The 144179-nt window shown below is 40.2% G+C and overlaps 4 protein-coding genes, 1 long non-coding RNA gene and 1 pseudogene across 5 annotated transcripts in view; 3 read left to right on the forward strand and 3 right to left on the reverse strand.

The window, feature by feature from the left end:
- Window positions 1–5656: 5656 nt before the first annotated feature.
- Window positions 5657–14222, forward strand: LOC139455754 (uncharacterized). Its single transcript, XM_071237298.1, has 4 exons — window positions 5657–5744; window positions 12569–12839; window positions 13692–13849; window positions 13981–14222. Exons 1-4 carry the CDS (start codon window positions 5687–5689, stop codon window positions 14220–14222), a joined length of 729 nt encoding a protein of 242 aa, XP_071093399.1. The 5' UTR covers window positions 5657–5686.
- Window positions 14223–28537: 14315 nt separating this feature from the next.
- Window positions 28538–32480, forward strand: LOC139455931 (uncharacterized). Its single transcript, XM_071237477.1, has 4 exons — window positions 28538–28589; window positions 29227–29491; window positions 31808–31965; window positions 32233–32480. Exons 1-4 carry the CDS (start codon window positions 28538–28540, stop codon window positions 32478–32480), a joined length of 723 nt encoding a protein of 240 aa, XP_071093578.1.
- A 5417-nt stretch (window positions 32481–37897) lies between these two features.
- Window positions 37898–41774, reverse strand: LOC139455072 (uncharacterized; annotated as a pseudogene).
- A 3345-nt stretch (window positions 41775–45119) lies between these two features.
- Window positions 45120–57486, forward strand: LOC139455755 (enolase-phosphatase E1-like). The gene is made up of 4 exons (XM_071237299.1): window positions 45120–45382; window positions 47178–47356; window positions 54560–56377; window positions 56478–57486. The coding sequence occupies exons 2-4, from the start codon at window positions 47233–47235 to the stop codon at window positions 56513–56515; spliced, it is 1980 nt and encodes a 659-aa protein (XP_071093400.1). The 5' UTR covers window positions 45120–45382; window positions 47178–47232; the 3' UTR covers window positions 56516–57486.
- Window positions 57487–58355: 869 nt separating this feature from the next.
- On the reverse strand, window positions 58356–106066 carry LOC139456473 (matrix metalloproteinase-17-like). Its single transcript, XM_071238205.1, has 9 exons — window positions 104766–106066; window positions 81393–81661; window positions 67777–67958; window positions 66823–66918; window positions 66211–66369; window positions 65205–65398; window positions 64402–64543; window positions 63414–63686; window positions 58356–62740 (listed from the first exon to the last, which is right to left on the reverse strand). Exons 1-9 carry the CDS (start codon window positions 105039–105041, stop codon window positions 62514–62516), a joined length of 1818 nt encoding a protein of 605 aa, XP_071094306.1. The 5' UTR covers window positions 105042–106066; the 3' UTR covers window positions 58356–62513.
- Window positions 106067–124645: 18579 nt separating this feature from the next.
- Window positions 124646–144179, reverse strand: part of LOC139455756 (uncharacterized) — a 22107-nt gene continuing 2573 nt past the window's right edge. Inside the window, exons 2-3 of the long non-coding RNA XR_011652500.1 lie at window positions 137292–137328; window positions 124646–124731 (exon numbers count right to left, since the gene is read on the reverse strand). This is a non-coding gene — a long non-coding RNA (uncharacterized lncRNA). The remainder of the gene's footprint in view (window positions 124732–137291; window positions 137329–144179) is intronic.

A 144179-nucleotide genomic window follows, 5' to 3' on the forward strand; every position in this document is an offset into this window, starting at 1 on the left:
AAAACATGCTTTGTGATTCTAACAGGTTACCGTATATCACAAAACAAGTCTTGTTTTCTCATTTTTTATTCAACAAGGATAACATATTCATCAAAACTTTACATTGATGAATATGAATAGCATATGAATATCATAATGGATTTAATGTTATTACTGCAGATGAAGGAGGTCGCCCACGTGGTCAGCATATTCCATCTCACTCAGGTGTTGGTTCAGGAGCTGGATCTTGAGGGACGCAATACGTGCATCGATTGCCTTGTACTTCTTTCTTCGTGAAGGTTCTGACCACTGGTGTGCCACCCTTCCAGGTGATTGTTGGTACGGTGACCTCGGTTGCCATACATACAAATTTGTATATTGTTGGATATCTCATCAATCCAGACTTGTATATGCTTTGGATATATCTTTCCAAAGCATAACAAGCTTGAACATATGGATTTGTTTTGCAGTGTCTGCCTCAACCAACTGACTTCAGTCTGATATGATGTTAATTATTAATCATAAGCCACAGACATTGTGTCCGGGTAATCCACATGTGTTACCACAGACACCAGGTACATATTATCAGGATGTTCGAGTTTGGAAGTACGCTGGTATTTTGAAAAGAGTAAAGGACTGCCTAACAACAGTTGCCTGAATTACCTATCACAAGAGACTTGGGCATTAATATATAAGAGCCGAATCATAATTGATTCACCAAACCGTGACAATTATTTTTGTGTGAGCGTGTTATCAGAGACATTGTAATTCAATAATAATAATCCTTGGCGTACAATGTTGACTAAGCTATTGTTTGCAAATGTCTTCTCTCGTGACGGTTGAATGTCGTTATTAATAGTTAATCATTGAACCAAACGCAGGCGTTTCTTGCTTTGTCTCGCATGCGCATATATGATGTCCCAATGCAGTTATTAAGATGGTAAATGTGATCGTCTCTCTGGTACTCATCCAAACTGTCATGATTGCTAAACTGGCAATTCAGTTAAAGGCGAATAAATGTTGAAGTGTCAAGGAACAATCGAACATGCTCTCTCAACCAACATTCCAAAGAGCGGCATACGACTCTTGCCCCAAACTTGTTTAACCAGGGTTACAGTATTCAAGGCCTCGGTAATTTTTTAAAACAGATTTTAATGTAGACATGTAGAGAAATTTCCAAATTTGACAAAATCAGTGACAGAAATTATGTCTGATGCATTTCCCCATTTTGACAGGTGAATGATTGACTTGCTTTTGCATATGTTTGTCACGGTCGCCACCCATGTCACAGTATACGCTCACGTTTTCGCGAACATCTAGTACCATCACTATTGAACAGTGATTTATAAACACATGCTTAGGATATAGTCGGAATCTTATAATCGAGGAATGTGTCACTTTTATTTAATAAATCACAGCAGATTAATGTTAACCTCTTCCGTCAGTCAATAATTCTTTGAGTGTACTACTTTATAATGCCTCTATATAGCTGGTACATTGCTGAGTGCGGCGTTAAACAAAAACTTCATAATGTTCACCTTGATGGGTCGCAGTAAAGCTAACCATGAACAACATGCTTTGTTTTGCACTCTACAATATTTCAGTTGTGTAACGGCGGCCTGGACGAGACCAGATGTGACAAAACCCTTTCCTTATCCATTAGAAATATGTGCCCAAAGCCGAATGGATTGTACGATTCGACTATATCCAAAACACGCACTATGAAAAGCTATCAAATCGTGATGATACCATGTGTTCGCGAAAAGACGAACCAGTGGCGATGTTATGAATTCTGGAAACTATTTTTGACTCTAGGCCAGCTATTGCAAATGTCAAGACCATCTAGGTCATGTTGCGTTTATAGATCGTCACATGAAAGAGAGCTATCCTGGAAGGGTTGATAGTCTCGACGTCCACAGCTATGTGTGTTTTGGATTTGACCGGCCAAGGGGAAGCTGACACACTCGAGGTTTACCCTGCTTGAACTTGTTTCGCCATATCCTCCTATACCACAGGATATGACACTTCGAAACTTTGCCTCGGCCATCATACTGACAACTTGTCCAAATGTTCTTGAACTGTTTTCATTCGAATTCAAGTTTAGTTTCCACGACAGCCATATGTGAAATCCTTGGCAGGCTAGTGTGCGGTGAGGTATACAATTGCAGTTTACCTGCTATGTCCCATAGCATCATTTTAACTTTGGTGACACTAACTATTACACTGCAGAGGTGTAAGTTCTCATCAAATTATCAAATTCATGATATCACAACAATTTGAACTACAGGAACTTATCTTCAAAAAGGATGGCTGAATAATGATGATTAATGTTGTTTGGCTCCCGTTGCAGATATATTTACAGTCGGGTCGGAATTTTATTAGCACCTTTAGAGACACCATAGCTAAGATTATTCATGCAAACATTTAGCTTCGTAGGCCTTGTAGTTTCGAGGAGGTGAAGAAAACGCTCAGCAACACAAGACAAACGTGAGTACGCGAAGGTAAAATATGGCAAATTGGCAAAGCAGTCATGTGAATAAAATACGAAAATGTCTGAAACACCATGCCTAAATGACCATACGCAAAGATTATATAACCATTTACACTAGAAAATGCAAAATAAAAACGTAGTCATGAAAACGCCAGAACGTCAGTGTCATGTCGTTTGTCAGTTCTGTCTGTAGATGTTCGCTCAATCCCATTTCTTTTGAAAATTAACTTACCAGTAGCCAAGCTAATATTCCAATAGAAAAGTATCTTATTTGAAAGAATTCATTGCTTTGCATTGTTTCAACATGGGATGAAATAATACTGCATTGTGTCGCCATGAAATGGTGAGTCAGTACGGTTTTAAGCCGCTTTTAGCAAAATTCAAGAACATTTCATGGCAAGTTGACACCAGATATTGGCTTCCTGTATTGTACCCACGTGGAGAATAGTCCCCGAGCTCCACCATTTGGCTAGTCAATATCTATTAGGCTACCCCACCGGTGACGTGGTGATAAATGATTGTTTTTATTCATTTGTCTCCTGTGTACAGTTGGTAGTGTCATAAGCGTATCTTTTTCACATCAGTGTGATACGTTCAATGTCTCACAGTCTGTGATTATCAGGCCATAAAACAGGTACTTACAAATTTAAACCCCACATGGCGAGCGACCCGGTTCAGGGCGTCCCGGATCAATGACAAAAGAACAAGGTCGATTTTTATCCAAAAACCAGACTCTACGAAATCGAGTTCAAACGGCGAATTAAATTGCTACAAACTTTCATCAGGCTATTGGAGTTCGAGTTATTGGTCAGACGATTAGACATTTACATGCAGCTCATCTCCATGCTCGACATCAACTGGTTTTGCCGCCCCTTACAAATTGTCATATTTCCAACAGACGTCAATGGTGAACACAATGTCGAAACTGGGGTTTTCGTTCATGTTTTCAGATGTGTCCAGATTCACTTTGCATTTCCTTGACAGCCTGGTCTAGCGACGTCGAAATAAACACCAAGCCAATGTCAACCTAATACCTTATGACAGATTTGGCGATTGATCGGTTATGGTGTAGGGTAATATCACTATGACTGAGAGAACCCCACTCCAAGCAAGGATCACTGGACAGTACTATCGGGACAACATACTGACACCCTTTGTTGTCCCGTTTGCAATGTGTGTGGGTCTACGTTTTATCTTTCGGAACGACAACACCCATGCTCACTGTGCACGAATCGTCTATGCTTACCTCCAGCAGCTCAACGTCTATAGAATGCCTTGGCCAGCAGATATCCCAGACCTACGCCCAAGACGTCTGCAACATGAAAGGGAGACGTGTGCGTCAACGTCATATGCCGCCTACCACATTGGGTGAACTTGGCCAGGCGCTGCAAGATGAGTGGGTCAGACGCTCTCAAGTCGCCATTGCGAGATCCATACGCAGTATGCCTCATCGAGTGCATGGATGTTTGACAAATCGTGGCAGCATTACTAACAACTCATCCCAAAACGTCAACTCTGAAATTTCCAATCTTACCCCTCAATTTGGAATGTTAACACCATCCTTCCTCAGGTGATTGCTGAAAATAACCATGAAATAAAGGCAACACAGAAAGATTATGTTGTTTGAAAAAAAGTTACTTTGCTTCCTCTATTGATCCACTTTACAGATTTACTCTTATTACTCACATTTATAAACGTTTACGGCAGACAGGAAAAAAAGACATATCAAAACTATTATTTCCAAAAGTCGGCTTATACATAAAAAAACTAAGTTTCATGTCCCATTCACGCCTTTTCTATGTATGTGCATTAACTCAACACAATCACCCTTAATAAATCATGATCATTTCTGAATACATCAAATTATCACATGAACTGCTTCAAAAGGTCTTTGCCCGAGGGAAACTTAGAAATCGCCTTTTACAAGAGAGATCTTTTTATAGATTTGAAGAGATAATGAAACGAGTAGAGACAGTTTGGTTCGATAAACCTTTTGCATCCCAAGACATTAGCTTTTAGAGTCCGTACGTCCTGCGTGGAAGGTGTATCGAATAAGGTAAAACATCAAGCAAAGCCTTAAAGGATGTACTGTGCCCTTCGACATACACCATCCTCGGTCTCTCAACTTGTCGACATGAGTCAGTAATATAGCCAGTGCAACGTTAAATATTACCTCATTCACTCACTGGTCACATTTAGAAACTGACGGAACGACCCATCAAAACCTAATTTGAATGAATATCATTGTATTGGTATTTGAAACCACGAGTTAAAATTTCTTTTTCAATGTTAAGAAAGAAGTATTATTCGAACCCAATACCATAGGGACGTATCTTCTACTGCCAAAATATTACTTTTCTTGTGTTGTTTGTGAGTACATCGTTTGACATCACTGAGCCGAAATAGAAGCAGAATCCTGATGTCAGGATGTCACGTCTCGCACATCTATTTAATATTTTAGTGACATGAATATTCATATGAGTCCCATATGAGTGCTGCTACACAAATCAGAAAAGATTAATGGTAATGTTAAACAATTTGATGTTTGTTTCTTACAAGAATCTCTGCATTTCAATTCGTGGCTGTCAGCAAATCGAATTCCTATCATACAAATAGACATTCTTTAAAGTGGCAGATTCATCCTTTATGCAAACTTCGAGAAGTAGTTGAAAGTTGACAACTGCTAACACAGTACAACAAGAGAAAATACTGGAAACAAATATGTTACACAAAGTAAATTTTCTGAAAAGTGAATGTGCATCGAATTGCGGCGTTGGGTGTCCTGACAAATACCAATTGTTCTCGTCTCCTTGGGTTTCGAGAAAACACTCGTATACGTTATAGTCTGACTAGACACTTATATTTTCTCTAATAACAAAATTCCCACATCCCCAGTATACTAAATGATTGGTCTAAGCTACCAGTTACATATTCGATCTTCCTGAGCTGCAAACAGGGAAGTCACAATGGATAAATGAAAGTAAAGTGTCCTGATTGACAGGTTCAGACTGAAACCTAAAATATTTATGCGCTGGGTGCTGAGGACATACAAACTATACTGAGACAAGTGCATGTGCCACGTACTTGTTTCTCTGTGACCAAGCTCCTCTGGGGGTGATTTCAAAAGACGGAAATCTCCTATGAACACATTGTATTTCCATGTTTGATTTGACTTGGAGACAACTTGGAGGCTGGAACAGACGTTGGTGAAGGCGCATGATGTTACGCGTTAAATCGCTCTATGCGTTCCTCCTCATTTTCACTGTTGCGCAAGGTTAGTTTCAATCATTTTACTATCATCCTAAGCCCTTGTGTATATGTTAAATAGATTTTGATAAAATGTGTAGTAACTGTGATGAGAAAGGTTCTTTCAATATTTGGTGTTTTTTACTTGTCTTGTTTGTTAATCCCTAGACAACAATTGACCAACGAAGGGTAACTTTGATTTGTTATTTCAGATGACATGTGCTTTCATTTAAAAACAAATGTCCTGAACCTTTTAAGACAGTTAAAACTAATGCTATTGTCACCACGTTTAGCAACATATGCCCCCTGGATCAAAGAATGAAGTTTTTCCTTAAGTGTATTATGCTCTACAGTGGTGTACAGAATTGAAAACTGAAATGTTTTCACATATCTGTACTTATATTCTTTACGATGCAAAAATTCAAGCACTTTCTTTGTGTTTTGGGGGATCCACATTGTATTAATTCCACTTCTCTCAAATCATTTCTGTGAACATAAGTTATTTTCTTAATTGCATTAATTATGTTTAATCTTTGCGTGGATTCGGTAGATTTCTTTCTCAGTTAACAACATATGATATGTATTGATTTAAGCAGCCGTGCGGCTAAGCCTACACAAGAATACACTGACTATAAGATTGAACTATGTGTGAAACGTTTCAAATCTGCACTGGCCTCGGCAGGCGAGTATTGTCATGAAATTAGTATCTGACAGTGTGGACATATCTGAACTGCATTCAATTCGTGATTGTTTAGAAGACCGTATGGCAATTGTGTGTAGTGAACATGGGAAACTAACTGCATTCAATTATGCTGATGAACATTTGCTTGCAAAATTTGACGAGATTGAATCCAGACATTTTGATTTCATTTAATCAGTAAGTGATTAACTTTGTGAAATTGAATTTGGTTTGAGTGAACGGAAATTCGCTGACAACAAATCATGTCAATCTGTAAAGACTGTCATCAAAAATGTCGAATGTGTCAAAACTGTAGGCATTAAAGACTAAATTGAAATTTCTTGAAGTTGAAAATCAAATGAGAGCTGAGCTTGAAAGGTGTCAGACAGAAATAAAATTATCTATGGCTATGGCACAATTAGAAGCTGTAAAGAAATTAGAAAGTGAAGCGAATGAGGATTCTATTCGTTCTCCTGCTTTATGTCCGGATGGACAAAGCATGTTTTACAAGATTATGTTGACTCAGTTCAGGTTGAAAATCCTACACAAAGTGAAATTAAAGCTCCACATGTGACATTGTTAAAGACTCTCAAAACTTTCCGTTCAAGCAAAACGTTCCGCTCAGAGAATCTCAGAAGGAAGATTTAATCAAGGCCTTAGCAAATCAGATAACATTGGGCGTTTACCTCGACCAGAGCCAGGAACTTTCCCTGGGGACCCTCTAATGTACCCGCAATGGAAAAGTGCATTCAATGTTCTCATTGGGAGGCGAGATATTCCTGAAGGTGAAACAATCTATTATTTGCAACGCTATCTTGACGGACAAGCCAAAGATGTTGTCAAGGGATTTTCCCCTTTATTGTCAGCGGATGCATTCAGTGAGGCGATCAAATTGCTTGATGAACGTTTTGGAAACCATTTCATAATTGGAGGTGCGTTTCGTGACCGTCTAGATTCATGGCCGAAACTACCAGCAAGGGATGGTAATGCATTACGTAAGTTTGCAGACTTTCTCTGACAGTGTGAAACAGCAATGACAAGCGTCAGATCATTAGACATCCTAAATGATGAAAGTGGAAATCGTAAGCTTATTCAGAAGCTACCTGATTGTCCCCTCAATTGTTGGAGACGTAAAGTCGCCGAATATAGGGAACAGACATCAGAGTTTCCCAAATGCTCGAGATTTGTGACTTTCATTGCTGAGGAAGCAGAAATAATGTGTGATCCTGTCACTTCTGTTCCCTTGGAATTGAAACATGAGAACAAGCCCCGGAACACTTGTGCATCGTCACAACATCCGACAGCTAAACGACCACATGTTACAGTGTTCGACACAAATCTGAAAGATTCATCTCTGAGCACTGCCACGGGTAAATTAGACAAGAAGGACCAAATTCCGACCCCTGACAAAGTGCACTATGGTCACACTTACTACAGCTGTGTGATGTATTGAAGCCAACATATGATGTTGACATCAGTCTATTGATAGGCTATAGTTGCCCACAAGCACCCATACCTCGTGAGGTTATCGCACCAGTTCAGGAAGGTTAACCATATGGACAACGTACCGACCTATGATTGGGTGTGGTCGGTCTTCTTCATCAAACACAAATTGAGAACTCCAATTCAATTGGCATCAGTCACAGAGTGATGTCATGTGAAATTCCGCTCAAGCTACGTCCGCCATCCTAAATTCATCTATCTCACAGAACATCTGTGAAGGAGCAGTTTGTTCCAAATGATGTGATCTGCATGTTCTCTGTAGACTTTGAGAAAGACTGCAATGCTTCCAACATCTCTCACGATGATAGGATATTCAATGAAACAGATGGAAGAAGGCATTCATGTAGCAGAAGGACATTATGAAATGCCGCTTCCATTCAAGGCTGGAACTCCAGAGCTCCCAGATAACAGGAGCATGGCATTTCAAAGACTTGATGGGCTAAAATCACGTTTCCGTAGAAATCCAAAGTTCCACAGTGTCTAGTCCGCCTTCATAAATGTCGTGATTAAAGCTAGAAATGCAGAAGAAGTTCCTGTAGGTGAACTACATGCACGTGCCATCACTATTTGATAGGTATTCATAGACAAATAGTCATGATACAGTTAGAGTCGTGGGCTGGACGCTGCTTTTGGCAGAAGTTTCTAATGATTATTGCAAGAACTTTGTCTCTTATATTCACGTGAGACATATAACAACAGCATACATGAATGCATGTATGCAATTGTTGTTACGGATAATGCTCTAAGGTTAATCCTCCACCTATGATATTTATTCTGTGCCGTGTTGTTCATTCAGTCTTGCGTGACAACGGTATAAGGATCTATACCGAAACGTCGCCTTTACAATAATTAAAGAAGTTGTGTTCCATAAATTTTGTCGACCTTCCGTCAACTACTACGTTATGCCTATCAACACAATTTATGTTTTTTTAATGTTGAATTTTAGTAATATTTGTTACATATATAATTACCTGTGGCAACTTTTCTGAACGTACCCTGTATACTTCCGCGTTGCAAGAGAGCGCCGTTTTTAAAAAAAAGCGTTGTTGCCGTCATGGTAGAATACAGATAACTCTTATTTTTACATTTTAAACCACTCGCTAAAGCGCTCGTTTCCAAATTACAATAAGAGGTATCTATTCTACAGTTGGACTACATTAAATTTTAAAACAGTAGTTTTATCTCCTTAATAATCACAACATTATTACCCGAGTTGACAAGTCGTTGTTTTTTTAGCTCTGGACAATTGAGAAACGATAATTGTACAACTGACCCAACATGTGACTGCCAACATAATTTGCAGTCATCAAGTATATTTTTCTGTGTCCTTGCTGATATTTTTTTTATGGATTTTCTTTTGGAAATGGAAGGTGAATTGAACTTTCTTATTGACAGTCATGATTACGTCCAGGTGGTTCACATGACACAGGGCGGTTTGACCACAGTTATATATTACAGTTATATTTGATGCAGGTATGTCTACCCCTTCAAAGGAAAGACATTATTCAGAAAGCAGTGATACTCATACAGCTAAAAAGCTACAGGGCGTTTGTGACTATCTCAACAAAGTTACAAATTCGAAGGCAGATGAACAAACCTAGATTGTGTAGGCGGTCAAAGAAGATCTGAAGTTGTCATTTGACAATAAGCTTGTTGAACAAAAAAAACCGCCAAATAAACAAGATATGAAATTGACATGGGATCTGAGTTGTCCAGACAAGTCAGGACGACTGAAGATCTCATAATTCAGTCGAGCGTAAATAAAGGCCAATCAACAATGTTGATGCTAATGTTCCACGTAAAAACGTGGTTGTGAATGTTCCCGAGACTCCTGGTGTAAATGTAACTACAAAGTTATGTCAGTGGTGAGAGTTGGCTTAAAACACAAATCAGAGCTTTTGAAAAAGTTTGAAAGACTGGAAGTGAAAAAAAGGCGAAAAAACGGTATCATTGTACGTACGTGTGATATATATTTCAAAAGGCATGTAAAAAACAAGAATGTTTAGGTTATTGATCATATTTTGTTTGTCTAAGATTACCTGATATCAGCTGGTTCATCATATTATATGAGTGAAACAATGAAAATGTTGTTATTTAAAAGGATCAAGGTTGGTTTAGTGATATTCGGCATTTTATGAAAATAAGAACGTTATGGCTTTTTCATTAATGTGCATAATACCTAATATGTTATACAGTTATATAGTCGATCTTTCTTACGCAACTGTAGGTTTAATTACCACTTTAGACAGGATTAATCAATCCCTGAATTGCTTTATATCCCCTTGATCCGCTCTCCGACTACACACATGTCCAAGTTTAGAAAGAAACGCTGTTCATCACAGTTGTCGTGTGTTAATGGTGCAGTCCTTGTGAAGCAGGAGAAAGGACTGAGGGATTAAATGTTCAGTTGTGCCATGGGATATTGATATGTGACATGTACCATGGATTGTTACAAACTATTTAATTTGGTTGCGCCACAAACAACACTCGTAAGTGTATTTGTCTTTTGTACAAATGAACTGAACTTCAAAATGTGTTGTATAGTGGTGAGTAGACAATAGTACAGGACATTTACTATCGATAGCAGTTTTAGGTTCAGTTTGTGTCCGATATTAAAGTTTATACTGTTGAAATGTTATGTCATAATGGAATAATGAACTGTCTTGGAGTGTCAAATGTGTCTTTTCTATTCATGCCAGAAACTGCCTTGCATTGTCAGTCAAAGTTAAGGAAACAATTGACCTATTGGGACCTTTCAGCCAAACCTGATGATTGACTCTTCAGAGAGTCCAACACGATTCGTGAAAGGGCAGCGTTACACCACGATCTGTCGATACCGACAATGACGATGATCTGATGGGTCGCAAAACGCTTGAGTGCATGTCTTCCCCATCCGTCGAATAGGTGTAACAGCCATGTATTGCAACCTGAGTTGTCGGCGGCAGCGGATACCCTGTCTCAAGTGACATTGTTACACTTATTGAATAATGCATTGAGCGTCAATATTTCAATTATCATTGAAAATAGACTTAATAAGCATTATGGGCAGATTGAAAAACTCAATTTAAATGCAACTACCATCAAAGCTGAATTATATGACAACAGAGCCTCTCTTAAATCGAATTAATCAGCTGGAAAACAGAAAACTTTAACAAGCCTGTAGTCAGCGAAACAACCTTATCTCTCATGGACTGAAATACAACAACGCCGACAACTGTGAAATGCTGGTTTGAAAATTGATAACCAGTGAAAGTCCCAGAGAGAGTTGTAAAGTATTAAGTGACGAAGAGATTGCTTGTGCGCGTGTGAAAATTCCCCTGGAAGGGCGAAACCCATCGTCGTGTGCTTTACAAGAGACAAAAGATGTGTGAAGCACTGAAAGGTAAATCCCACGGGATGAGTGATGATCAGTTGTCTGGGAACTCAGGGAGTTTGGGAAAGAAGGTTGGCGAGTTTACCCAGCAAGGCCAATTCTTGAGGGACAAATTGCTTGAGAAATTCCAGTTTAATAACAACACCACACAGACATCTATCTACCAGGAGCCTCTGTCGGGATAAATAATAAATACTGTAATGGAATATTAATGGCTATTACTTAGAAACTGAGGATTTCGTTAATATTTTGAGGGGAATCGATATTGTATTGTCTGTAAACTTGGGTTGATAAGGATAAGAACACTATAGCAGTATCGGAAGAGGAAAGGGGGACGGGTGGGGGCAAAACATGATTCAGGGGGGTTGCTTGCTTATGTTTCTGCTTGCAAATTTGACTGTGTCAGTGGAAATATAAAGATTTTCTGTGTTCATGGGGGCGGTTTAACAGGATGTTCATGTGGGATGGACACTTATGATCCTCTACACAAATACACAGCGATATTTAAACAATATGAATATGTTTGTTATTGGTGATCTTTATTATTTGACTGCTGACAACCCTGACCATATATTTACAGGAATCGTTATCTGTAGATGACCATTTGCCATCACTGGATGCCTATATCCTCGTTGACGGTGATGAGGAAAAAACTTTCTTTATAATGATAAATATTGTGATTAACGACGTATTTCACGTGACACAGCTGTTTCGTGAAAGGTACCAGATAGGAATTGTTAATGGTCGCCTTGGCTAATGGTTTTTAACATGAATGGGTGTTTCGAACTGTATGTATCTATGTTTCATCATGCGTTGATAGACGTATTCAAGACGACGAATTGTATTTGAACCACAACAGGAGACTTCATCCTCCGCAACAAGGATGCTTCATGAAATGCCCATGATTAAAAAACATTGCTGACAGTACATAGTGTCTTTATTGTCTGACAACAGAAATAAGTGCACCTAGTATTGGTAATTGCATTGTACATGTAAGATATATGTCTACATGCACCATGCGAATTGTTTCAGTAATGTTTTGAAGCAAATACAATACTGTGACAAGAGTATGTAGTATCAAACTATTTAAAATCAGGTTTTCGTGCTTGCTACTGTTACAAAAGGATGTGTGGGACTCATGGTAAACCCAAGATTTCAGAAGGGTGATGGGCAGAAACATCATTTTCTCACACCTTCCTGGCATAATAAGTGACTTAGATTTATTTTTGTTTGCAAAACAGCCATAAAAGGTGACAAAGCTTGATATAATGACTGTAAACCATAATCACTATTGCAGGTGTTCCCATGGTTGTGTACACAAATGGAGCCAATAAAGTGATCAAAGACTTGATAACTTTAGGGGTTGACGCTGAAGAATGTACAAGTATAGTGTATGAAGTGAAGGCATGCCAAGACCATGGACTCAGCCTCCTGGACTCCGCCGGTGCAGAGCTGGTTGAGTTTTTGATTGGTGGCTGGTACAATGGTAGATCCAGACTAGTAATCAGGCCAACAAATGGGTATAGGGAATTTGGTACGGGTTCCATCCTTCACTGTGACGAATACAGGTAAGTATTTGCATTAATGTATTTAATGGATTTTGGATTTTGTATAAATATATTAAATGTCGAATAACTGGAAACGTTTTTACAAGCAGGGGACCCTTTGTCAACATTTTCGGAATCACCCAGAAAACATTAAACATTAAACTAGCCTTGTCACTATGATAATAAAGACACTAACTGCATTTCTGATTTGATGACTGTTTGTCTGAGAAAATCGAAAGTCACTTTTTCTACTTCACTGAGAACTGAAGTGAAGTTCCAGTATGATATCATCACTCTTGGTCACCAGACCATTTCTATTTGGCTGCCTTATTTTGAAAGTTATATGCAGTTCCGGTTTAAATAAATTGACCTTCAATGTCAGCCAATCATATGCGATGTTGTGGAAGGTGGTGTGTCCCTTTGGCATTTGAACCTACTTTATTTAGCTGGGTATAGGTTAGCATCACTGCTTTAAAACTGATTTGATTGTTTGTAAATTTAATTATAATTTCGGTCATGTTCGAAAACATGATCACTTTTACCTTAACCATATGTGAGGGCCATAAAACAATTGAACTTACGCCTCAATGCTAGAGATCTGTACAAAGTGTCAAGTACAATAATTATCACATACACAGACAGTATTAAGCTTCAATGTCATCCAGACATTTGTCAGAAAACAATTCAAGGGATAATACCATCAAGATTATCAGATGTTAAAAGCGCGTGGGCGACAAAATGTTAACAACAACCCCCATTACTATAACTCTCTAACAGTTTCACCCAGTTTCAAATTGTGTTTCAGAGAGGAGACAGAATGCATGGCGAATGATTTCTGAAATATAGTCATCATATTATCTTCTCTCATTACAGATGGTTCTGGGCATTTTGGGGCAATGGAAGTATTTGGTATGGAAAAGGTAAAACGATTGGAAGTGACAAAGTCTTTGATGTAACCGACGCGACAGGTGTCTCTGTCAAAAGATTTGGCTTGAAGGGCTTCAATGGAAGTCCTCATCGCATCCGTCTAGGTAAGGTGTTAATTGTTTTACACATGGCGTTCCATCAGTTGTATTTTCCGAGACAGCAGTTTGCAAGGTAAATAGAACACTATTGACAAAGATAACGTGGTTTGCATTTTTGTTTTTTATTGCTGATTCAGGAGAAACATGCACAGGAGGATTTCTCAGAGTCTCTGGCAAGTGGAGCGACGGTCTCATGAAGGACACATACACAGACTACTTAACCTGCGCGAGGTGGTGTTTTCTGCACCCAAACTGTGGAATGTTCAGCTACAGGGAAATTCAGGGAAGATGTGCATTGTTCGACAGGACAACCTCGTCTTTCATGCTGACTTCCGAGTCTGACTGGAAATCATGGAAAATGCTGTACTGCAATGCTTAAATTCAGATCTGCTTACTGTTGTTTCAAACATGTTGTCATTTACTGGAAAATTTCAGTGATATATACCTGAAAGTTAATTTCAATTTGATTATGAAAATGATCCTTTGCACAGCAGATGTTAATTGTGGTGAGACCAGTTCTACTTCACCGACAAATTTTACCTGCTGCCGTATTTGTTCTCACCTGATGTGTTTCGTGTCTACGAAAAATCGATCATCACCTGTCTGCTTCTTTATGTAAACAGGATCCCAATTAAACCAACATACAAAAACAGGATTGACCGTTTCCTACCATTTCACAAAGATAGATATCTATATAGATAACTATTTTGGTTTGATATGCAAAATCACGTACATGTGATGTGAAGCTATTGCTATTTAACGTTATGATATGGCAACACATAGATGTTTTGCTATATTAATCTGTTCCCGAAAAGGCTCGATATATTTTCACTGGACATGCTGTCTGTTCTGAAGAATAATGTGTTGTAGGTAAATACAATTGTTTGAATTGGTTCTGACTTTCAGCACTGAATTTTTTTCAAAAACATTCTAGGCCGAGACACCCTCACCCATGTCTACCAGAATACTAAATGGTCGATCCCTAAGTCTTTGATGCTACAAAATGAAAATGAGAAATGTATTTGATTGCATCATTACTTCTGACGCAGCAGCATTGCAATAGTACGACTCCTACTGCTACCTGGAATTTCGGTAGCAAGTTATTTCTCGGTACGTTGTATGACCTTCAGGTTCAACCTATATCCTAGCTTGGGTGTTGAGTTGAGGAGGCGTGTTTTGTTGGGGTAGCGCAAATGATGATACATTGACTCATGGATCACCTCTCTTAACCCTTGAGTTATTTCTCTTGTGATTGATGTCATTTCTACAGATATAAACAAGCAGAGACAAACGGTTTCTTATCACGGAATATTTCCTTGAGAAAGTTTTCAAGGACGGAAATATTTACTTCACATATTCAAGGAAACAAGAAGGCGGGGATGGAAAGTAAATATAAATGTGAACAAACTGTTTCTAAATGGTAGGCGAAATTACCCCGAGGAAGAACCTTTCGTATTCATGATCCCTAAAGCGGAAGAACAATCATTCCGGAGACAAGCCTATGCAAACGCATAGATCTGAGCAGAGACAACCAGACAAATTGAGAAGACAAGATGAGCCGGACAAGAACAGAGATTAGCCATGCGACGTATGTCAGTTACCGAGTCACACTATTTACAGAGGCAGAAGCACTCTCCGACGAACACCATGTGATTTGCTGAATCAGTAACAATTAAGGATAAGTTTAACTTCCCCCATATCAGTGTCTATCATCTAAAAAACAGATTATTAGTAAAGGCATTTTGTGAGTTCTTGGTTAAATAGACGAGTTTGATTGTGTCAATATCCCTTGTTTTGAAGTTTATTGTCTGAAGAAAAGTCAGTCACAACCAGGAACTTTAGCTGAATACTTCTTTGTTAATTAGAAGGAGTATTAACACACATTTTCGTAAAGTTAATTCAAACTCAGATGAAGTTCTCATGTTTGAAACATCAAAGAATGTATTTAATCTCCAGTGTCAAGAAGTTTGGATGGGTTGTTTGTTGTTTTTACTCCGCACTCGGCAATATTCCAGCAATATGACGGCGGTCTGTAAATAATCGTGTCTGGACCAGACAGTTCAGTGATTAATATCATGAGCAACGATCCACGCAATTCGGGTCAATGACATTCTTCAACCAAGTCAACGAGCCTGACCACCCGATCCCGTTAGTTGCCTCTTACGACAAGCAAAGTCGCCCTTTTCCGCAAGCATGGGTTGCTGTAGACCTATTCTACCCTGTGAGTTACCTCCCGTTGGAAGCTGTTGTAGTTATCACAACTCCCACAAACGTCGAAAAAAAAGATTTGAAAGTAAGGTCCATAGGTGACAAAATGGGTGTTCCATTATGGGTGTTCCATTAATATATGCAGAGTCCAGATCGGATGTTTTCAGCAGACAAGGGGTCACGAACGTACTGAAAAAATGCAGTCGTATCGATCTACATCGCAATGAACGCCAGGGATTTTGTTTTGTACAGTGTTGTTACTGTCGATCTACACCTCAGGTATGACCATTGGAAACAACGCAAGCTACGTGTGTTTGATCTGAGTTTGTTTGAGACCATAATGAACTTTCATATATGTGAGTACAATCAGACCCCTTTGTTTACATTTGACAAAAAAGACTACTCTCGAGACAGTTGTATGTGCAATCCATGTGCAGGTATTCTTATATACCTGTCCGGAGACATAGAGTTAAAACCTCGGCCATTAAACAAAGATATAGAAATCAGCAATCTTTTAGCAAATAAAAGACTCAGAGGATGAACTAACAAACGAGATCAGTTCAATGAGGAACGGCATTCCGTTGTTACGTGGTGACGTCACAGTTCCTGAAAAACAACGAGGAGACCAAAGAAGAAAATAACATCATGAGGTTAGATATTAATACTGTTAATGATAATGTTGATGAGATCCATAATGGTTTCGATGCTATTGATTCACGCATTGAGGATCTTGAGAGGTGTAACAGAAGGAGCAACATTATTATCTATGGTATCCCTGAGAGTGCAAACGAATCTTATTCTATTTGCAAAAATAAAACATTGGATGTTATGAACTCTGCCAGAACTGATGACATTTAACTTTTAACACTGAGGGTTATCGAGAGTGCACAAAGGATGCGACGCATGTCGTCCGATAAACCACGCCCAGTTATTGCAAAAATGGTTCATTGGGACGATAAAATGAAGACTCCGAACTTAAGAGGTTCTCTTAAGTCCAGAGGTTATGGTATAGCTAACGTCCTAACGATGAGACAAGAAATACAACAATGCAAAGAGAAAGACCCAAGCAAACATTATTTCTATGAAGGTGTTAAACTGTCGTCTGTTCCTGTACGTGATACGTACACTTCACCTGTAAATCCAGAGGTGACTCGACCCGAGTCACGTGACGGAAACAACTCACGTCGGACCGACAGAGGTAACACAGGCAGGGTTGGGAGACCGACACAGAAGAGAAGGGGGTGTGGCCAGGGCCCGGATATACAGGGGGCGTCGTCTGAACCTACTTGTGGCATCATTAATGCTGAAAAACTCGAAAAGAGGTAATTTCGGGGACACTTACTTCAAACTGAAACCTCATATAAATATCTTGGTGTAATATTTCCAAGTACATTATCATGAAACAGACATATGTGTAATGCAGCAATCCAAGCTAAAATGTTGTTCCTGGGACTTTTACAATTGTACAAACGTTTGAACATTTTTGCGACTGTGCTGATGAACCTTTCTTCATCACGTTTGACACAAAAATAGCTCCTAATCTTTCCTATGTTTCGGAAATATGGGGTTTTGCGGTGGCTAAGGAATGTGAATCCGTACATTTATACGCATGCAAAAGATTGCTTAGTGTTTAACACAGTACTTCTAACCGAATGGTTTATGGTGAATGTGGTCGCATGCCTTTGCATATATATCACAATATAAAAATCATAAGGTATTGGTTAACATTACAAAAATACCAGTAAGTAGATTGCCAAAAAATGTTATGACATGATTCTATTGTATGGAAAGAATGGAGATAAAAATTGGGAATGCAATGTTAAATGTCTACTGTGAAAATGTGGGTATGGTTACATCTGGTACAACCAATGTTTCGTGGAGAATCATGCCATGTTCATATCGAAAATAAGGCAGATGCTTTTAGAGTTGTACTTTCAAACATCTAGGTCTACTGTAGATGTTTCTAGCAAATGCGAATATTATAGATATTTTAAAATACAAATATGCACAGAAAATGATTTACCTGATGTAAATATAAGACAATGCAGAATATCATTAACACAATTGAGAGGCAGCTCACACAGGTTAATGGTTGAAGTTTGTAGGCACAAACAAATACCAAAATGTTTAAGATTATGTAGACAATGTTCTTTAAATGTCGTCGAAGATGAAGATGAATTACACTTTTTATTTGTATGTTGTATATATGATAATTTCAGGAAAAAATATATTCAACAAAAATACTATGTACATCCAAATAAATACAAGTTTACATCTTTAATATCACATGTGAGCAAAACGACTATACGAAATTCATCTCTCTTTATATATCATACCATGTTATTAAGAAATGAATCCTTGTAACATTTCTAACCGCTTCCACATTGTCATGTATTCTGTTCTATGGGCCTGTGGCCTTACAGTTATATATGAATAAACTGATTGAATTGACTTATTCTACCGCGGATCTTCACGGGTCGTTGCAAGAAGGTAGAGATTATGCATATATTGGTGTCTCGTATACACGGCCCGAAGGATCTACGTACTCCACCGATGAAACCTTCGCTAAAATTAGTTCAGAATATATAAAAGAAATATTATCAAAGTATACCAGATAATATTCATAATTGGTGATATACCCTCGCACTGGCAATCTGTACGAACATGTAGCTAGTGATCATGGTATCATTACTGATAATGTGACACCCGAGGACAGCGGAGTACTAAATTCCGTCAAAACAAGGGACAAAATCATGTCGTGTGTTAAAACACATCTTCCCGAGGCAAGTGAGTTAACTGACTATGACAGTCCAGTTTCCACCCTTGCCAAACTAGGCTGGTATTATGGAGTTACATTTTGGCTAGACTAACGAGTCTATGGATAGTCCAATCAATTTCAGCCTAGTTCGGAAACTGGACTTTTAAAGTCAGTTAACTCTCTTGCCTCGGGAAGGTTGTTAAAACAAATCACCAAGACTTAATTATGTAATCGATGAGTATATTGCATGCATTATTAATATGTTTGTCAATATATATAATGTTATATAATACATAACCGTTTGAGCACTTATATTGAAACAAAAAACATGATTCTATTCGAAGCTCTTGTAGGTTTCAGAACACAAAAGGATACCAAACTACCGATCACATTTGTACTCTGTTCAATCTTTCTGAATTATTGAAAATAAGACAAAAAGAAATTACATAGTTCATTTATTGTCTTTCAAGAAACATTCAACACCGTTAGGGGATCAGTCTCTGTGAAAACTACTCAAAGTTTGCTAAGGATCACATCTTTAATGCAACATGAAATTATGATGTATGTGTGAGTTTGGTTTTACGCCGCTTTAAATAGTATTCCAGTTATATCATGGCGTGTCAGCTTAATGTGGGAGGAAAGCCCCAAGTGATGCATGTCTCAGACGTTTAACACTTCGGTGAAACCCACGAGCACGGGTAAGGTACTGACAGAAATAATGATGTGAAGTCATCTTGGAATAAAACTCGGTACACAATGATTGGGTGACCACTCTGAAGCCACACTAGCATGTTACGAAGGTGCTGTGATGTACACCATATGCACGTGGTGCACGATAACCACAGTTGCCAACGTTGTGTATGTTCGTCATTGGAACCTTGCACTCTGCTGTTTGATAGCCTGGCAAGCTTTGATTCCAATTACTGAAATGCCCCCTCAACGTAAACGACGTCGTTTGAGAGTCGAGGAATTAGCCAGATGCGTGGGGATGCTTGGAACTGGGGCAACACAACGTCACGTTGCTGACGTCCTTGGTGTGAGTCAAAGCGTGGTCTGCAGGGCATGGAATCGATATGGAGGTGGTCGTGAATGTTCCACCACACATCGAGATGACCGGTGTCTCTTGCCCTCATCAAGACGTCATAATCTTGTGACGTCAACCACGCTCAGAATGAAGTGCGCCACTAGAATAAACATTTGACTTGCTCCGTGAATTGAAGATTTGTTGGTTGCTATCATGTTTACTTTTTTTATGGCAGTCTCACCTCACCGGTCGATTACGTTTTGCTTTGTCATTTTCATCAACACACCCCAATCATTTCCTTTCAATTAAACATTTAACTGCACGATTGGATTTTTGTCATTGGGAATATCATTTTCATGTTCGGAAAATGTGACCCTCAGCATTCTTTGAGTAGAATACTTCAGATGCTGTAACTGGGAAATGCTTCAAGGTCATATTTAACATGTACCAGAATATAGAATCATGTGTTTCTTGTGTGTAACTTTGGTGTGAGATTCTTGGGTTAACTCTTCAAAACTGCATCCTTGTGAGTACAATAACCGTCTAGAAAACTTGAAAGCTGTTTTTGCATAAGGCTGTTGTCCAACGGTCCTACTGATTTCCGAAATATGTTAAATACATGTCATATCTATATGAGCTTCAAATCAATTTGTCGAAGACAAAGATAATGATATTCAGCGGGACTAAAACGGGGTGTGATCCTTCACAATTGGTAATAATATCATAGATTGTGAGGATTCTTATCAATACCTTGGCGTCACTTTACAGAAAACTGAACTAATGTGAGTGAGAGAGTTAATATTTAACGTCACATCGGCAGTACCTCAGCCATATAGTGACAAGAACAAACTAAAGGGGAATACCTGTCACAATGGACAATAATACATTAGCAAGATATCACAGAAACCTAAACTAAATAATTTACAAAGACTAAGACAATTCCGAATGGCGCATTGTACACAATCTTATTTTATACTTTTTATAATGTGTATAAAAGCTGAGCAAACACCAAACTTATTGGACATGTTTTATACAGTAGTATACTGTCTTACAATGCCATTGATACTATTATAAAAGAGACAATGCACTTTCTAAAATCATAAGAAATCTCTGCTAAAGGCAGTGTTCGATGTAAGTTGAATGAGCATCAATTTATGAAACACAAACAAGTATTGATGACATACATAAAGTGAGCGTATACTGCTCTACTGGTGGCACCCGCTACAAACACAACTAAAGAGGCCCATTTCAATCATGAAATGTACTGAAAGCACTCTTCGTTGTACGAAAAGTAGAAGAAACTCCACAAATGCAGAGTTTCTAGTTAATGCAATTATGAGTGACAATTATCCAAAATGAACGGTTGGGTGAAATGTCATTTAACGGGGCAATCAAGATTATAGACCTTACAAAGTCGCCTGCGTGCGTGCGTTCGTGGGTGCTGCTCTGGACTAATGCAAGTTTTAAAGTTTATCATGCCGCAGTTTAATGTGGATAAGCCACTCGGACTAAAACGTATACTGATTCGAAAGAGACCAGTCTTTGTTTTATACCCTCAATGTCGCGTAACAGTTGCGTAACAACACGTATCTTTTTAACGTCTTTAGCTATACCAGAACATCGAACCACCGACCTTCCGCTCTCCGAGCAGGCTATCTATTCACTCGACTGCGGAGGCGGTTCCAGAATGAACAGTTGTCTTTGTAAATATAAACAAATCAATAACTGTTTCGCGTAAGACACACCTTGTTTATAAGGCAGTCCCATAGCATGTAAAGTTTTATGCAGGCACAGGTCACATTCCGCAGAAATGAGTACACTTAACACACCAATCCCTAGAAGGCATCACATGTAAAAGACCGATTGTTCGAAAGCTTCGAACCATGAAAGGCGAAATATCTGACGATACAAGAGACATCTAGACAGATACACGAAAGTTCCAGATCCATATGGATAATATGAAAAGTCAGCAGTAAACAACACCTCAATTAAGACGCAGTTGATGAAGAAATTGATGGTATTGAAGTTAACTCTGCATCAAAAGACAAAATAAAAGATACCCATAGGTGGATCTTGTGAATAGATATCACAATAGGTTCAAGGTAGTATTGACAAACTGGAACAAAACAGGATGTGATGCTGAATTACACAGAAAGCGAATCGATACGTATACGTAGTAAGTTGTGTGTGACGACGCCTTGAATACACGCATCGATGCTGATGCTGTTGCTGGTGATTCATGTGTAGAAAATAACATTGTAAACAGTCATGGGACTGGTGCAGCACAGTCCAGACATTCACGGCTTTCCATTGCTCGTTTAACGCGATAGATAAGAGGTATTACAGAACCATAAATTTAACCCTACGAGAGAATATAATATAAACGCAAGGTAAGTCATATAACCCTGAACCAACAGTCTACCAGAGCCCAGTAACAGGGCCCTGTCTCCCCTAGACAGAGCAACACCACACCACAGCTTCTCACCATGATGACAGCAGTGACAATAACCGTGAACTGTTTTTTTCCGTCCAGCATTGGGCCCAACCCTGCAATTTAACATCTGAATTTTCTATGTGAAGTTGAAACACTAATTGGAAATTCATGACTGGTTCGAACAACTGTCCGAGATTCTGTTTCTTTTACGAAAAGACATTGCTAATGTACCCAATTTTAATGACACACAAATACATGTACTTTCCGACGAAATATTTCTCTTAGCTTTGCCTTTTAACGAACAAGACATTGACATAAATCTGAACTACATATTGAGTGAGTTGGGTTTAACGCCGCTTTTAACAATATTCCAGTTATATCGCGGCGTGTCAGCTTAATGTGGGAGAAAAGCCCGAAGTGATACAGGTCTCAGACGTTTACCACTTCGGTGGAACCCACGAGCACGGGTATGGTGCTGACAAACCTAGAAACATAATCGGGGCGAACCGGGATTCGAACTCACAATCATAGGTTTCTGACGTGCCCAAGGGACGCAACTCTGCACAGCGAATCGCGGCGCCTTAGACGACTGAGCCACCCGTGCCCCCGAACTACATATTGACGCCATAAATTATATTTTGATGTTTGCGAATAACGTTACGATACAAAAGACCGGTGAAGATCCGGGTAGAGAATACATCTTTAGCAGTCCATTCTTGCAGTAAGTCTGGTTTAGACTCCATTATTTACAGACCGCCGTCATATAGCTGGAATATTGCTGGGTGCGGCGTTAAACAACAAACAAACTTAAGCGCAACCTTTGATGTCATTGTGTCGGAGCAAATATAACACAAATTACATGTAACCTAGTCACAGACATAATCCATAACAAATTCCAACTTCATGTACACTAAATAAGAATAAGATTTATGGATGAACAACTTATTTATTACAATTAGGAGTGACGTTTTGGTGTAGGTTCTAACACCTTTAGGGAGCAAGCGATGTTCAGAGTATGGTTCACAAGTATATATATATATACAGGTAGCAAGCAGTGTTTAAACAGTAGAGTAGATATCAGATGTTCTTACACTGGAGTGAAGAAGCCTGTCATTTACACAAAAAGGTCGTAAACATATTGACCGGCGAAGTCAGTAATATAAACAAAGGGATTTTGACTGATTGGGGTCTTTGATGAGTTGATGGTACGCCGGGGGTATGTATTGACTTGGTCACGGTTGATTGACGGTTGGAGTCTATTTAAGTCTTTGAGGTTTGTGGTGTGTAGCTCAACTGTGGATATTTGAAGCACAAAGAGACAAAAACAGATGAATAGATGAATAGTAGACTAACATTTAGTCTCTGAAATCTTATATAACACAATATCCTTCTTGACTCTAAAAAAAAAAAAATTCCCTATGCTGTGGAATAGAGCTAGCTTGAGCTGGCTAGACTTGCTTTTGTATGCATTTCTAGATTGTTATTTTTTCATAAAATAAATATATTCCACGGTCATGGTGCAGGACTAGATGAATAGGTGCCTTGGTACATAACGAGAACGATTCTTGTATATTTCTCCGCAATCCTGAGTGTATCATCGTATAAGCGTTCAAGCTATATGTTTGGGAGCATTTATTTGACAACAGACAGTGTCGTCCGTTTTGCATGACTTCATTTAACCACACTGTCACACTTGATCGGCCCAATAACTATAACGAAGTTGGTCTGATCGGTCGAAAAACGCCTCGGTCCCATTCTTTCCCATTCCTAAATCAAATAACAAAATTTTACACCAAATTACTTATTCAACAATTCTAACAAACATTAAAAAACACATCACTAATTATTTTCATTTTTTAGTTGTGATCCCGACCTTTTATAAAGTAAGTATGAATGGGTGGTGATAGGCGACTTTGCCCGGGTCGATTATGTGAGCATATGTTCATGTTTTTAAACGGAGAATAAGGCAATTACTGTTTTGATTTAGTATCCTGCAGTTATTAACATATCAGCTTGACCAGGCTGTCTTTTCAGGTATGTTTTTAAAGTAATCCAATTCATGTTTGCATGGAACACGAGAAGCAGTATAACATCTGATATTTTTATGACCATATGTTACAAGTATAGACAAGTAGCAAGACATCCAAACACTACATTACATATATGTTGTAGACTTGCAAAAAGCTTAGAATTTGTCTATGGTTTAAATTTATGAAATTGGAACTACTGAAAAAGTAGATTCTATTCAGAGTCTTTATGCAGATGGACAGTGCGTTGTGCATTTTAATGGCCTCAATACAGATCATTTCCCGGTACCACGCAGGGGGAAGCAGGGATGTAAATGTCGCCAATCTTATTCTCAGTCTACAATGATATGGCTGATGGAACACAACTTGAATTGTGGCGTAAGCCTCAATGAATCCACGTCATCATCGACATAACCCTAATCGCACCTGATAAACCTGTATGTTGAGGTGTTGGATGTGGTGTACAGATGGTTTAACCAGTGGAGATTATCAGTTAACAAAATCAAAACCAAAAGCAGAAAATCTTATTTCAATAAATCAAAGGCCACATGTGCATAGGCACCCTGAGAGGTCAACATTGTATAAAACAAATAAGCTTACAATGATTGTCGTATTGTGCATATTTCTTGAAATATTATTAGATAATCCAAAAGTCTGTTATTATTGCATCCTGCGTTTCAACCCGCGGACGGAATTTGTGGTTGATGATGATATCGCTCATGGACTTCGGAAATATCCTCCAAAACTTTCCTCAATAATTTGATAATGTTGACGTAATACGTTAATCCTGTGATAACAGGATCAGCAAGTTTGGTAAAACATTGCAAAACATTAGCAGCTCTTTGAATCTGTTCATACTAATGCCTTCAATGAACCGATTTAATTGATCACAGCAATTCATTACATTATCTTCTTGTGTTCAGTGTTTAGCACAGTGTCTAAAAGATCGAATCGTAAGATTCTATTTCATGAGACACAGTAGAAACATATGTCACTGAATAACACCAGAACACTATTCTGGTTTATATATAAATAGGGAGATCAGAAATCATTTATGTCACTGATTCGTCAAATTTGGAAATATCCCGTAAATGTCTTCCATACATATATTTGAAAGTCTCAATACGGCCTTGACGGCTGCGAATTATTTTCAGGAATTGTCGAATGACACTCTTTGAAATCTTCGTAAAAAGAGCTTGCTTGATTACACCTCAAAAGTTGTAAAATGAGGACACCAAAGATTGAAACGGCTGAAATATTGATCGATAGTTCGGAAAATGTGACAATTATGATCTTGAAGTCATCCCTGCTGTCGTACAGTTGTGTGGATACTCTATGTACAGTTTTATATAGGAAGCATATGAGGTAGTTTCACTGGTCTATTCTATACCTATTTCAGTGGAACGAATTGGCCATTTGAACATTATTGAATATCAGCATATCCGACAATCGATATACTTGAAGCGTATTCATCAATAAAAACTTCTAGGTCAAATATCCTTGTGATTTATTTTCCAGCCACAAAGTAATAATATTGATGTGTGATTTTGGCAGATATCTGCCTCAATTAGTGTACTGGCGTTTTACAGAAGAATGTGGCATTACTTGATATACCAAACAATTGACGTAGTGAAATACTTATTATGGTACTCAGCTCTCGTCATTGTAAACAGCTACACAGTTTCATGAAGGGCAGCCACACTGACAGCAGGCTGGACGAAATGGGTTTCTTCCAATTCTGTTACCTCCTTTCCAGTTTGTGAAATTCTGCAAATGTTTGGTTTTTTGTCTAGACTAGGCAATCCAGAGATTGACATCATTGGCATTGATCCACGCAATTGGGATAAGATGACATGCATCAACTTAGTCAGCGAGCCTGACCACCCGATCCCGTTAGTGGCCTCTTACGACAAGCATAGTCGCCTTTGCAAGCATGGGTTGCTGAAGACCTATTCTACCCTATATCTCCACTGGTCCTTTCTGCAAATGACAACATAACTCATTCAAAACGACATTATCTCAAAGTCAGTGTTGATTTTGTTGATGGTTCTGTACTGCTGAACGATACAGAAATGAGTATCAAACAAGCGAAGTGCCATATCAAATCGGCCAAGGTGCAGTTTTGCAAAAAGAACGACCACTGATTCGAGTTTTTGCGCAGTTTGTTGAGAGGTGGAGCCACCCTGCATAGTAGTTCGCTTGGATGAAGTCGGCTGCCCTGAAAAGTGAAACAGAAGACTTTCTGTTTGCTGCTGAAGACCAGTCACTACCCAATCGAAACCGTCATTGTGTGATTTTGCATCAAAATGTAAATATGAAATGTATCATATGCAATAAATATAAAAAGACTATCCAACACGTTGTCAGTAGATGCCCAGCTCTGGCACAAACACAATATCTTAAGCGAGTGGCTCGATCATTTTTTACCGTCTTCGCTATGCTTGTGGTTTTGACAGAGAGTTCCATCTATTGTATGACCCAGAAAATGTTGAGGGCGTCATGGAAAATGATAAATACAAAATTCTTTGGAATAAGCCCGAATACAGCCTCAGACCTATCCCGGCCAACAAACCTGATCTTGTCCTTTATATCATTGAGTTTTCTGTCCCTTTTGACACCAGTGTGATTGACAAGATTCAGGAAAAACGTGGCAAATATGCGGACCTTTCTTTCGAAATATCATGCTTTTATACTGCATGTAGAAGGGACAAGGGCCCTGAGCCGATGATGAGCCTAGCCGGCCTGACAGTGCCAGGATCACCCAAACCCTCCTCGCTGCATTTTTTTATTTTAATCTGTATTAATCCACTTAAATATAGCACAAACCTCAACACGTAATGTATCCTCGAAGCGTACAAGAAAGGTTTCAGTTCAATCAGTGAAGGCGAGCTTGGAAATGGAGTCTTTACTCGGCGCCTTAAGATCTGAAAAGTTGGAGAAACTATAAGTTCAAGTGAAAAAGGGAAAGGATTGATGGCTGTCATGGTTGACAGACTTTACTTGGGGTGCCCAGAGGAGATCTTGAAATTCAGACCTGAGGGTGTATACTGGTGTGTAGATCTTCAGTGGGTCACACAAGCCATCCTGTAGACTGAAGCATCACCTAACAAGCACCGGTAAGTACGGCAGAGAAGTTTGAATGATTTTCCTTCACGCACATGATGTCAGAGTAAGCTGGAGAATACTGAAGTAATGTGATCGTACATGTGACCGAGGGAAACTATCCTCGCAGCAGTATTGTGGATCTTCTGAAAGCTGTTTATCAGATGTCGAGGGGCACCAGCACAAAGACATTCTCTACCCTGCTCATGACATGAGAGGACCAAGGTGGATTCCTTTGTAAGATACTTTCTGATGTTCCCAATGTTCCTTAATGCGCGTCTTTAATTCCTGATTTTTCTTACCCATCAAGAGGTGATGACCACATTTATGACATGTTTAGGCAATGAAATAAACCATCTCACTAGATATATCTCCATTTGATACACAGTTTCCCACAATTGACACCATTGTGAAGTACATCTGCTAGTTCCTCTGAACATTTGTAATTTGTAATTTTGCCATTACTTTTTCTCTCCTGAAAATGTTTCAGATTATTGTGGCATTATACCTTTCTTATCAAAATATTTACTTTGTTTAAAAAGTTAACAATATTTTCTGGACCACTGTTAATTTAATTTTAAGATCTCATTATGGTTTCACTATACATCTTCATAAATGTAATTAAACGCATACGTTCCTTCTTTTTTTCAACATGCAATTAGATAATAAAATCACCAAATTCATCGAACTTCTGCATCAGGAGTATCTTTATTTGGTACTGATGGTTTGTTTGCTGATTTGAATTAAGACAAGACTATATTGACGGCATATGTCGTATGTTTGCACATTGTTGTAGTTTCTTACCTTTTGAGATTATTTAAAGTAACATGAATGTTTTATTGGCACACCTGTTACTGTAAAAAGGTAAACAATATAAAGACATGAATAGTACAAACAGATATAGCTCCTTTTGCACGATTGTTCCTGACTTCAAACAAATGCAGTTTACTAGGTGCATCTGCGAAACACCATCATCACTGTCACAATGTTACAAAGGTTCCATACTCTCTGACAGTATTAAGTCGTGAGAACGATAGAGTATCTGGTCACACACTACAGCTTTCGTTTACAGTTATCTTATGATTACAGTATTGTCCTGTCAGCTTCAGTACATCAGTAGATGCCACGAGATGCACTCACAATGATCGTTCCGTGTAAGGTCTTCTCTTTGGTATTTGCCTTTTCTGTTCATGGTACGTATTGTCCTCATTGTGGAAAGCAGAACTTGAAAGAGAAGTTGTTTCACGCCAATTTCGTATGTTTCAAGTAAAATATTTTCGTTTGGTAATCGTTAAATTTATCAACTGTGTAAATATTGTCTTATTGTTGTCTATCACAACACTTGAGTAACAGGTGAAGCGGTTTCTTAATGCCTAATTCCAACCTGTTACTCTACTTACAAGAATATTTCTTGAATGGAATTCTGTGATCAAATACCACTGTGTCGCATGTTGATTTAATATCTAACTCATTGCCGTTAAACATTCTGACATATCCCTTTCAATGTAGCATGAATAATAAGTTGCTATTAATGTGGTATCATGACCGTGATGCTAAAATCTATGGGGGAACGGGTGGTGCCGCAATTCGAACTACGTCCCATGGGCACGCCAGAAACCTTTGAGCGTGTGATCGAATCCTGATTCCCGATTATGTTTCGACGTTCGTCAGCACCATACCCTTGCCTGCCAGTTTCGCCAAAGTGATGAATGTTTGAGATCCGCATCTCTCCTCTCACATAAAGCTGACATGCTGTGACATAATTGAAATATAGTCAAACCCAACCCATTCACTCACTCACCCACTAAAAACTATATCACTTACTTGTAGGTTTGCCACTGGACGTGACTCTTACAGCAGAATATCCAATCTTCACTAATTTGACCACTTATGGAGTTGATATCAGTCGCTGCCGCAGCATCACGTTCCAAGTGAAGACAAGTGAAGACCATGGATTTACGATGACGGACTCATTGGGAAATACAGTTATGTCCGCGGTAATCGGCGGATGGAGTAATTCGTGGTCTAGACTGTTGGTAAACGGAACTGAAAGGTTTCTTCCAACAGCGGACATTCTGTCCTGTAATGAATATAGGTAAAGATAAGTAGACATACGGAAACCTCGACCTATATTGAACGGTCCACAAGACTTCGCTTCAGCAAGGTTGCAATGTATTTAGCAGACCGTTAATCTTGTGTTGCTTTGTAGCTCAAATAATTACACTATTTTAACGAGTGAGTATACATGGGTATGCGAGGGTATGAATGGTGTTAGTGCACATGCATACCAGAGCTTACAATAGTACTGAACGACCTTTTCATTATTTCATGCATTAAAAAATCAATGCATTTTATGCTACAGTATCAAAATAAGACATATCATTATCGGCCCTACGACGTGGCATTTTAATACACGTCCTACATCTTCTCGTCTCGTATTATGCTTGAAGTACGTGTACAGTTTAATATAGATATAGATCGGCTCGGTTATCTGCCGCAACCATATTCCACAAGGCGTTAAAATGCAAAATAGCAGTGACAATTATGTAAATGGATCACTGAAAATTTAATTGTGACACCAGGTGTTCGCTAAAAGGGTGACCATGTCCTGTTCTACCGGAACCACCCGCAACTCACACAATTTGCACCAAAAAGTAAGTGGTTTTTTTTACCCTTTTTACTAACATCACACGGCGGTTCTGTTGACGTGCGACAGGGGCCTGTAAACAATCGAGTCTTGACCAGACAATCCATTGACACGATAGTGCGTTTACTTATTTGGTTACAAATAAAACCGATATTTTCAGTTTGAATTACGTCTGATGCGCGCAAATGAAGAGATTCTGCTGCTTATAACTAAAGATAAGAACTGCAAAAACACGTTTTTTGCAATCATTTTCATGAATAATGAATCATTTCATAAGCATTAGCACTGGTCAACATCTCTAAAACAAAGATTATAGGAACACTTTGATACAATATGACATAAACAAAATTCTTGAACACTACGAAGGACTCACTTGGATTGTGTTGCTTTGTAGCTCAAATAATTACACTATTTTAACGAGTGAGTATACATGGTTATGCGAAGGGAGATATGAATGGTGTTAGTGCATATGTTTTGTTTCTTTCTAATATGAAGCTCACATACACGGCCTTTCCTTTAGACGAAAAAAACTGAACTTCAAAAGCGTAAGAACTGAACATTTTGACGTTCAAAAGTTGTTCACAAGTCTGTATTCTTGAAAATACATAGACACTGTCAGACTATATCAGCATAACTGGGGAACCCCGAGGGAATTCCCTAGCACTAATACATACAAAGAATTGTTTTTAAAATTATTTTACACCATATGATCTTGAACTCAGCTATATAGCATGTTATGTTTATATATTTTTGAGTGAACGAGTTACGTTCAACATTACTACATAATACTTGAAAAAATTTCACAAATGATTCCTCGACTTTGGTTGGTTGTTCGAATCCCGACTCGTTCTGAGAATGACCCATACACCATGGAATTACAAATTTGATAGACTTTTTTTAAAGTTATGTCTCTGATACCATGTGGGCGTACATATTGTAGAGAGTGATTCTGGATGAGTGAGTAAGATGGTGTTAACGCCGCATGAAACAGTATTTCAGTTATATCACGGTGTGCCACTTTGGGAGGAAAGCCGAAGTGATGCAGGTGTCATATGTTTACTACTTTTGTCACAGATGGTTCTTTTGTATGCGAAAAGCCGGATGTGATGAAGGTCTGTGACACCTACCACCGTGCACCGATGATACAAACCACGGACCATAATCCGCTTAAATCGTGGAATCAAACGGATAATCATCTAAGGGGCTGTTGGTGGTTGAGTTAGTGGCGGGAGCTACAGGCAGCGCAGGACATGCTTAACCTCTTTGCGACCATCTGGAGTCATCACTCATGTTCAGGTACCCATTCATATAATTATCCTATAATTGCTACTTTGTCTTGTACGACCAGTGGAATCTGATAATCGGAACTAATTTGACGCTTCAAATTTACATTTCAAGGGTGAGGTTAGGTGAAGTGAAATAGGGTTTTATGTCGCATTCAAGATTGGAGAACGTCTATAGCGACGTGCATGCATGTGTGTGTGTGTGTATGTGTGTGTGTGTGTGTGTGTGTGTGTGTGTGTGTGGACTGATGCCGTTTTTATAATTAACATACCTCACTCCGAGCTTTGGTCAGTCAGGGTAAGAACATGCACGATCTTTGAACGTCTTGTAGTACGACGCGGCCGGTAATCGAACCAACGACCACCCGTTCTCCTGGCCGACGATCTCCCAGACCACGAATGCCGTTAGATTTTATTGGTGTTTCTGAAATTGTTCTGAAGAAAAACGTGTCCTCTAACTTTCTTTTCTATAATATTGCAGGAGGTTTTGGCTTGACTGGAATGATCATAAGGTCGCCGTGGGCAAGGGCGTAGTTCTTGGAGAAGCCAAAGTGATGGGCGTGGATTTCAACGAATCCGATACAGTAGCACATATTTTACTCGAGCGAGTCAATAGTGCACTACCAACAACTCCCAAAGGTATTTATAAAGGCTGTACATTCAGGGTGTTCGATGACCCAGGTCCTTAATGAGCCCCAACTATATGTGCTGAGTTCATCAAACGTTGAGACGTCTACCTATTTTCACACTGAAATATAAAAGTGTCATGATTTTGCGGAATATTAATAGAGAAATAAACTCCAACACCAATAATACACTATACTTCTCCAAAGCACTGCAACTTTGAATGTAGGTTAAGCATATACTATTTCCCCAGTTTCTAAATAGGGTTTTCATCTTTTGAAGGAGAAATGTTCAGAAGTCGGTTTGAGCTGGTCAACGGACCCGGGAAATTCAGCGATGGACTTGTCGAGGAGAAGGTGACTACTTTCGCCGACTGTATTCATCTGTGTGCAGACCACCGCGACTGTGGCATGTTCAGCTACAACTCTGAACAACCCCTCTGTGCTTTATTTGACAGGATGACGTCATCATTCAACATGACGTCCGAGAATGGTTGGAAGTCGGGGAAAATGCTCTATTGCAATATGTAACGATACCAATGTTTCCTCGGGGCAATTTTTCAAATAATATTTATCGATCGATTAAAACTGAAATTTCGATTGACATTTCTGTCAATTGATTGAGTTGTTGGTTTTTAGCAGGTGAAGTGATAAAAACGTGTCTCATTAAAATAGAAGCATATTTAATATATAGACGTGATGGCGTCTACGTGCAGTCGTGGTTCAAAAATATTTTAACCTACATAGTGAATTCTAAGTTGTGTTTTTTACCAAATTTGAAAATTAGCTCATTTAAAGATTTTCCCCTATAATCGTGGTCGTTATTGCCGCGTCTGCAGCAGACAAGTGTGTTTGTGTTGAACTCGCTTTGATGATAAATGTTTGCAGCTGAACACCTGTTATTATAGTTCCCTCCATGGGTAGCATAGTCTCCTTCTACACACACACACACACACACACACACACACACACACCATGAGTAGAATGAGTCCCCAGTAACGTATGCAGGCAACCGTGGCCAGGCTCGGTGACTTGGTTAATTACGTGTTATCGCACTCCAACGGCGTGGATTGTTGCTCTCCGGTTCGATCACTGGATTTTCTGGTTCAGGGACGATTATTTACAGGCCACGGTCAGAGAGTTGGAATATTGCCGAGTGCGGCGTCAAACAACAAACAACTGACAAGTACAATCGTTCCTTTTGTGTGAGTTGTACGAGGGTATTTACTAAAGTGCACGTCTTATGACATTGTTCATATTATTCCACTTAATTCGTTCGTCGTTAATGTTGAAAGAAGTTGTTGTTTTTTGTTAACGAGACGATTCCAATAAGTGCAAATCTCGTAGTTTACTGAAGTGCATGCTTTTCTTAAGACTATATTGTATAATAAATAATCTATAATATATTATATATTACACCCTCTAACTCTTTAATCTCCCAGTATTCAATATAAAACGAGTTGGGTAGGTTTTGGCAACTTCAAAATAAAAAAACGGATAATTAACATTAGGCACATAATATACGTACTCGATGAATCCGAATACATGAATGTTTTATGATCTTCAGTTTAAAAAACCACATCATATGTCACAAAGGACATTCGTTAAACATTTTTGATCTGGCATGCACGTCATCGATGTTCAGCAACATGAATATGAGGGACGAGGGCGTACATACCCCATGTAAGACGGCATGTTCTGAAGTGCACCGTCTAATAAGTGTATTGCATTTATGACATGTTTAATGTACTCTTGTTAGCAGGCTGATCAGTCTCTGGCGCTGACGCGGTTATATAATTTCACCGTGATGGTTATACGATTCACCCATCACGGTCAACAGTGGATTAGGACTTCATGAAACTTATTCACTATGGGGAATTATACCTGGGTGTATTGTGTGCGATTGTGTACTTGTGAAGGTCCTGTCTGGTTAGAATGCCAATACTATTTTTACAAACCTGTTTCCTTTTTTTCTCATTGTTACAATCTGACGATTGCATGTAGTAACTATGTGTCTTAATAACATTGTGTATTTGCATATTTGAAAAATAAACCTTCTCCTAGTGAAAGTATCCTTTCCCCTATTTCAGTATTCACAAAACATTTGTTACTGTTGGGATCAGACTACCAGCAAAGACAGAGTTGTGGTTCAATTCCAGTACAATTAAATCTGTAAAAGGTGACTATGCTTGTCGTAAAAGGCGACTAACGGGATCGGGTGGTCAGACTCGCTGACTTGGTTGATGCATGTCATTGATCCCAATTGTGTGGATCGATGCTCATGATATTTATCACTGGATTGTCTGGTCCAGACTTGATTATTTACAAACCGCCGTCATATAGCTGGAATATTGCTCAGTGCGGCGTTAAACAACAAACCAACCAACCAACCAACAATTAAATCTAAATGCTATGGTAAACCTATTTGAAACTCGTGTTTGTTACAACAGTATATTGCAATACTTAGAGGTTATTATGAGGCAATTTTAATACCATACCCACTTCAACCCGAGACCCCCATATCAGCCGAAGCTCGGGCGTTAATATGGAGGTCGAGGGTTGAGTTGGGGTATGACATGAAAATTGCCTTATAACAACTTTTTTTTATCATATACTATAACAAATTATATAAGATAGCGTCGCAATAAATCACAAAGCTCGATGAAGAGCGAAACGTTTATTTCACGATGAAACATTGTTTTATGGCATCCAAAAGCGGTTGAGATATGACAATCGGTATATATAGGTATAACGCCAACAACTCTGGAACCAGCGGAATTTAAAGTTTCCCAAAAGATGTTTTATATATTTTCAAAATTTTAATAGTGAAATGGGAATATATTTGATGAAAGGGTAAATATCGTATTTATTTTTTTATAAAATGAACTAAACGCTTTTCTGTATCGTCTATTCTATATGTTTACCAAGAAGGTAAATTCGTTTCTTCTCAGAACGGCACACGTCACGAGCGTATACTTGAACTATTGTGAATACACCTGCAGTCAATAACACTCGAAATACAGAAATCATTTTAATAATAATGTATTACAATGACAGTTCGCAGGAATGGGGATATGATAAATAAAATCGTCTTTTTTTTACACTTTTCCTGAAATGAAGATCAGGCATAAACAACGTTGTGTGTCTGAATCTAAAGACCCATATGGGCCATGTTATCATTGTTCAATAGACTACTTTCTCCATTTAATATAATTGTTTTCTTCACAACAGCTTTTTCATATTGTAGACAGTAAGTCCACATAGAGTTTCACTTGTTCTGAGGAGGTCAGCTTTGAAATAAGGGATACAAATATTACAACCCGTGTATTTCCACATCTTCCGATGTATTTTCCCCTTTACCCAAATATCTAACAGGAGCTGAGATAACCTAACACATGTTTCGATACAAGGTGACGAACTATGTTGCCGACGATAAGTATTATCGATCTATTGAAAGTAATCAGGTTTTCAGTGAAACGAAACGGACATTATTCCGTTGTCCTGTAAATGTAAATGCTTCGAGGGTTTGAATTGTAATGCTTAGCAAACATATATATAGTGTGACAGTTTTATTCGGTTGTGGGAGAGACTCGGCGACCTTAAAGCTTGCTTGTCATCGTTTCCAAATTACATCGGGGACGCATAAAGGCATTGGACATGCATTACGAGAAACTACAATTAATTAGACACAAGGAGTAGCAGGCAAAGAAGGAAATTGGCATGCATGTTCATATGCTGGGTATACTGTTATAGATTCTAATAAAAAGAAGAATTATCATAATGCGCTAACCTCCACGCAACAAAACATGCTGAAAGCGCAGACAACACACATACATATGCGTTAGGTATTGAGTGAGTGAGTGAGTATGGTTTTACGCCGCTTTTAGCAATATTCCAGCAATATCACGGCGGGGTACACGAGAAATGGGCTTCACATATTGTTCCGATGTCGGGAATCGAATCAAGCGAGGTGTTGTTCTAAGGCAATTGCAAGAACATTGTATTTCTTAAGCAATTGCTTGAAAGGTTCAGGCACTAGAGGATGTAAGTTTCATTGTGGGAATAACCAGCTGAAGTTTGTCACCTGACCGCAAGGTCCTAGATGGCTGGAACACATAGACAAGGCCATTGAGTTAAGATGGAGCTGTTCCATTCACACACTTGTACGTAAGAATTAGCAGTTTGAAGTCACTCTCGAACATCCAGTAACAATCATTGATACAAAGGGGGACAAATACACAATACAATGGGACAAAAAGAGGGGCATAGGCACAATTGGACACAAAGAGGCAGTTAGACCTTAGGGGGAACAAAAGGGAATTAGACCTAAAGAGGATCAATACACACAAAAAATAAACTAAATGGCATACAAAGAAGGAAACATGCACACACACTTAAAGAGGGAAAAACGCATAATTTGAAAGAGCCTAAGGAATCATAGAATAGTATACGTTCTACTGCATACTGTATAACATAGGTATAGTATAATACTTGTGGATATTGTCATGCATTGCGTACATGCACGCCGCTATATAAACGTAATAATCTTGGACGCGACGTTAAACCCCATTTCACCTCACCTATACCTGGAGACAAAGCTTTCGCACACACACACACACACACACACACACACACACACACACACACACACACACACACACACACACACACACACACACACACACACACACACACATATATATACATCCACGTCGCTCTGTAAGTGCAATAACCATGAAAGCAAAGTTCAATTCATTTCACCTGGGATCACCTATAGTATGCAATGATTCACAAACCAGAATCATTAACGCACTGGTCACTCTGCGATACTCAGCTGCTGGAACTGTTGTACCTCAGTAGTCCATGTCAGATTTAGTCTCTCTATGTCTATTTCTTTCAAAGTATTTTTAGTCTGTTTCTCTGTATGCCCCGTTGGTCTGGTCCTGGTGTACGTTCAATACGTTGCTTGCCTAGTATTTATAAGCCAAGTAATGATTTAAAGATGAACACCCCAGAACGGACTTTCACTTTGGGGTTGTGGGGGTATTAGAAGTTCCGTTTATACAAAAACCTTTATAGTGTGGTAAGATTTATATACTTCAGGAGTTAATGTTACAACTTGATGTTTAAAATAATAATAGTTTGTTTTATTCTGTGAATGAATAACCAATTCTCAACACAAACATTACATAAAATACACACATGTTCGAAAACACCTAATGTATCGGAAAGAAAACTAGCTACACTAGTTATGTACACAAACCAATTTTACAATTATCAAATATTCATCACTGAAACCATATTTCGTGTATTTTTGTAGGGTTGATCGTTATCAAATATAAACAATACGATGTAATCTACGTAAATAACCTTATTGCAAAACAACGGTGTTCACGTAAGTAAGATTTATTGATGAACAACTTCTTTATTACAATTAAGAGCGACGTGTCGGTGTAGCACTTGCTTGATAACAGTTTTAAAACCCACACCGAAAGGTTGCTCTTAATTGTAATAAAGAAGTTGTTCATCTAAAAATCTTATCCTTACGTAATACTCCAACTTCTAAATGCCAATCAAAGAAGAAAATTGTGCTCACAGTAACAAACTGCCGGCCCATGTTGAATGAACGCTGAATTGGAGGTTTTCAGAGATGGCGATGAATATCGGTTGCAAAAAGGTTTGTTAACAATATATTGTCCTGAATAATTTTTACACTTTTCTACTGTTTTAATTTGCGTTTATTATCGTTTGTTTCAATGAATAGAGTACCGAACATAAAGGATTTATAAACGTTACTAATTGTTTACACACGATTGTTTTCATGTCGAGGAATTCATTAATTTGTGGGGAAAGAGTTGGTATAGTAGAGGTTTGAAATGAAATATTCATCCTGTTTTGACCACTTTGAAGCATTCTACTGTATCATTGAAGAACATCCATTATAGAATTCACGGAATCAAACACAGGTGTAGAGTACTGCCCCCAACCATGCGTATGTAGTGCTGATTATACGGTACAGAGCTGTATGTCACATTAACAGCACCTACAAGAGGAGGATCACAGCCACTGAAGTAGATGGTGCCTCTGTACAGTCTTATGTTGCGAGGATAGGCTCTCAGTGTGGTCACCTCTGTACTCACATTATTGGACATTGTCATCTTCATGAATTTCCTCCCATTGTTAAAATACAACACACCAGCTGTCTGATCTAGAGTTACAGCAGACATACTACGTCCTGTGGCTAATGTTGCCAGACCTCGACCATCATATGCTACTGTGAACATTCTCTGGTTACTACACTAATATATCTTTTTTTTCCTTGTGTCAAAGGTTATTTGCCTTGTATAGCTTTCGTACTTGGATATGTCAATGGTGTCAGCAAAGTTTTTGTCCTGTGTGGACATGCGGCTGACTGTGTATCGGGGTCGATATGTGGATATGAATTCGATGTCCCGATCTTCATCCACTTCCATTCAAGTTGCCGCCACACCTATTTTTAGCACTGTCACGTGACTTGTATCCAGGGGAGATGACACTATCTTTTCAGGCTCGTGTAATCCTATGAGAAGTTTCTTCGTTTTTGCTATATAGGCGACAGATAACATCGTCCTCATGGAGAGAAACGGATATTCACTGAGAGAGTTACTGTGAATAGTGAGCTGACGGAAGTGATGCTGGGAATGTGACCAGTATGGAACAATCAGGATCCTACGTTTCTCCTCTTCTGGCCTGAGTGTCGTCATTGACATTGTCAACACAGGTGATCCGGATTTAGAGGTAACATGTTCAGCTGATTGAGCTGTTTTCAGTTGTGATATTTGGGACTGACACGTCTCATTCAATACTATAAATCGTTCAATATCTGTCTTGAGACTTGCAGCGTAAACATCACACTTCTGTAGTTCTATTTCAAGTCTGTGGTTTTCTCTGGCATATGTATCACTTGAGTTTTCTCCATTCCAACCTTGTGCCTTCTCCATGACAGATTCGTGAAACGCGGTCGTCTCGTCCTGGTATGGTTCGACGTTTTCTACACCTAAGTGGTTCGCGTAAGGTACAAGTATGCATTTTCTGGGTTATCATCACGTAATCAGTGTTGCGGGGCACCCGTGGTCACCATCTCCTTGGTGTCAAGAACACTCGGTTATCACCGTTTACCTGGTGTAGCTTGCAGTGCTATCATTGATTAAACTATGTCGCTGCATATATGCAAATATAGTGTTTCACATCTGCTTTCCCCAGATGCATGCAAAACATTATGTAATCAGGCGTTAAGAAAGCAGCGCCAGTCCTGCATGGTTTAGTTCCAGACTTACTATTACGATTACGATGTTACTCTGTTCATTGTGAGGCAAACAAATCTTCCTCGTGCCCCTAAAATTTATAATCAGAGAATTCTAATCATAATGTTTTGCCACACATAATCCGAATATTTCACTAAACTCAGTTCTACATTTTAGCATATCATTATTTCAAAATGCCTTCCGACAGTGATTAAGAAAGAAGAACCAATCTGTCATTATTAGGCCTCTGCTTTGTTGCCACTCTCCAATCAGCTGCTTCAAACGTAGGATTGTCTTTTTTGTTTCTTGTTTAACGCCGCACTCAGCAATATTCCAGCCCAGGACGGCGGTCTGATTATAATCATGAGCATCGCTCCACACAATTGGGATACGATGACATGCATCAACCAAGTCAGCGAGCCTGACCACCAGATTCCAGTTGCTTCTTACGACAAGCATAGTCGCCTTCACGGCAAGACGGAAGACCTATTCTATCCCAGATCTTCCTGGGTGGTATAAAGACGTGACAGTCTCAAACGCAGATAGTTATCGTGATTTAAATATTTTGAAATACTGAATTTGGTATTTTTATTGTAATATTAAAGCTCATCTTATTGACAGAAGAATAATTCATAGCCTTAGCAGGTCTGTGATTATTTTCTCACCTTCACTTAAATATTGTGGACCCATGGTTGTGCACATGATTTACACTATTTGTTCTATCCATCAGCGTAATGTATGTCTGGTGCATTTGCTAATGATGAAAGTATTTATACTGAAAATGAACTTTCTGTTTAATGTAGGTTTACCTATGATATTGTTCACATTGCGTTCATTTGCAATATAATTCGTTTGAATAATTGTAGAATTGATCTTGAGGCCCAAAGTGCAGATAAACTCTCTTTGTTTGTTATCCATAACACACTGGTTGATCACTGGTAACAGTATATTTTCGAACCCATCACAGAATATATCAAAGTCACAGCCGACAATAAAATTATTCTGCCCATCTTTTAGCGGATATGATCTGTCGTAGGATTCATGTTCACCCTAATCTCATCACGTTTAACAATCTGACTATATAGGGATAATTAATACTTGTCACTGGCCATCACTCCATTTAGTATAACGGAAGCCCATTACTGAGCTGCGAATGTAAATGTAATACAATACACATGCATTCACTGTGTCCTTGGTATCTTCTCTGAATTATATGAAGGTATAATTTGCGCAATTTAAGAGTCTCTTTCCTTCCCGTTTTGCTTTGATAGACCTTTGTTCAGTGCATGATACTGATGACAAGCAGCATGTTTTCAAGTTCTTTCATATAGTATGTGTTAAGACATAATAATTATCCCCGTAGGGACCCTGAAGTAAAGACGAACAATTTGAGTCAAAGATAAATGTGCTTACACACAGTTGATACGGCTGTCCTGAGATATATTAAAACCTTAAAAATACGTTTATCACTTGCTCACTCATTGATGGAATAATAGATGTGCCCTTGCAGTTAAAAAGTTCCGAAATTATTCTTTGATGGTGGTAGTAGGTTTTGGGTGAACAGGTGAACCAGTAACCTTGAACTCGGACATTTAGATATCCCTGAGTGGTTGATTTGCTTTCATATGATACAGGGGCGGTCGGGTATCCTAGTGGTTAGAGCGTTGGCACGCCACGCCGAAGACCCGGGTTCGATTCCCGACATGGGTACAATGTGTGAAGCCCATTTCTGGTGTCCCCCGCCGTGATATTGCTGGAATATTGCTAAAAGCGGCCTAAAACCATACTCACCCACTCACTCACTCATATGATACAAGAAAAGGACATTGTGTTCTCGTTGTGGACATCGTCGCCTCCTATGCTGACAAACAGGGTTTTGCTTTGGCCAGGACAAAGAACATTGAAACCGCAATATTGTTATTGTATTTGGGTTAATCCCTTCATTCATTCCTCATTGGAACTCAGGTTCACACAAAAGGTGGGCAAAATGTATAAAGGACGAGTGATGGGGAACAGCCATTTTATGTCTGTTTCAACATGGCGTCACAAAGCTGCAAGGGACGCAACTCCTGTAGTCTTCTATGTGAGTGATGCCTTTATCATTGCAATAGTCGTAACGGCAAGATTGCTCTGTGCAAGTGGGCCAATACACCAATACACCCGTGGCCCTCATTATGATCCTGGTTTTTCAGCACCATTATATTATGTTTGTGGGTTAGCTAAATGTAGGACTTAGTTGCTTGGTATACAGTTATATCTCCTGTACTTTAGCTTTTCTTGAAAGCCGCAATTAGAAATATTCCATATGTAATGATCCAGTGCTGCTAGACTGGCGAGGGCACGGTCTAGAAACTTTCAGCAGCTTGTGAGGCTGTATATATTGTTGGACAAGAGCGTGTTTACGCATCTCTCTCACATTTCGTCTCTCACGCATTTCATCGCTTTGGAGCCAGCGTTCATGTGAGGATGGCTCATCTTCCCTGATTCCCTGCTTCGCCCATCTCGGAATCTTGACCACTGTCGCCGCTGGGTTAATATACATTATCACTACTAACTTTTTTCCCGGGGAAGGACTGCCCAGGGTGGTGTTACGGCCTGTAAACACCGGGTTCGAGTCGAGTGTCTGTAGCTTCTGACCGCCCCGTGGTGTAGTAGACAGAGCATCTGCCCAGAGAGTGGAAAATCGGTGGTTCAATCCCACGGAACATGTTCCGAACAGTTGAGAAATGTTATTTGTTTGCAAAGACACACTTTCGTTGTGTGTTGTCATCTCATCATCAAACCAAGGTTAAAGTCTAGAATGTCAAATCGTCGCCAATTATCCGATAATGTTCCGATACCGAACGGTTACAATTGTGATGGGATATCGACGACGACCATCAATATCATTGTATGTATTTACACGCACGGAACCGGTATCTGTGTAAAAGACTTTAATCCTGTTTTGCCCAATCAGAATCAAGCATTCTTCACTGTCATGGTTGGATGTCCATTGTTGGATGTCCATCACGGAATCAACATATGAGTAAACCTTAAGTCACCTTCATGTTAAATATATTGACTGGAGAGTATATGCATCAGTGTTGTATGTCACATTACCTGATTCTTCAATAGATTCTATAGATTCTATAGCCACTGCAGTAGATGGTGCCTTTATACAGCCCCGTGTTGTTGGGCATAGCGTTCAGCGTGGGCACCTCAGAAGTGCTAGTGGTATCAAATAAACAAACCTGACCACAGAAGGAGAACTGTTTTGTTCAACGATGTATCGTACAATGAGCTGGTAGAGGAGCTGGTGTGTAGCGACGTCGCCAACTGCAAGCGGGAGGTGGTGGCGGTGGCAGCGTAATGATATGGGTGATGATTTCCCACACTGTTAAAACAAACCTGCTGCAAGTTCAAGGCTATTTTACGATACACAGTTATTATGAGGACGTAGTACAGTCGCATCTTGTTCCCATAATAACGGATCCCCGAACGTCACCCTGTAACACAATAATGCTAGACCTCATACAACAGAACAGCAATCCTATGTAACCACAGTGTCCAGGTTGTCTATTTGCCCTCTTAAGCGCCAGACATTAACGGTTTTCTGAGATGGGACGAGTTGGATTGTCGCGTGAGCCAGCGTCACTCTGAACCACAAACACTGTAACCGATTACGCATGTAGAGCAGGTAGCGTGGGGAAACATTTCCTGATGTGTGATCCGTGTTTATATTTCGTCCAAGGACATGTGCAAGGCAGTACTTGACGCCAATTGTTCGTATTTCGTGTAATATGTTCACATAGCACATCACTCTTAACTCATCATATGTTCAGATGAGCAGACACTGTGTGTTACTCCTCACATCAATATACTGATTAGGAGTTTCTATTTGCAATAAACATACATGAGCCTTTTTACCTTTTCAAGTGAATGCTCTACGGGCATACAACCTTCAAAACGATATATAAATTATTCATAGAGTCAAGTATTGTGGCTTGAACCTGTACGTCCTACCCTCGTCTGACCCTCTCCACAAATATATTTCGGTTTTGTACATAGTTCAAAGCGTCTATTTAATTCGGGCCTATGGCTCTATGGAACATCCATTATTGTGGGCACTCCCTACCTTTACCCATGCATCATGTCTTTAGAAGACGTATTTTCCACTGACAATCCCTCGTGAATGACGTCCTTCTCCTGAATACTTTAAACATTTCAATCTGTTTCCTAATTAATGTTTCATTAAGTTTTTCTTTGTTTACATGAAACATTTGAATGGTTTTAAAACAAGTTTAAATAATGTCCCTACGAAATATCAGCCGCTTACGCGTGGACGCTTAGTCGTTCTACGGTTGTTTCCATATGCGTGTGGTCTGTTGTGCTATGTGTCCTGTTTACACATGTATGGTCAATCATATTTGATATTATGAATACAGATGTATATATTTCCTAACTTTGCCCTTCTTTGGTGGGGCTGGTTTTCTCACACATCCGACGGGTGTCTGGTCGTAATTTGTATTCTACAACAAGGAATATTACCTTGTTCAAAAAAAGACAGGTAAATGCATATATGACAAATATTCACAAGCCCTCGGGGACACCTGAGTGTTTGTGCCACATTAGCCGCAGTAACAAGCGTATTTTGTCGGGAAGACACTGCCCGATTGTACAAACGGAACAACTCTCATTCATTACTACACACGCAATGTCACGGGGACAAGTAGACTTGCCAAGATGGATTCAAAATTGAGGTTATAAACTACTTCATAATTGCTGTAAGAATTATGGTACATTGCTTTGCATGATATTATTGACACTGTCTATATTGATATAAACAATGTTTTTGTGTGTGAATGAAACAATTTATTACGTACTTTCTTAATTCATCGTGGCTTAACCTCTACTGTGGAATATGCACATAGAACTGATAAACACTTAAGTCTCATGAACCTATTTGTGACGGTTTTACGCTCCTGTTAGCAATATTCCAGCAATATCATGGCGGGCCACAAGAAATGGGCATCCCACATTGTACCCAAGTCGGGAATCGAACCCGGGTCTTCGGCGTGACGAGCGAACGCTTTAACAGCTAGGCTACTCCAACGGTAATGGAAACATTGAAATATCTCTATCAAACGTTGTGTAGTATATGTGATATGTAATTTTCCTAGTTGACGTTGTTAAGGGCGAGGGAGGTAGCTCTATGATTCAGGTTCGTCGTCACGCCGAAGAAACAGCGATTGGCTTCACACATTGTACCTGGCCCATAGAGCTACCCCCTCGCCCTTAACAACGTCAACTGGGACAATTACATATCACATATACTACACAACGTTTGATAGACAATTACATATCACATACATACACAGCAATATTATACTATATTTCTCTTTTTTCATTATAAACGGGTGTTGGGGCAGCCTAGTGGTTAAGACGTTCGCTCGACACGCCGAAGACCCGGGTTCGATTCCCGACAAGGGTAAAATGTGTGAAGCGCATTTCAGGTGTTCCCCGCCTTGATATTGCTGGATTATCGCTAACAGCGGCGTAAAACCATAGTCACCTACACTCCATTATAAACAAAACTGATTGCCATAATATGTCAAGCGTATGTTTAAATACATTGACATATCTGATTAGCCCGATCAAATGTTAAGGCGTATATAACCTGCGCATGGGTTGTGTCAAAGTGTGTATTGTGCTGTTGGGAAACATTTCTAACACTCGCCATTCCTTTATCAATTTGACAAGATTCTCTACATGTCACGCCTTTTTATTCGATATAACGCCATAGCAAGGCTAGACGATCGCTTCGAAGCGAACACAATACCTGTGATGATAAGACCTATATATACTGCGCACCCCCTTTTATTGAATAGTATTTTAGGCATTGCCATACACGCAACCACCTGCGGCCAACTGTTACGATCTCCGCTCATAGATCGTATCGCTGTAAACGCGAATATACCACAACAATGGCGGCTAGTCCCACATTACCTGTGTTAGTACGCTGTCACACACACAGTGTGTGATCCAGACGTCGGTGGTGCAGGGCAAATACTAGCGTTCACTCATTGCTACCTATTCGTGTGAGACCGGTGCTTGAAGCTAGGATACGTGTTCTTCTTATACTTCTTATGGAGATTTCCCCAACGAGCTGAGGTATGTGTCGCTGATATTTAGTTCAGTGGTTAGAGCTGTTTCCTATTGAATATTTGACATTTTAATCTGTGACAGCTTGGTGACAATGACCACCGTGCCTGGAAACTTGTTTAAACGATTTATTTGTACGCCATTGTCGGGCTGACATGTTACCTACAAAAAAGATGGTCATACTGACATATGGCCAGAGGAGTGAACACTACGAGTATATGAATTAACATATTTGAGTAGATTCGAATATACACTACACATTATATAATATACACGACATATCAGGTTTATATAATACGCAGTACGACTGACATTGAGATCGACCGAAATCAATATTCCATTACCAGTGGGACAAATATAGCATAGCACTATAGAATATAGTTGTGATTCATGTGCAGGGAGTGTAATGCGTGTCTACGCACTAATATTTCTACAACGCCCTTTGAAATTATTTAATGCCTGTCGTATGACGTGTTGAGATTCATGTAACATTAACACATATTTAGTTGTCATTTCTTGCAGAGATTTTAAAAACTGAAGTACAAAGTATGTGAATAAAAAAAGGAAGATATTAAAAATGTAGGCAGGAATGCTTTGTCATTGCGAGGGAGGCTTATATTAAACCGGGTGAAGGTGTGTAATCGTACTGTATACAATGTGGATAGAGAGCATGAGGGTGTGGGGTGTGGTCGGCAAGGAGGCTATGTATGTCGGCCTCTATTTATGCCTACATTTAGACCTGGGGGAAGAATACCACATTACGACCAATATAAGTATGCCAAACGTGACACTATATGAACGTAGTTAAAGCTTTCACACAACATGTGTTCAGGGTATTTGATAAAGGTCTCCAGCACAGCACGTCTTTAGAGGTGACTTATAGATCGGGTAGGTGTGTGGGGGGGGGGGGGGGGGGGGGGGGGGGGGGACAGACTGGGAGACTTGGTCCATTGCATGTCATTGTGTCCTAATTGCTCATGATGGAAATCACTGGGTTGCCTGGACCAGATTATATAGATTGAGTATTGCTGAGTAAGGCATTAAATATCAAACAAAACGGAAAGGTTTAACACTGTATCAGCCTAGGCATGCCTTGTGAGCAACTCTGTAATTGTTGAGTATGCAAGTCATGAATAGGAAAAGAACAGAAATACGTTTGCAAATATGAATGGATCTATACGCGTATTTTGATTATATGACATCAGTCAACGTGTTTATATTTAATGTATGTAATTATTGTTAAAGTGGGACAATTATATGTATTGTTGATGATGCAGAACTGGACGTTTGAGTGCCAATTTGTCATGCATTTCGTCTATCTAACCATCACTCATTCCTGCAACAGTGCCTAAACGTAATCTGGGGCTTGGTCATTTTGTGTAAAAATAAATTGGCTTTATGAAGGCTGGGTTAAGAAATGCATTTGCAACCCTAACTATGTGTGAAAAAGCTATATTTATTGATTTTCTAAGATAAAATGTTTACGATACCCTTGAGCAGTTGTGTATAATGAAAACAAAATGTTTTTTAAAAGTTGTAAATCAAATTGTATTTAAACAATCAAACCACGTAGAAGTAATCTTTCAGTGCTGACTAAGCGCCTGAACTGTTCAATTGTTGGATATAATATTGGTAACTTAAGATTAATATTTGAAAATCAAACACATGATAAAATTAACTGAGAGGTATAGATTACTTGGCCCCTCGGTAAATAACTTTAGTGTGTACTTAGCTTAAGGAAACACCTTTTTCTGTCAGTAAACAAAATACGAAACATCCTTTGAATGTATTTATCTTATTTCAGTTTCAGTTTTAAATGTGGAATATTTTGGTCGTGTCCTGTAAACTCGACGTCGACGATGTCGCGAAGTATCTTAAAGAAGTCTTCTCCGATGCGCGTTCCACGAGACGACGTTCAGGAAAAGACAAAGGAGGAAGAAACGAAGTCAGAGGAGAAACCATGTCAGTCTGCCAGGGAAGAAGGTAATTGTTGGACGAACACGCCGCGGTCCTAATGTAGACATATTTGACATATGACTATCCAGTAATGTTGTTAATTTATAAACAACAGCTCCGCATATTACGAATTCCACTCAAAGGACCTCCAATTAGTATGCATCTGAGTCAGTATAGTTTTACGCCGTTTCAGCAATATTCGAGTAATATCACCGTGGAAGAATACCAAGAACGAGTTTCAGACTTTATGCTCATTTTAGGGATCAAACTGGGTATTGGACTTGAAGAGCGGAGACTTTCACTACTGTGCTAAGCAAGCGTTCTCTTTAATCTCCACTTCGTTAAATTAAATGAACAGGTATGCTAACCATGAACCCGGGGGTATTGTTTTTGTTCAGTCGTCTATTCGCTATATTTGTGTTCATTCCACTATGAGTGAGTGGGTGATTGAGTATGGTTTTACGACGCTTTTAGCACTATTCAAAAGATTCCATGGCAGGGGACACCAAGTAAAATAGTAACATTTTTTGTAACCCGAACTACATACGTCACGGAAAACCCAGGTTAACCAGCTTATGTATAGAGACCATAACAACCTAGTGTTTAAATTAATGAACGTTCTGTACGACTGTTTGACTGTGCCTGACATTTTGTATAAAATAATGCATTTAAAGATATATATATCTACAACTAATTTTAAAGAATTTCAATCTTACAAAAACACCCCTTCGCCTAAACGATACATTACGTTTTATAGTTTTGTAATATTCAGACATCTTCAAAAATATGCACATAATCTACATAAAACGTAATAACAGTCGTCGTGAAAAAGAGACAAGATTATAAATTCAGATTTCCTTTTGACGTGAAAATTTATCATTTATGTGTGTCTATGACGTCATGATGTCAAACCTATGACCTCGTCTGACCCCGGTTTTAAGTGTGTAAACACACCGCCCTTCGTGTTAATCTGCGGCGAGATTTATTGCTGCAGGTTGATCTATCCGAGTCAGACTATCGATCTGCGGCTCATTGCTATCAATGGCTGGTTTAAGGATATGCGTTTGTACGAGAAGGGCCAGCACAGCATTCAACCTTGCTTCACCCCACATAACACTTGGGTTATATGGCTTCTGCTTGCATACTTACTGGTGGCTAAACAAATCAAATGGTAATTCTAACATAATATATAAGGGATTGACAGTAAATTTAAATCGATCTGTATTTTATTTACAAACATTTTAAAAACCTTTTTGTAACCGGTGCCGTTTGAATAGTTTTAACTGTCATGCGCTATCTAATCTTTAAACATTTGAATCCAAACCACAGATGTAAATACTACAAGGTAATTGCATGATAAATGAATGTACTGGATGCAAAATCAGTCGACAGGGCTTTAGAATTGTTAAAACAAAATCTAATAAACATTTGATATTTGCATTTAATTTGAAATGTAATTAAACTAGCATTCAACTATATTTTAGTTCTGTTGAAACGTATTTGAGTTTGTGAACATCCTGAACCATCCTGTATGGACTTATCACATCCGGTATGACAAACCAAGGCTTACTCCACAAGGTAACCATGCCTCCCAAAACATATTTGAAGGAATAACATAAACTAAATATGGTAATTTGGAAACAATATGAAATGAAACAAAAACGTTACAGAATTCAACATAACATGTTGAATAAATACACACAGTGATCAAAAATGCGACTTGGGAACGATGCATATAGGCTTCAAAATTAGCAATGCTTCGAGACAGTCGGAGATTCGACTGTGTAGAGAAGTACATCAAACGCCTGATAGCACTGAACAGGACATGCACGATCGATTAAATACGCCCACCAATTTTTTATCATTCAGCATATGAGGAACGTGAAGTGTTTCCTTGCCGACCTTTCGCTAGACCCTACATTGTTGTATCCCAAGTAGACTAACATGTAGTTTTTTAAATCATTTGTTAAACTAAAAATATATGTTTGTTTGTTGTTTAACGCGCTCTCAGAAAAACAATATTTATGAATGCTCCTTTCCAATACAGATTGGTTTGAACATTTGAACAATTTCATAAATGTTTTCGGACACATTTGATCGGCATTATATCCTACACTGGAATTTATATAATTATATATATGGGGGCACGGGTGGCCCAGTCGTCTAAAGCGCCGCTATTCGCTGTGCAGAGTTGCGTCCCTTGGGCATGCCAGAAACCTGGGTTCGAATCCCGGTTCGCCCCGATTATGTTCCTAGGTTTGTCAGAACCATACCCGTGCTCGTGGGTTTCACCGAAGTGTTAAATGTCTGGGACCTGCATCACTTCGGGCTTTCCTCCCACATTAAGCTGACACGCCGTGATATAACTGGAATAATGTTAAAAGCGGCGTTAAACCCAACATGCTCACTCATTCTGTATATATCTAGGGCTAGGTAGACTTGCCAATCTATCATCCAGTCAGGTCCTGCTTGCAGATATTCAGCATTCCCGGTGCTGGACTACCCACGGTTGGTCATAGTCAACTTTAACACACCCACGCATACAGACAGACGCACGTAACACAACACATGCATGAATATCAGCTTATCAGCGAGTTGACTTCAATGTGACACTAGGTCACTATGCGGTAGACTCGAGAAGGACGTGATATGGAACGAGGTTTATGGTTGTTGTGTATACCTAGCTACACGCCCGAGACATTTCAAGCCTGATAATAAACCAGCATAGCTGGGTCACAGTGAGCTAGGTACAGTGTACGACTGAGACCAGGTATTTGTGTAAATAAGTGCGTTTTTTACTGTATTGACTCTCGACGTATAGTCACAGTGTTGGCAGTGTTGGAGGCGTGCACGATCAGTACAGAACACCTCGGGGAGTGCCACATGATTATACTGTTGCGACTGCAGTGAATTTCGATTAACGATTGTAGCAGTGGGAGACATCAGTGTTGTGTTGTATTCCCTGTGGTATTGACGTTAAATATAGGTTTTAATTCTCCCGTCGCGCATGATAGGCTTCTTTGAGTGTACTGCGTTTAACCCACAATGGTCGATCAACATGGACCGGATACTGTGTTGATGTACTTGCACTAAAGGGTTTTGTCACTTTTATTTGCGGAATAGGATTACTGTACACTGTTCTGTACACTGTACATGTACACTCTCTCTTCCACTGATTTACCCACCTGAACAAGAACAAAGGCGACCTGTGATACCATCTGTTTCATGTTAAATCTATGCATAAAGATTGAGAGACCAAAAACGCTCCATGAGACTCTTTGACAAGGAGGATGACTTCAACTCTCCAATAATCAATTTTCACTTTATGTCGAGTAATATTCAAGCAGCTCCAGCCTTTGGTGTCTACATTTCACAACGTATGAGGAAGCTCTTTCTACAAAGAGCGTCATACGACACTTGCTGAAAAGAAGTTTAATCAATGTTACAACATTCAAAGCCTTAGTACTGCTTTCAAAAAGTGACAAAGATGTATCAGTGATGAAAAATATGTCCCATGCAATTCTTCATTTTGGCTTGTACCGTGATTTTACAGGTGAGTAGTTGACTCGCCGTTGCGCGTGTTTGTAACAGGATACGCTCATCCATTCGCACACACCTGGTCTCATCACTATTTCATAGTGATTCATTTACATGCTCATGATATAGTCGGCTCTGATTTCAGCAGTGGGTTTTTTAATATGGAAAGGTTTTGTCGCTTTCACACACCGTATTCATCCGAAAACCCTATTTTTTCGACAAATTTTTGTAAATTCAGTCAATGGTTGTTATCGCTACACATATACAAGTGACATTACCCTATGTGTGTGATTCTTTAATCCAGACACTTGTTATTCCTGATGAATATACAGGGAACACTGAATCACTGATCATTAAGGCTGCATATTCAACATTGTAAAAAGTCAAATTTGTATATAAGCCCGTTTGTCTGTTAGTATTGTGCCTTGTTCCCACAATACACAGGCCCTTTTTGTTGCAGCTATCTTTGGTATACCTAGAAGAGTGAGTGAGTGAGTTTGGTTTTACGCCGCTTTTAGCAATATTCCAGCCATATCACGGCAGGGGACACCAGAAATGGATTTCACACATTGTACCCATGTCGCGATTCGAACCCAGGTCTTCGGCGTGACGAGCGAACGCTTTAACCACTAGGCTACCCGACCGCCCCTATACCTAGAAGAGGAATGATTAACTATGATGTTGAAACCCGGGTTCACCGTCCGTCTATTAATTAGTGAATTATAGATTTGTAAAAAAAGAAATAATAATTGGGAAAGGAAACTTGAAAAAATATACACCTGGAGACAAACTTCTTACAACCCTTCTTTATTTTCATATATTCTTTCGTGTATCTTTGAAAAATGTCCATAGACGCCATTTATCTCATTTTGATATATGTTTCATATACCACCTTAACCTGCTGACAATGTTGGTGACCCGTGAAGGTGCGGGGTGGAATAGGTCTTCAGCAACCCATGCTTGCCGTAAAAGGCGACAATGCTTGTCGTAAAAGGCGACTAACGGGATCGGGTGGTCAGGCTCGCTGACTTGGTTGATGCATGTCATCGATCCCAATTGCGTGGATCGATTCTCATGATGTCAATGACTGGATTGTGTGGTCCAGCCCGATTATTTACAGACCGCTGTCATATAGCTGGAATATGTCTGCGGCGTTAAACAAACAAACAATGTTGGTGCAAAAACAATTTCTATTCCTCCAGTAGGGGTCACATCATATGACGCACAAAAGCAGATGAATCAACTGAACATGTAGTCGAATAATTATTGCACCGGTACAGTTACAATGCATGGCATTAGATAATCGTGTTTGTTTGTGGTTATTCTGTCTGGAAATGAACATGTAACATCAAAATATTAAGACAGGATACCATTTTGTTAATGTGGGCTATTTCATATGAAAATGTAAAGAAAGCTTTTCTCCGGGTGTATACGTGCCGATAACATTTACGTAAGTGCTCGTTCATTCAGCACATAAACCTGTAAAAACCATTAGAAATCTCTAAATTACTATGTATTTCCACAGCAACTGCATTTGCTTAATTCGTTTCCTGTATTAATTGACGGAATAACACATCTGTTTTTGCTTACAATGTGCCATATTCATATTGAAAGACGGAAACCAAAATCGATTATCCCCTGCCATGGTTTAAACAGTGTTCTATGGCAAAATGTATTTAACTCTATCAGTAGCGTCCTTGGTTTGTTTGCACCATATTATATCACTAAGTATCTGGCAACATGTTCAAGCACATAGTGTTCTTTCAAAGTCATTTATCATTATGATATCAATTTCATGGGAATATATTTCGAAATTATCAGTTCGGGATATGTGAAAATAAAGAAGTGGTTCTGGAACATTATTTCCAGGTATACATGTTCCTGGTTACCTGAGGAAGAATAGAATGTCTAACTAAACGCATGGTTTAATCACAGAATACATAACAACGAATATTGTTAGTGGTAAAAAGAAAGTTTTCATCTGAAAAATGGATTTGACAAAATAAGATACAAACTTTATCAAAACGTTACTAGACTGAATACAGTCGCCGAAACAGTGTAAACTTGAGTTCTAAAAGGCAACTATGACACCCGTATCAAATACCTCACCATCGATCGAATAACTATTTCCTGTTTGTTTTAATTTTAGCCACCAACATTTCTTTCTTTTTCCCGGCAGTTAATTATATGGCCGGTGGAACTTAATACAAAATACTAATGCTGTTCTCGAGTGGCGATTGGGTATCCTTGTGGATACGACATTGGCTCGTCGTGCCGAAGGTCTGGTTCAATTCCCAACAATGTATGACACACATTTCTGGTTTTCCTGCCAAAAACATCTGGACTAGAGGCTAAAAGCGTCGAAAACACACACTCACGTACTGCTCTCTCGAGCAATGAATTGGTTCCTCGTAAACTGCAGTTAAGTCTAGATTTCATGTAGGTTTGTATTATTATTATTATCATCATCATCATTATTATTATTATTATTATTATTATTATTATTATTATTATTATTATTATCTTTTACAGATTAAAATTTTTAAAAATGCAGCAAAGAGGGTTTGGCTGATCCTGGCACAGTCAGGCTGGTTAGGCTCATCATCAGCTCAGGGCCCTTGCCCTATATACACGCAGCCCAGACAGCGAATGGGACTTCTTCCAGGCTGCGCTGCCTAGTCAAACCCACCCAATACTTTTCGGAGAATGTGAAGACTCCCCGACACTGCAGCCTTCTGCATTACCCAGATTGTCAGAAGGGCTGTATTCCTGGTAGCAAACCCGGGTACTCTCCCAATATCAGTTATCAGATTGGGAGGTACCAAACTGAGGCACCGAGAACAATGGGGAGTCGCACAACTTGGTACTTGGGATGCAAGCGTGACATTTCGAAAGCTAGGTCCGCATATTTGCCATGTTTTCCTCATCCACTGACAATATGTTGGACAGTCTCATTGAATTCATTACATAATCTTTTAATTACATTTTGATGCAAAATCACACATTGACGGTTTTGGCTGGGAAGTGACTAGTCCTGAGCAGCAAACAGAAAGCCTTCTGTTTCACTTTTCAGGCCAGGCGACTTCATTCAAGCGAAGGACTATGTGGGGTTGTAGCTGTCCTCAACACATGCACGTAAACTCGAATGAGTGGTCGTTCGGATAGCCTCTCATTAAGTCTGGGCCGATTTGATATGGCATTTCGCTAGGTTGACACTCAATTCTGTACCGTCCTGCAGTACAGAACCAACAAAAATCAACATTGACATTGAGATTATGTCCCACATCTTTGGCTGATGTGAGAAAACTGTGGATTGCCTTGTTTTCATCATGAGTCTTGACATAAGTAGTAGTAGTAATAGTAGTAGTAAATAGTAGTAGGGAGTTAGTCTGTCTTACAGACCCTGATACAAATATATATCAAATACAGCCCATGCAAGTCTATAATGTTTGGCAAGTCTAGATCACTGCAGTATCAATGAAAATGAAGAGAGTCACTGGGCTCCTTTTTATTACATTTTTATTAAGATAACTGTTTTTGTATGTACGATATGTTCATTTCAGAGACTAGATGTTAGTCTAGTAGGGAGTGTTTGTGTTATATATGAATATTGGTTTAATAAAGGTGTGACATTAAAGGTGTTCAATATTTTACCAAAATAAACTCAATGTGATACTTCTTCCTGTCTTTCAGCTGAGGCAGCAGCATCAATACCAGATCCTGGTTTCAGCAGCGAGAGCAGGAAAGATGAACCCAAAAAGCCATTCAAGAACAAGAATCTGAAGGCAAAAGACTCCATGAGGCTGTCAAGTAACAGACTGGGTTCATCACCGAGATCCAGATTCTTGCAAAAGCGAAAGGAATCTAGTAGTTCACCCCGCTTGCTGAAAATAAAAGAAGGCGAAAACACTTTCACTTTTCCGGAATCAGCGAGTGTAAATTCTACAAAAGTATCGGGTGATGCCCCAGGGAAGGATACTGGAGATAGAACGTCTGGAAAGGATATTTTACAGAGAACTCTGAAAGAGAGTTCCCTAGAGAGAACGCTCGGGGTGGATGCTGTACACAGAAAGGATACTGTAGACAGAACGTCCAGGGAGAATGCTGTAGACAGAACGGTCAGGGAGAATACTGTAGACAGAACGGTCAGGGAGAATACTGTAGACAGCACGTCCAGAAAGGATACTGTAGACAGCACGTCCAGAGAAGATACTGTAGACAGAACGTTCAGAGAGGATACTGTAGACAGCACGTCCAGGGAGGATACTGTAGACAGCACGTCCAGGGAGGATATTGTAGACAGCACGTCCAGGGAGGATACTGTAGACAGCACGTCCAGGGAGGATACTGTAGACAGAACGCCCAGGGAGGATATTGTAGAAAGAACGTCCAGGGGGGATATTGTACATATCACGTCTGGTACGGATATTGAAGACAAAACCTCCTGGGAGTATACTGCACACAGACCTAGTAGATCTGATCAGTCTGGTCATGTCCATGTTCCCGTACATTTGGAGAAGAATAGAAAAGCAAACCCTCACTTGCATACGAGGATCGATTCAGCAGTCACAAAGTCTCCCAATATCGCATCTGATGTCATACCAGACAAATCCCAGATTGAAGAGCAGAAGGTGGATGCTGCTCTTGGTGGAGGGGGTACAGGCAACGAGGTGTTCATAAGAAAGAGTCAAGATGTTGTGGCTGAAGATCAAGACAGATCAACACATGGAGACCTGGCTGGTGGTCCTCGTGATCTGTGTGAAGTGGATATCCCTGACAGTATAGTTTGTGAATCAGACAACTCTAGTCATGTCGAATCTGGGAAATATCTGAAAGATACCATGGGGGTGCACGCTGTGCCATCGACATGTCCTAGTCCTAGAGATAAGATAGACGTGGAAGTTTTGCCAACATATGATCCTAGTCCAGCTCATACTTTAGATGTACAAGATAGACCAGCAGTAGATCCAAGTCCTACAGATAATGAAAATGTGCCTGATTTGGTAATAGCTGGCCCTACGACTGACAGTATTGTAGGAGATTTGCCAAAAGTAGACATTAATCCTCAGGCTACTTTAAACGAGCAACATATAGATAATGTTGAAGGTTTGTTAGCGGGTGTTTCAATTCCAAAAGAGACTGTCGAAGTGCCAGATGATCCATCGACAGTCCCCAGTCCCTCAGATACTGAAGAGGTTCAAGTGCTTCCAACGACAGTTCCCATTTCCCAAGATACTGAAGAAGTGCAGGTGTTTCCAACCCTAGATCCAATTCCGAAAGATGCTGTAGAAGAGGAGGATCAGTCACAAACAGACCCTACTTCTGAAAACTCATCTGGCGATGTTAATAATTTACATAAAGGAACGGACAGATGTTGTTACAAACATGATAGAATTTCAGACACATCGTTTCGTATGGATATGGACAAAGGTGTATCTGAAGAGTCAGAAGTGGAACGATCCCAGCACGGTGAATGTAATATGGACCACGGTAAAGCTGCCCACAATAACGGTAGGTAATGATCCTTAATACTACGACAACAATCCGTAACCCTCATCCCGTTACAACCGGATCATTCTCACCTTAATTGTGTTCTGTGCTTTGTTTTCAGACGTGTGGTCATTCTCCGACGATGAGAGCCTTGTTTGAAAGTCATGGAGCCAGGAAATCAACTTTCCGCTTCATTTACATTCCGATATTCCTCTTTCCAGAATTCTTTGTTATTCTTCACTTTATCCATGTTTGTCTAAATGAGGATTTGCTGCTATATATTTGATAAACAGCTTTGACAGCGACAATTGGCCTTATGGCCTACGGAATACATGTATCTCGTCTATCAAATTTTGGAATTGTGTGTTAATAAATAATACGTGTATTTCCACCATGCTAGAAATATACCGTCCAAGAACGCTATCATTTGGCGTGTTTAACCGAACTAAGGATATACAATGAGATGATAGTTTTGAATTTTACGGTAGCCTCACCGCGGGTGGATACCTCATAATTTAATTTGGAACCGGGCGCTTTAGCGCAAGGTTTTAAATGTAAATATTACATACCTCAAACCTGATTTTAATGGTATTTTGACCAATCAGAATCAAGCATTCTTCAGTGACATGGTAGATTTTACAGTATGGGTAACATTTCTACGTCTGTACTACTCAAACCGAATTACCGACCACCCGATTCTTTCATATTACTGTGACAGGCCATGACAGATTACCTATCGTAAAATGAAAGAATCGCGTGGTCCTTAACCTTTTTTGGGTAGTATAGATTTATCATCTCCCAGAATGTAGGATAGATGATAATATTTTAGAACAGCTGTCTGATCTTTAACAGGAGACCCCTGTGGGTTTTTTTGTAAAAAGATAGATGTTTTGTGTTTTAGTAAAAGACATCATTGCATTGCATACGTTCCTGGCATCAGAGAGTGTAAATGTGAACAAACATTGATCTTTTGTCGTGCTTAGTATCATTCACCTTGTTCCTGCTTTTGAGTGGTCCCGTTATGTTAGTGATTAGTATCAGTATCATACTGTCCCGACGCTGTTGTGAATTTAATCAAGAAAACTTAAATATAATAAACCTTTGTGAAATGTGACATACGTTTCATAGATCACGCCGATATAAGTCTTTGACCTCTCAGCATGCACCCACGGGTCTTTTGGGCGATTCATCAGCATCCTTCGACACGCAGTAATAAGCGGCATTCAACCCGACCCACCCACTCTCTCCCAACAGGCACCCCAACTGTCTGTCCATTGTGTAGACTGACTTCCCAGTGAGGACACCCGGCAGGGTTAGAACCAGGAACCAGCTAAGTTCAAACTGGGGTGGATGGCGAATTTGAACGAACTGGGTTATGCCAGGAACAGCATCCTTCGGCTGTGACGTGCCTTATCGGGTTTAACCTACCCAAAACGTCGTGGATCGTTGCTCAAACTATCGTTCACTATCGTGTCCAGAGCCATATGCCATAAGGCGGTCGTAGCGCTATGACTGTCGTAAGTCTATGTTAAAATATGGGAGTTACGATCTCCTTAGCGAAAAGATCGCTTTATGGGACGGGGTCCAGGTTCCGTCAACTAGGTTAAGTATTGCTGTCTGGCCCAAACCGCATCACTCACTCACACTTACTCATGACCACACTACGAGACCCGTGAAGATTCCGGGGTAGAATAGGTCTTCAGCAACCCATACTTGCCGTAAAAGGCGACAATGCTTGTCGTAAAAGGCGGTTAATGGGATCGGGTGGTCAGGCTCGCTGACTTGGTTGATACATGTCATCGATCCCAACTGCGTGGATCGATGGTCATGATGTCAATCACTGGATTGTCTTGTCTCGATTCTCTACAGACCGCCGTCATATAGCTGGAATATTGCTGAGTGCGGCGTTAAACAACAAACCAAACTACGAGAATTCAGTCAAGCTACTTGAAACAAATAGAAACACAGGGAATAAGTTTGACTAAACTTTATTTGCAGAGATGTGGCTTTCTGAACATAGTTCCAAGCAAGCTCAAAATACATCATCAAACAGCGAGTGTAGACACGACAGCACAATGCGAACCCGCCCTCAAGGGGAGATAACCGTGCTTCTTAGGGTGCATCCTCATGACATGATACAAATACATTCCAAGACAGCGTAACCAAGACTTACTTAGGCTTTACAAGAAACAAAAATAGTTACTTTACACTCACATTCAGGAAGTTTTCATATCTACATACTGTCACACGCATGTGCCATAGCAAGCGTCAACGTACCGCACTTGATCGATTCAGTTATATAAAACAAATCGCGAAAAACCTTATTACTTAATATAAGTATTATTCATGTATACTGTTGACAAAATATAATGGAACGGATGTAAAGAAGAACATGGTTTTACATATTCGCACGTCCCAAACATTGTTCAACAACACACCAGGGAAAACACATCCAATCTGGTTCATTTGTATTATTGATATTGTATACAACAGTGGAGATGCTCCTTCCATGCTGTTAAGCGTTCCTTTATTTTAATCCATCAGTATATACGCTTACTCCTTAAGATTACAATCGAAGAGCTAATGACCCCTTACTGCGCTCTACACTCACTAGATATGACGTAATCCAATTAATGAATACATCGTACATCAAGTGCACAGTTACATTAGAAGGAGTGCGGCAGTAGTAATATTATAGTGTAAAAGAATGGTCTCTACTACTGTGGAATGCTTCAGGCCGCTCCTGGATTTCCCACCCAGAACTCAGACAGACTTACTCAGGAATTGGTTCTTGCTCTTCAACAATATCGTTTCAGGCACCAACTAAAGGAACGTCTAACACTATATTGGATACCGCACTCGCACATGTGTTGCAGTAACACACTATTAACATTGTGTCTTGATAAACATAGCAAACACTCACACGACTGTGTGTGACATCCTCAACAAAAAGCACCATTATATCGTCACCAAGTCTAACACCGCGGGAGCTTACATGGAACTGGTTGCATACAGTGGGACCCCTCTAATCCAGAGAGTACACTTACCACTGAAACGTCTTCCGTGCTAATGGGTGACTCATTAAGGGACCGATCTTTTGGTGGGTCGGGGTGGATTGGGGATGATTTTTTATCGAAATATTCTTTCAGCTACAGCGTACAAAAAACGATTTTTTAAAAATAAAACTTTTTAGACTGAAAACCACCTTTCAACAATGTCATTCTTGTGGCAGGCAATTCTTTTTAAATTTCAAAATTAACAGCCTGAAGCATATTTTTTTAAAGAACCTTCGGTGACATTTTTTCTCTCCATAAAAATCCCCCAAACCAACATAAGAATTGAAATAGTCGGTCCCTAATGGGTGAGTGGTGTCCATTTGGACATAGATATTCCTCATAGGTATCGTCCGTGTGTGGAATTGACAGTTTATCAATATCCGGATTAAACAGGGTTCCAGTGTCTACAGTTCTAAGTCTATGTACTAGTATGAGCGTTGTGTGGGCTACGAAGGACGGTTTTGGGGGGAAATGAAAGCACATTATACGAATCGCTAGGCGGGTCTACATCAAAACTTATATATCTTGTATATATAATATATAAATGATAATCTCATCAGCACTGTGGCACTACATGTGAAAGATACATTCATACTAAAACCAATAAGTGATGCTTCATTTATAGCTTGCACCGGAACAGTTCGGAGACATCCTAAAATAAGCTACACCTTGGTCAGGTTATATTTATCATAACGTATATGTACGCATGTGTAATCACAGACTGGGTTCGGAGAGTACTACAGAAAATATGGACAGTGTACACATTCTCAAGCAACACGGTGAAAATGTGAATACATGTATTAACGTGACAGACGTGAAAAGATGCTGACGTACTCAAACGTCATTATGATTGTGATGAATATTTACAATACGTCATAAATGACGTTGCAGACTGAATATATGGAAATGGGGAATTATCGTCTTCAGAATGATAATAATAACTTAAGATCATGTTCTTCAGTCGTTCGTTTTAGAACCATCGTCAATAAAACATATGAGATAGAAAGGAATCTATTACCAAAAAGCCCAGTTTCTACCTTCACTTCAATGTAACTTTAAACCAAACACGATATTCCCACCAAGACCACCATCCTTTATTAAAATCGTAACGTCTGCGATAACAAACGTCTCATCTCCGAACAGCACCATTTCCAATAATACCCACACAAGTCCAATGGACACTTAAAGCTCGATCAGGCCGTTGGATTATTCCTCTCAAGCCCAATGTATAATCATATTTCGCTATTAATATTATCAACATCCCAGCGAATTTTAAATCAAACATAATCGCACAGCCCGTATAATCACCATCTCAAACACAAAATATAGACATACCCTTAAACCGTCTCTTCACAAAATATACTGTGTATTATTGTGTAACAGTTTTACACTATGAGAGTATTGCATCTATGGAGAGCAAGCTAGCTACTGAAATCGCAAACATCAGCACCATAGTTATACGGGAGGGCAGTGGGGACAAATACACAAAAAATCTACAAGTACACATTTGCTGGGATTCTTCCTAGTTTTTAAAATTGTAGAACGAAGTCCATCACCTGGATCACCATAAGCAATCCTCTTTGAAATTCAGTTGTTATTATTTTTTTACCTTTACAAAACATGCATCCGTTCTACAATTTTGGCACATAAAGATTACCGTATATTGAACAATGCAACACACACATACGATGAGTATTGCCCAGGTTACCACAGTCTACGGGAGACTAGAAAGAACATAATTGAGCAAAAACGAAATAGCGATATTCCTACAAACTGACTTGTCCGGGCAGTTGTGAATTTACAAAGACAGCTAGAGACATTCTAGTTTTCTATAATGCGCATACTACTAATATTTGGCCATATAAAAAAGTCAGTGTCACGAAATAACATTAATAGTATTTACCAATTATAATAACATCATTACTCCACAAACAAGCATCCACACTTGGAATATCACATAAGACCAGATTGAGTATTGCAATACGCATGCAGAAATAATGTTATAACGATAGATACTAAGCAAAGATGTATGAAGTAGATATGGTCAAGCTGGCACCATTGCTAAACGAAACACAACCTAGTGTCTATCATTAATTACATACACGATTATACGGTAGCTGTGGCGATGACGGTACATGGCAAGAAAAGGCGGACATATTTGTAACTAAAATAATCGCCTTTGTCTCCTGATATTCCTCCTGTTTTCATTGTTCCTGGCAGGATGCGATTGAGCCATTTCAGATGATCTTGAATAACATGTTGGATGGAAATGAGAATAAATTAGCCTGACGACAAAGAGGTGTGTGCCTCATTGATTGGCCTTATTTCTCCGTTTGGTCGGTGTAGTCGCCATGACGTCCCGGCAACGTCTTCAAAGTTGCCAACGTCTTACAGTAGACACACAGGTGGACACAGGACAACAGAACCCACAGAGAATGTTTTTACATATTCGTCATCCTTGACTTGTTTACCATGTTTTAAAAAATTATTAAAATCATCTAGCGGTAAGCTTGGCAGCTTCACCTTCATCATATATTTTTTTCAAAATTAAAAAACAACTTAATTTATGTTTCATTATTCTTGTTTTCATGCCGAAGATGTACAAATATCTACTGCACAGTTAGAGAATTAGAAACAGTGTGCATCCAATAACATTATATAAACTCTATTCTCTCTACTCCGAGAGGTATTGTGGATGCACACAGACCATCTCAATACCCTAGAAATCCGAAATGATTACAACGAGTACAACAAACAAAAGAATATTTCGGAACATTATGTACAAAAATGAAATAAATAAATATGACCATTACTTACATTATCTTATCAAGAATCAAATCAACACGAGTATTTTCTTAGTCTGGCTCTTAAGAGCCAATAAAATATGCATCCATCTTTCAATAACACAAAGAATCCAACAAGTGAAGATCTTCTGGCCAAACATCATAATACTGTATATTTAATGACAAATCTCAATATGGCCAAAATACTTCCTTGGTGACAGCAAATATAACGAAAGGCTAATTTGAGGTGCTATGATCTAAAGGCGACGTGTGAACTAACATACAATTACAACCGACAAGGCGTACAACTGCTCGCCACTAATGTGACTGATGATATAAGAAATATAAGCATGAGAGTATGAGGATCACGTGACCGGATATAGATGGTGCTGCGCCTTGGAATCTGTTCGGTAACGAATATTGAATTTGCGCTCCTGAGCATTTGAGCCAGTCTTTAGCTATGGATTTAGGATAGCCTCGTCGACCACGCATCTTCAAGTCATAGAACTCATAGTAATTCTGGCCTTGGAAGAAATACGTCTTTTCTGCAAGAATAAAAATGGCCATGTGTGAGAAAAAGGTTGGTGTCTTTTCTTTATGCAACGTTGCGTTTACATGTCGGCGGCAAACATCTAAATGAATTCGTTTGATATGAATTGAGATGACACAATTGAAAGAATGCAGCCATTGAAAGCATTCACTTGAATTAATGATGAGGTGAGGTGAAAGTGGATTTAACGTCACGTCCAAGATTATTGCACTTATATAGCGACGTGCATGCACGTGTGTATGTGTGGTTGCTTGTACTAGGCCGGACTAATGCCGATTTAAAGTGCTAGCTCACTGAGATACCATGCCGTAGTTTAACATGAATACCCCACTCGGAGACACAGTATACTGACTCCGCGCCAACCAGTCCTTGTTTTAGCCCCTTAATGCCGAGCGCCAGACAGTGTAACAACAAGTACCATAGGAGACTGATAAGGGGAGATAACTCGTTTCATAGCTCTAAAATGAGTATATATTGCACCCTGGTAGTCTCGAAGTTCCAAGGACAACATAATCTATTAGTTAATCGTAACTCGAGATAAAGGAAGTATGATTTCAGTTAAGACAGGGCATCGACATGATGTGTGTGTGCGCGTGCGGCGTGTGTGTGTTGGGAGGGGGCGAGGGTAGAAAGGCTCCACTGTGAAAGGGATTCTAGGTGACACTTACTGTCCCAGTACTGAAAGGCAGCGTCGATGGGGATAGGGATTCCGCGCCAGATGCTCATGTCGCGGGGGTAGTCGTACTCCACGTAGGTGTTGTTCTCGTCTAGTTTCCAGTACATGTCCCCGCTCACCAGGTATGTACGTTTATTGAACCCCCACACAAACACCGTGTCTATCTTCTTCACATCAGGGGGAATACCCAGCTCCGTGATCGGGCGGCCTTCCTTCGGGTAGCCCGCTTCAAGATAGTTGGCGTTGAACACCCAGTGTTTGTCACCTGAAGGAATAGAGAGGTGAATAGTGAAGCTAGTTTCGATAGTGTCTGAATACGCATTGTCCATATCGTATTGACTGAGTGAATATTATTTTACGCTGCTTTCGGCATATTTCACCAATACCTTGGCGGGTGCACCAAGAATCATTTCCAGGTGGGGAATAGAACCGGGCCTCTTGCGTGAGGAGCGGACGCATTCACCACTAGGCTACCCGACCGTCTCATAAAGCATTAAAGGCGCGTTTTGGTTACACAAATGTCAGTCTCGGTTGCCAGTCACCCATATATAGTATTAATATATATCCATATATATATATATATTAAAAGATGAAGTGAGGTGAAACGTTGCGTTATACTTTTGCAGCGACATACAGTCCTTGTTTTAGCCCCTTATGCCGAGCACCGACCACCGACCAACCGCCCTCAGGTCAGACGCACTATGCACTAGACCACGGAGGCGGTTACATCAACGGTAGAACGGCCACCAAGAAACAAGGCACAGACAAATACCAGTTTTGTGGACGGGTATGGTGCCTGGGTATTGTGGTGGTTACAGATCAGCGGATCCTGGCAAAAATACGCGCGGATCCTGGAAACGCAGACACGCAAGACGATACCGTAATTACCCTGGCTCTCTTGATCTCATTAACACCATTTCAACTCATGTTTTGTCTCCCTAATCATGTGGTTATTAAAAAGAGTTTGCTTCATGGCTTACCTGAGAAGAAGACTATTTTTCCGTCGGTTGGTCTTTCGTACAAAGCATCTATGTGATCTACTGACACTGGAAGCCCGTACCAGAACTTGTGTATGTGGACAGGGTCCCGTAGTATATGACGCGAATCCAAGCGCCAGAAAAACTGAAAATGAGGATATCCATTTATATGAATACATTATAGATCATAGCCAAACGTTTCAAGTCGTTGTGTGCTTGTTGTGAGAGTGGTGGATTTGGGTTAAAGTCCGTTTGAACAAATTGTCATCAAAGGGCGTGTCAAGTGTAACAGTTTGCGAATCTTGACGCGTCTGGGTGACGCAACTCTGTATTTATCTGTTATGCATTGTTTAAATGTAAATGCCCAGTGTGTGAAGAAAGCCCGAATTTATGCAGATCACGGTTACCGGATCCTGACAGGTCTAAGGGACGCAACTCTGATGACATGTCATCCTTGTGTATTAATTCATTACTGTTTCATTGTATATGCCCCATATTATTTGAATCGTAAGTGTGACACGAATCATTGCTACATTGCTACATACTGGGTTGGGGTTCCAACGCCTGTAGCGATATTCAATCTATATCACGGCGGGGGACACCAGAAATGGGCTCAACAATGGGCTCAACACACGACATCACGACAGGGAATCGAACCCTGGCCTTCGGCGTGACGAGCGACCGCTTTAACCACCAGCCCACCCCATCGCCCTACTACTTCATAATGAACAGACGGCCGTTTGAATCCTTCCATGTCTATCAACGCCTTAACGTTACATCTTTAATTACATAGCCTATCTTCTCACCTTCCCGATGAAGAGGCAGACCTCCTGCCTAATGACAGTGATGGCGTCGAACGAGTGGACACATGGGTCAGCTGGCTTAGACGTGTCAATGTCCACCCTCGGTGTCTCTTCATCCGGTTCCTTGCTCTTGGTCACTGTGGCGTTTGTGACCACCTTCACTGTAGGCTTCTGTGGTAGTTCCATAATTTTGAACCCTGCAAGTTCAAATGAGTAAGTTGACAACCAACTGCCTTCACCTCACAACAACATCGTTCACATCAGCTGCTGGGCAAAAGAAAGTATATAACCGTGTTTGATGGTGGCTAAAAACTAAACAAACGAGAAATAGTTATTTGGGCATCATAGTTGTGTTTTTGGCTTAAAGTTTGCAAGTCTTTCAACGACTGTTTTCGGCCTGGTAACGTTTTGATAAACCCCAAATCCCACTTACTATCTAAGAAACATTTTCCCGAGGCAAGAGAGTTAACTGAATTTAAAATACCAGGTTTCCACCCTTGCCGAACTAGGCAGGAACTTCTGGGCTCGATCGTAGCACAACCTGTGGTATTACGAGTTATGTCCCTTCTAAACCTCTCCTATGGACCAATGAGATTGCATCTATCGTATCATTTGAATTTGATTCAAACAAAATGGCGGCGTCCGATCTGATCGATAATCAAGATCTATATTGAGATCTATATTGTGATAAAACGGGTCTTACATCGCGAAGTGCATCAAATCACATGAGCACCTTGAAAATATCTGTTCACAACGAGTTGGTGGTGCACATGCTTTGCAAATCCTCCAATCGACCGAAATGAGCACGACAGTTTACGAACCGGATTTCGAATTCGTTGTGCGATTTTGATTGGACTATGCATAGATTCGTTAGCCCAGTCAAAATGTAACCCCATAATACCAGCCAAGTTCGGCAAGGGTGGAAACTGGTCTCTTATAGTCAGTTAACGATCTTGCCTCGGGAAGATGTCTAAGAAATGGCTGCGGTGAATCTACAGACAGCACTGACCGTATAGTTTCTGTATGCCCCTGATGTCATCATGAGGTAGTGCAAACGTCTTCTGGAAACCCTGATACCATGGGTACATGAGGGCCCCGGGCTCTGTGCTGTGGGCCAGTCCAAGGGCGTGACCGAACTCGTGGGCTGCTACCATGAAGAGATCCACACCTACAAAACAAACATAAAGAGGGTGTTTTAACTCAGTTCCATTGTTGTTGAAGGCAACATTCAGATATACTTCAATCAGCCTGTATAAAATCGAGGACCAGTGACTTGAGCAACGTCCCACGCTGCTGTAGCGATGAAACGCAATCAACCAAGGCAACCCATAGGGTGTAACCCAGAAACCCATGCCGTTATAACAGGCCACTATGCTTGTCTACAAGGCCACTAACGAGATCGGGTGGTCAGGCTCGCTGACTTGTTTGACGCATATCATCGTATCCCAATTGCGTAGACCAATGCTCATGATGTCAATCACTGGATTGTCTGGTCCAGACTCGATTAATTACAGACAGCTGTCATATAGCTGGAATATTGCTGAGTGTGGCGTTAAACAACAAACTCACGGAAGAAGGAATTGCATAAAAAGCAGATTTTACGGATGCATCTCTCACTTACCATCAGAGGAGTTATACGTCCAATGTTCATCGTCGTCGAAGTGTGTGTCACCTCCCTTGCCGTCTCCAGGGAAAAATGCATGAGCCAGGATCATACCTAAAATACAAAATAATTTTTTCGTAAAATAAACATCAACGTAAACTGTATTCTACCCGATCCCAAAAACCGAAATCGAGTTTTCTCCCTTTACACGTAAAGCCGCTTGACGATATAAGCATGACTCGGAATGCACTTGCAAACGGATGCAAGCCTATCCTTAGTGACACATTTTCAAGTTCACACTTTAACATATCATTAACTTGAAACAGTGCGCTGGCTCCCTGGGTAACTGATCGCCTCCGCGGTATAGTGGTAGACCACCCAGAGAGTGGAAGGTCTGGGTTCGATACCCGGCAGCGTCATACCAAAAGACATTAAAAGATGGCACTTGTTGTTACCCTGTCTGGCGCTCGGCATTAAGGGGCTAAAACAAGGACTGGTCGGCTCGGTGTCGTTATACTGTGTCTCAGTAGGGTATCCATGTTAAGCTGCCGCATGGTATCTCAGTGGGCAATGACAATAAAATCGGCACTACATGCAGCCAGATGCATGCACGTCGCTATATAAGTGCAATAATATTGGACGCGATGTTCATCCTAATTTCACCTAACCTATCAATAAATTCGGAGATGTAATCTGCAATTTCTCTGTGGAATTTCCAGTCATAAACATGTTTGTCAATGTTGCCACACGATGCCATAAAATAGCCAGAAAATTGTATAATGGATAAATAAGATGTAGTTAAATACTGACTAAGTCTATAATGAACTCTGCTTAAATGGATTGCGTCGAGAGCGAGATGTTTTAAAATCCCTCATTTTCGGTATCAGTAAGATGGTCTAACATGAATACGTTAATGTGCATGTTTGTCAGCACGGTTTCGGAGAAGATATTTGAATTTGAAGAATATGAAACCTTTTCCATCAAATGGGTATCCGTCCTGGTGGTATCTGCTGGCAAACTGGATCATGATGTCAGCATCCCCGTGCATCACCTCGGTGAAAGTGAGGAGAGTGGCCTCACTCCACACCTTGAAGGCGCTGTGGATGACTGTCTGAACCTGCTCCGGTCGCATGTCAGGCGTGTAGTTGATCATCCTGAAGAAGAAGATGAAGCGGTAAAGAAGTTGCATTCCGTTGTCTCGGTCACATGTATTGATCAGGAGGGAGATATATTGACATATTTCAGTATTAGAAAATGGATGCAGAGAGAGAGACACACAGAGAGAGAGAGAGAGAGAGAGAGAGAGAGAGAGAGAGAGAGAGAGAGAGAGAGAGAGAGAGAGAGAGAGAGAGAAAATAATTAATTATATAATTGATAGATACAAGCGAGACACCAGAAGAAACAAGAGGTGTGTTATATGATGTAACTGCAGCATGTGAACGAAATTGGATTGTTTCCAGACAATTCACTAATTGCTTTCATACAATAACCGTTTATTGACATAGTAATGTTGTTACAAGTATGCGATAAGCTTTAATATAACATATTTCGCCACCCACACACCTCCGTCAGTTGCATTGATTTGCTTGAGAAATCACTTCATCTGACGTGCGTACGGATGCGTTTATACGTTGAGAATTGTTGAATCTGAAAGTCACATGGGATGTCACGTTTCGTCTCAAATACTTCTCCTTTATTTATGAATAATTTCATTTCTATACAAAGCGCCACCAAAGACCCTTTAAAACTCAGGAAATTGATCTACTGAAATATACACAGCCTTCACATAGCAACCACACAAAGAGAAGAACAGTTGTACAATAACATGACGAACATCAGGGGAACTCTACACGATTCCAGGGTATTATGCTCTAACACTACTAACCCAGCCCCATCGCCCAATAAACTCCCACGGATGCAATGCATTCAACGAATTGTCTCAAAATAACCTCCATATATCCCATTCCAACAAATATACCAAGCCCACAGACTGAGCTAGGGTGAAACGTCCCAGCAAATATGAAGCTGGCAGAGCGTATGGCGAGGCCGCTCCCCCTCCGCGCTGGGGGCTCTGAATAACAGTCTCTGGTATCACAGGAGCGTTGGCATTGTAATGGAAAACACATGGGAGGTTCTGGGGTTGACTTGGTGATGCAATCCCCCTCAAGAGACAGGGAGCTGGGGATGATGGCGATGATCTGCCGCTGTACCCGTCTGTTTCCCAGATGCATGTTTCAATTGATTTTGTCTCGTAGGCAATACTGTGTGGGTGTGATGCTGAATTGGACAACGATTGAACATTCCTCTCCCACCCTTATAAATAACCAGATGGAAACCGAATGTGATTTAAATGTCCGCAAATTATTTACGTTAGTATCTTTAGTCGCTTGTTGTTGCATACGTCAATGTCAGGAAAATACATAAACTAAACGATTTGACATCAATGTAATGAAGATCATGGGGCAGTCCTGTCGTTTAGTAGGGCGAGTGGCAGCGGTGGAAATGGTGTATGGACTTCATTGATTTCTCCCCAGCACGGGGTGGCCTACAGCACTAGTAATGCCACTTGAGAGGGGTGTTGAGGTGGGACGGGAGGGGGGAGAAGGGGGGGGGGGGGGGGGGGGGGGGGACACAAACCCTGGCACTGAGCAGACAGCCGTGTGCCTGTCAACATTCAACATATTTCTCGCCGCAGGTTCACAAGCGACGCATGTGGAAAGTTCAACAGCCTGGCTTTGCTGTATTTTTGTAAGGGTGGGTCGCCCCAGCATGCATATGGACAGGGAGGTGATTGTGCACTTAGCAATATATATACTTTGTTGCCAACTACTGTTGCAGTCATATGTGCATATGGGAGTTGGCTCCGGTTGGTGAATTTATCAAGCTATTGTGCATTTATGCTGAACAAGGGATTGTCGAAATGTGAAGCATCTTTCGGAAGATTCTATGTGTACAATGACACTTGTGCCCCTTCGTGGCTTAGGGTGGGGACGGTGGGGTGTGGCAGGAAATCTAGGGGTATTAACTAGACGTATAAGCTACAGTCATGGTTTTAGGCATGGACTGTGTCTCTCTAACAACAATCTATACTAACGTTTAAACTAAGTAGTGTTTTAGCTTACCGGTAATGGTTTGACAATATTTAAGCACGTTTAATTTGATGCCGAAAATACCTTCAAGTTATATTTTGTTTGCCCATTTGAAATTTGACCCTGTGTCTATAGATACTAAGGGCGGGAAAAGCAATTATCTATATACAATTATTTGTGCATGTAAAATTATTCATGTTCTGCCGTGCATGTTGTGGTAAATATATCATCTACATCCCAAATTCACCATAGATCGTAGGCCTTTCAGTTGTAAAGCATTGTTATTTTGAAAAGTTGACTTTATTCCCGAAGTTGAAACTTCTTTTATTCCTGGAATTTCTGAGAGAAAGCACCACACACCCGCAGGCTGCGTCACTGAACAGCCCTATGTCAGTGTAACCTAGACCAACACTTAGATTATTAAAACATTCCTTTCAAATAATTGTAATTTCTTTTTATAAAAAGCACCTTTCCTCTTCTGCCGTTTTCATATCAAGGAAACTAGACGTGGTTTAGTTTGATCTGGACTTGCCTAAGCTTTTAGTAAATATATTTCGAAATTCCATTCATGCCGCGGGACTAAATCTAACCTAACTCAGCTAGATACTGGGCATATCAGAGAAGCATAGCAGTCTACTCCCTCTCGCGGCACCACAGTCCGTTGTCAGTCTACATAAAGTCTGCAGACAATCTGCAGATACATCGTGAGATTAGCCACCATCTGTCTATGCAGGCAGCAGGCAGCCATGTTGGTTATGTTAAAGACATACGCACGTGTTGGCGGGACAGTAAGGACAATTAACACTGTCAAGCTCGACACTAATTCATGCCCAGTATCAAGGTCGGCATCCAAGTACATATATTGTACTAAGTTCAGTGGGAAGATAAACGACGCCCGTGAACTTTAACCTCATACCAGATGGCGTGGCTCACATTTATTTTACTTCAGTCGTTGTGGAATGTACAACTTGGGTGAAAACCATCTTACTTTGTGCAACACGTACACAGTCGTCAGCATAACGGAAACAAAATTTAATATTCTTTGTAGTATGGACGGACCATTCTCCATATGGTTTTAGAAGAGAGAGTTGTGTCGCTTTTATTCAAAACTTGGGTAAACAAGGCTACCGTCTAGTCTCTAATAAATCTTTACAGAAAAGGTTACTAAATTATCTTTCAAAATACAATGGAGCCCGGAGACCTTCATTTTCAGAACTGCAGTAATACAGACTTGACAACTATCATAGACTTGCGTGGGTTATATTAGATTATTTTTTGTATTTGTGTCAGCGACTAGGGTTATGCGAACGGCTGACATTACACTCGAATATAGAACCCATCCTGTACATCAAATTGATGGTTCCCTTTTCGGACAAGATGTTTCAGATATAAAAACCAAAGAATATCATTGAATACCATTAACAGATAGCGGCGGCAATCCCCTAAATCTCCAGTTCTTGGTGTTTGAACACATCTGGCCATTACATCTTCTATTCAGTATTTCCACTGTCTTCAGTACGGTATAGACACGGCGTGAGGCGACATGGTGGCGCTCTAACGCTGCAGCACTGTCTCGTCTCGATGACCAACGGACATCTGGCAGTGCTATATGTAGAATCGAGCAACCCTCAGCAGTTCGTCCGCTTTGATCAATCCAATACAATGTGACAGCGAAATTGCATCAGTCTGATTAAACAATGATACCCTGTTTGTTTTCCTGCTTTGTCGTCATATCGATTTCTCTTTTATACATGTGAAGTGCAACACATGACACGCTACGTTCCGTGTGCTCAGTCCTCTGTTCAGTGTGACCTTGCCTGCATCTGGACCAACGGTTTTACATGGAGCTTACATACACTTGCTTTTGACTTATCACAAAACGAAATACACTTGAGGCGATCCCTTCAACAAGTTTAACAAACGCTGAGAATTAAAGGAGGTACATCATGTTATGATACATCGGTGTCTGGTGATGTTTCGATACGTCATGTCTGGTCATGTTGCGATACGTCATGTCTGGTCATGTTACGATACATCGGTGTCTGGTGATGTTACGATACATCAGTGCCTGGTCATGTTGCGATACGTCATGTCTGGTTATGTTACGATACATCGGTGTCTGGTCATGTTACGATACATCAGTGTCTGGTCATGTTACGATACATCATGTCTGGTCATGTTGCGATACATCATGTCTGGTCATGTTACGATACATCGGTGTCTGTCATGTAACGATGCATCGGTGTCTGGTCATGTTACGATACATCGGTGTCTGGTCATGTTACGATACATCGGTGTCTGGTCATGTTACGATACATCATGTCTGGTCATGTTACGATACATCATGTCTGGTCATGTTACGATACATCGGCATATACTTGGTTATACATCGGTACATCGGTATCTGGCTATGTTACGATACATTGGAATCCGACCACGTTACGATACATACGTTAACTGTGACACTGATGTCAATGTAGGTGGGTGTGTCAGACATATAACAATTACCATTGCATAAATCTAAATCAGATAAGGATTTCCTTTTCACATTCCACATTTCGGACGTCTTTATACCATACGACCGCCTCCGTGGTCTAGTGGTAGAGCGTCCGCCCGGAGAGCGGAAGGTCCGGGGTTCGATCCCCGTCCGCGTCATACCAAAAGACAATACAAGATGGTACCCTGTCTGGCGCTCGGAATTAAGGGACTAAAACAAGGACTGGTCGACTCGGAGTCGGTATACTGTGTCTGAGTGGGGTATTCATGTTAAACTGCGGGATGGTATCTCTGTGAGCTAGCACTATAAATCGGCATCAGTCCGAACTAGTACAAGCAGCCACACACACACGTACATGCACGTCGCTATATGTGCAATAATCTTGGACGAGACGTTAAACCCCATTTCACCTTCACCTCTTTCAACCATACAAGTACAACATTGGCCATAACGGCGTACATGTATTTGTCTCCGTATACTATACTCCGACCTGACAGATTGTGATATATGTGTACACCCTCCCCCAGGTGTGTGCGTTAATCAAGGTGGAACTTTTAGCTGAAGGTATAGCTAAGTAGCGGATGTTGTTCTTTCATTATCCTACCTACGTAATTTGAACCTCGGGGCGACATAGTCTGAACCTGACAGAATAGGAGTAATCAATTAAATATTCCATTTAGTGTTGCTGGCATCCCTCCAAAGTCATGGTGCCCGCTCAAGGAACGTGACTTTGTTGGAATTCGCGATCGTAACAAGAACATCACCTTTAATATAATGCATAGGTTAGTCACTGCACACTGATGCAGTAATCTGTTGCATACAGCTAGCTGCAGAACTTTATCGTCTTTGCTCTTTTACCTGTTTTTAAAAAAAATATAATTAGAGTTGCCTATTGCATATACACCATATTGATAGCAGGACATGACAATTTACTCAGATGTGTCTATTATCATCCTTGAAAAAAATGCAGCAAAGAGGGTTTGGGTGATCCTGGCACAGTCAGGCTGGTTAGGCTCATCATCTGCCCAGGGCCCTTGACCCTCTACACGCAGCCCCGACATCGACAGCTTCTCCCAGGAAGCGCTGCCTTGTCGAACCCACTTAGAACTTTTCGGAGAATCCGAAGACTCAGATCGTCAGAGGGGCTGTATCCCTGGCAGCAAACCCGGTACTCTCCCAGTGTCAGTCAACTGATTTGGAGGTACCAACCCTAAGGAACAATGTGGAGTCGGTCAAATTGGTACTTGGGATGCAAGAGCCATATTTTTCCTGGTTCGTGTCAATTACATTAGTGAGAGAACATTAAATGATTAAATATATATATATATTTATATATGATTTCATTGGATTAATCCAAAAGAACAATATCCGGTTTGTTGGCCTGGATAGGTCTGGGGCCGTTTTTGGGCCTATCAGGAAGATTGTTTATTGATGATTTTCCATGACGCCCTCGATATTCTGGGTCGTGCCATGGATGCACCACGCATGGCGAAGACGGTAGTATAAGGATCGAGCCATTCCATCATGTCCCTTACGATACTGTTTGTGCAAAAGCTGGGCGTCCACTGACAATGATTATTATTATTATTATCATCATCATCATCATCATCATCATTATATCTGACCCTTCTTTTCCAACATTCTCGTGTCCACTGCTGTTAAAGTATTGTGAGAATGGATATTCAATTACAGATGACAAGCTTTCATTTCTAGAATAGTAGTTCATGAAATTGACCTATATGCCAATACCCTGGACCTGCGATATTCTAGCCGCAGGTAATGGAACATCATTAGACACGTAGCCTGGTTGATATATCGCTTAATCTCAAGCACGTTATTCCTCGAAATAACGACGGTTCTTTAAAGCAGGAAGTGAGTGGCTGCGGTTTCTCACTGCTTGCGCCAGGCACTGCTGTCGTAATGGCTTCACAGTCTGTTTCGTAAATGAGGATTTTAAATTGGGACATGGTATTGAAGCCCAACTCTCTGCAAAAAAGGTCGTCATGACCTTGTGTCATTTATACACTCACAATGTGTTAGTTTGTGGTTGGCGAGAGTTCAACTCTTAACGCGGAAGTACTGACACATTCAAGGACCTTCTAAGCACAATCCTGATGAGTAATTTAGGAATTGTACTGACGTTCCAAAAGCCAGAATCCATTTAACAATTACAAATACATTGAGCAATAAATAATAATCATGACGATAATACATTCGACCAATGTTTCCTTTTACGAACAGAAAGATATCCAAACCCGTGGGACCCGCATTAGAATAGATCCCCAACACTTTCTTGCTTGTCGATAGGTCGTATTTAGGAGGCGACAAGATTGGATCGGATAGTCATGTTCGGCTTATTGTGTGACATCGTACCCCGCCGGCGTGGGCGTTATTCACAACATCGTCCACTGGTTTGTTTGTACCAGTCTCGATTATTTACAGGTTTCTTAGAGATGGAAACTTGCTGACTGCGGCGTTAAACAACAAACATCTGCATCAAAGAGGACTGGAACATTATATTAACACTACCCTATTTCCTGATCAAGTTACGTAAGCAAACATGATGCAATTGTGTTTGTACCGAGATGAGGAAGTGTTTAACAGTGCAAAGAGCTCACATCGCTTGCCTCAACAGAATCATTCTACAATACAGATAGGACCCCATACAAACTACTTTTGTTTGGTAGGTTGTTTACCGCACTCAGTAAAAGTCCCGCTATATAACGACGGCCCATATGCTAGTAACTCCATGTGTATGAAATCAACGGCTTCGGAATGTTGTGCAATTGCCGATTTTTTGTTTCAGTTCTTATCAAATACAGTCCATATTGTGCAGAGACAAAACAGTGATGCTTTCTCCCCAGTATGTATAATCAAGGCCATGTACGTTTTTTCCTGCTATCTGATTATCAGCCTATTGCCATCTGCCTGTGTACACAAGCTGTTTTCTTCATCATTAGAAAAGCATGTGTTGATGTCAAAAGTCACTTGGAAAGATAAATGGGTAATTCTCACAGCGATATCGTTCGCGACTGGGGCAAATCAGGCACTAAAGATACTTCCATTTTAGCATTGAGGGAATGTGGAAGTGATGAGGGATAGACGATACGCTAACAAGAGCCAGACTGTGAGTGATCCTGATAAATGACTGGCCCATGGAGAGGTTGAAGTGCCACCATACTGGACAGGTAGATTTGCATTAAATATGAATACGCTAATCACATTTATATGAAATTTTCCTTTCATCGCGTATTAATATATACTCCAATTTTCATACGGATATTTTTATCTTTGCTTGAAAGATTATCTTAATATGTCATGTGCATATGACATATCTGATAATCCCTATCAATAGCGGAGCAGGATATCAATCATATTATGCTATTAGTACATGCATTATAATGTAGGTTTACAATCATTGGGGTACGCTAACTGATACAGCTGAAATCGAGCTGTGAAACCAGTCCATGCTGTGTTGTGTTTAGAACTCTTATCAGCCCAGTACAACCGGAAGTAACCTATGTCGACAGGAAGTCAACTTTGCGAGGGGATGCTGGTCCGGCGATGTTTGTGATCTGACAAACAGGCTACATTGTTAGTACTTGGTGGATGGACCACGCGACTGCAAGGTGTTTCCTGTAGGTTGGGCAGACGAGGAAGTTCGTTGTAAACACGCGGCTCATTGGTTCGGGTTTCTCATGTGATATACAAGTTCCCACTGTACGTCCGCCAGCGTGAGGTGTAGCAAAGATTTTAGTTTTTGTAATATTAGTATTTTCTTCCTCTATTATGCAAACAATGTCATAACAACCTAGACAAAACCATTGTCATAAGATATATGGCGAACCCACATAATGGGAATAGTACCGTTCCCAGGGACTGCGGTGGGTTAACACATATCTGAAATAACGACGCAATAGAAAGAGACACATCCTTTGTATATATGTTTGTTTGGAGTTTTTTTCCTTAACGCCGCACTCAGCAAAACTCTAGCTAAATCACGGCAGTCTGTAAATAATCGAGTCTGGACCAGACAATCCAGTGATTTATATCATGAGCATAGATCTACGTAATTGGGATACGATGACATGCATCAACCAAGTTATCGAGTCTGACCACCCGATCCCCTTGGTAGCCTCTCATGACAAGCAGGGGTTGCTGCCTATTTTAACCCTGATCTTCACAGGGTGTATATAAGTAAACGCTTTTTAACAGAACAGTCCGGACAACGGGGTGGGGTGGGGGTGGGGGTGGGGGTGGGTGGTGTGTGTGTGTGTGTGTGTGTGGGGGGGGGGGGTTACATGACGTACGGACACCGGTGTGGCGGGATTTAACGTGATCCGGTATGACAAGGTTTCGCTGCATACAATACATGGGACTGTTATCCTGTTTTTAAAGTAAGAGCAGAGAGTGGCAAAGTAAACTTTACAGGTTCGTGTTATCAACCTAATTATTCACACATGATTAATAATATATCACTTAGAGGGGGGGAAGAAGTTCTAAACATATCAACACGTACGTTTTTCTGATGGTAGCTAAACATTAAACAAACAAGAAATGATTATTCGACGGTGATGTATTTGATACGGGTATCACACGAGTGTTTTGGACCCTTAATACAGTGTTTCGGTGACTGTTTTTAGCCCAGTAACGTTTTAATCCAATTTTCTTTTGCCCGACAAAATGTGCATGTGTGGCCTGGATGCAGTGATAGATAGCGTTCATATAAATATGTGCGCCATGCCACACATCGACGTGATAAGGAACCGCTGATACTGTTTGATGTGGGAATGTGGGCATTCATTCAGTACACAAACAGGGCGACACTATCCAAATATCCCCTGGAAAAGTAACCGTTAACTTGGAAAAATCGGAAATACAAACTCGGAAAAGCCTCAAGATGTATATGTCTCCAATAGCTCAAATAACACACGGGTTTGGAATATATGAAATATCAGTGGGAATGCAAATAGCCATCGGATATACGTTAATCCTGCGTCAGACAAATCACATGGTATTCAGTGCATGTTCTGCGACGCTGAAAAGCATAGCATGTACACGGATTTCGTGGTAAACACTTTTCCACATCTTTGCTTATTTCAACACTCTATCCGTAACTTTATTTCTTCATTTATCATCATGATGGTTTCGTCATGCCCTCTGATGCAACAATTTCCCTGTTCAATATTTAAGTAGGTGTCTAGTCTTGTTTGCTTGAGATATTCTCTTGATACCTTCAGCGTTATTGCTACTTATAACATATGTGGGTTCACGGACTACTGTACCATCGTGCATTTTCCTCGTGCAAACTTTCTACTGTTACTTATTTCTCTAATTTGTTTTTAATTGAGATGACAGTTATGAATTTCAGAGTGTGCGTTTGATTGCTTGAATAGTGCAAATTATCAGATATATCCCCATGCGAATACGTGTATCAACCCTCATCACCCGAGTTCCATGTTTGTTCAAGGTCATTTGAGATCATTTGTACATGTGGACAATGGGTACAACTATCTTACCAGATATATTCCGATGTAAATATTTGATTTAAATGCATAAACTCACATCACGTTAATATCATGTCTGTTCAGTGTCATTTGTGATCATTTGAACTTAACAGTAAGCGTATCATTCCTTGAACAGTGCAACTATCTTACAGATATATTCCGATGCAAACGTTTGATCTAAATGCATTGAACCATATCATGCTAATACCATGTCTGTTCTGTACCATGTGTGATCATTTGCACTGAATAATGAACGCATCATTCGTTGAATACTGCAACTATCGTACCAGATATATTCCGATGCAAATGCATCAACTCACATCACGAGAGTACAGTAAAGTACTTTTATAACGAACACGCTTATAACGAACTGACCGATATAACGAACTTATTTTTTAGTCCCGACCATTTGTTGTATAAATGCTGTGTATATGCGAACTACGGTTATTACGAACTAAAATTAGTGGTCCCTTTTGAGTTCGTTATAACCATAGTTTACTGTATCATGTTTGTGTCATTTGTTATCAACAACTATCGATTGTACGGTGCAGTGCTCACAAAGACATAGCTTTATTTTATTGTGTAAACCACCTACATCTGTGAACAGCTTTCATCACAAAGGCAAGCAATAAGCCAAAAGGCTGACTCATAATGAGCAGTTATCGTAGGGCATAAATCTCCTCACAGTGTCAGAACACGCCTCATTTCAACCGTAATTCTAAACCAAGGAATGGTCGGATGGTGCCTAGCACTGCTGAGAGCTGACGCTAAGAGACGGTAGCTGCTGTATGGTGTATCGTTACACGCCAGCTCTGAGGGTTGACCTGACCTTAAGATTGGGGGCGAGATGTGGGTAGAGAGGAGCTCGTTTGTTTTGCCGCCAAAACATGGATGCTGTCAGCAACAAGTACAGAAACCAGGAAACATGAACATGATTTAACGAAATTATTACAACACCCCATTGTCAATTTGTGGTCGCAATGATAACTGGAAGTACTTCAATATATACACCGTAGTTTCAGATACCAATTACGTGACAATTTAAACGGCTGACACACAACGCCATGTTGGAACAAACCCTTACGAATAAATCCTCGAATACAAGACACCCGGTGTTCAGAAGCCTTTCCAAACACAATGTATCAACCTAGCACCACAGAGCCCTGCACACACCACGTGGCGCATCATCCCACACTATTTGCTTATCTCAAGGAACGCAGTAGACAGAAACTTGGCAATGAAGTCAGGCCAGGCGTGCATCGTCTCTAATCCACTAATTACGTTATAGACCTGTTGATCATCTCGCTGGCGATGGGGTCAGTGAAGTAGCTTCAAGGGTTCCAGTCTTCCCGTGAATGTATGTCTGCCCATGTCCTCATTCATGCAGGTTGTGATGACTCTTCATACATCACAACCACGCTGAACAAGGACACATGCCACATATAAAGGCAGCCAAGTTACCTCCTGACGTGCTGTCCCCCGCCATCATGTGTACAGACCTTCTTCAAGATGGTCCCATGTCCAACCAAGTTTCCCGCCTGTCCTTTTGTCGTCTGCGACTACGTCTGTGACAGTCTGCTGTGGGAACCCGCGAAGCAGATGTAATTTAAGAAGTAAATTTGAGAATTAATACCCTCTGTACCGGGGCTAGCTCGCAGGAAACGCGTTCTGATTGGCTGCAAATGATTTGCTTTGAAATTCTCCCATAAGTTTATAACGTAGATGACTAATGGAGAACGGCAAGGCTGAGAGCTGTTTTCCTGCCGGCTCGGGCGAGTCGTGTTGCCCCCTTGTGTACATCCGCACTGATATATGACACCGAAGCTGATCGAAAACTGGACATTTATACCACAGCTCTTTCAAAAGCGACCTAACCAAACAGACGTGGCTCCTAAATCATCAAACAAAATATCCTCAGTAAAGTGATCGCCTTAATGATACTATTCATTGCTGGAAACAAGACCAAATGTCCTTAATTACTTGAACCAAGGCTGTAAATGCTTGCACTAGTTCCAACTGCCCGAGACAACCGATGTCAAAGATCTGATGACCCTCATCTGCATGTCATCCTCTCAATAGGGGTGAGGGTAGTGTATGGATATCTAACTTCACATGGAACATGCACAAAATTGTATTTCTGGCAGATAGAAGGCAACATAATTATACGCACTTAGTACATTATTTAGTACTGCAGCCTGGTGGTCTAAGTGTGGAATATTCATTCACACATACAAAATAGTACCTCGTCTGTGGAATGATCCGAAGAGATTCTCACACTAAAAACCAACAGGGGATGGCACGGAGAGGGGGAGGGAGGCAGAAGAACGCCGCTGTTATCTCGTTTTCTTGTGTTTACTGATTCCAGATAAACGGTAAGGAAGTAGGTCACAAACAGAAGCTAGCAACATCAGAGGGCAGGTTGCCAGACTTGACCTATTTAGACAAATGTGTGCTACCGAACAGTTGCAATTTCATTCAAATGAATTAGTTCAGTTAGGAAAGATTCAAATCGGTTTTTGAGGTTTTGCGTTTGTAGCGTGTACATTACTTAAAAAAACAACATATGGAGTTCTTTCCATATTTGGTAATGTCATTATAAGTACTGGTATTCTTTGATCACATGTCACACTTCCTCATTGCCTCGCTACCAAATATGGTCAATAATACTTCGTGCTAAATTCGTACGTGTAGGCAACATCAAGTCTTACGATACACCATCTGATAATATAGTGTTTTAATTTTGAGCAGTCATTTCGTAAAGGTATCACAGTATGCATGTCCTGATCAGTCACTAACATAAAGTCTCAAATAAAAATGTTAAAACATTATTTGGTTAAATTGTCTTCTTCTTTTTCATTCAATTCTGTTGATTATGTACATCATATAGCTAATCATAGGGTGTAGGCTAGGTAGGATACAGGTGTAAATGTCACTATCAAGTCATCATGGGGACATATCACTTTCGATCCGGTGGTGACTTTAGCAGGCTAATTGTTTTCTAACATATAGGAGAAACCCAGGCAAAAGTTTCCTGTTGAAACAGAAACTAGACTTGCCAAAGTAGTGTAGTCTCATGTGCTTTCAGGTATATTTGTTTCTTGGTCTGTAACTCTGTATGCACAGGACTAAATCTGACATGGACTACTGAGGTGCAACAGTTTCAGCAGCTGAGTATCGCGGAGTGACCTATGCGTTAATGATTCTGGTCTGTGAATCATTGCATACTATAGGTGATCCCAGGTGAAATGAATTGAACTTTGTTTTCATGGTTATTGCACTTACAGAGCGGCGTGTGTGTGTGTGTGTGTGTGTGTGTGTGTGTGTGTGTGTGTGTGTGTTTGTGTGATTTTATAGTGCTAACCCACTGGTAAGTCTGTACTCATTGACAAGTAAATTCACATCATGTAAGAAAGTTGCTCCTCGATCACGACCGCGACGCGAACCCTTCGCGTCGCGATCACGGTCGCGTGAAGATTTGTAGCGTACATTACTTACTTAAATGTGAGGTTTTTCTTTTCCCACTTTGTCGGCGCCAACAAATATCTCTTCCTCCGTCGACGTACTGCCTCGAAGATATTCTCGTCGCTGTTCCCGCATCTGGGTTTCTGCATCAACTCGATCGTCCTCTGATCCACTATGCCTGTCTCTGGTATCTGTCCGACTCTCTGGAAATTCTTGATGGCCCTTGTCATGTCTTTCTGGGACATGAGGTTCCCCGTCTCCTGGCTTGGACCTGACAGGTACTTGAACTTTGCGAGGTATTCCTGGAAAACAAAAGAGCGACTTTCATTTTTTTTGTCAATAACATTACGAACATGCTATAGATTTTTTTAGTAATTTGACCTCTGCCTTGGTCACAGAAAACCTCTTTATACTTTAGTCAAGGCAATTTAAATAATTTACATGTTAAATCATTTCGCAATCAATTTTGTCGTGCCAATGTTCTCTCTCTCTCTCAGGATAGTGAAAGCGGAAAAACAAGTAAACAATGTCCTTCTTGTGATCTACAAATTTGAAAGGACGTCAGACAGTCTATGGTGTAGGTTCTATTTTGGATGAATTGTTATGTACATGTATAGGACCTTTGTTATACCGGTTTCGGTATTGTTCTTGTAATGTTATGTAATGTATTGAATTCAACAAGGGACCATTATTCCACCAAACTGAATCATGTTTGAATGTACATCAGACACTAATTAAATCGGGGTGTGGGGGTGTGGGGGGGGGGGGGGGGGGGGGGTGTCATACAGAATAGCAGCGCCATAATGCAGATATGCATGTGACACTAGTTATTTACTTCGACATGCAAAGGAAGGTATGGTATTGTTTCTACCGTTTCAGGTCATATATATTTGATTTAAAATAAACAATGTATCAGAACATTAACGTTTGTAAATTCGTAATTGGAATGACTAGATTAGATTAGTATGCACCACGTGAACGTTTTTTTCTCGAGCACTCTTTAACTGCATTTGAGAAAGAAAAAAAGAAACACTCTGTTAGGTGCGTTTCTTATGGTGTTGGGTATATGAAAACTAATTGGACTTGATGTTGACAAGTGACAGCACACTGACAGGAAGCGTTGCTATCAGTCTCCGCATCCTTCAGGGATGCATGTACTAGACAGCTGTGTCGAAAACAGGAAACACTTCGCATTGTAAACCTCGAGAGCCATAGCATGCTTGTCAGCGATCATTCTGCATCACTTTGACACAATCCTATTGAAGATAAGCCCCACACTGAATCGTCGAGTGCAATTGATATAATATTCAGAACAACTGCCATTATGTCACATTTAAATGTGCATGTATATTAAATACATCAAAAGAGAACACGCTAGTGTTGAAAGTCTGTAGGCTCTGTACGGATACTTTGCATTGATCAAAGCACTGGGCATGTCAATACACACAAACCGAACTGAGATCGCATTTGTGTTTACTGTTCTCGCTCACTTGAAGACGTAATGAAATCACATAAAACTTCATCGCCAGACATTGCACTAACTATCCTACGCTCCCCCTTAATCTCTCCCGGGCCCAAAGAAGCTAGATTGTAACTGAAATCTGCTCCAGTCACGAACAGCATCACTTCAGCTCTTCGAATCTTTACAAAACCACAATTTATCCAATACGTTTAGAAAATTGGTGTGAATTGGACGTCGCTATCCGCTGATCGATCTCATGAATGAGTCGCTACGTTAGAGACTGATCTAATAACACTACTTCAGTTCGGAGTGTCAACTGGGGTGCTGAAGTGATCGGGGGGTTGGGTGTTGGGGAGGGGAGTGAGAGAAAGACACAGAGACATTAATACCCGTGAATAGACACAGTACATGCTTCCACAATCTTTCCCTGAACTATCTCAGCTATGTGTAATTCATGAGAGGAATTCAGAGATGGTCCCCAAGTGATCCTGTCGGCTTGCTTGAAATCAAATGTAATGTCTTGAGGGTGAATAGCACCGGCGATCTGTATCAGTAATTATCAGTGTATGTAAACTGATTCAATGCTGATATAACGATGATATGCACACATGTATTTTAAATGCCTTTGTATCGTAAATGATTTTGCCACAAATTACACATTGCAGAAATGTCGCAATGGCAAAAGACGCCCACTGTTGATGTGTTCAAGATGCAGGTTTTGAGTTGTCATAGATGTCATAATACATGCCAACCCAAATTAATAGCATATCGCATTTTGAAGTGTTGTGTAAGAAATTCAAATGTTAATTCGAAAAGACCCGGCCACCAGGAAGGCTATTAGCTGACTTCCGGTCACGTCTAACATGATTACCTCCCTTTGAGTGTCGTGTACACATGCTATAAATGACATGTATGTATATACATCATTTATGTATATCGTTAGCGTTTAAAAACCACAAGTATACACTCAATGTTAACTAGTTATATGAAACACGTTTTTATCAGACAGCTGCCGAATAAATTCACGGGAAGGCGCTAAACGAGTTATATCTGCCATCTGTTAAACCTGTACAAATTCTTCGAGAGCATTATTACCCTGGGTGTGACGGGTGCAAAAATAGAAGAACTGTCTGTTTCCAGGACGTTCTAGGGGCGAATGTTCGCTGTCTCTCAACCGGAGAGCAGCGCTGCAATAGCTAGAGATGAAGACTACCTGTCAACAGCCGTATACTTCAATCGAAATTGTTTTCGTTGTCATTAAGAAGCATAAACATAATTCTTAGTTTTCCGAACAGTGACGGCCATATACAACAAATACTGTGAAGGCATAGATAATCTATGAACGTGTTTGCAATTTCCTTTTTGTTCAAGTTGTGGTTGTGTTTTTGCATTTGCAAGCTTATCTTTAGTGTATTAGTTGGATATTTTAACCTGTAACAATGTTCCTGTGCTTTTTCCAATGAGGAATTGACTTGACTTTGCATGTGTTTGTGCCCGTACAACCAATGGGGCAGGATATGCTCACCTTTTCGCAAACACTTTGTCTTATCACTATTTGATAATGATTCATAAACACGTAAATGATAACCTCAGAATCATACTTTGCTTTAGGCAGAGATTTCATATGATTGTGAAAAGGGTTTTGTCGCTTTTAACCTACACCTCATAACCTTGTGTGATAGAGTTTCGCCTTCCAACTCCCCGAGAATCTGTGTCCCGGTTAGTGCACAGCACTGAACGGCTGACCTACTTTGTCAAGCAGCTGTCGCAACAAGGCGGTAAGAGTTGTCTTCCCTTGGTAAACGGCGTGACAGGCTAATTTCACGCCTAACTGCAAGCTTACCCGACTTCAACTTCAAGTTGTAATGAATTATTTAAAGTCATAAATACCTACAAATCTACATTCTCAGTTCTTTACACCGCTTTTAAACTATATCCTATATTACATGACTCCACTGAAACCGAAACAGTTATATTTACGACCCATCCGTTCAGCAAGCATTTCGCATTATTTAAAGGAAAGCATTTAATTAAAGCAAATTTTATCAACTTTAAAGAGAACGCGGAATGTCCCTTGGGCAATTGTAATGACGCCACAAACACACTAACAAGTGTTCCGATTAGAAGCTGATCAAAATAAGAGTCCAATATTAGCGGAATGATTACACTGTACTTGTAAATCAGGGTCGGTGCTAGTTGCCAATTTGCTGCCATTTCGTCTCCCATGCCCAGTAAATTACTATCGACTGGCGAGGGGAGTCGCTGCGCTGATGAAACCAATGCTGGTTGAAGAGGAGAGCGAGATCAGTTCAAGTCAAGCACTTTAATCTTATTACAACACAAGTACCGTTTACAAGCTCTCCGGCCCCTTGTGGGGGCTGTCAATGGAGATGAAGACGAAGGACGTTGCCCTCATTTTACACGTCTCAGACAAAATTTGACGAAAACCACCTCAACAATTTGGGCAAATTGGCAGCAATTGGAGAAAACTGACAGAACTTTTGCTGTGACAACACGTCCTGCAGTGACAGCCGACAGATAGTTAACCGAGTTGTGACGATCACATTCGCGCATTCGCTTAACTACAGGGGGAAAACACGACGATCGAGATGCAAACGGATTGACATTGGTTTAACAGCAGGAGGTATGGCCCAGTACTCGTAATGCTTAAAATGTATTTATGCGCTCAGGAGAAGTGACAAAAAAAAGTGGCATTTAGAAGTTGGTGTGAGGAAGAAAGGCAAGTTCTTGCTTGTTAGGATCTACACCGAAACGTCGCATTGTAATAAAGAAGTAGTTCAACCATAGAACTTATCTGTCTTCATAAAAAAGATGTTCCAAATTCGACCTTCTGTATCATTTAAAACTGATTTACGTGGCGTCCGTTCGACAAGGTTCTATATAATACATATTATATATGTATAAATAGGAGGCTCTTTGTTAGGTTTATCAAAATAAAAATGAATACCATTTTTTAATCTCATATGAACAATATTATACCAGTTGTTGTTCATAAAGGTAAGTATATATACTGTTTGTAGCGGTAGAGGATTACTATAAAGTGGATGTGTATTGGTGTGTGTGTGTGTGAGTGAGTTTGGTTTAACAGTAAATCACGGTCAGTTTGATGTGTGATGAAAGCAGGTCTTAGACATTACCATTTGGTGAAAGGTGGTATGGTGCTGATAAACCAAGAATCGAACCCACTACTGAATATTCCTTTGGGGCAAAGTACGGCACATGGCGGTGCCTTGGACAACTGGGCCACCCGCGCCCCTAAAAGAATAGTGCCTTTACCAGTAGTTGAAGTGGAGGTAGAAATAAGAAGTAATAGTCTTGGTGGTGGGGTGAAATGGGGATTAACGTCACGTTCAAGATAAGTACACTTATGTGGTGACATGAACGCACGTGGGCGTCATTGCTGTCTGAGCTAGGCTGAACTAATGCCGGTTTCATAGTAATATCCCACAGAGATTGGTATGACGTCCACGGGGTTTGAACAACCGACCTCCAGCTCTCCGGGTAGTGGCTAGTAGTAGTAGTAGTAGTAGTAGTAGTAGTAGCATTTTGTTGTTGTTGTTTTTTAACGCCGCCCTCAGTTATATCCCAGCTATATGTCTGTAACTAATCGAGACCAGACCATGCAGTCCTTGATAGTAGTAGTAGTAGTAGTAGTAGTGTCAAGATTCGGGGATAATATGACAGCATTACCTCCCATTAGCTACAAACAGACGTGCTTCAGGGCATGCCCCGTGTCCTCAGTCTACCGCCACTCGTGTTCATTCCAACCCAGTACAGACGTAACCCTATACAGGAAACAATCCACAACCGTTATCGGCGATGTCAGGGTTAGTATGACAGTTTTAGACATTCCCGACGTGGCTGACACCACCTTGGTGATGGAGACGCGACCTTGAGGTGCTTACGGAGCATATCAACAGAGCGTATAGTGCAGACACGGGGGTGGGTAATAGTTTAAAACATTAAAGAGTAATCACAAAACAAGTCACTTTGGATTAACATTGTTTCAGAATTACAGACATGACAATTTAGCATTTCGTAAACAGAAAACTAATCCATATTTATCTGTATAATAAAATTATATATAAGATTTATTTTTTTATTACTGATTCCCCGTGTTTGCAATAAAATCATGTTAACAATCAAATAATGAACACGGGCGAGGAATCGAACACGGATCCTTAGCATGACAAGGGAATGCAGTAACCACTAGGCTATCTACTCGAAAAACTGCATGGATCGATTCTCATGATGTCACTGGATTGTGTGGTCCAGACTATTATTTACAGCCATTATAAAGCTGGACAATTGCTGGGTGTGGCGTTAACCAACAAACAAACAAAACTCGAATATTAGATTGAAAACAGGTTTAAGAATCAGTCATTTGGTAACCAAGGAAATCACCCCAGCAAAACCAGCGGAAGTAACGACATCACGTGATAGCGCTCTCTGATGTTGGAGATAGAAGTATAACTTCCGGTAGTGGCTTGGAGTGATGTGTTGTGTGATGAGGCCCACTTCTGATGTATGTATTACCTGCATCTGGAGACAGACATGGGCTCGGCCACGCTAGGATACAGATCCAATTATTTGGGAAATAAATAAGACGCCAGTTTTCAGCGTACTCTGCCATGACTTGCACCAGGCCCTGACAAGCACGTGGTGCTGCCAGGTGAATGAAATACCCAAGTTGTGAGTAACACGCGGGGATTGGAAGACAAGCCGAAACAGCTGTGGCAGAGAAGGTGTATAAATATCTCGCACTGCTTGAATATTGTTTTCAGTTGTATGCTGATGTGATTATGTTAGTCTAGCGAATTGTCTTGTGACGTCCAGATAATTACTCCCGGGGAATCACATAGTTGTGCCAGTGATATGTTCGTTCAGGTGATTCTTTGGGGGAAAGGCGTTGCCGTTTTAGCCTTTGCCTAAGACAGTGAAAAGTCATAATCAGTCTCGATTATCTGCCGAAAACAGATTCCATAAGGCGCAAAATGCAAAAGAGTGATTAAAATTACATAAATGGATCACTGAAATTCAGTGTTGACACCAGGTGTTCGCGAAAAGAGTAAATTATGTCCTTGTCTCCCAGTAGCATCCGCCAATCATCCAATTTTCATACAAAACAGTCACTGAGTCTCGCCCAGCAATACTGTGAACAGGCGAGTCTGGATAAGGCGGTCCAGTGATCAGTATCAAGAGCACTGATCCACGTCGGAGTACGACGTCACGCTGTCAAGCAAGTCACCGAGCGTGACCACACGATCCATTAAAGTGCCAGGGAGTACGAACACCATACCCCTCATCTGTAATTCCAAAAGTGGCAGACCTGCCACACCAGTGATGAATATTGGGTCTCAGCAGGATCTTCCTGTGCCATCACTACCACCCATGGAGGAACTTGGCGGGACATCATCGCTGCCAGAACTCTCACACGACAAACCCGAGTTAACATGACCGGTCTTTAGCCCATATAGCCAAACATCTAGCCTTGCCCCAAGGCTGTACAAGGCAACTCCATGAGTGTATAGTAATTATATCCTTGTAATAGGCAAGTCTAGACATACGGACAGTCATAATGATGCCAGTCTCTTAGAGGGACAATTTGTTCTGATCTTTTAAATAATCTATAAATTATGATTAAATGAATAATATTTACATTAGAGACTAGGAAGTCTAGGAAACCTCGTAAGTTCGAAGTCTTGGGGATCATTGATACATTGCGAGTTGTCGTCAGTGTTTTATGGCAAACGTTTTGTATGTTATAGACCTCGGACACGGACCTATACAAGTCCGTGCCTCGGATAAGGATGCTGTTTTGAAATTCGAAAACAAGATCGTCTTAAAAGATGGCTTATCGAGTCAACGGTTATTGTAACTTGAAATATACGCATAGAATGCTGCCACACCAACAGAAGAACCAGTTAAACTTTAGACCCTAGGGTATTTATATTCATAGAACTGTCTCTCAGTCCATAAAATATTATTTTCCGATTGTACTAGCCCTTACTGCAATGCTATCGCCTTGAATTAAGGACGATTTTCTCATGTTCTGAATCTCCCATCTCATTTAATGTAGTTCCTTGGTTCTGTGAAATTTGTATGTTTTCCGGGTCTAAGCTGTTAAAAAACAGTTAAGTAAGTACCAATGAATGTCTACTGAACAAATGAATATATTTATTTCCTGTTTTTTTCACAGAGCATGAAAATAACATGTCCACGATCTCACTTGACACACTCCGATAGCCAAAGGAACATCAGAACACAATCTATCGTGCATGCCACCATCTTGATCGCCTAATGACCTTGACTGACAAAGATCGCAAACTTTGACCTCCCATATCGAAAGATGTTGCCGGAAATGGTAGTGAAAACACTGATGAAGAAGCACATTAAAGTAATTCACACACCAAGCTGGGCCTAAGTTGTGCAGGCTAACATATAGTCTGTTATAAACATTTGCCAGCAAATCTAATATGGTACATGTGTGCCGATGACTTACATGGACCAGGTGAAGGGATCGCGTTATCGCCCAGGGCAGTTATCTCCCTTTCATCCATGTTATCAGTGAAACACAGGCCCTAGGATCGCAAACCCCAGGATCATCCAAGCTACGTCAGGCCAGTTGGGAGAAAAGAGGCTTTTCCTAAATTGTTTGTTTTAGTAGTAAGTAATTAGGTATATCTCCAGTTTCTGGTTCGCGTGCGTCAGACTTCCAGTAAAGATATGGATGGCTTCAAAGTTCTAAGTAGGGGAGTACGACTTGCACAAATATACACTTATGAAATGTTTTGGTAAAGAATTAGGATTTGTAATGCTTACCGAGCAGTGATCTACACCGTCCTGATGTTTCTTGATCGAAGATAACTGCGCTCCCTCTACAATAGAGCCCCCGTTAATCCGGACGGTTGTGTGCAATAATCCAGATTTAAAAGGTTTCCGGTTCACAGAATCGTCGGTAGAGAGTATTAACCTTTGGTTTACATTTATTGTTTTAAATCTTAGGAACAGTTGAAATAACTCACCGACGGAAAAGCAAACAATGGTACAAAACGTCAGAAGAAATAATAGCATGAATAAATATAAAAATACTAACACGGACAACGTGACCGGTAACGACAATAGCCTGTGACGACATATTGCCATTCCCTCAGGTAATCGGTTTTCCGGTATAACGGGGTTACTCTGTATACAATGCAATTAGTTTGTTTACATGGAAAATCTTGTTTCGTGCACATGTGTTATTTATTTCAAACCATATGGCTGTCTTGAGCCCTTAATCGGTACACGGTAACTGTTACGTTCTTCATCCATATACGTTGCGTTTGTAGTTTTAAAGATAACCGAGATTTTAGTATGTGCAGCTACCACGCCTCATCATTTCACTCCACACACAAAGTCGGACCCCTCCCGACTGCCTGCCCCACCCTCCTGTCTACCCAGTGCGGGTATTCTAGCCACCCCCCACCGGGAGAGAACAAGCATCTGTCGACTCGGGCAGTGTTGGTGACTCATGTGTCTCTTTGAGATGTCTTTGTTGCACACGATCTAATCAATTTCGCGTTGTGATTCATAATGTGTGTACTTTTTGTCATCGCTTGACGTGTGCGCAGCCAGCTGGACATAACGGTGGTGATGAAGTCATCAAAACAGTCGAAGCTTTGTTTTAGAGGAAATAATCACAAACGTGCACAGTGTTGCCAGGACCCACATCCATGCAAATATATGTGCGTCTAATCAAGCGTAAAGATGGAAATCGGGAATGCCAGTCAACAGGACTGGCTATTGTACCGTCAAACGTCCACATCAACCGAATCATCAGCCTTATATTAACTAAATTCATGTCATCCTCAAAATCTAACATTTTTAATTTACTTGCTTGCACTGTGAGTGAAATGTTAAGCAGGCGTCTGTACCTTTATCGATCACTATATTTATACTTTTCACTTTAATTTTTACGTTTTTACTATATTCACCTTCAGTGTTTATACATGTACATAATGTATTTTAACGTCAGTATTTTAACGTCAGTGCCCATTATCCTTGATAGGTCACTTTGTATGTTATGTTGTATAAGTGTTGCCTTGGTACTTAAATACACTAATTATGTCTGCCTGTCTTCTCAGCCTTCTCGCTGCTCATCCCACCCTACGACACACGGAGCAATATCGACACAACTGAAACTACAATACAAGTGCATGTGCCCGTGTGACATCCCCAGTGAGCAAACAATAAAAGTACTGCCTGTATCTACCAAATGCATGTGGACATGCAGACCCTAGAATCCAACCCCACCCACATTCCCCTCCCTCACGTACACATGGTGTCTACTGGGTTGTACGCAGCCTGGATGTCGTGGGCTACAGGATATTGGTCATTTCTGGTCATTGAGATCTGCAAGATAGCAATTTCCCATGGTTGTGCCATTGTCTCAAGTATTGTGTCAAAAACCTACTCGCTGTAGCCACGAATTTTCTCCATGCTCCTGAATAAGAAACAATGGAAATTTAGATTTCGCGAACATTGATTCAACAATGGACAACGGTTAGCACATTTTGTAGCGTCGAACTTAACTAAAATTAAACTCGATTGAAATCTTAAAATCTAATTTTGAAAAATATATTTTTGACCTTTCCGAAAGATTACTATAATCACACATACCCTAACATTTTCAATAGTGAGATTTAGGTTCCTTAATATACAATCAGTTCTATCTGAATAGAGTATGACACTGCGAAATCCAGTAACTTTCTTGAGAATGAGATTTGATTGTCTCCAATTGCTTTCTCAAATAGGGATGACGAGCGCCTTTTCAGTCAACGTCTAATAATCCCGTGATTAATACCACGATAGCAACCGTGACAAACACATTTGATTATCCACGACATCAGGCACGTGCCAAACAATAGAAGGCTACAGCCCGTAACGCATTCGACGACGGCCGACATTGACGGCTGGGTCATATTTCCGGGTCAGTAATTCTGCTTTTTCAGTTATTCCCAGTGGTTACCTCCCTTATTTTGATACAAGTAACAGCGTGTAGACAACTGGGTTCTTCAGGCCAATGCGTACATCTGCGCACAAAATGAATCAGTCGTGGAATCCTTTGAAGTTTCCGCCTCAAAACCCATTTTCCTCACTCTGACATTTAGGTTTCACTCCTCGCAGTACAAACTGAAATGTGGTGTGAGGAGCTGAAGGTGAACTGACACCTGGTAACACGATCGGGCAGCCGGGCACGCGACCATTGTTGTTACGTTGAAATGGCCTCAATGGTTATATCCGGAGCACTATACTATAGTCAATACTGGGTCCAGGCCGTAGTACCACTGAATGAAAGATTTATGAACTAGCAGTTCATGATATTTATAGTCGACGCGACTTAACTTCCAAATTATTTATCAGTGACAGGTAATTCACCGGGATTTCTTACGAGCATACAATTAAATATATCTGTAACACGAGTTAACTTGTCGGATTAACACATTACAAGATTAACGAAAAATCGTCATAATGTAGTGTTTTGGAATATGTGTAGATGTTCCCAGCGGCTTCGACGCTGCCTACCCCTTTTGCTACGCGGAGGTCTATTGAGGTGGTATTCGGGACTCCACACTTCAAGCAGTATTCGACATACGCGCCTGTCCGCAGCCATGGTACATTGATCTCGTATCGGCCCGGTAGTTTCACAGTTTGTGTGGGTACATATGGCCTGCAGTAAATTTACTTGCCGATTTATTGGTCACAATAAGATACACTTATTTAAATGAGGGCCTGAAGAGAAAAAGCTTCTCAAATCTGTATGTCCTGATGGCATTATTTGCTTTATTCTTGGTCCGAAGTATTTGTACGTAGATTCATCATTTAAAAAAACGTAAAAAAATCCCTATATATTAAACATTTTCGATATTGTACCCTTCCCTCAATGACTTTAAGATTTGTCAAGTAGTGTTCGGGAGGATATGGTGCAAACAAACCAAGTCGCACAATCAGAGCGACTCTAGGATTCGAACCTACGTTGTTAGGACAGCGAATTTCTTTGGCTTACAAGACTCAGACACCAGTGCTCCCAAATGCATAATGCACCATATGCACCTGACGATGCTGTTAGTGAATATTGAATTGCACTTCATAACATTTCTGACATACAACAGATACGGGCTATACATCACCTCCACAACGAGCGAGGATTATGTTACACTTTCATTCGCATAACCATTGCCTTCACAGGCATCCCGCAGTTGTGACATAATCACCTACAATACCTGCTCTTAATTCAACAACAGTTACACCCCTTCCCATGTAAATCTTGTGGCTACAAAAACATGTGTTATACAGGTTATACATCCAAGTCTTGTACATTACATTGTTGGACAGCCGCCAATCACCGGGCAATGACGTTCAGATTGGGGAGAGACTCGGTACTGATGGAAGCACTAAGGTTACGTGATATCTTGCGAGAAAATAGGAGATTTCTGGCTAACATTGGGAAACGAGAACCATACCTAGGTTCCGGTTGTCGACGGAAGTTCCCGGATGATCGTGAGAATGGTTCACATGTTGATTGTAACGTTGCCAAATTTGGAGCGTTTTGAGGTCAATATTGAGTCATTCGCAAATGTCAACGGCAGTTCACGAGTGAAAGGACACACATTGCCCTATAAGATGTATGCCTAGAAACATTATTATCACTTGCACTTGTACGTTCATACAGAGTACATATTAACTAAACAAGGCACGAAGCCTTGCGTTTACAAGATGAACGGTGGCCTCGTGGATCAACCTAGGATCAATCTAGAAGAACAAACGTCTAGCAGCCATTTACTCTATGAGTCGGGCGACAACAAATTGATGTTTCATGTAGTCCTATTAATGTTCGTGTATGGCATTTAAAATATTACAATATTCTACAATATACAACTACAAAATTGGCCACCTACACAAAACTAACGGAAGCTAAAACTGAATGAACCCGTACTGTAACAATTGTTATATTTGGGATAACACTTTCTCAGTAAAGTGCAGATTCTAATACTTTTGGGGTTGAGTCCCATACGGGACTCGAACCCACACTCTTGGGTGAGGCACATTTCGCCAGCACAAGTTCAGCGATCTAATCCACTCAGTCATCGTGGCTTCATTTCAGAGGGAAAAAAACTGTTCAGAGGCGCTACCTGAACCGAAACAGCCCCACCCTAAGAATATTAGATTGCCAGTCCCTCACATATACAGTGCATATTCCTCAAGGGCTGCCTTCATGCGGGTGTACATGTACAATGCATGCACAGAGCATTGTGTTGGTGGGTTCTGATGTATGGGTCAACACTAAGGCAGTAGGTCAGCACCAGTCCGCGGTATACACGCTACAGAGATGTAGACGTGTCCACTAATGCGTGCCAGATGTACCGAGGCGACGAGGTGGTCATCGTCACAACCAGTGGGATGTTTATGCTTATTTACGTTCCAATGAGAAGTATCAGGTTTACCCTCAAAGAAAACCTTTCACATTTCCGCTGGCATGAATGTCTGTGGACATTTAAAGAGCGAAAACTACATGAGCTATGATACTGCCTTGCCACAGACCTGATGTCGACCTGCCTAATTGTACAGCATTGGACGCGAGTATCAGCGTCATGTCATTTGATTGGACGCGAGTGTCATCGTCATGTCATTTGATTGAAAGGCTAGCGTCATCGTCATTTCATTGGTCGATAGTGTCAGCGTCATGCCATTTGATTGAAAGGCTGGCGTCAGTGTCATGTCATTTGATTGGTGGATAGTGTCAGTGACACACTAATACTTTTGTTCGAAAATACTGGAGTTATCGACAACAACGGATTATCATGGTTTTCACACAATTAACCTTGAACATTTCAAGTCGTCAATCGTATTACATATATATTTTGTCGATTCACAACTGCATACCAGATGCTACAACATGCCATATTTAGCCTAACGCAAACATTTAGTAACTGCAAATATCTTCACATACACATTTCGCTCATATGCGATATATTAATACCATAGTGACAGTTTTAACCTTTTCAGCAAGTATCATTTCGCAATGAGACCAGCGGCCTAGTTGTGGTAAACACGTGACCTACATCTCCAGCAGACAATGCACTCCAACTGAAGACGTGGAAAATTAGATTGAGTTTGATGAGCTTCGTGGCGGCAATACTACTGTCGTCAATTCTCGTAACGCTAAAGTTTCCCAGCAGCTGAATCACCGCGTTCGTCAAGATCGACTGTGGGTAATTAACAACATGGGTTGAGACGTTCAAGATGCAGCATGTGTCTTCAAGGTCATAGGGTCAGAGTTGAAAGGTCGGGACACCTGTGGTGCAGGTTTATCTTGTCGGTAGAAGGTTGGGTAACTTCCTTGCAAATTGTTAAACAAAGTTTGGGTGTAAATCGCTTAAATAAACAAACATATAAGATAAATCTTTGAACAGGTGGCAAATGAATTACAGTGGATAATAAGAATAACCACAAACGTCAAACTGCAAGAACGGACGTACTTGATACAAGATACGAGATGCTTTATTCAAATGAAGGCATAACTAACTGAGGAAGAATGTTTGCAGGCTATTCAAACCTGTGTTGCTTATCGCCCTTTACATCTACTTAATTTCTTTGAAATCAAGAAACCACTCCAGTAAAGTTTGTCAATTGCTGATCGTTTTGGTAATTAGCGCTGGCAAGATAATTTTTCAAAAGCGTTGATATCCGCTCTGGTGAATTAGAATCCAGCCGCCGCGCTTTTTCTCCAGATGTTCATGTTTATAACATGAGGGCGGCGAGGCCCTATCAGCACCACTGGTTGTCTAGTCAGCGACGTGGGTAAAAAAAAATACATGGCCGACAGCAAGGATGACCTGTAGGGTCACAAGCGTTGCCCTGTCTACAGCCCTAATTGTATACAATCGGGTGTGCCCTACAATTTTATTTTTTTTCTTCTTTGGGGGCGAATTCAACTAAGCAACCCTGGCTGACTGGATTGACCGCACTTGTGTGCTATGGATTTAGTAGTCTGTCTTACAGACACTGATACAAATATATCAAATACAGCCCATGCAAGTCTATAATGTTTGGCAAGTCTAGATTACTAAAGTAATGTTTAATTTGAATGTGTTCTCAAATATATGTAAATCCATAGCACATTACAGTGAGGGCAATCCATCCTGCCAGGGTTGTACAGCTGAATATTCCCCGAAAGAAAAAAATAATAACACCGGGATTTAAAAAAAAGTGTTATACTTTCATATTTCAATAATATTAGCGTTTTGATATCATTTGTTTATCTGCAGTTTGTACAAGTGTATAGTTTTTTTAAGTGCCATGGTCGTGTCTGGAATTCTTACAATCACATGTCACTTTATTAAAAAAAAAGGTGGAGAAGACATATCCTATCTCCTATGTATACCGGGTGGTTTTGTCGACAGATAATTAAACAGGGCTTGTGTAATTGCTGTAATAATAACATTCATCGATAAGAATGAAGTCTTGGTGTCACTTATAGCCTCATATCCATGATGTAGAATGAAGTCTTACGAATAAAAAGTGTCATATATTCATCGCAAGAGAGAGAGGTTAAGCATCATATCGGAAATCATATCGTGCACGGTGATGCATCCATATTTCAAATCATAACTGATCGGTCTTCAATCGCTCAATGATGGTATATGTATATTACTAATTCTTCACCGTTATTCAGTTATTCTTATATGTCCATGTTTCCCATACAACTCTTTATCAATGTAGTAGGGGCGGTCGGGTAGCCTAGTGGTTAAAGCGTTCGCTCGTCATGCCGAAGACCCGAGTTCGATTCCCGACATGGGTACAATGTGTGGAGCCCATTTCTGGTGTCCCCCACCGTGATATTGCTGAAATATTGCTAACAGCGGCGTAAAACCACTCACTCACTCACTATTAGTGTAGTACTTAACCTCAAGTACCGTGAAAATCTGGGTTAGTCTACAGCTACCCATGCGTGTCGTAAGAGGCGATTAACGGGATCGGGTGGTCAGGCTTGCTGACTTGATTGTCTGGTCCAGCCTCGATAACATTTACAGACATGCATCATCTTGTTGAATATAGCTGCGTGCGGCGTTAAACAACAAACAAACAGACCTCATGCCAATGTTTTGGAGTAGTTGGTGGATCCTAAAGCGACGTTTACACGGCGGAATACTCATGCTATCAATATGATCTAATCTCATAATCATAAACGCTCGGTACAGAATAACCCTTGACTACCTGGTTGAGAAAATTACCTACTTATGTTGTCATGTTAACAAGGTTATTGTGTCCAGGAGCCAATATGAATCATCGGGTATGATAACATCAAGGCATCAATTTCAAATGTCGGCTAACGATATTATACCTATCATTACTATAAGTAGTAAAGGGGAGGTCTGGTAGCCTAGTGGTTAAAGAGTTCGTTCGTCATGCCGAAGACCCGGGTTCGATTCCCAACATGGGTACAATGTGTGAAGCCCATTTCTGGTGTCCCCCACCGTGATGTTGCTGGAATATTGCTAAAAGCGGTGTGAAAACATACTTACTCACTATGAGTAGCAAACGCAGCTAGAATTGGAATACACGTGGGACTACATAATGTCGGGCAACAATCTCAAATTTTGAAATGTTTGCAAGTCGGTCTCGCCTATCCTGCATTCACGCTTCTGTCTGTGGTCGTCCCAATGTGACCAATCGTTTAGATCATTACAGAGTCACATTCCAGTCTAGTCTATAGTTCACCATGACGACAAATGTCAGACGTGCAATTAGTAAACACACACTGCAGTGTAGGCGACATCCATAACTGAAGTCAGACTGGCAATTGACATGCAAAAAATGGGCATGATGAGATAAGCGCATGGGATTGAGGCGATCACGTCTAAATAATTCATTACTATGGCTGTCCGGAGCCCTATTACACTGTTATGTTCCAGTCCAGGCCGGCACAATAAACACTGGATCTCCTACTTGTCTACCATATGCCCCTCTCAACGATCTACGACCAACGAGAACAACACGAAACCTTATGACAGGTTGCCTGATAATTCTCTAAAATTAGACCAGTTCGTCTGGAGAAGAATATTTGTCGTTGAGACGGTGTGGCATATGGTTCCCTGGTGTCTTAACTGGATTAATAATATATTAATATTAAAGTTCAAAGACATTAAGTAAATGGTTATGTACTGTTCATTATAACCAGACATGACGACAACAGTATGTATGAAGTTGATTGATATTTGTCGTTGAGGCGGTATGATGTTTCCTTACTTGACTTCTTAACAAGACTAATCAAATATTGATTTATTTCAAAGATATGAGTCAATGCTTTTGTATGTTTCATTATAACAAGATGGTTTGACTATTTGTGTCAGTATTTGCTTTTCTGTGAGTTTATATTCTCGAGTCACAATTATTAGAATTGGAGGGAGTTGTGACCCAAAATGAATATATCAATATTTCTCTGCACAAACCCCTATAACCATTTCTATTGCATATCTAGCAGATCACACAAGAGATCAAGGCCTCCTGTCGAGGGTTGATGATTGAAGCCAAGAAGAACGTCAAATGTTCCGTGCGAGAACTAAGACGGATGACAGCTTCTGCAAGTCAGTGTCCTGTAAATGATGAGGTATGTCACTACACCCATCAAATATGCCATAACCTTTCCTACTCAACAATGATGTTTAATTATTCATGAATGGCGCCCCTGTGTATTTTGGCATTTCGTAGCGTCGTGTCACATTCAGTGAGGTCCCCGCTGACCTCTGGAGGCCGTTAACAGGCAGGCTGTTCGTATGCCAATAAGTCGTACAAATAGACTTCATCGTAACAATAACAGGTTGGCCGAGGTATTCCGAGTTACCGTACCATCTATTCAGTGCTTGATAAAACGAGATTAAACTGTGAGGGTGTATTTTTCCACAAATGTATTTATTTGCTATAAAAATACACACTTACATTTGCTTACATCAGCGGGTCATGGAGTTCGTTCCACAGACATCTAAGCGGATTTCAAAATACGGTAAATACTGAACAGAAAGGAACGAGCATCCCCTGGTCTTCGTCAGCCATTATTGTCGTAAGAGGCGACTAACGGGATCGGGTGGTCAGGCTCGCTTGACTTGGTTGATGCATGTCATCGTATCCCGATTGCGTGGATCGATGTTCATGATAGTCGGGACCAGACTCGATTATTGACATACCGCCGTCATTTAGCTAACAGTAACTCTCTGATATAGAATGACATTTTCAACTACAACAGTCACATTAATTACTTTAAAAAGTACAATTGATTACCTATAGTGTCTACAACTCACACTGTCTCTTGTCTATTTATCTTGGAATAGCTTGGATAACCCACCCTTCCTTAACAGTAACAGTAGTCCATACCCATGCTTTAACACCCTGCTGATGTCCCATGATGTACAGTGTCCTAGTCCTGTGGGGGCGAAGAGGTAGCCTGGTGGTCAAAGCGTTCGCTCGTCCGACCGATGACCGGGTTCGATTCCCCACAAGGGTACATTGGGGCGGTCGGGTAGCCTAGTGTTTAAAGCGTTTGCTCGTCACGCCGAAGACCCGGGTTCGATTCCCGACATGGGTATAATGTGTTAAGCCCATTTCTGGTGATATTGCCGTGATATTGTTGGAATATTGCTAAACGCGGCGTAAAACCATACTCACTCACTCACAAGGGTACATTATACCAAGTCCATATCTGGCACTACCCGGCTTGATACAGCAAAATTGTCCAAAAAGCTGCGTAAAACCTTATTCAATCCCCCACTCCAATCAGGACGCTGTACCCACATTTCAACACCCACCCGGTCCCTTCCCCTTGGCCATCTTCTGGAGCACTAATCTCCTCCACTGCAAGACTCCCCACGTAAGCTGCAATCTGGGAGCATTCAGTGCCATAAACAACAAATTCCAGATTAGTTAGTCGTTAGATCACACACACAGCTTGATCTGCTTAAGTACCTCGGCGACAGGTGTAGGATGCGTTCCATGTGCGAACTGCTGGGACACATGCATGTGTAATTACCCCGCACACCGGTCGGTCGGGATCGATACTGTCGTCTATGGCGAGTATTGATTATGTGTCGTTCATAGCCCGTGATGCATTACAAGACAGGTGTGACTACCTTGTTATTGAAAATCTCATTAGTGTGTCGCTTATGATTACAGTTGCTCAGAAATATGTATATCAATATCACTCGTATATAATAAGTGTTGTTTTCGTCCATAGTGCTTTAAGTTCCTCACAAATAGCTTTACCATGTGAAGATTCGGGTTAGAGACCCATCTTCAGCAACTCGTGCATGCGACTTTCGGGATCGGTTGGCCAGGCGCGCTGACTTAGTTGATGAATGTAATCGTAACCCAATTGCATAGATCGATGTTCATCATGTCAATCACTGGATTGTCTGGATAGACTCGATTCTTCACAGACCGCCGTTATATAGCTGGACAATTGCTGAACATACAACAAACCAGATGTTCATCCCACGGGTATAGGTAACATCCATATGTGTGTTGTCCACGTGTTTATCGTGAGTGAGTGAGTCGGGTGTTAACGCCGTTAGGAACACAATTTCAGTTACATCACGTTGTGTGAGCTTGGTGTGAAGACAAGAGAAGTGACGTAGGTGTCTACCACATTCGTGAGACCCAGCAACACGGTTGTGGTACGGAAAGACCTACAAACAACACAGGAGAACCGGCATTCGAACTCCCGATCATAGGTTTCACACACGTCTGAAACAGTATGTCGGCAATATCACGAAGTGGCAGTTTAATGTTAGGACAAAACCAAATCTGACGCAGATCTAGGATCAACCTGGGATTCAAACCCACAACCGACGGTTTCTTGTTCGAGGTGGGGCAGAACGTAAACCTGCACACAATGAAACCCAATTGTAACCCGTTCAAGCCATTATCGCAGCAGCCAGTAGCCCCATTGACTTTCTTATTTGACTTTTATGAGCATGTCTAACATCTGTGTTTCAGTTGTAACGCTGAAGACTAGTGAACCCTGCACTGTGACCCCAGTGTTAATGAATCCCAGCATCCCCTTGGGCCCGGAACTCTGCATAAGTATCATAACACTATCACTTCCGGTGTCAATTAGACAAAGCCATATTGTCTTCCTGGTCTGCCGTGCACAAATGGAGGTTTCAATTGCAGAGACGTGGAGATAACGCACAATGTTATCTGGTATCAATGGACATGACGTTATTTTCAAGTTGAAGGGGGCACATATCTATGAAAACAGTAATGATCATATCCAACATAGCACATAGCCTGTCTCACAGTCCCTGAACCATATTATTGTCCCATTCGCCCTACCCTTACTGCAATGATCTGGCCCTTAACAAAGCAAGTGTAGATTTCCCCCAGGTCTAAATCTGCCTTCTCACTGAGGTATATTTTCAATTTGTGTATAGTTGCTTGTTTTATGTTCTCGGAAGCAAGCGTTGGTATAATCATATCACACGGGACATCCTCTTGACGCAGACTTGAACAACGCATCGCGCAACAAAGTCTATAAACCAGTATAGGGATGAGGATATATAACTATGGATTTTACTTACATTTCTCTTTATAATCCTGTCATATTTAAGTTTCAACCTGTTGTCTGATTCGCATATCAATGCTAGGTTTATGAGTTAGATGTATTTTATGCCTGGGAACGGTAATGACTATATTTTACGATATAGTTTTGATAAAGAATTACTTGGTCGGGAAAATGTGTCACATGTAGGTTGATCCGGGACATTCTAGCACGAGTTTGCTTGACAGCCAACCATATTTTATCGTACAGAAGAGACAAATTCCTCCTATTAGTCATACCAAATATCAGCTGAAGCAGAATGTACGATTCCGAGTATATCATTAGCATGTGTTATAAAATCACTATACGTATATAGTGATGATGCCTGGAGTGTAGCGACTCTACTTTAACGTCGGATTGAGCGAATAAAGAATTCTGTGTCTCTGTAATTAAATCACGGTTCAGTCCATCGATAACTGCACAATGAAATAAATATTCATCACACACACACAGGTATTCATAAAGTAAGCATAACGAAGTACTTTAAAATGACATCAATCGACAAAACCAAACCAGCCACAAAACTTTCATATCCATCAATGTCACATTAACCAAAGTATTGCCAGGAAACCCAATTGACGCATTTCTAACCCACCATGCGTTACCATGGATACTGAAAAATCATATGTTATCTAATAGCATCTTATTAGCCATGCTGTGTTGCAATTACCCATATGTTCTTTAAAGTAAAAACTTAATGAACATCCTGGAAATATAATTTTGTCATAACAGGAGTTGATCAATCACCTTCTGTTTTAAAGCGCAACTGATGGTTGTCAACACGCATCTTTACATTTTCACAAATAACCAAAAGCAATATTTCGTCTTCGCCTTAAAATGAATTGTCTGATCTGTAGGCAATTTCTAAAGATATTATGATCAATGTGCCTAAGAATAGGCATCCCAGATACGCTATTGCTTGACCCTAACCCGACAGTGTACGGCCAATTCCCTAACAATAGCCAGTAAAGGATGACTCAAGGCCTCTAATTCAATCACTCGCCCCCTATTATCTGTGATCGTATGGTGTAGAATTAAGACGACACCGCCTTATTAAACTGACTGAACAGAGCCGGCTGTGTGTGCCCTCGCGTTGTAAAGGGCGTTGTGGAGGGTTGTTGAGGCAGTGAAAGGTTCACCGATAACCCTCGGTGTTATACTATAGTGATGACATAAGATGGGGATACAGCACGTGCCCCACGTAGCATCGGGGCTAGTCACGTGTGACGTAAAGAAATACAGAGAAAATTACTGAAAAGTTTCAGCAACAATGGAAATATCGAGTCGTTCGTTGTCTATGATACAGGAGACAAATCTACATTCGGTGGTTAAGGATAACATTACGAGTGCGTCTTTAACTCACGCTCTAAGTAATAATATTAATATTATTTAAAAGGCAAGAACGAGTCTTGAAAAAAAGATCAATAAAGTGTTACGATTCCAGCACAAAATGGAAAGTGTGTACCCTTAAATATGAGATTAACGTCAAGAGAATAGCCAGTCTCAATCGAAAAAAGATGCCATTGGGCGTAAAAGGAAGAACAGCTAAACAGTATATGATTGGATCACTGAAAATCAGTGATGACACCAGGTGTTCCCGAAAAGGTTAAGCATGTCCTGCCCTACCGGCACTCACACATATTAAACAATTCATATTATGAAAGTTAACACGTAAGCTAAATAATAAATCTGTCACATTCAAAATAATGATTCTCAAAATCGAAACTGAACCCACTGACAACATGACTGCACAGACGTTGTTATATAAGTTCTCATGATAAACGGATTGTATTACTTTCCTTGTCGAGTTATGAACATTTCCGAGTTTCAGCTTCCGTAGATTCAAACGAACAAAGGGTTTGATTTCCCTGAAAATATAACTTCATAGACACGAAGGAGCATTAAGTTTGACTAGTCAGTCATGCTGGGACCTTATGATGAACGAAGGGGTGCTTTGAACCAAGTTATAGGATCGTGTGTGTTTAGACTGGTGGGCTAGGTAACATACACATGTATTTCCAATAAACTAAACCCTTTGGCATTCTGCCTTAATGTACAAGTGTAGACGGATGCGCTTGCTGTAAGACTCGCCGGGCTGGTAGATAAGTAGGTTAAAAATGTGTCAGAAATCGGTATCGAGTACTTCCAAGGTACTAGTTTAACAGGCTTTGGTGGTGATGTGTATAAAAGGTATGTGAGGGGAAAGCTTATAGGCTCCAGTGTTGTGGTTCTACAGCATTGAGGGTGCTTGCTGAATAACTTGAAATGTGGTTTTATCCGTTGCGTGTGGATACAGATGCGTGTATTCCTATGCCTTGATAAACGCTAAGTGATCTAAGTGCAAACCCACTTTCACAGAACCGTATCAGTGCTTGTATGTGTAACGGTTCGATGTTGCCAGTCACAACATTGTCGTAGGTAAACCACTGCACTTATGTCGGGGGGAGGGGGGAAGGGAGGGGGGGGGGGGGGGCAGTAAACGCTCTCTACCTCCTCTCCTAACAACTAACCCCCTTTCCCTAGCTCGCACTCCCCACTCCTCAGTTGGCGACGTATCAGGAGATCGTTAATAGGAGGTGTGCCCCATGTAAATGCACATTGATTAAGGAGATTATGAGTCAGACAGGCCTGGCGATATTGTAACTGTAGCCATCTGTATCGAACACATCAACCCACGTGCCCCATTACACACAGACACCGAGAGTTCAGCAACCCTCAGCCATAAACAGGCTCAATGCAGCAGATTTAAATACAGACATACATAGTGGATGCATATAAACTGATAAGCCAAAACTATATAGATTTAACCTTCAATAGCTAACAGTGCAAACTGCAATATACGTCACAAACTAGCATTTTTTGTTCATCCATCAATGGAAGTGTATTATGTGAAGAACGATTATCATTAATATTTCATATAAATAATACTATGGCGGTAAGGGCACCAGGCTAGACAGTCACTTACACAAAAGGCATATAATAAGATACATTGATAATAAATTAATTTTGAATTTAGATTTGTCTGATTTCGTTAGATTTGATACGATATGATCAGACGTTATTGATAATGACACGTTTTGAAGACGATTTGATTTAAAACATTTGAAATAACGGAACATAACTTTACGGTACAGTGACATTAATGGGGGTGGGGGGGGGGGGTGCTAATTCATTACCTGGGTTATGGTTTGATTGAATGAATGAATGAATGAATGAATGAATGAATGAATGAATGAAAAAGAATTGCAAATAATATAAATATATACATAAGTAGAACATAATGACTCACCACAGCTTTACTTTTCATTTCCTTGTTGTGTCTCTCTGTGTTAGATATGGCATTCGAGTATCCAAACAAAACCACTAATATACATAACTTTAGCAAGATGAAAGACATGGCAGGTAAGGAGAGTTTGTCGACGGACGAGAGTGGGGAATTACACCTTGGCTGTTCTGACCGAATACAGCACGAGGCAGCACGTTTACAGCATTCGTCCATATTGCTGCATCGGACACACCGGCTCCTTGTGAGACAACTGGTCACTCGGTATCCAGATTCCATCATATCACCCGTTCCTATAAGACCCAGGCTACTCAGACAAAGGTAAACAAGTGATGAGGCAACTTCCAAAGTCCGGAGCAACGATCTCAGTTGGAGTATGTTTCCTTCTCTCGAGCTCAATCAAGGTTCCGGCTTAATCCTAATCCGACATTTTGCAACAGCACTCTGCCCAACCTGTGATGGGATTAACCCTTGCTAAGTCCTTCTCTCCATATGGGGGAATTATTGTCAAAACTCCCGTCCACTCCCTCGCTCACAACTCCAACTAGACCAGCACCAGTCGGCGCACGCTCCGTGTGCCGGGTCTAAATATAGCCTGGCAGGAATCTACTGACTCTCTGCGCCTCCGTCTTTGAATGTGGGGAAATTGAGCGAAAGGATGTAGGGCCAAAACGTGAGCTGTGTGTTCAATCTAACTAGCCGTCTTTCTAGATCCGACCCAGTTAATACACCGCGCGACGTTGAGGTGCAACACTCTTTCCCCACACAGCTGCAGGCACAACCCTCTAAATATGGTAGCTTGGCACTTCCTGTGTTCCCGAGCAGACGACTCTCACTGCAGTCGACAGAAGCAGACGATCGTTGTGCCTAGGACACGGCTCGGCTAACCAGCTGAATGAACGGCCAGCGATCTATGTCTGGTCAATTAACACGGACACAAATCGTGATACATTCTGCGTCAAGGCATACAGGTATTGCTATATACATTGAACCCTCTATAATCCGAACTGACTACTTAACTGCATCCGGTCCCGAACACCTGATTGTATGCGCCAAATCATAAGCGTAATGGCACTGTCAGACTCAATAAGTATCTCTCTAACTACAACTCGCGTGTGTTCATTTCCTCACATGACATTACCTCCCATCACAACAGGTAAACAACGGCTATAGTCTATATCACTATCTATAGCGACGGGCCAGCGCCACATCTGGTTTGTTAATCTCGCTTGACTCGGACTCTGAGACCTATGTAACAGCGCGACTCGGGAAAGGTCGTGTGCTACAATATTCATTCAACCTGACGCGAGTGTCCATGGTTCTTCCTAGATTCTGCGGTGAGCGAGGGAGTGTTGTTACGCTGGCGTGAGTCATCCAGCTTGGTGACAAACTCGGTCGATTCCACGTGGAGGCACACAGCACAGATGTACGGTCTTTCGCTGTCTCGAGTACTCGGCTATAAAAAAGACATTTCTTTGTCTCATCCACGGTCAGCGGTTAGTTCCATTTTACGATGCCAGAGGCCATTCTTACCATTTGGTAATATTGATTCGTTGGAGAGTTGACATATATGTCAACAATACTGTTGACATATTTCTTTCCAAATGTCACGCAATTCAACCGTGTGGCGCTCTCATTTACTTCATATATTTTAATACATAATTATCTAATGACACATTTTGTGTGTATTTTTATGAATTAAAAGAGAAATTCATACTTTATTATATTGGAAAAATATACCAGTTCCAATTCCAACATCTCATGCTTATATTGGTACACTTTCTTTGCAAAAGTCATGTGCCCTTATTCGTCTTTTAATACTCGATCTGGTGTCCCCTGCCGTGATATTGCTGGAATACCACTAAACATGGCGTAATCCCCTTCCCATTCACCCACTTTTCTTCTACCTGATAAGTTCATTAAATAGATAATAACCAACTGAACCATCCCTAAAGAACCAACCAGTTCATAAAAATGAAACGACTCTGACAGACGATATCTTGTTAATGCATTAATAACTACCCCCGTAGCTAACTCTTTTAGTACAAAATTCGCCTTTGTGCAATCTATTACAAAAAGATTCCGATATCAAAGAGCAGCAAAACAAACCATTCTGTTTGCGTATAATCAGTCATGGTTCGCGGCACAGTTGGTAGCCTTGGCATGAACGTAATATCGATCCGTTACCATAGTAACGTTTGTATCAGGCCGCATCTATCATGTACTCCGGATTAATCGAGTACCGAGCAACGGGTTTAATGGCTGACAGACTGGGTTCTGTCTTGTCATTCGGACCAGTCTGGCCACGGCATGAATTATTAATATGGATAACAAGGCAATTACTATTCTGTATAGCCTTCATACGTATATACTAAACGAGACCAGGTTATGACATCAGCACATTCCTACATAATAGATTTCGCCGTGTTTTAAATACTTGGGGAAATACCTATACATCGAGACCGAGTGGGGGTCACGGAAACCATAGATCAAGTTATTTATGTCATGTTAATTGAACATATTCATCAACTTAGAAATTCATTATATTTCACGATGGCGCGTCCTATCCGTAACTGTCGTGTAACAGTAATAATGGACTGAAATAATCACGTAATTGAGTGTGATTGCAGTATACTCGGCTGCATAATAAAAAAAATCTGCAAGCACGTGAAAGATGATTGATATCACAAAAATATTATATTGTCTCATCATTCATATAATAGTCTATATATTAACCATCTGTGGGTTGATTGTAGACTACCACATCCTGTAAAACACATTAATATCTTTACCACAAGACATTTTCTTTATTTCTAATGATTTAATGTGGAATATTGCTGGCTTGATTTTTGATCACCTCGACCTTATATTTTATTTAAATAAAATTCAGTAATTCCGCAGTCATTATTTGCGTGACGAAATACATTATTAATACAACGACTAACTGCCTATAAAGATTTTCACTAACTGTGTTTCAAAAATCACGTCGAAACTAGACAAATACGTGACATTTATTTTTACAGCAATGATAATTTCATGGCGGTATAAAAACAACAACTTGAATTCATAATAACCATCGAGAGGGCAACGCGCTGTAAAGGAAGACAACCCGTTTGCTTATTTAGAAGAGGGCGTCAAAGGAATATCTACACCATGCTATTCTAACTCGCTGTGTTAGCAAAAGCGTGATGTCGTTCACATCGGTGAAAACAAAACACGGCCATGTTGGAATGACTTGTAAATTTTCCTAAAGAAACAGACATCTGTAAATCTGTGAAGGCAAAGTTGAGTTTCTACATCCGTGTTTATATTGCCATTTGTTGTCGGAGCATCTGGAGACCATGTGGTGACAGGTCCGAGATGAGGGTTTGCACTCTAAAACCACAACCTTTGTTGGGGATAAAATTAAATTGCTAAAAAAACAATGGGTCCCTTGTCCGCGCTCGGCCATGTGTCGACTGTGATTGCAGGACACAGAGAAGGTCTTTTGTGCAGTGAAGCGGACAACTTAATTACCGGTCATCGTACAGTCAGTAATGATAGTAATTAACTTTGTATTGTACTCAGTTGCCATAATTGTATTATTGCAGTAATTGTAATGATATTTATGCACCTACAGTACCAACACTAAACAACCATTTGTTTTACTTGAATTCGCACTGTTGAGTCAAATTAATTTGCTTTTGGTAATTGATAATTTCGTTATAGGATGGACATGGTGATATGAACCATTCATGTGTGTTTTAATATCGTTGCCGATTATGAATCTTGGAGTTTCTTTAAATAAATATTCAGAATCCGATAAAAAAGCCAAAGGAAAATATTCGAAAAAAACCAGTTAAATTATCTTAATAAATGATAATAAGATAGAGCCCAGAGATTCTTCATGTTCAGAACTGCAGTATTCTAGGCTTGCCAGCTTTTATAGACGTGCATGGGATGAAATGGATATACATATATTTATTTCAAGGTCTGTATGACAGATTAGCCATATAACACAACTTCTATTTGTCTCGAACTAAAGCTCCAGAATCCCCTTCTATTCCTAAACCTCACTATATAAGTGCAATAATCGTGAACCCGACGTTAAACCCCATTTAACCACACCCTCTTCTCCTAAAGATGGATGTTTGGTCTCTCAGAATACATGACGCATTCGGCTGTGTCTATCTACTTCGTAATATTTGTTTCAAGGTTTATTGTCTCTCATGGACTGGGATGGATGTACGCTGTCACAATAGTTTAACATTATTAATCAGCTCCCTAAGGGATATTGGTTCTTCGCGTGGCGTTTCAGCTCGGATGCGCCATCGATTGATAAACGAGCCATTTTCATTAAAGGTAATCTCCTTATCGCCCGCCCTTTCAGAATCTGAAATTTAACTTGACCAACGCACCCCATGATTATTGCTTAATTCAATCAAAATTCTTGGTGACCAGTACGCTTTGGAGATAATTGTTCTTTAAGGAGACATTTGTTAAATGAATGATAGAATTTACTTAATAACTTCGAGATACGGGTTTACGTCGCTTTTAGTAATATGTTAGCAATATCACGATGGGGACACCATGGGGCTTCACACATTCAGCCCATATTGGGAATCGAACCTGAGCCTTCAGCCCGACGAGCCGACGCTTTAAATAACCACTGGGCTACACCACTGCCCCCTTAGTACAATAGTATTGGCCAGACGCAGTGTTTCCCAGTCTTTACGTCACGTACAATACACGAAATGTATCTCAGAACAACGTTACGCTATTTATTATCTTGTCATATGTTAATATCCCTCAGACTATGTCAATGATATCTCATAAATACAACCTAAATACCAGGATTAAAGACACCCTTCTCCTACAAGACTATCCCTTACGAAGCAAGTGCTAACATATTTGTATATACCTCACCTTACCTACATTCTACCTGCTTGCCCGGGGTTAAACAATCATCACCTGCGCTATTGGGGATGTCAGCAACAGCCTATACACATCCGTAGGTGTGTTGGGCAATGTCCAAGCTACAGCTGCCCTCCCTAAGATGGCAACGCCTGCACTGATGAAACGGGCCATCATGTCTTGGGGGAACTGTCCACAACCCGAGTGGCTACTTATGTCTGTTTGCGTGTGGTAGATCTGAGTAAGTAAGTAAGGTAGATCTGACCAGAAGAAGCTTTACAATTTCTGGAGCCATGCCTCTTTTCCATATATCACGAGCAATAAATGGCCGCGAAGGAAGTATGGTGTTTTTGTACCACTTTAGCGTTATATCAAGTTCGCGTGCCAGATTTTAAGGATATACGCCTGCGTATATGTCTTTGTAGTTCCAGACCAATGCTATCAATGTAAGGTGGTCCCCAGCTCTACACGACAGGAGGCAGGGTCTTGTGTTATTCCTTGTGTTCACACAGGCCGTCTGTCTCCTAACTCGACTGATGAGATTGTAGCAAGACGCCATGACGATATCCGAAGGGTTTCTCTTATCAAAATATGTTAACCGAGAAGCTCCATGTCTCCTGGAAGCTTGGGGCTGCCTTACATAATGTTATTATTTCATATTCAGCAGTATTAAGTCTTTGATAGAGACGCGATTGATGTTAGGTCTGGTATTAACGAGAACTGATCGTAACGTATATATCTTGTCAGAAATGGAAATAATTTACAGAAAAAAACAGTTGCTAAATTACTTCTATGTAATATAATTAAAATGACTCTTCATTTTCAGAAACTACAATAATCTAGACTTTCGAACTGTCATAGACTTGCATGGGCTGTATATGTTTGTTCCAAGGTCTGGCTCACAGATTAATCGTAACGCAATGCTTGGGGAACGTTTGGGAGCGGTATGGTAGCCCCAAAGACTGAAGACCCAGGCCGATTCACGACATAGGTACACAATATTTGAAACACAGTCTTGCCCGTTTTGATATGTCCTGAGTATAATTATTGCTATTGGAACCATCACCGCCAACAACGTCTTCAACACACGCTGCATACCAGGAGGGTGTTCATTTGGCCTCATCATCAATGTACTGGACATTTTCTGTTACACTTTGCACACCCATTTCCCCAATTTAAAGGTGAAAATGACTCTTGCGCAAAATGCAATAAAGCTCTTCAAACCAAATTTAGGAATATATTTCTCACTGAAAATGAACAAGTAAACACGGATAGCTCCCATAAACTTAGACATTTAAGAATTATCAAAGATAATTTTGAACCTAAGTTCTGTACAATTACAATCAACAACAATAATAAAACAATAAACAAAACATACAGTTGTCTTTTTGCCATCATTATATTTATATTTGTCAAATTCGACGCCCACTTGAAAGCCAACACCACGATGAAGTAGTACCGACCTGGAGCTGGTGGCCCGACGGTAATGCAGCCGATCCCCACGAAGCAGCGAGCTAATAATTACCTCGTTGAAAGCAGATGCAAAGCGTTATTGTCTATTTAGAAATATGTTTAGTTGTAATATCAGATTAACGCTTATTCTTTGAAATACATGTATATCATTTTGAAAGGAATATACAACTCCATTTAAATTGAAGTGAGATGGGAGATTCCGAACATGTGGACAATCTAGATTTGCTTCAGTGAGGGCTATATCAATCACTACAGTTAAGGTTGGGCGGACGGGTAAATAATACAGTTCAGAAACTGAGGCAGACTGTTATAACACCAGCAATAGGGTTTGTTTTTTCACAGTAGTGATGCATTATGCTACACCAAATGTATGCATTGCTGTCTCATCATTAATGCCTTTTCAGTAATGTATGTAATGCATTGTTGAATAATTATGACGAATGTGAAAAGAAAGGTTCTATAGACTTAACACAAATTTGTATTGTGTAGCTTTGACCAAAACCTTTTAACAAATGATACCCCGAGGCAAGGACAAAATACTGTGAATATTTGCATGGTAAGGAAAAGTGCTTTACCAAAATAAGTTAGAAATAAGTTCCTTTAAAAATCACGAAAGCTATGCATGTGCTCCACGAAGCTAAATATACCATTCTTATCCCCGAGCCGAGTGCGATACCGTCAAACACGCCATCTGACGCACATGTATGTGCATTGCATTTCAAGTTCAAGGTAACCTCGCCCTACTGCGCTACCACGTTGTGACGGCCGGTGCCTAATGATTGCATAAGGGGCGCTGCGGCCTTCCCCTGTGCCTGGCTCTTGGAATGACTGCCAGAATGTCAGCAAATGGCACAACACTTATGTGAGTAATAGAAAAAGCAGAAGTTTGCTGAGTCGGGGGTATAGATGTACTGAGGCCTTTGTTAACACGTCCATGACATCAGCGTTTTGAATTAACCAGCAGATTGGAGCTGGGAGGGTGGCGAGGCCAACAAAGAAATTTGAACTTTGCACGTAGCACTATCACCTTGATACACAGTGGGTTCTGTGTTTTCTATATCCGTTAATTCCCGACTTTATTTTTTATGGCATGTATGACGTTCATATCTCCAATATACATTGACGTTGTACGTGATCTTTCTTGTGTTTTTGCATTACGTTTTGTATAATGATAAAGTATCTTAACATTATCAACGCATGATTCTTATTGCGTTTTCTTCCTCGTGAAGTCTCATGCGACATGGCGAGATTCTGACACGCACATGTGTTATTACATACGATAAGTAGCGATTCATTTAAAAGACAATCAACACTTTTCCAGATTATGTACGCCAAAGGAAAATAAACATGGGACTTCTTATCGCAAATATCAAGACATGATCATCACGCGTTACTTAACCCAGTAACTATTGCTATGTAAAGTAGGTTTAATGACAGTTATATCACAGCGTGTCAGCTTTATGTGTGAGGGAATGTAATAGTGGGGGAGGACGTTGATGTTTATAACTTGGATGAAGCCACGGAACGATAATGGTGATGGCACGCCAACACACCTGGTTTGGATTTGTCCTGGATACTTTGAAAGTTTTTGCAATATTACATTATGACGTTTTTACCACCCTTGGCAACATATAGACTTCCTGTTTAGCGCCTTAAACCTTTCACGATGCATGCTACTTCGTTAAAGGCGACCCGTGAAGATGCAGGGTAGAACAGATCTTCAGAAACCCATGCATGCCGTAAAAGGCGACTATGCTTGTCGTAAAAGGCGACTAACGGGATCGGGTGGTCAGGCACGCTGACTTGGTTGAAGCATGTCATCGTACCCCAAATTGCGTTGATCGATGCTCATGATATAAATCACAGGATTGTCTGGCCCAGACTCGATTATTTACAGACCACCGTCATATATGCGTAAAACAACAAATCAACTGTTAAAGGCGTTACAGTTATATTAAGGTGTATGTGCTTGCGTCCGTGCGTGCGTGTGTGCGTGCGTGCGTGCGTGTGTGCGTGCATGCATGCATGCGTGCGTGCTTCTGTGAAGTAAGCCCAACGGAAATAAAATGTTAGCCCCCTCGCCTTTGGTGAAACTCACACGCATGTAGTATATATGGATTCGACAACGCCACCACACCCAACCCAAACCCACAAAACCCACCCCAACTCAACCCCACCCCTAGCAACATAGGTATACATATGTAAATAAACAAATCATCGCCACATGGCTGCTCAGACAAGAACAACAGTGCCAAAAAAACAGTGTAAAGAATATGCAAGGATGTAGAAAATATGCATCCTTTGACCTGTATCCGCAGCAGTTGCTACACAAACTGCGTACCAGGAGCCGACATGCACAAACATGCACACTATGGAAGCCACAGCAATGATGCAGGTTTGAAGATATGAACGCCAGTTACTCGGTGTGCTATGCGAAAGATAAGATATGATTATGACATAATGAAGACGATTACTGCTGAGTCAGAGCTCATGCATGTGGGGTCATCACCTCCATACACAGATGCTGCCGAACTTTGTTCTCCAGACAATTCCTGTAATGTTTCATATTGCGGTGATATTATGATAACCACGAGTCTTATATGATGTACATTACTGTGGTATTATTTCGTCAATGCTGTGTGTTTATATAGCTGTGGATTGTGTACCAGGTGATACACTATCAGTTTCGATATGGAGAGCTAGTCCATTATCAGAGAAGCCTACAGCGTAATTCCAGGTACAGATCTGTACTGGGTTACCTCATGTGATACCTACATTTCAATACGTGTTATATACTTGAGTACAGTGTTCTTACATCTGGGGTGCACGGGTGGTCCAGTCGTCCAAGGCGCTGTAACTTGCTGTGCAGAGTTGCGTCTCTTGGGCACGCCAGAAACCTATTTTCCGTCAGTTGCATTTGTTTTTTGTTTAACGCCGCACTCAGCAATATTCCAGCTATATGACATCGGTCTGTAAATAATCGAGTCTGGACCTGACAATCCAGTGATTAACATATGAACATCGATCCACGCAATCGGATACGATGACATGCATCAGCCAAGCCAGTGAGCCTGACCACCTGATACCGTTAGTCGCCCCTTACGACAAGCATTGTCGCCTTTTACGGCATGAATGGGTTGCTGAAGACCTATTCTACCCCCAGGATCTTCACTGCGCGGTTTATTACTACACTGACTGATGTACATTACTAAAGTCAAGTATTCCTCATTATTCATACATGGCTTAAACGTAATACTCAGTGAACACTGTGAAGTCCATTTTTGGTGTCCCCTGCCGGGATATTGCTGGAATATCGCTAAAAGTGGTGTAAAACCAAACTCACTCACTCACTCAATGTACACTCGTTATTCGTAAATGTATTACGATCTAACTGTAAACACACCTATAAACCCCGATAACAGTATGCACAGGAGCAAATCATGTCATAGTAATATAGCTTTACGCTGCGACTGGTTCCTGGTTGGTTATGCATGGTGTCACCTTTATTAAGCATCGAGACGGAGTTGTGTCACATTCTGTTCTTAATTATTATAACATAATCATATTATTTCCCCTTTGTATGGAGCCCCATATCGACGTATTGTGAGGAGTAATAAGATCACTCTTTTTATTATTTTCCAATATCAAATTTAACATGAAAACATATATTGCATTTTCCTTATCCATGACAGCATGGCGACTACTCTACAGAATCCCGCCAAGAAGGGGCACAAGACAGCGAGGAAGTCCTTGCAGGGGAAACTGGGTCCTTACATACACAGTATCAAATGGATCGCCGTATCACTGTGTAACAATTGACTATTTGTAACAAAAGAGGTTAGACATGTTCAAAGCGTACTTCAAGTTACCAGATGAGTGGTGTAAATGCTGCTGGGGTACCATGCAGGAAGCAGGACCGTAAGTCCCCATGATCCCTGGTTACTTTGATTGCTGGCATCTGTAGCCCTGTGTCTATATTGTAACGTCACGTACGAGTCATAACCTTATAATCCTCTGTACTAGTTTTCAACACCAAATTGGGGTATTCTTCTTCTTGTATTGTCCATCGTCGACACGTTTTATATCATCTAACTATATAAGACCTTTCAGTCACGCTACGACTGAATACGGCTGACTTGCTATTGACCTCCAGTTCCTTCTCACTCAAGTTCCGATACATCAATAACTCATTCTAGTAACGTTATGGCCGAATACTGTAGACTTCACTTTCAGTTTTATGGTACTAAGTCACCCAAGTTTCTCTGCACCAGTTGCAGATGTAGGCGATAAGTGGCCTCAAACGGGAATGGACTAAACATTTTACTAAACATTTTACTAAACATTAAGACCTTCATGTCAATAGGATTGCGTCTAGAAACATATCGGATAAAGTTGATACTAATTTATGAAATTGTTTTTGTTAAACAAATAATATTGTATATGCTGATGTATATGCTGAGAGATATCCCAACCAAATATGAACAAAACGCTAACTTTCAGTATCACAATATGCAAGAGAAGTTACACTATGTTTCAACTGACAAGAACCTCATCTTTCACGTTGCCAACACCTGCCAAAATATTTTATTAAAGCTTCGATTGGTCATGGTTTTATTTTTTATGTATTTTATACTTAGTTTGTTTTATCAACTGTACCATGAGTGAGACTTAAATAAACTGTTCTGTCTGCCCGTGTACTAAATGGCGATCAATGACTGCCATTCATAAAAAATCAACATAGTGATGGTATTGAAGTATGATATGTATTTTCAATAATGAAATCAGTTTTCACTGATTTATCCCGAACACAATGTCTGTGTAACATCTTTCTCCAATATCAGCGTGTGTTGAAGGTACATTCTGCATTGACGTTCTATTGTCCTGATCTCGGGTCTTGATTTTGTGTCAGATGCAGGCTGCGAGAAAGGTAATATAAGATGGGCGACAGATGCACGTGACATTACGTACCATCTGTCTCGGTCAGTCAGTGCACATTCTTTATTCAAGGTTGATACGCGATGCCAGTGTCGCTGCTTGGTTTACTTCAGACTAACATTTAGTCCCAGACATTAAGTTCTCTTATTTAAACATATATGTCTACAAAATATAAACTAAAATCCTAATGGAGCCTAGAACAATGCTTAATTTCAGCCTAGAGCCGAGGCTTAATCATTCTAGACTTGAGTGAGGTTTCCTTCTTTATTTGTGTTTGCTCATTAAACTAGAGCTGTTTCCCCGTGCCCCGTTCCACAAAGCTATCTTATCGTTAACACGCACTAACTTCCATATTTTAACGTAGTCGTACATCTATGAGAGTTTTGTGAAAAGGGGCCCTGCAACCTATACTGGTCGTACGATCTGTGGACAGGCTCGGTGACTTGGTTGACTGTGTGAAATCGTACCCAGACGGCGTGTATCGTTCCTCATAATATCAGTCACTTTATTGACTGCTCCAGTGCGGCGTAAAACAACAACGAACCATCATTAGTTAGTTATAAGCCATCAGCATAAAACAGATTAACGAAAGAATAATTCTCAGTAAAATAATAATGTTCTTCATTTTGAAAACACATACCGGATTGTATTATATCATTTAACTAATTATTGATTTGACCCCCTCGTTCAAATGTCTTTTTCAAACTGGTTTTGATTATTTTTTATGTTATAGTTCTGGGGTTAAGCCTGGGAAACACGATAAACAACAAACACCCTCTCACAAGGACGAGGCAACCCGTTCAAAACACTTTGCTTTATTTTCTAAAACATTCGCAAATGCCAACGTGTGCTTTAAACAGCGGATTTTAAAAAGCGACCAAATTACCTACGATTCCAGTGTCATGCCGGGGTATTAATGCCGCGAGCTAGACATCGGAAAGCACTTTGGCCGCTCTTTGTATAAATAGTGAAAATTGTCCCCACATTTCCAGGAGTAGATTCCCAACGCGTTCTTCACCTTCACACAAAAAAACACAACACGTCGCAGCTCCCCCCTGCCCCACAGTCAGGCCACGTGACAACGGAACAACGTCTTGATATGTGAAATATGAAAATATGAAAAATATTCATGCTCATTTCTTTTGATAATATACGGATAGTCTGTGTGTATTTTGGTAGCGTCAACATAAAGAGGATGTCCTCTTTAACGTGTCGGGGTAGCCTTGTGTGGCTCTAACGTGGGAACCGTTAACGCCGAAGGCCAGGCTTCGGTCACTCACTCTGGTACAAGATGTGAATATCCGTGCCCTCATCACGTTTGACGGGAAATACTATTTCAAGTACAGAAGAAAACAAACAAAACAAACACTATGATGTTTAGGGTCATTCAGCACCACCATGTGAGTATAATCTATATATTAATATATATTAAATATTATATATTAAATTATAAAGAGAAGAAAGTGGAAAGGTAAGGGACTAGTAATTTATTAAAGGGGCGGAAGGACCGGTGGGATTGGTCTTCGGACTGTTTCAAATATTGCTGCCATCACACCCCACACCCCACACCCCACACCCCTACCCCCATTTTATAGAACATATATCTATGCCAAATCCTCCCCACCCCACCCCCGATACATGATATATTTTGTATGCCCCCCTACCCCTGTAATAAAAAGTACGTCTATAATTATTTTATTTGCAAGAACGGAACTGTCATGTTTTAATGTTTTACATGACCTCCCCCCCCCCCCCCCCCCATACACACACACGCCCTCCTTAATCTCAACGACCCATCCATAGAATAAATGTATGACCTATCCTCCAACAAATAATGCATCAACAATGTATATAGTGAACATCACCCGAATTTGGTGCTTAATTAACATAAATGATGCCCATAAATGTGTTTAATATGATACGTAGAAATTTCAAAAGATCCAATGAGTTGAAAGCCCGGAAAAAGCTCTCATTGACGTCATGTAAACGTCAGCCATGTTTCGTGATAGAAACGGATCCCCAGTATGGCGGCCACCTGCAAGTGCGGTCCACATGCGTGACATTTGACATTCCCTGATGTCGGTAAACTTTAAATGCCTATATATATCAAAGATCTGTTTGCGTTTAAGAGACTGAGGCCATCGACAGTGCTTATGTAATTTGCCTGCATTAAATCAATGACGTCACACGTTTCTTCCTTTCTCAGTCGGATCACCTTCAACCGGAACTGCTTGCATGTGCACTTCCTGCTCTCATTGTAACCTTTCTGTAAGGTGCTAGTGACACAGTTTGAAAGGCGGAAGCGAAACTGATTTTGTTAAGTCTATAAAGGTTTTGTCGGCTATCATAGTGTGAGAACGACGGCACAATGAAATTCTCGCAAGGACTTGTATTATAGAGGAAGGAAATGTAAAAAAAAATCATTCATAAAATAGCGAAGTGATGGTCATAATAAAGTGCGACTCGGTAATAATAACTGTGTGGTATATGTTTCACTGTTGTGAGACTTATTTAACCCCAATAGCTATCATACTTACCCTGGACTATGGCTCAGTAACTTATACTTACCGTATTCGACGTAATAAGCGCCCAGGACGCTCTCAAAATTAGAAATAGAGGGCTCTTATTAGAATATTATTTTGGTGAAAAAGACAGAGTTGAAAGATAAATTTCGTGGTTTATGCTGACAGCCTGAAATGTTAACATACGAGAGATACATTTTTTCCAGAATTTAAATGCCCATAATTAAGGGTGCATATAACACACGAGTACGTATCATACTCGAATAAATAAGTGTTGTGTACATTGATCAATCGGAAGGTATTGTCCACCAGCCAATATATTAGCAAATATCCCCGTGGGCGCTTATTACGTCGAATACGGTATTACTGTTGAAGAGGTCAAGATACTTTGCTGTCCAGATTTGTACAAGAGATGATTATGGTAAAAATATAGGTAGCATGACTCTCGATATGGTTATCAATATTGTAATATTAAGTTGTATTCAACGAAATTATAATTAACATAAAATGACCGATATGCTACATATCAATTCTAATAAAACACACGGATCAGTGAATTGAGAAAAACAGCTGATGTGACAGTAAATCCTAACTCACCCACTCCTAGAATTGTTACTGTCTGTTACACATCCGATGTCACTGAAGTTTCAAAGATAAAGTATATCCAAAAGTCCAGCTTGCTGAAAATCTTATTTGATGTTAAACACCTCCCCCTACCCCCTAAAAAGCAACAAAAGAAAACAAGTAAACAACCAGTATCACCCACACACCCAAAACGAAAACGACATCAGAAGAAAACTTAAGATGCGCTTGCTACATTCATACATGCAGATTCCCACCTGTAATCCTGTTCACGTACGTACATGTGTTACAGAGATCCCCCAAAATGACATGACAATTATGCGCTGACCATTATACGACTCACTGCAAGTGCCCATGCGGTCTATGGTGTGCTATACATCTATGTATAGACAATAAATGGGTTTCTGGCTCTGTGTATTTTATTAGGATCCATTATTCATTGGCTATTTACAAATTATGATTTTCACCCATAAATATAATTCTACAATGAAGGTCACTTATCGAAGAGCTCCCGTTATCTCAGATGAATGTCATCGACAAGTGTAATCATTACCAAGATTAGCAGGGCATTGCTGTCCACGATCACTTTAACAACACTAGAACAGGCCATTCCTCTCGTTGTTAACTATTATCGCTCGTCATCCCCCATCTCTATCCTGATAACTAACTACAATTACCATGCATTTAATCTTATTTGTCCCTGTCACGGCGCTAATATCGCCCATCACGATCTTCTCCTGACCTCTGCAAACAAGGTCAAACTGCAAACCTCTTTTCCTCGCTCCCCGCGTTCCTAATTTGTCAGTCCAATTTGGGTGGGTTTAATCACCAGAGGAGATGAATTTTCATCAGTCCTTGGCAAGCTTGACCCTCACCTCGACTGACATGTGGCAAACATCGGTACATGCAGGTTCAACTCTTGCCCACTGCTTATAAACAGGTCTTATCTCTTGCCGATTCATCAATGTCACTTATTCACTCAAAACATTAAACGCTAGAGCAAACTGGAATTGTGCTCTTGTATGTCTTCTAAAAGCCTTTAAGATTAGTTTTGCATTTCAGTGAAGGAACCGTTTCTAATTAGTCGAACGGAAAGAGGAGTAGTCCTGCACCATGACCGTGGAATATTTTTATTTTATGACAAAAAATAAATCTAGAAACGCATACAAAAGCAAGTCTAGCCTGCTCAAGCTAGCTCTATAATCAGCATAGGGAAAAAATATTTTTTAGAGTCAAGAAGGATATTGTGTAATATAAGATTTCAGAGACTAAATGTTAGTTTAAAAGAAGAGAAGCGACACTACGTGTATATACGTTACAACTAGACTCGCATCTAGGCTCTGAAATGAAAATATTTTGAAGAAAAAACATTTATTACTTATCTTAATAAATTATAAGCAGCCATTAGACAATCCCCATTTTCAGAAACTGCAGTAATCTAGATTTGCCAAGCATTACAAGACTTACATGAGATGTTATAGATATATATTCTTTCAGGGTCTGTGTGACAAACTACGCTACCCCATCTTAGGCCGTGATAGGTAGATAGAAAGTTTTTTATTTTGCAAGTTGATGATTTTGCCGATAGTAGGTGACTGTGTTTCAGACACCCGGTGTTACAATGTAATTCGATAATGACTCCAGGACAAACTTTATACCATTTATTATAGATCTTATACACGACATGGTACAATTTTTTTCATCGACACTTAACACGCAATTCATCACATTTTAAACACATATACAATGTTTATGAAGCTTGGCGCCAGCAACGACGCATTGAAAGACGTAAAAGACGAAATCCATCAACTCGGCCGTCATTGATACAACTTAAACTTCGTAAATACATGTAGATATTGGAAGATAATATATAATACCTTTCTAAGAAAACAGTTTGTAAAAATAGGACACAAGTGTGTGATATGGTATCTGATTTCACCCCCCCCCCCCCCCCCCCCCCCAAACTTAATAGTTCCTTATTAGTTAATTGAGTGGTGATTACTAAGATTGTGTGGTGTGTAATTGCTAGAAGTGGTAACCGGCCACAACTAGACTCGTGCATCTGCTATATATGTGTTACTGCTGGAGGCAAGTACTGACCATACTTATACTCGTGCATCTTTTATATGTGTTACTGCTGGAGGCAAGTACTGACCAATACTTAAACTCGTGCATCTGCTATATATGTGTTACTGCTGGAGGCAAGTCTGACTAATACTTATACTTGTGCATCTGCTATATATGTGTTACTGCTGGAGGCAAGTACTGACCATACTTATACTCGTGCATCTTTTATATGTGTTACTGCTGGAGGCAAGTACTGACCAATACTTAAACTCGTGCATCTGCTATATATGTGTTACTGCTGGAGGCAAGTCTGACTAATACTTATACTTGTGCATCTGCTATATATGTGTTACTGCTGGAGGCAAGTACTGACCATACTTATACTCGTGCATCTGTTATATGTGTTACTGCTGGAGGCAAGCACTGACTAATACTTATACTTGTGCATCTTTTATATGTGTTACTGCTGGATGCAAGTACTGACTAATACTTATACTCGTGCATCTGTTATATGTGTTTCTGCTGGAGGCAAGTACTAACTAACACTTATACTGGTGCATCTGTTATATGTGTTACTGCTGGAGGCAAGTACTGACCATTCTTCTACTCGTGCATCTGTTATATGTGTTTCTGCTGGAGGCAAGCACTGACCATTATTATACTCGTGCAGGCAAGCACTGACCATTATTATACTCGTGCATCTGTTATATGTGTTTCTGCTGGAGGCAAGAACTGACTAATACTTATACTCGTGCATCTGTTATATGTGTTACTGCTGGAGGCAAGTACTAACTAACACTTATACTCGTGCATCTGTTATATGTGTTACTGCTAAAGTACTGACCATTCTTATACTCGTGCATCTGTTATATGTGTTACTGCTGGATGCAAGTACTGACTAATACTTATACTCGTGCATCTGTTATATGTGTTGCTGCTAGAGATGGTTACCGGCCACACCTTCACTTGTGCATCTGTTATATGTGTAACTGAATAAAACAAGTGACAAACTAAATGTTTGACACAAGAGTGGAACCACTGTGAATAACTTTATGAATTGGATTATATCAAAGGAACAAATAGAGACGCGCATAATGAAGGAACACTTCAAGGACATTTCTCTGATTACATTAGCCCCTTCCCTTCGGTCACGAGTAACTGTTCTGTTTATCTTTAATATGTAACCCAGCACGGCAGTTTGACTGCCCTTAGCATGGGTCGCGGCAGATCGGATGAATAATTCATCGTCATGCCATTGAAAATTAGATAATGCGAAAGAGAGTGTGGCTAACACTAGACTATCGGTTTACTAGACATCGCCTCCAAGTATAGAGTATAAGAGAATGCATAATTATTGTTTGCTGGACTTTATGCAGCATAGGTTTGATATGAATATGCGTATTAAACCTGCATGGCATTGCCATTCAGGGAAGTGAATCGTTCATAATTGTATATATGTCTTTGTTTAATATATACACACAAATGTTTGAATTAATATACCAAGTAAACAGTGACGAGTGCGATATATGCGTTGTGTTTATGATCAACGAAACTACTTTTGTAACGCATCTGGCATCTCACATCAACACAACAGATCAGAAAGTATTATTGTGGTTGTTTATTAAGGTGCGCTGCATTAAAACAGTTCTTCTGACAACGGATTGACGCAATATCATATTTGTAAACCAAACTCTCAGTTAATCATTCACAATAATAAATACTCGAATCCTTCAACCCAACGCTGCTCTTTACATGTTCTGTAAAAAACATTTATACAAAACTAATACCAACACACAAACATAATACGCACATTACAACAGCAGGCAGATTGTCTATGCATAGTGAATACACTCGCCGCAGTCTCAATCCTTTCGGTTGAACGTTGCTCATCAAATCTGAATAATATGATAATTTGTTCCATTGTGCCATTGTTAGAATCAAGCACTATGGACACGCGATGTTTTCTCGACACGCGCAAAAGATATAAAACGACGCTACTTTTTTACGAGTAATTAAATGAAATAGACCCCTGTCTTCCTTTAAGCTTCTTTTCAGTGATGTTTATGGACCATCTGACTCAACTGTGTGGTGATTGTTTCCAATCATTGTTAATGGTCACAACCCTCATTGGAGCAGAGTTGTCATAACATCCATTAGTAGCTGGTGCTCGTCAATTAGACAAGCTACTTTCATACAACTGTATAACATGATGGCAGTTTCGTCATGAACATATATAAGACCAACACTCACGACAATTCTTATTACCAATTTACCTATTATATTCATATTTAACTTATTTGGTTAAAATTGATTAGAGATCACATTCGTTTGTAAAAGCAACACGTCTAAATTTCATGCAACACTTTGAATGTCTAGGATGACATGGACGTATGAAATATACAATGCAGTAGAGTTTTGACTAATCACATCTTTAGCACAGATGGTCAGTATTATACACATACACTTTGTGTAATCATATTATCGTTTTTCAAAACTACTATAAGTATTTATTTCAAACTTATTTTGTAAATTATTCATATAATCTCGGAAATGTATTTCTGAAACACTGTAGGGAATTTTGACCTTAATGTTGAATTTTAAAACTAGTGAAATGCATTCTCTAGTCTGTAAAAAGTCAAAGCTTCAACAAGTGTAAACTATATAACTTTTGAAAACATATTGGAATTTATGTAATCTACTTGGCTTAGATATAGGAATTTTAACATTTTATTTGATGAGATACCAATTTGTATCTTTGGATCAGGTTCTTTGGAGCAGGTTATAAGAGCGAACATGTAGAGTAGACTTGCATTACATGCATGCAATTCCCTACAGGTTGCAAAGTATCAACGTTCGATCTAGGTTTGCTATTAGTCCCATTATTATGATATTACAAAAGAAAAAAACCGGATGAGAATATCTCAGTAGACATTTTGGCATTTCAGTGTATAACAAATTATCGCAAAAAAATAATTATCAAGTATCAAAACTGCACTTTGTTGATATCATTTATCATATCAACTTCTATTATTCCTTTGTCGGCATGTAATTGTCATGTATATTAACTAAGATAAACAGTTTCCATCAAAACGAAACATTGCATTCCCCTAAATGAATAATGCATCTAAATATATATTTACGCTTAGGGGTGATTTGAAGTGGTTTCTCTTGTTGAATCTCTCCAGTAAGTTTATCCGATAACTCTTTAAACAATGTATAAATGAATACAAACATCCCTGTGAGCAGCCAGAGTACACCCAAATGTATTCCACGACATGACACAAGACAGGACGTGAGGCAAATAATCTATATGTCCATCAGTTTGTAGACATATACGGATACGGAAAGCACCATACAGAATCTAGACAAAACACATGCATCTTTGATAAATGAACCGGTTGCTTACCTCCCGCCAGCATGATGAGGACTTGGAAGAGCGTCAGAAGTTGCAGACGATGATCCTCCGACCGGACTTTGGAAGCTGCGATTGTCGTCTGCCGCTGGAAGAAAGGGCGGGAAATTATAATGATGTCTTCTCTCAGGATGAAAGTTTCAAACTTTTGTCTTCGCTGTACAATGACTTGCAGCAGTCACAGGACGGTCCAATCTATGGCCCGCGAAAGCAAGCATACAGTGCCTTCTGATCGAAATGGTTAAGCAAGTCAGATACCATTTAGGATTAATCTCTGGAGAAATGAACCGTCATAAATGAGCGAGGGTTCCGGACACTTGCAGATATTTCTTGCCTGTGACTGATCAAATAGCCACTTCTTCGCAGAGATTGGAATATTGATTTGCTGTTGCGGGAGCCAGAGCACGTGCAATGACGTCACAGAGTAGCCATGAGGGTGACAGGATTATAGTGGACAATTATACTAACGCGCTAACTTTGTCTGACATTTAATGCATTAAGCTTTTCCCGCACTCAGACTTGTTGACCAATGTGGAATGAACCACTGTATGCCATAAGTCGTTAGCCTGATCACAACAAACGCTGGTTACAACATTTAAAACGTTAGCAATTCAAATGAATATAATGCGAAATATGAAAAGCGCCTTTGACTTATTCCACAAACTTGAATCATTCTAACATTTAAAAGAATCATTGGCGATAACATATTTATAAATATCAGAAAAGCTTCCGTTAATGTTCTTTTTTATTTTGAATTAAGTCTCACTTACAATAAAAACATTGGATTTTTTTCTTTCCTTAAGATACATAGCAAGGAAGAGATGCGTTTTAACTCACGATTTCATGACGCCGCCGATGGTCGTTAATTTCTATTCATCAGCGGAAGAATAAGATTGATACGAACTTGACGAGAAATACATACATATCTAAAATCTTAATGAATAAACGAGCGGCTGTCAAAACAGTATCGCTCAATTTTAACAGGCATACATCTGAAGTGAAATATCTAAAACCAAAAAAACATCCTGCATGTTTAGCGAAACAACAGACATATTTCATTTCATCTCATTGCTTTTCAAATTGCGTTTGATTGGTCCAATTTGATTCTCGTTTCGATAACTTAGCCTTTTATTGCGTGCCTTCGCAGCATTAAGAACGCAGCAGTGGAACCAAACTATCCATAAATGCCTTCTAACATCCGGCTGCTTTTTGTCATTTTGCTTTTCAAGGCTTTGTAAGAATCTTCTGGGATTCAGCCAATGATTGGTGCAGCAAGTGTCTGTGTTTGCAAATGCCCGACCGTAGTTTTCCTTCATCGGTTTCCAACGAGCGCTGCTGGATAATCCGACCTGATTTGATTGTCGTAATTTGACGATAGCCAGCGCCTAATTCGACTGTTGTCCAAATACATTTGCTTAATTTGTATTATCGAGGATGTCAATTGACATTCCAGATAGGACTATTAGGTTTTCTTTGATTTGGGCGATTTTTTAAAGGTTGGGTTTGGCGTCTGGTATTTGTTTGCCTGCAAAATCTAATATTATATTTTCATTTCATTTCCAAGGGATACCAAGAGTGTGTGCTGCCTGTTGTGCAGAAAAAAAGATGTGTCATCAACAACGTATGAGACATATACCTATGTGTATTTTATCTCAATGTCACTTTTATTTCAATTAAGAAATGTCATGTTTCGTTATTAATCAAACAAGAGTAAAAGATATCACCTCACTTTTCCACATTTGGCCAAAATAGATCTGGTCATAGCATCTGCTGAAAAATGTGTTTTAAGGCAATGCTTGTTTTTCTTTCTTCCGTTTATTTGTGTTTTCGTCAATTTTCACATGAGTATATATTTATTCATTTAAGTAAATTTTGTTATTGTTATTTTTGATTAACGAATGCACAAGTTTTGGGTCTCAATTAATCCTTGTAATCAAATTCAACTGCGTTTATCGGATAATCCTAACTGCATATTTGAAGTATATTGTAAACGTCCATCTAAGATATACTGGTTCGTATCAAACAATAGGTAAATTAACTGCTATGTTAGTCACGCGGTGCTTAAGATAACAGTTCATGCGAGTTACACTCTTTAACTATAACACTGTTGTAGCACTACTAATATTTCGGAGCACGTTTTTATTGTGGGAGATACTTACGTTGGTCACCTTTGGCGCACCGAAAGGGAGCATGTTTAATATGTGATACGTGTCATATGGGCTTTACGCCGCTTCCAGTAATACTCAGGACGAGGGGGGGGGGGGGGGCATAATTATGCTTTACATATTATACCTATGGGGGCAATGGAACCCGGGTCCTTAGCGTGACGAGTCAACGCTTTAACCACTGGGCTACCCGACATCCCCGATGACTTCATCCACATGCGGTAAACGTACTTAATATCCATAGTTATATTAGAAAATCGACGTTACAAATTCTTAAGTTACTATTTAAATTTTTTTGGTAACAGATATCCCTGAACAGAACATTGGATTCATTAGTAAATAAGTTGGCCAAAAGTTATAATATGCTCAGCGAGACATATTTTGCTTTCCAACTGTTCCTCTGTCATACAATAACTATTGTGATAAGATCACTCAGCCTCAAAATAAGTATCTGTTTGTGTACGAGAAGTTGCACATGCCAAGTCTTTCAAGTATCACAAGCCCCCTCCCCCCCAAAAAAGAAACCAAACAAACAAAAAAACAAAAACAAAACAAAAACACCCAAAAAACTAGTTTTAACTCTGATTACATTGTGATAACATCCCGCATGTCATGTTGGTTTTAAAACAGAGGTTATGTGCTCCATATGGTTCAACTGTGTCGTAAATACATCAATATTAGTTTCAGCCCTGTCCTCTGAAGCAGGCTGAACTTGATAAGACAGTCAACAATGATTTCAACACACTCCGTACTAGGAGCGATTGTATTTATTCACGGCAAAGTTATCCTTCACATCAGTGAATGAGGTTTATTGCCGTTTAAACAGTATGTCAGTTATACATATCAGGGTGTGTCAGCGTCATGTTTGAGGAAAGTTATGCAGCTCATTTTTCATCAAATAGATCAGAGTACAAACTTCTAAATACGTTATACCCTGTCCATTTTGTATGTGTAGTGTTTGCAACAACAAACAACACTACCTAATGGTATAGATTATTAACCTTCATATTTCTGTGCCTGAAACTGAACGAATTGGATAGAACATTGCTGTCACGTAGAACGCTCACATGATTTGATACCTATTTTGAGGAAATATTGACATATGTTTTTGTCTATGGTAGACAAAAATATTTCCATAAGGGACCCCACTGTGATTGATCCCGTGGAGACGCTTATTGTGGGATGGGTGCTATCAAATGATCTAAGTTCTGAGTCACATGCAAATGACATGAATCCAAAGTTAACAAAGGCCGCGATCGATGGGGGTCAAATTCAATTACCCTCCTGTAGGAATCGCCATCAAGTTGCCTGTTTATCAATAACATTTATCTGAAGTTCTCCCAAGACTTGGAGATTAGCTTCATCGAAATTGGGCGACGTTATCAGCCAGATCTGTCTTCAGTTAGCCACCACCAATTGGACGCTTCCTTGCAGAAAGGAAATCAACACCAGTCAATTACGCCATGTTGGACACGGAATTGTGGTCCGACAACCAACGTGGTTATCGATTATGATTGGCTAAAAGCTATGAACTGTTAGTTTTGAATCGGCGCACGTTGCTGGATGCGCTCTTTCAGCTAATTTTACGCAAACTTAAGACACTCTCTTCAAAAAGTAGGATTTTCAGCTAGCACGTACAATAACAAATACTGATTTGGGAACTTCCGCTTCTAAAGTAGAAATTATCATGGCTGAATTTGACACATCTTTCTTGCCTCTAGTAGCATACTGGAATGACCAAACGTTGACTTTCGTGATAAGGCCATTTTCGATTGGATTCTTTCGGCAATGAACTGATAGAGTATAGATACGTGTGATTGTTATGTTTTGTATCTGCTTGTCTTTGAGATATATAGACATATTTGTAAAAATTCATAGACAGCACACAATTTTAGCGTTACTGTTGATTTGTTTTCAATTTATCATCAAACCAAATACAATCTCTGGACGTGTACTGACATTTTAATTAACTGGTAATGATAACAGTCTCGTTTCTTCTTACGTGGAGTAGTGTCGATCATAGCATGATCGCTTCGCGCATTTCTGCACATACATTTCTTTCTATCTTATAAGTATTTTGTTGTCCCAAAACATAAGAAAAGAAAATACAATCAGCATCTTTGCTGAAACAGGTGAAGAGGCACGTTCCTATTTGCCACAAAGAAGCACAGACGTTGTGTTACAAAACAGGTTTACAATGTATTTTTGTTTATGACTTTGAGAACGATTGATTTCCAGAGAATCAAATATGGTTGCGTAGGGCCATCTTCGTGTTTGTATTTGATATTGCTGTTGACGCCCTGGTAATATTGATCTTATAAGGACACTTGTTTATGTTTAAATCATAAACCGATTCCATGGAATAATGATAAAAGACACAAAAGACATTTCCATATTCAAACATTATCTCTGCCCAAAATAGTGTCGATTGTATGATTCCGACTACATGAATCACTTTCAAATAGGGGCGATACCAGGAGGTACCCGTCACAAACACATGTCATGCCAAGTCAATTGTTCACCTGAAAAAAACACGGGAACATATGATATAAGGCAAATTAGGGAATTGCATCGGATATATTGTCACTGATGCGTCAAATTTGCACATGCTCTCCACGTGTCCCCCATAAATCTTTTTGAAAGCTTTACTGAGGCCTTGAATGTTGTAACCCTGATCAAACAACTTCTAAGCAAGAAATGTATGACGGTCTTTGAAATCTGGGTAGAAAGAGCATGCTCGATTGTACCTCAAAAGCTGTGAAATGTAGACACGTTTACCTATAAGAGTGAGTGAGTATGGTTTTACGCCGCTTTTAGCAATATTCCACCAATATCACGGCGGGGGACACCAGCAATGGGCTTTACGCATTGTACCCATGTCGAGAATCGAACCCGGGTCTTCGGCGTGACGAGCGAACGCTTTAACCACCAGGCTACCCAACCACAACTCCATGGTACGACCCGGAATATGTACAGCGTGTTGACAGAAAAGGGTGGACATGAATTGTCAGCAATTGATCATTTGTTGGTCAATTTGAGTGTCGCTAACCATCAAATACATGTGATATTGATCTATTGAAATGGTGCTTGCAGGATTTTCTGTGAAAAGGTTAATTAACTGTATTTAATTACATGCACTTTCTACCGAAAAAATACTATAAAAATCATGTATTTATAGTTTTTCATTTCTTGATCTGTTCGAGATAAATTCGACAATAGCTAAACTGATACACAACTGCATCTGCGTACAATTCCTGCAGCGTATGTATGTTACGATCATCTTCTACTCATATAGAGCCCGAGACAGAATCGTATAAGCAGTCTCAACGCTGAAGATATTATTCACAATCCTAGAGACAGAAACACATTAAGTAATTCAGACCAGCAGTAAGGAAAATATCGTACTACGAACCATGAATGCCTATATGATATTCCTGACACTTATGTAATCAAATCTCATTATTAAAAAGCTATACACGGAACTTTGCAGACAGTGTCTTTCCTCTGGCGTTATTCAATAACACACACTTGAGATATGTATGCAAAAACTGCATCTGTCATGATTTGAGTGTTACACCGACGCCGAACCTTCTAAGCCATTCATCTTAAACTCGCTCACAATGAAGGAGAGGCGAGACGAAGCAGTGACTCTTAACTCCATAATATTTGCCACGGATCTGCAATCTCGCCGTTGGCTGAGCTCCAGAAGTGACCAACAATGGCCACCAAATTTGCAAGGCGATGGACGCTTCTCAAAACGTCAAAATGGCGTCACGCCATAGAAGTGGAATAAGGGAATGGGAATAGTCTGGCTTCTCGCGAGATTTATGGAGAATTGAAATATTATCTCGGACGCCGAAGGGTATTTGTTGGAAGTCAAGCCACCTCTCCTGTTCTCATATCTACAGCCTTAATCAATTGTCTATTGATCTCCGAACATACTTCGTCCTCACTCTTAAATGCTAAGGGGAATGGATATGATATTAGTTATTATTCTTCATAAAGTTCAATGCAAGTGGGATTTCTCAGTATCTCTAGAATGTAAGTTACTTCCACAAATATCTACTGGAAAGGCAACTTGGCCAATCTATGCATGACTGCTGTAATAGAACACGTATTTGCAATTTATGTATGACTTCTGTAATATACAACACGTATTTGCAATTTTGATCTTTCTACTAAAAGTTCGCCTTCAGAAGGATCTGTCTTTGGTATTCATATAACATACAAAACTTGCACAAAGTTGCATTTTAGCACAGTGGTTCCAGAAATATAAACATTATATATTTTCTGATTTGCGTAATGACCTTGCTATTAATAAGCCTCCCCATCATCCAACTCCTTCAAACGAGAACATTCATCAAACTAAATTGTATAATATTTTGCACCGTGTATATTTGATGTAATATTCCACCAGAACACGCTTTGCATTTGACCACCACAAATAGAATACCAAAGTTAATTTACATTTTCAATAACGCATACCTTTGCTGTAGGTTAACCTTATAACCGTATTACAGGGATTCCAGCTAAATGGTGTAATTTTGAAATCAAACACTTTCTATCAGTGAAACTTTCCATCACGGCCAAACCGATGCAGATTGGAGGCCAGCAAATTGTATCCCTGTTATGGTAAATAACTATTGATTTCTATAATTTAGTACTAAGGAAATCCTAGTAGTGTCTAAAATGGCTTTGAACATGCCACTTTTGGCGCCAGTGTTCTCCTTACTCAGCAAGAGTCTATTCAAGCAGTAATAACAAGGTACAAGATAACGCTCTTGGACTGTCGCGGTACAGATCAACTTTTGCGGGGAAATGATTTGGATGGAAATTAAGAAAATTACCTTTAACAAAACAACTTCATTTTACCTTCTCTTATTCTGATAATTTATTACCAAAATACTACTCTTTCAAGCAAGGATGTTGTGCAGATTTTGTTAGAGAGAAATTTGTATAACTTCCTCTCTTGCGTGACATCATTGTTTTCTATCGATTGGCGGATTAGTAAAACACTTAAGTTTATTTGAAGTACTTTAACATCTGAGTGAGCATGGTTTTACGCCGTTTTATCAATATTCAAGAAATATCAGGGCGGGTGGCACCAAGTGGGGATACAAACACGGACCTTTGGCGTGACTGGCGAACGCTTTAACCACAAGGCTACCCCTCCTCCTCTGCTAATATTTTATCAGTAAAGATTCAGTGTCCTGTTTAGGCTAAGGGATGTTGGAGGAGAGTGTGAGTTAGTTGGGTTTAACGCCGCTCTGAACATTATTTCAGTTATATCACGGTGTGACAACTAAATGTGGGAGCAAAGCCCAAAGTGATGCAGGTCTTGGACGTTTACCACTTTGGTGAAACCCACGAGCATGGAAATGGTGCTCACAAACCAAGAAACATAAACGGGGCGAACCGGGATTTGAACCCACGATCATAAGTTTGTTGGGCCCCTTCAGCGAATTGTGGCGCCTTGGACGACTGGGTCACTCGTGGTCCTCTCCCTAATAGAGGAAGAGCAACACACTTAGTCACTCCGTCAGTGCATGACGTAAAGACGTGACAATTTACAGTAACTCAAGTTAGGGGTTATTGTGTGAGGATGAGCAGACGTACTATATATCAACATCTCTGAAGCGATTCAGTAGGTGGTGTGTGTTTTGGAAGTTCATTTGCATACTAGAAAAGAGTGAGTGAGTAAGTGAATGAGTGAGTGAGGTACTGGATGAGGTGGGTTTAACGCCGCTTTGAACAGAGTTCAGGTACATCACAGAGTGTCACCTTGATGGGGAAAGGAAACCTGAAGTGTCTTTACCACTTGGTTGAAACAAACCAAACAACATAATCAGGGTGAATGTGAAGCCCACGATGATAGGTTTCTGGTACGCCTAAGGGACGCAACTACCCACAGCGAATTGCGTCGACTTAGATGACCTATTCGCTATTTTGCCTCTTACGTGTTATGGAATATATTTCAGCAGATATTCGTCGCTCCGTGTATGGTGACACTTGTGTCTTTCAAGGCGCTTCCAGCCATGACCATTCCCAACCTGCCTCTCCTTGTATTGTGACCCTTACGTCTGTCAGTGCGCTTCCAGCGATGACCATCCCCAACCTGCCTCTCCTTGTATGGTGACACTTGTGTCTTTCAGTGGGCTTCCAGCTATGACCATCCCCAACCTGTCTCTGGTTGTAGGGTGACACTTGCGTCTGTCACTGCGCTTCCAGCGATGACCATCCCCAACCTGCCTCTCCTTGTATGGTGACACTTGTGTCTGTCAGTGCGCTTCCAGCGATGACCATCCCCAACCTGCCTCTCCTTGTATGGTGACACTTGTGTTTTCCAGGGGGCTTCCAACGATGACCATTCCAAACCTGTCTCTACTTGTATGGTGACACTTGTGTCTTTCGGGGCGCTTCCAGCGATGACCATCAGAACCTGTCTCTGCTTTCATGGTGACACTTGTGTCTTTCAGGGCGCCTCCAGCGATGACCATCACAACCTGCCTCTCCTTGTACGGTTACACTTGTGTCTTTCAGGGCGCTTCCAGCGATGACCATCAGAACCTGTCTCTGCTTGTATGGTGACACTTGTGTCTTTCAGGGCGCTTCCAGCGATGACCATCCCCAACCTGCCTCTGCTTGTATGGTGACACTTGTGTCTTTCAGGGCGCTTCCAGCGATGACCATCCCCAACCTGTCTCTGCTTGTATGGTGGCACTTGTGTCTTTCAGGGCGTTTCTAGCAATGCCCATCAGAACCTGCCTCTCCGTATGGTGACACTTGTGTCTTTCCAGTGATGGTCATCCGCAACCAGCCGCTTTTTGTATTGTGACCGCAACAAAACAGGTCCTCAAATGCTTGTCCCAGTACTGTATAGTAATGAGGATCTGGTGGTTACATGGTGAGACCGAGAAGATCTGGTGATTACATTGTCATCAAATATATTATTCATCACGTCTGATGGTTGATGCCTCAAACAACCTTTACTCACTAACCCATTGTATCATAAACACAATGTACTTGTTTCAAAAGTTTCCCAAATACAAGGTAATCCAATGTTTTTCAGTTGCGGTTTTTCCTCCCTATTTCCACAGCTACTCACGTTATCTGATATATTTGTAAGGCATAAGTTTCGTTTTACAAGTGATCCAATTTAGCCACGATCGATATATTTCCGACTGACACTCTATGGAACATTGTTCCTAAACAATACATTTCAGGTAAACATATCCATTTTACAAAAATGCATACCAAAAACACATGAGGATATTTTTTTTAAAAACTACCAATAACTGTCCTGCCTTTCAATACATAAGGACCTCACACCGCTTTGATTATTCACAAAACACCAGCTGAGGGCTCCCATCCCTTCTAAGAAGTCTGACATACGCAAACACTTACCTATCTCCTCTACAACACATAGCAGCTTCTTACATGTGTAGCACGTGCCAGCCTGCCTGTTATCACTGCCTCTATACATACACCTAATATTGTCTAGATTATGTCTAGGACTATCTAATTCACTCCAGGAATGCATAAGGAGCGCGTTAGCTATGCAACAAGCCGCTGCACATCTACGCCCGTATAAAGTTGCTGCACTTGACAGCGAGGCTAAACACCACCTGTTACGTCCCGGCATAACCTTGTCTTCTGACAGATGCCATATATTCTGTATTCATATTTTTCAATGATAAATACTGCATCCTCGATAAACCAAGCCTATAATACCTCTATTCTGTTTCGTTCGATACCTTATGCCCATTCGCTAACATAGCTTTGTTCTGAACCAGAATTGAATGACACGACGCTTCCAATATCTGTAGGGATATTTTGAGCCATATTTACTGTAGCAGAAACTGTTGGAAAGTACATGCTTTAATTGTTACTATTTATTGTCTAGCGCCTCACTCGTCAATCTAACACAAAAAGGACACAACTCTGCGACGATAGGGTTTTACTCGTTTCCCGAAATGATGGTTGACACGCTGGGCAAAAAAAAATCTCTAATATCCGAAAGTAGCATAATTAATAATCTCTACATGGTTATTGGAATTCATTTCGTTCTTACTGACTTTGTTATATTCTGATTTGACGTCACAGCTACAAAACGTGTTTTTGAGTTAGTCACGTTATATGAGGTGAATTAAATCGAGCTGTAACTCCGCGGTCACGATTATTTGATTCATTTACCAACGTGCAAGCAGGTGTGTGTGTGGCTGTTTATACTATTCCGGACTTATGCCGGTTAAACAGTGCTAGTGCTTTCTAGCATGTGTTATCCCCTTAATGGCGAGCGCCAGGAAGGGTAACAAGAAGTACCATCTATTAACCCCTTTTGGTACGTTCACGGACAAAGGATCATGTAAAATGAAAATCAGGAGAATGTGTTCAATTGGGGTTACACATAAACACGTAATGGCACCACTGGCGCCAAGCGTTGGAAAAACATGAAATCTTTATATAAGGACATACATAAACCCTTGCTCAATGTATTGGAAACATTGGCTTCTATCGATCCTGGCTTTGTATAGTGTATAGCGTATAATGCATGTAGATAAACTAAAAGAAGCTAGTCTGGTGTTAGTAAACTTCGAACTTGCTTTTATCAAGCACCTTCATCAGACACTTTATCAATCACCTCCATCAAACACTTCATTAAGCACCTGCATCAAGCATCTTCATCTAATATCCATATCAGACTCTGAAACGTTGAGACAGTGTGAGTCATGAAGTTGACTGGTTTTTATTTCTTCGTATCTTCTTTTGGTAAATCAAATACGGTAATTCTACATACACAAGCTGATGTCCTTTTACAAACAACAAATACACACACAGGCATGTAACAGCTCCGTATAAAGTAAGACTGTCTGGAACACTGCTTAATGTGCAAAGTATTTCGTTATCACATTTGTGATGTTTTGTTTTTATATGGTTGCTGTTTCTTTTCCGATATGTTAAAAAACTTCGCTAATCATTAGCTTAGTTAACATTTCTTATTTTTTATGCTAAATATATGAGAAACAAATGAAAATAACAACGTCGTTGAGCATTATCATAAACAAAATAGTTATTTCCATTCCTGTGCTGGATCGATTCCTCCTCAAGCAATCTTTGATCCTTATATCAGTCTTTATTGCTGTACATTTCTTTAGAATTGATTGAAAAACCTAACACTTGATATAGCTGGCCGCGGCTTCAGGGGTGTCAAATCTTCCGAAAACGACTCACATCATAAATACCACTACTTTTAATGTACGATTAAATCTAACAAGTTTGTTCTTCCATCCAATCTAATTTTCAAGAGGTTTTCTCAATCAATTCGTCAATGAAATTTGGCGCAGTTCTTTGCTACTTGCTCTCAAAAGAAGCTAACGGGCCTTGAAAATGAAGGAGAGTCAGCCAAAGTTGCCGGCGCTTTAAGAGAGCAATTGCTTTTCCTCGAATATAGAGCCGTCGGAACATGGCTGAGCGCGGTCCGAAAGCAAATTACTCAGATCGATTCTTGTGTTTACCCAAACGAGATTTGTTACATCCCATTTAAGGACAAATAACATTTATTGGAACTCTCTGGACAGCGAAGGAGGAATATGGCATCGACTGGAGACGCATTAGTGGAGAGTTCTTCAAAGATGGATAACTCTACCGTCACAGCCAAAGGAGCGTCAGCCGGCAATTTGTACAGAAAGTGATTTTAGTTTGACCCTTGCTCGGAGTCCTTCCATCACACGATTAATTCAGCGATTTTTCTTACTTCATCAGCGTCTATTGTCAGTTGCCCCCTCATTCCCACGAGTTATCAAATATATGAATAAGAGTTGTCATACCTCAGCTTGATGTATCGAGCGCTCAGAGAGTCACTTCACTGCTGGCTTCAAAAACTCGGAATGAGAGTTCAAAACAAATATTGATCTCCAACTTGCAGGTTTTTGCTGATTTCAAGATTATTACTCTGTACATGAAAGATTGATTACTTGTTAAAGAAATCATGCTTAAAAGTCATGAGCGTAAAACAAATAGAAAAGATTTCAGTAAAGTAAGTAAAGTGTTTGTTTGTTACTGTGTCCCCCCAAAAGTTGCGTTGTTTTGGTAACTCCCTACGTTCAGTGCAAAGTTGAAATACTTGTTCTTGCAGGTATGGGGGGCACGGGTGGCCCAGTCGTCTAAGGCGCCGCGATTTGCTGTGCAGAGTTGCGTCCTTTGGGCACGCAAGAGACCTATGATTGTGGGTTCGAATCCCGGTTCGCCCCGATTATGTTTCTAGTTTTGTCAGCACCAAACTCTTGATCTTGGGTTTCACCGAAGTGGTAAACGTCTGAGACCTGCATCACTTCAGGCTTTCCTCCCACATTAAGCTGACACGCCCTGATATAACTGTAATATTGTTAAAAGCGGCGTTAAACCCAACTCACTCACTTATTCTTGTAAATCTTTCCAGAAGACAATGATACACACATGTAAGTATGAGATGTCACGCCCTTACCTCCTTGTAAATCAGACACTTTCACAACCACAGCTTCCTGAAATAGAAGAGAAATAGTGTTAAGTCCCATTACAAAAAGAACACCCAAATGCTTCATAATTATATCTAATGTTGTTTAACGCCGCACTCAACACTGTTTCAGTTATATGACGGCTGCCCGTGGATTATCGATCCTGGACCAGTCAACCTGGTGAGTGATATTATGAGCAACTTCTACCGCCGTCATCGAGCGTGAGTCGCTTCATACGACAACCATATGTTGTCAGGGTCTTATGCTAACCTGGAATCGATACGGGTTTCATCATACGCGGACATGGAAATGTTAACACGTGTAGAAATGATTAGTTTTAACCAGCAAGACATTCACGCCCACAAAATACACAAAGTGAAAGTCTGGACAAAGTCGTTTACATACATGAACATGTATTGAATTTATAACACGGTATTGACATTACTACAAACAGGGACAGTATTTGGATAAGTGAGGATAAAGATAAGTGGGGATAAGGATAAGTTTTATTCCATACTGAAAGGCCTCAGGGTGCCGTTGTACAAAACACCCCTGGCGCTCCGACTGTCGTAAGCCGATGTTAAGGTAAGGGAGTTACGATCACCTTACACAGTCGCACACGCACCCAACCATGCACTCCCTCACTCTTCGACGGAACGGGGCCACGGGTGGCCAAGCCGTCTAAGGCGCTGCAATTCGCTGTGCAGAGTTGCGTTCCTTGGGCACGCCAGAAACCTATGATGTGGGTTCGAATCTCGGTTCTAGGTTTGTCACACCATGCCCCTGCTCTTGGATTTCACCGAATATGGGAGGAAAGTCTGAAGTAATGCAGGTGTCTGCATTACTTCAGGCTTTCCTCCCACATTAAGCTGACACGCCGTGATATAACTGGAATACTGTTAAAAGCGGCGTTAAACCTAACTCACTCACTCAATCTTCGACAGAACAACAAACTATCGATGGATCCGTTACTTCTTCACCCCTTAGGCAACAGCAATGGGCCGAGTCATTTTGATCAGTGCAATGCATACTTATTCCTAGGTTCCAACTCTTAGCCAGAAATATATTGACATCGGTGACTTACTGGGATGCCATATAAGGGGTATCAAGGTAACATGTCATGACAAGGTTCAAGTATCTCGATGTTCAAGTATCTCGAAGTTCAAGTAAGTCGAATTAAGTTCATGTAGCTCGAAGTTCAAGTATATCGAAGCTGCAGCGTTCAGCCTAGATTGGCCCCGATTATTACCCTTGGTGTTAGCGTTATATCCCTGTTCGTGGCGTTCAACCACTGGAATACCTACCCAACTCTTTCTCTCAGTCAAAACAAAATTGAATTATATATATTTTCCTGGATAGATCAAAGAAATGATGAAGAAAATATGTAGCTCGATACATAATTTAATAAGTCATGTGTTGATGCAATTGTTTCGAACAAGTGGTAGTCCGTCCAGGTTTTGACACTGTAATGTTTTAGCTGCCGTTTTTTATTTCATGCCATTTGTCAAAATCTTAAACGAGAATTCATATCTACGACATATTTTTTTGAACTTACCAATCTTACAATACCGTTCTTACAAATGTTACAATACCGTTTTTACAAATGTTACAATACCGTTCTCACAAATGTTACAATACCGTTCTCACAAATGTTACAATACCGTTCTCACAAATGTTACAATAACGTTCTTACAAATATTACAATACCGTTCTCACAAAAGTTACAATACCGTTCTCACAAATGTTACAATATCGTTCTTACAAATGCTAAAATCCCGTTGTTACAAATGTCCGTTTGTTATTCTCGCAAATTCTCTTTTTATATATACCGTTTGTTACACTATTCGATTACTGTTCTTGAAAATAAATATTAAAATAATATTCGTGTGAAGGTTACAATATCGTTCTTGAAAATATTGCATGACACTAGTTACAAATTTAACATTACTATTCTTGCAAAACTATTATTGGAATATTTCAACACATAGAGCTGTACGAAAAAGTGTAAGTATAAATAACAAGAACTTATATTGCAGCCATGGTGGACCGACGTCCCTCCGAGACCTATCGTCCCGTATAAAGAACTAGATTCTTGATTATTGAAGACACTGAGACCACATCGCAGACGAATTCTCACCGAGAACAGAATATGATGAATAGCAAATTGAGAACAAGAAGGACATCGTATTTGTGAAAGGATATAATCAAAACGCTTCCAAAGCTGGTCTTCGTTTCCCGGATTATCTACGGTGGACATATATGACTATATTTGCATTATCATTAAGCTTTGTATTGGCGGAACTGAGTCATAGTTGAAGCTGACACAGACACATGCTTGAACTTTATACTCTCATTCTTTTGCCCAGACATAAACTCTCCTTTGACCTACAGGGGGCGCAATTTGATCTAAACGCCCGGATGCGACATAGGCGCCATTTTTTTATTTGGCCACATGGCGTGTTTGCGAGTGGTAGGTAGTTAACCTGTGACTTAATTGTTTAGACATCATTTGTAATGTTCGTTGAACGCTCACCTTTCCCCTTCGAGATGTCAACAATGCCATCCTCGGAACTATAATTCCCTATTTGTATATAAACAGACCTTGCTCTTTCTGTCTTGTGTCTGGGAAAGGTGACACGTTACACTCCTAGTTACACCGGTGGGTTCGTTAACACTACTGTTTCCAGATCAGGGATGGGATGGGCTAAATCGGTGGATACTCACGTGAAGTAGTCCAATGAGACGTATTATTTGAAGTTGTTTATTTCAGAGACGAAGGGTTAATTATATATCACTTGTTCAACATTTTCATTCTTGCCTTTGGCGAGGTTCTCATGTCCGATGCAATTGCCTTTTTTGACTTGTACAATATTGTCCCGTGGGTTGTTTTTTTTTAGGGAAGAATTGACTTGCCTTTGCATGTATCTGTGACGGGTGCCACCATTTGGGTAGGATACGTACACCTTTTCGCGAACCTGTTTGATAGGGATTCATAAACGCATTCTCTTGATAAAGTCGGAATCGTACAATCGACTCTTTTATTTACCGAAATGTCTTATGAATATGGAAAGGATTTTGTCGCTTATATTTTACACAGTGGTTCCGGCAGTCGAGAAATGATTTACAAAATATGTTATGCAGTCATTTGCAAATCGCGCTCATATTCAGAAACCTATGCCTGTAAGAGGCGACTAACGGGATCGGGTGGTCGGGCTCGCTGACTTCGTCATGCATGTCATTGTATCCCAACTGCGTATATCGATACTCGCAATGTAAGTCACTGGATTATCTGGTCCGGGCGAATTTATTTACAGACCGCCATCATACAACTGAAATATTGCTGAGTGCGGCGTTAAACAACAAACAAAAAAACACAACTTCGGTGACATTCGTGTTAATCCGGGACAAGCCGAATAGCGAGTCGTGCCCCTCTCGTGGATATTTTTTGCGGCTGGGTTCCGCCTGAGCGCAAACGAGAATACCTAAAAGAATTGTCAACTCGTTGCGTAAAGAGTCACTTTTTTTCCCCAAATATAAATATTTTCCAGGTGCTATAAAATACACCCGGGCTTGCAGTATTATACAGCATGTTTGAACACATTTAGCTTTATGTTGGGTATATTTTTAGATGCAAGACTTATGCAAATTCAAAATACATTCCTTAGGGATTCTTTGCCTGAAGTACTTGAAGTCAAACGCGCAGTCTCATTAATGTGTAGTATTTTCGCATAATATATTTATCGATAGGGGGACGAGTCTTCCTGCAGGTTACGGAAAGGTGCGAGTGGTGACGATTGCTTCGGTAAAAACCACATTGCAAAGGGACGCAACTCTTTATTCGCGGATTGGTCAGCCTGTAAGAATGAAATACTTTTCTTACCTGTAGTAGAAATAATTGTATTATATCCTGTAAAGACACAGGAAAATGTTAGCTTATAAAAGTATGTTATACACATACCGGCCCCCTGTGAAGTTACATCTATATCTCTTAAAAGAAATTAAGGACCACACGAATATTTCATAGTACTAGAGCCATTCCGTTATGTATTATGCTAAAACCAGCGTGGATATATTTGCAATCAACTTGAAACAGAATATAACGGCAGAAACTGACACAACACATTAGTTATATTGGTCATCATGTCTAATCAAATAACTGTTAACTGTTTGTGAGGCCCCGCATATCGCACTGATCCACAGAAAAAAAATAAGATCCTATCTTTCTTTTGGGAATCATACTCAAAACTAAACTGACAATATTTTCAAAATAAGCTCTTTCGTAGGCTACATCTGAAAGAATTACACTTACATTTATTTCTATTGAGACTAATAATCGAATAGCCGGAGGGTTCATCCATAACCATTAGCTTAGCTGCGTTTTATACCGGTTTCAAATTTGATTTTCGTAAGTAATGGCTCAATTCAATGGTTTTGAACGGACATTTTCTCAAAAGCGCAGCACATGTTAAGCGATTTACACATCTCATTTAGCCATTAAATAATTGCGTTTTGAATTAATACTGGCAGTTTGGAGTGGAACCAGCGACCTGGGACACCAATGGCCGCCTATTCGTCTATTGTTTCCGAAATTTATCTTTTAACGACTCCGCGGAGACGGTTCCCGTGGCTTTGACTTGGGCGTATTATCAAGGGAAGTAATAATTGGCGAAAACATGAAACCATCGACTCCACGCACTGTCCGGAGATGCATGGGAGCCGAGATCCAAGGGTAGACCTTGTGTGACCTTAGGAAACGGACTTGATCATGATCGATAGACAATATTCATCTGTATGTAAATACACACGTCTCACACGAAACAAGATGTTGAATATATTTCGAATGGTTATTTTGGGCGTATGAAATGAAAATATACATGTTTGTGTTTTTAGAGATAATACTTACGAAAACCCTTTATTGTTCATTGTATGGTTTAACTTTTCAACGCTGTCATTCGTTATGTGATTTCTTTATTATATATATTTTTTAAGAACGGCTGCGCGATATGCTGCATTTCTGGCTTTTACAAAAAAAGGTTTCATGCGATAAAATAACAAAGGCAGTGTGGTTTCATAAACGCCATGAGTTATGTCCCATAATGCACCCTGTATGTCCATTTAGAAAATAAGCATTCTTTGTTCTTTTTGTTAGATTGTTCTTCCCGAAAATGTATTCTAAAACACAAGGACATGCGATGCGAAGTTCTGACTTCTGATATCCCAAGAATGGAACGTTTGCGTAATTTATGTAGTTCTCCCGCAGCTGGTGTCGAGTTTCACTTCCTATTCAGTTGTGAAGCTCTTCTCCAGTGGCGGTCAATGTAAATACCGAAACATCTCTCCGAATGGCCTAATATGTATAAATTAAAAAAGAAATTTATCCAGCATTAGAGTAAGATATATGAAAAAAACTTGTCCAAATTCATTGATACGATTCTTTTCTGCTTATGTACTTACACTAAAGCCTTACCTTGATTATGTCATCTGATCTAACCTTTTGTACTGTGTGAATGACATGACACTGGTGCTCCTGTCTTTTATTGTATATATGTACAGGTAATATGAGTTTGTGTGAATACGTTTGATTAATTATGTATAATCTTCGGATTAACCTCTGGAGGAAATAAAGAATCTCTCTCTCTCTCTCTCTCTCTCTCTCTCTCTCTCTCTCTCTCTCTCTCTCCTCTTAATAATATTATTATAAATGAACTAATATTATATTCTTCAAACGTTGGTGGGTCTTTCTGAGAATACACTGAGAACTCACTGCACACACCGTTGCTTCTTGTATTTAATGTATCTCGCCGATATTGTCGCAATGACCATATCCGTAGATTGAAAGGCAAAATAGGCCATCTAATGTCATATGTTTGAGAGCGGTAACAATTCTATTATTGCCGTCCGATTCCCTTTTCATCGAAAAACTACGAGGCCTTGATGATACAACGTCTTAGGAGATAAAGCTAAAGCAGTTCCGAATTAAAATAAGAGGTATCGAATCTGCAGTGAGACGACTTCAAATTTCAAAACACCTTAGGGTTATCTCTTAAACGGCTAGACACGCTATTCCCGCTCGAGTAACAGTTAGTGTTGGGTTTAGCGCTGCTTTGAGCAGTGATACGGTTATATGACGATGTGTCAGCTTCATGCTAAAGGAAAAACCGAAATCTTCGATGTTTAGCTTGTGAAGCCCACGAACATAGGAATGGTTCTGTCAAATAGTGTATCATAGTCGAGATATAATGTGATTTTGCCTGAACGTGAAGCGGATCCTGGTGGATAACTTTCATACATTTTACTTCAGACTTTTAAGATCATAAGATACCATACACAATACATATCAGACAAATACACAAATCATCTGCAAAATGGTGGCTATTGCGTTTCTATATATATATTTCATAACACATTCGTTTAGGAATGTTCTAAAATAAAATCATTGTAGAGTCAAAGAATCTGTGCATTAAACTCTTTCAAGTAGATCTTTGCGAACGCTGACAACATCTCATAATACGACTGTCCCTTGTGACTGTTGTGTGAGTAGCGGGTGCTACCGGTTGGGCAGGACATGTTTACCATTTTGGCGAACACCTGGTGTCATCACTGCTTTTCAGTGATCCATTCATTTAATTTTAACCTCTATTTTGCCTTACACCCTATGGAATCTGTTTCGGGGGAGGATCGAGGTTGCTCTCTGGCGTTAACATTTCATATCTAATGTGGAACATTTTTTGCATTAAGAGCTGATGTGAAAGTATAATATTATTTAAACTGTATTATACGAATTTTATAATCCAGTAACAAACTTCAGCTGACTAACCTAGGCATCTCGGCTGACTGAATATAGTCGTCAAAAGTTAGACAACACAAAAACACTCAAC

This window comes from Haliotis cracherodii, unplaced genomic scaffold (genome assembly GCF_022045235.1).
Source record: "Haliotis cracherodii isolate W230 unplaced genomic scaffold, xgHalCrac1.p SCAF_11, whole genome shotgun sequence".
NCBI lineage: Eukaryota > Metazoa > Mollusca > Gastropoda > Lepetellida > Haliotidae > Haliotis > Haliotis cracherodii.

Excerpts from the sequence above, each read along its gene's own strand:
- LOC139455754 (XM_071237298.1), top strand. The coding sequence starts at position 5,687 with ATGATGTTACGCGTTAAATCGCTCTATGCGTTCCTCCTCATTTTCACT. Across the intron at positions 5,745-12,568 it reads CATTTTCACTGTTGCGCAAG|GTGTTCCCATGGTTGTGTAC; the intron begins GTTAGTTTCAAT and ends TCACTATTGCAG. Across the intron at positions 12,840-13,691 it reads CTTCACTGTGACGAATACAG|ATGGTTCTGGGCATTTTGGG; the intron begins GTAAGTATTTGC and ends CTCTCATTACAG.
- LOC139455931 (XM_071237477.1), top strand. The coding sequence starts at position 28,538 with ATGATCGTTCCGTGTAAGGTCTTCTCTTTGGTATTTGCCTTTTCTGTT. Across the intron at positions 29,492-31,807 it reads CTGTCCTGTAATGAATATAG|GAGGTTTTGGCTTGACTGGA; the intron begins GTAAAGATAAGT and ends ATAATATTGCAG. Across the intron at positions 31,966-32,232 it reads ACTACCAACAACTCCCAAAG|GAGAAATGTTCAGAAGTCGG; the intron begins GTATTTATAAAG and ends CATCTTTTGAAG.
- LOC139455755 (XM_071237299.1), top strand. The coding sequence starts at position 47,233 with ATGTCGCGAAGTATCTTAAAGAAGTCTTCTCCGATGCGCGTTCCACGA. Across the intron at positions 47,357-54,559 it reads TCAGTCTGCCAGGGAAGAAG|CTGAGGCAGCAGCATCAATA; the intron begins GTAATTGTTGGA and ends CCTGTCTTTCAG. Across the intron at positions 56,378-56,477 it reads TAAAGCTGCCCACAATAACG|ACGTGTGGTCATTCTCCGAC; the intron begins GTAGGTAATGAT and ends CTTTGTTTTCAG.
- LOC139456473 (XM_071238205.1), bottom strand. The coding sequence starts at position 105,041 with ATGATGGAATCTGGATACCGAGTGACCAGTTGTCTCACAAGGAGCCGG. Across the intron at positions 65,399-66,210 it reads GGGCATACAGAAACTATACG|GGTTCAAAATTATGGAACTA; the intron begins GTCAGTGCTGTC and ends TTGAACTTGCAG. Across the intron at positions 63,687-64,401 it reads AAAAATAGTCTTCTTCTCAG|GTGACAAACACTGGGTGTTC; the intron begins GTAAGCCATGAA and ends CTATTCCTTCAG.